Source organism: Stegostoma tigrinum, chromosome 2, assembly GCF_030684315.1.
Source record: "Stegostoma tigrinum isolate sSteTig4 chromosome 2, sSteTig4.hap1, whole genome shotgun sequence".
NCBI lineage: Eukaryota > Metazoa > Chordata > Chondrichthyes > Orectolobiformes > Stegostomatidae > Stegostoma > Stegostoma tigrinum.
The window spans coordinates 95,565,756-95,709,934 of record NC_081355.1 but is presented as its reverse complement, the minus strand read 5'-3'; the positions used below and the strand labels follow the sequence as shown (position 1 = coordinate 95,709,934).

The window sequence follows — 144,179 nt, the reverse complement described above, 5'->3', positions numbered from 1 at the left end:
TTTTCCGCTTGGGATCCCTGCTGAGCTCTGTACTCAATATCGAATTCAATAAGTTTAGGACCTAAACTCTCCCATGTCCCAATTCTCTACCCTACACACATGGCCCTGTTACCACATAGCCTGCCATTACACACTGTCCGTTGTTCGTCACCAACAGTGCCCATTAACAACCATTCACCCTCCCAGCCTGATCATTATCAACTCCTTTGTCTGTCCAACTGTCTTTCTCTCTCTTTGGACCCTATTGTGTCGTTTACTCCCTACCCCACCCACCTACCTATTTCCTGCATATAAACTAAAGTTTTCCCAGCCACCATCAGTTCTGAGGAAGGGTCACTACACACGAAATGTTAACTCTGTCTTTTCCTTCACAGATGCTGCCAGACCTGCTGAGCTTTTCCAGCAACTTTGTTTTTGTTCCTGATTTGCAGCATCCACAGTTCTGGCATTTTACTATTGTCTTTGAGATATGGTCTCAACAATGCGCTGCATAACTGAAGCACAATAGCCTTACTTTTATTTTGAATTCCTTTCATAAATTCAAAGCATTCTCATTAGTTTTCTTGTTTACATAATCTGCCTGCGTATTCACAGTTTTGGACTCATGCACAAGAACACCTGAATCCCACAACACTGCACAAATCCACAATTATTATCCATTTAATTAGGCCTCTGCTTTCTTCTTCTTCCTGAATAAGTGAACGACTTCACATATCACTTCATTATATTCCATCTACCAGCGTTTAGTCCACTCACTTCAACTGATTATCTGCAATTTCTTGATGACATTTTTCACACTATACATACCTACATGCCTTTGTAATGCCTACACATCCAGCTAGCATGCCATAATGAACTCTTCTCCTTCGAGTTTATAAGAGGATGTGACAAACATTTTTCTGAATCTTCCATTAGCACAGAGGCTGTCAGCTGACCACCACCAACCACCCCCTCCCACCTCCCCCATCGACCAGGGACACAATGTGATGGGTATGTTACTGAAATACCTCTGCAGCCAATGGAGGTTTGGACTCCCTGACTTACACAGAACTGCCAGGGACAGGCACCTGCTCAGTTCTGACAACACGATGTGCCTCTGTAGTCAGTGGAGTTTTCCATCGACTTTGTTGGCAATGGCATTCAAGCATTTGGCTGTCTTCTTTCAAAGAGTGACAGCTGCCTTGGAGAATCAACTCCAGCAGAATGCTCAGTGACTGCCAGATGTGGGCTCACACCTGTATTCTATCGTTCTAGTTATGGTTCTCAGCGTCAATGACAAGTCAACAGGGGCATGAGGAAACTCAACCTCCTCCAGGTACTCCACCTTTTCTAATAGACAGGGTTCTACAAGCAAGGACTAACAAGGAAAGGGAACACCAGGCAGGTATTCTCAGGACATTCCAGAGGGATCCTGCCCTTTACTTCCCCTTTGCCATTGATCCCAAAAGAAAGCATGTCAGCCATATAGATATTTCATTAATCTTATACCTATAAATGGATATTTTCACTTGTTCTATTGTTTGCTGGAGTGTCATTTCCTTGCTAAGTACCCATATGAAGTGAAAGTAGTGCAACATTCTCACCCATTACAATGCCTTTCACTTGGGATACCTTTGAATGTATCACAGCATCAGCAATCTGCATGCCTGCTTGCCTTTTTTTAACTCAGGGAGCGTTGGAGCCTTCATTTGGGCAATCAGTCAAATCTGTAAAGGGAGCATTCAGAGACAAATATTTATTCCATCAGTTCAACATCAGGATCCTGGAACTTGACCACATAGCAGGCCCTGCATAGGTAACTCATAAAAGCCGTGCAACAAAGCAACTAACATCATTGGAAGCCATCCTCAAGATGAATCTTTCCTGATTGGTCTCTCTGTTTAGTGAAGGAGTGAGCCCTGGCTCAGAGGAGTACCCATTACTCAGTTACAGTTGGCACAGTTAGAGCAGAGCCTAGAGATATCTCAGCTAGGCTTCCTAATTCAAAGTTTTCACATCCCAAGCAGATAGGAGGAGAACTTTATTTTTCTTCCAAACAATAGTACAGAATGAAATATTTCTCAATCAGTGTTGATTAGAGCAAGGAGCAGCTTCCCATTCCATTGATCCATAACTAACAGAACAACAAAAGAATCAAACGTTCTGCTTAGAATCCATGGAGCCTTCTGAATTCTATATCGAGTTCAAAGCTTAACCAACTCAACCCCACGTACCAGGCCGAAACATCACATGGGCTGCTACCACCTCCAATCCACTGTCAGCCATTAATGATCCCCATTAGCAGCTATTCATTCTCCCAGGCTGATCTTTACCCATTCTTCTGTCTGCTCCACTGCTGTTGTTCTCTCTCTGGGTTCCATCTCTATCTATTGTTTACTACTCACCTCTCCCCACACCCCCACCCCACCCCATCTTCAGCACATGTACCAACATTTTCCTAGCTTCAAGCAGTTCTGAAGAAGGTCACTGGACTGAAAACATTAGCTCTTCTTTGGATCCACAGATGCTCCAAACTTGCTGAGTTTCTTCAACAAATTTGGGGTTTATTTTTGGTTTCCAGCAACCGCAGTTCTTTGGGGTTTTTTTGTTTAATGAAAGAAATATGACAATGGAGCTCAGTTCTTCTGGAAATAGGTGACTATGAACTTTCTACATGTCTTTCTGGCTAATCAGATGAGTTGGTGTCTTTGAGGAACTTCCTTGATGTCGGCATTAGCATCTTTGGCATCAGCATCCTCCTCTGGAAAGAAATGTCTTCCCAATTTGCTTCCTATACCATGACACTTGTCCTTTGTCGACTCAGGTTGTGAAGGGTCCACCAGACAACCACCATGTTAAACATGCTTTACTCCACATGAACAGTCCAAGCATCTGAATCACCTCTTCAGGAGTTCTATCGTCTGCTCTACACTGGTAACAGGCAGAGCATTGTAACCTGTTCCCAGTGATAGTCTGTGGTTTCCCATCGGGTACAAAGAGCCAGGGTTTGAAGAGATAGCCCTTGTTACTGACCAAACATCACACTTGTGTGTCAAAGATGCAGGCATCGGTGATTGTTCCAGAATGTAAATACCATGACATGGTGGATAAGGTGCAAAGACCTGTATTATCCAGGTGCTATAGTCATAGCTGATACGCACATCCATGGAGAGGAAGCCTTTCCTATTCATGAAGACTGCTGGTTGCTGGCAGGGGTACACTGATGACTATGTGAGCACAATCGATTGTATCCTGCACTCACAGAAATCCTACCCTGGCAGCAAAACTGTCTGCACTGGCTCCCTAACTCCAAGCATCCAAAACAAATAAACAAAGAAACAAAGAAACCTACAGCACAGGAACAGGCCCTTCAGCCCTCCAATCCTGCGCCAATCAAGATCCACTGTCTAACCTGTCATCTATTTTCTAACGGTCTGTGTTTATTTGCTCCCTGCCCATCCACGTACCTGTCCAAATATATCTTAAAAGACACTAACATGTCTGTGTCTACCACCTCCGCTGGCAACGCGTTCCAGGCACCCACCACCCTCTGTGTAAAGAACTTTCCACGCATATCTCCCTTAAACTTTCCTCCTCTCACTATGAACTCATGACCCCTTGTAATTGAGTCCCCCACTCTGGGAAAAAGCTTTTTGTTATCCATCTTGTCTATACCCCTCATGATTTTGTAGACCTCAATCAGGTCCCCCCTCAATCTCCATCTTTCTAATGAAAATAATCCTAATCTATTCAACCTCTCTTCATAGCTAGCACCCTCCATACCAGGCAACATCCTGGTGAACCTCCTCTGCAGCCTCTCCAAAGTATCCACATCCTTTTGGTAATGTGGCAACCAGAACTGTACACAGTACTGCAAATGTGGCCGAACCAAAGTCCTATACAACTGCAACATGACCTGCCAACTCTTGTACTCAGTACACTGCCTGATGATGGAAAGCATGCCATATGCCTTCTTTACCACCCTATTGGCCTGCATTGTCACCTTCAGGGAACAATGGACCTGAACACCCAGATCTCTCTGTTCATCAATTTTCCCTAGGACTTTTCCATTTACTGTATAGTTCGCCCTTGAATTTGAAATTCCAAAATGCATCACCTCGCATTTGCCCGGATTGAACTCCATCTGCCATTTATCTGCCCAACTCTCCAGTCTATCTATATTCTGCTGTAATTTCTGACAGTCCCCTTCACTATCAGCTACTCCACCAATCGTAGTGTCATCAGCAAACTTGCTGATCAGACTACCTACACCTTCTTCCAAATCATTTACATAGATCACAAACAACAGTGGTCCCAGCACAGATCCCTGTGGAACACCACTGGTTACAGGTCTCCAATTTGAGAAACTCCCTTCTACTACTACCCTCTGTCTCCTGTTGCGCACGTGGTTTTGTATCCATCTAGCTCGCACACCCTGGACCCCATGTGACTTCACTTTCTCAATCAGTCTGCCATGGGGAACCTTATCAAACGCCTTATGAAGTCCATGTATATGACATCTACAGCCTTTCCCTCATCAATCAACTTTGTCATATCCTCAAAGAATTCTATTAAGTTGGTAAGACATGACCTTCCTTGTACAAAACCATGTTGCCTATCACTGATAAGCCCATTTTCTTCCAAATGGGAATAGATCCTATCCCTCAGTGTCTTCTCCAGTAGCTTCCCTACCACTGACATCAGGCTCACCGGTCAATAATTACCTCGATTATCCTTGCTGCCCTTTTTAAACAAGGGGACAACTTTAGTAAGTCTTCAGTCCTCTGGAGAAATGAATAAATAAGGAAATTAATAAATAGGTGAGGCTTGGTAAACAGAGCATGAGTCACCTCTTGGCTATATTTACGTGTGGGACCCTTGCCACTCAAGGACAGGTGAATGAGTTGATTTTGTCAACAGGCTGAACAAGCAAGTAAACCACTTCCCACACACACAGAAGATTCTGAAGTAAGGTCACAGGGCTCCAAAATGTTAACTCTGATTTCAATCCACAGATGCTGCCGGACATGCTGAGCTTTTCCAGCAATTTCTGTTCTTGTTTGTTATGAATTTAATTGTTGCATAAATGTGTAAGATCTGAAAGGGGTAATACTGAGGCATGCTTTAAGGACAATTCACTGAGTTGGCATCATTAACAGCTTGCTGGGAGACCAAAGATGATTCTCCACAGGAGTGAGAGAGACAGGGTAGTTGTCATGGGGGACTTCAACTTTCCAAATTTTGACTGGGAACACTATAGTTTGAGTACTATAGATGGGTCAGTTTTTGTCCAGTGTGTGCAGGAGGGCTTCCTGACACAGTATGTAGACAGGCCAACAAGGGGCGAAGCCACATTAGATTTGGTACTGGGTAATGAGCCTGGCCAGGTGTTAGATTTGGAAGTAGGTGAGCACTTTGGTGATAGCGATCGCAGTTCTGTTATGTCTACTTAAGTGATGGAAAGGGACAGGTGTACACCACTGGGCAAGAGTTATAGCTGGGGGAAAGGCAATTACGATGAGATGTGGCAAGATTTAGGGATCATAGGATGGGGAAGGAAACTACAGGGGATGGGCACATTAGAAATGTGGAGCCTATTCAAGGAAAAGCTCCTGTGCGTCCTAGATAAGTACGTACCTGTCAGGCAGGGAGGAAGCTGTAGAGTGCAGGAGCCGTGCTTTACGAAGGAGGTGGAATCTCTGGTCAAGAGAAAGAAGAAGGCCGATGTTAAGATGAGATGTGATGGCTCAGTTAGGGCGCTTGAGGGTTACAAAGTAGCAAGGAAAGACCTAAAGAGAGAGCTCAGAAGAGCCAGGAGGAGACATGACAAGTTGTGGGCGGATAGGATCAGGGTAAACCCTAAGGCTTTCTATAGGTATTTAAGGAATAAAAGAATGACGGGAATAAGATTAGGGCCAATCAAGGATAGTAGTGGGAAGTTGTGTGTGGAGTCAGAGGAGATTGGGGAAGCACTAAATGAATATTTTTCAACAGTATTCACTCTCAAAAACGACAATGTTGTCGAGGAGAATACTGAGATACCGGCTACTAGACTAGGTGGGATTGAGGTTCACAAGGAAGAGGTATTAGAAAATCCCACAGAGTGTGAAGATAGATAAGTCCCCTGGGCCGGATGGGATTTATCCTAGGCTCCTCTGGGAAGCCAGGGAGGATATTGCCGAGCCTTTGACATTGATCTTTAACTCATCCTTGTCGACAGGAATAGTACCAGATGACTGGAGGATAGCAAATGTGGTTCCCCTGTTCAAGAAGGGGAGTAGAGACAACCCTGGTAATTATAGTCCAGTGAGCCTTACCTCTGTTGTTGATAAAGTGTTGGAAAAGGTTATAGGAGATAGGATTTATAATCATCCAGAAAAGAATAATTTGATTAGGGATAGTCAGCACAGTTTTGTGAAGGGTAGGTCATGCCTCACAAACCTTATTGAGTTCTTTGAGAAGGTGACCAAACAGATAGATGAGAGTAAACCGGTTGATGTGGTGTATATGGATTTTAGGAAGGCATTCAATAAGGTTCCCCACAGTAGGATATTGTACAAAATGCGGAGGAATGAGATTGTGGGAGATATAACACTTTGGATCAGAAATTGGCTTGCTGAAAGAAGACACAGGGTGGTAGTTGATGGGAAATGTTCATCCTGGAGACCAGTTACTAGTGGCGTACCGCAAGGGTCAGTGTTGGGTCCACTGCTGTTTGTCATTTTTATAAATGACCTGGATGAGGGTGTAGAAGGATGGGTTAGTAAATTTGCAGATGCCACTAAGGTCAGTAGAGTTGTGGATAGTGACGAAGGACACTGTAGGTTACAGAGAGACATAGATAAGCTGTAGAGCTGGGCTGAGAGGTGGCAAATGGAGTTTAATGCAGACAAGTGTGAGGTGATGCACTTTGGTAGGAGTGACCGGAAGGCAAAGTACAGGGCTAATGGTAAGATTCTTGGTAGTGTAGATGAGCAGAGAGATCTCGGTGTCCATGTACACAGATCCTGGAAAGTTGCCACCCAGGTTGACAGGGCAGTTAAGAAGGCATACAGTGTTTTAGCTTTTATTAATAGAGGGATCGAGTTCCGGAACCAAGAGGTTATGCTGCAGCTGTACAAAACTCTGGTGCGGCCGCACTTGGAGTATTGTGTACAGTTCTGGTCACCGCATTCTAAGAAGGATGTGGAAGCTTTGGAAAGGGTGCAGAGGAGATTTACTAGGATGGTGCCTGGTATGGCGGGAAGGTCTTATGAGGAAAGGCTAAGGGACTTGAGGCTGTTTTCATTAGAGAGGAGAAGGTTGAGAGGTGACTTAATTGAAACATATAAAATAATCAGAGGGTTAGATAGGGTGGATAGGGAGAGCCTTTTTCCTAGGATGGTGAGGATGAGCACGAGGGGGCATAGCTTTAAATTGAGGGGTGAAAGATATCGGACAGATGTCAGAGGTAGATTCTTTACTCAGAGAGTAGTAAGGGAAAGAACACTTTGCCTGCAACGGTAGTAGATTCGCCAACTTTAAGTACATTTAAGTCGTCATTGGACAAGCATATGGACGTACATGGAATAGTGTAAGTTAGATGGGCTTGAGATCGGTATGACAGGTCAGCACAACATCGAGGGCTGAAGAGCCTGTACTGTGCTGTAATGTTCTATGATCTAAAAACCTACCTTGTGGATCTTCCTCAGTGTCAGTAACAAAGTCTATCATATTAATGAAACTTATAATAATATGATAGACTTTGTTACTGACACTGAGGAAGATCCACATGTTAGGTGCAATAAACTGCATCATAGAAACATCAAAACATCAAAGCAGGAGGAGGTCATTTGGCCCTTTGAGCCTGTTCCCCCATTCTTCATGATCCTGACTGATCGTCCAACTCAATAGACTAATCCTGCTATTATTTGGCCCAAGAGTTCTATATCGTTGCCTCTTGAATACATTCAATGTTTTGGCATTAACTACTTCCTGTGGAAATGAATTCCACAGACTCATCACTATTCAGGGGAAGAAATATCCTCTCATCTCCGTTCTAAATCATCCAGCCTGAATCCACATGCTATGACCACTGGTACTGGACACACTCACTATTGAGAACGTCCTCCCTGCATCTACCTTGTCCAGCCCTGTTAGAATTTTATGAGCCTTGATGAGATCTCCCTTCATTTGTCTGAACTCCAACAAAAGCAATCCTAACCTAGTTAATCTCTTTTAATACATCAGTCCCACTAGCCGTGGAATCAGTCTGGTAAACATTTGCTGCACTCCCTCAAGAGCAGAGCATTCTTCCTCAGAAAAGGAGACCAAAACTTCACACAATATTCTAGGTGTTGTCGCACCAAGACGCTGTATAACTGCAACAACACATCCCAACTCCTATACTCAAAACTTCTCGCAATGAAAGCCAGCATACCATTTGCCTTCTTTACCACCTGCCACACCTGCATACATACCTTCAGCAACTGGTACACAAGGACACCCAGGTCCTGCTGCACATTCCCCTCTCCTAATTTACAGCCATTCAGGTCGTAATTTCCCTTCTTGTTTTTGCTTCTAAAGTGAATTACCTTACTTTTATCCAAATTATACTGCATCTGTCATTGATTTGTCCATTCACCCAACCTGTCAAGATCATGCTAAAGGATCTCTGCATCCATGTCACAGTTCACCCTCCCACCCAACTCAGTGACATCTGCAAACTTTGAGTTGTTAGACTTGTTCCCTCATCCAGATCATTACTATGTATTGTGAATAGCTGTGGTCCCAGCACCGATCCCTGTGGCACCCCACTAGTTACTGCCTAACAATTTGAAAATGACCCATTAATATCTCTTAGTTTACTCTCTGGCAGCCAGTTTTCTATCCACCTCAATACACTTGCCCCTGTCCTATGCGCTTTAATCTTGCACAATAATCTCCGATGCTGGACTTTATCAAATACTTTCTACAATTCCAAATATACCACATTGACTGGCTCCTCCTTGTCAACTCTACTAGTTACACCTTCATAGAATTCCAACAGATTTGTCAACCATGATTTCCCCTTCATAAATCCATGCTGGCTCTGTCTGATTATGCCGTTGCTTTCTAAATGCTCTGCTATAAGAGTCCTTGATAATGGATTTGAGAATTTTCCCCACAACCGATGTTGGGCTTACTGGTCTACAATTCTCTGTTTTCTCTCTGCCTCCCTTTTTTGAATATTGGAGTGACATTGTGTTCAAGGCAAACACCTCATCATTAGACAACAAAAATGTGTTTTCTATACCATTCTGGACAAAGTAGGCTTCATAAACTCTGCTAAGGCAGGATGTGGTAGACCTCAGTAGTCATAGAATAGACCATAGAATCTCTACAGTGTGGAAGCAGGCCATTTGGCCCATTGAGTCAACACCAACCTTCTGAAAAGCATTCCACCCAAATGCACCCCCTACCCTTTCCCCATAACCCTGCATTTCCAATGGTTAATTCATCTAGACAGCATATCCCAGGACATTGTGGGCAATATAGCATGCTCAATCCACTTAATCCCCAAATCTTTAGACTGTCGGAGGAAACCACAGCACGCAGAGGAAACTCTCACAGACACAGGGAGAATGTATAACCTCCACACAGGCAGTTGCCCGAGGGTTGAATCAAACCCAGTTCTCTGGCACTGTGAGGCGGCAGTGCTCTAATCACTGAGCCACAGTGCTGCCCATCTTTGCAAATAAATGTAAACAAAACACACCAATACATGACAGTTGTAATTCAAAGGCATGTAATATTTTAGTAAAAGGCATTCAAGTGGTGAATGTGTTGTCGAACAAATAAAAATTCATAGAGTCAGAGTCACAAAGTTATACAGCACAATCTTCCACATCAAGGCAGTTAATCCTTTAGAGCCTCTTAAAACACTCAGCAAATGGTGAACTCAGAGCTCTGCTGAGGTAAATGGCACTGGGGCTTTTTGATATTCAGCCAATATCAAGTTATCTTTTCGAAATATAAACAATGGAGTTAATTATAACTGAAAAACAGATGCCTTGATGTGCAATCTGTATGTGACATTTTTCCCATTCCAAAACATATTGTCAATTAATCGAGTGGAACAGATTAGGACTTTTTTTTAACTTACATCTTCAAGATAATTTCTTTCAGAGGTAAACATCTATATGCCAGTCCCGAGCCTCACAGGAAAGTTTCTCAGCACTCTTCCTCCACAGTTTTGAATGCATTACGGCATGCTTTCAAATGGGAAACTGATTCTAATGTAACTCAGTGCTTAACTAATGCTGATCAATGACAATCCACTCACCTTTTTCTGAAATAATTGCCTCCAACAAATAACTGAATTGATATGATGGTATTCAAATAACCATTTTGTTTTTCAGTTTAATGAATACAAACTTCTTATTTATTTCAGAGCAATTCAGAAATTTAATTGCTCAACTTGCCTTTTCAAGACATTGCTCAGAGATAAATCACTGCAGTAGAAACATTGCAATGAAATATTGAATTGCAATAGTGACAACTGAGGTTGAAAACATTTAACACTTACCTGTAATAATAATGCTGATTCCTTACTAGGTTTTTGCAAGTGCCGAGTGAGGTTTCAGGGCCGTCAAAGCCCAGACCAATAGTGGGGAAGAAGGAAAATCAAATTTTCTTTTTGGGTCACAGTGGTGTGTCTGAATACAGAAGAGTTGTATGTGAGTTGTGTGCAACTTGGGGAGTTCCGGAACAGTGAAAAGGCTACATAAAAAAAACACGAGATTGGGAGAGCCTAGCGAATACAAAATTACTGCAACGAGTTCTCAAGATTTTGCTATCCTTGATCACGTTTTTACACGATCTCCAGATGGAATTCCTGCTCCTGGAAGCCAATGGTTAAATTATGAAGAGGAATTATACAAACTAACCTATATTTCCTGGAATTTATAAATCTAAAGGGGATTAGATTAAAATTTAACAACTGCAAAAACAAAATTGTTGGAAAAGCTCATCAAGTCTGGCAGCATTTGTGAAGGGAAAAACAGTTAACTTTTCGGATCCGGTGACCCTTTCTCAGGACCTGCAGAGCTTTTCCAGCAACTTTGTTTTTGTTCCTGATTTACAGCATCAGCAGTTCCTTAATTAAAACTTAATTTGTTAAGGCTAGTAGCTAGTTAGATAGGTAGGTAGGTAGGTAGGTAGATAGATTCCATACTTTTACTTTTTGGAACAAATTGGGGAACATGGGATAAACCAAGAGACAGCATTAATGAATGAAATCAAGGAGTACATGCCTTCACTGGGTATAGTTAACATAAATAATTGCTAGGTTGTATAGAACTGAAACATTGTTAAAAGGAGACTAGAAATTAAGGGAAGTTGGAGTGTGTGTTGTATACTGCAACCGACAAGATGCTTAGAAATAACAAAACTTTTAGCAGTACATTTTGAAAGATATTTTGTGTTTTGGAGACAATTGGAATCTTGGATTGCTTTGAAATTCAAACATCCTTGTTACTTCACCTCTTAGTACTCAAATGAGTTCAAATCATACTTTTAATGACTGACAGGGGTAAGTCTAGCACTGCTTGATTGCAATTAACAATTTAAACTTACATTTACTGCAGTAATTTTTAATTTTCAGGTTTTAGTAAGGCAAAACAAGTTTTCTGCTGGAGAGCAGTTGAGATTATTTGATTAAAGAACTGGTCGAATTCAGTTCTGCCAGGAAGATCACACAACTACATCTCATTAAAGTAAAGAGAGAGGTTAAATCCCAACTGCTTCAGCCACATGTACTAACATGTCTGAGCAAGTTGCTTAAAAAAAAAGCCTGAGGTTCTAGCAGTGCAGTCGCTGTGCCCCTGGACCAGAAGGCTTAGGTTCAAGTGCCACCTATCCAAGAGGTGTGTAAAAACATTTCTCACCAGGTTGATGAGAACATAACTAAGAAGCAAAATGAGAGTACAGCTTTCACAACATGCAACTGAAATAGTGCGGAAAGCTGAGCATTTGATGAGTACGGAAGTTTGGTGTTGAGGAGTGTAAGGTAGTTCTTTTTCTAACGTTGTCAACCTTTAGGAGAGTTGGAAGTGAAAAACTACATGAGAGGAGATGGGGAATCAGAGTGAGGTCAGTTCTGTGAACCACCAACCAGGTACAGATGAAATGAAAAGAAGTTTCACAGGGAAACAGTAAATGATCAGATGCTATTTACCTTATCTTTTACAGCTCTGGGAACTTAATCTAAATCCTAAGGTTTTATTAGTATTAATAAATGAGCAGCAATAAATCTTGTGAGGAGAAGTCAATTTCATGAATTCCAAACTTATTAATACAAATACATCACTTACATCATTATAAAGTTGGCACAGCAGGTGAACTGCTTTAACTGCAGGCCGTTTGGTCTGCATTTGCTGTCATATCTGTAGTAAGCGTAAGATGCGTGGCAAACTTCCGCTGAAAGTTTAGTAACTGGAGGCTGAACTCCAGACACTCCATTGCATCAAGGGGGAGAGTTGCCTGTACAATTTATTGCGTGGGGTAATCACATCCATTAGAAGAGGGTCTTCTGATTTTGTCAGTAGTGAGGAGCTGGAAAGGTGTGACTGTGAGTGAAGTAGTTATGGAGACCGGGGGTAAAGGAGCTTTAGCCTATACAATCATTTAAATAGAAAGAGGTACTTTCAGGTTGCTTGGGTGAGAGCAAGCGCTGCAAGGTGGATGAGGTAACTAGCCATGCCACTATGGTATAGGACGACATTCAAGTGCATCGAGAAAAAGTGACATATATTAATAGAGGGCAATCTAGGGAAGTGGTCAGAGAAATTACTAACAGGATGTGGAGCCCTCATAAGTATTGGTGTCCTAAACAATGGATGAGCCCTGCACATCAGTGTGAAAAATAAGTCTGAATTCTGAAGTATTTGTTTCTATTTTCATTCAGAATTGCTGAGTGGATGATCCATCTCAGTCATCTCCAGAGGACCCCAGTATAAGAGATGCCCATATTCAACCAGTTTGATTCACTCCACATGATATCAAAGAATGGCTGAAGGCACTGCATACTGCAAGGGCTCTGACAACATTCCAGCAATACTCTTGAAGAGTTATGTTCTAAAATTAGTTGTCCAGAATCAGAAGTGGGTTATTTGCTAATGATTGAAAAATATTTAATACTAATCCCAACTCCTCAGAAACTGAAGCAACCTGTGCCCATCTACCTGTAGTAATGCCGAGAGAACATCCATACTTAGGCTGATAAGCGATAAGTAACATTTGTGCCACACAGGGCCAAGCAATGGCTATTTCCGATAGAGGGATCCAAACCATTGCTCCGTTAGATTTAATGCCATAGAATTCTTCATTATCAACAACCATAGAACAGAATCTGAACTGGGCCAAAGGTATAAATATCGTGGCTCTAAGGGAAGGTCAAAGGCCAGGAGTTCAGGAGTGAGCAACTCTCATCTTGTCTCCTGACTGCCTGCCCATCGCTTACAAAGCACAATCAGGAGGATCCTACTTACCTGGATGTCCAACAATACTCATCATCTAAGACAAAACAGCTGACTTGGTTGGCTCTTCATTCACTATCCTGAACATTCAATCCATGCACCATTCACACACACAACACTGCGCCTCTTTGTGTACCATCTTCCACGTTCGAGATAACTGCAGTAACTCACCATAGCTGCTCTGACAGTAATTTACAAGCCCATAGCCTTTACATCCTAGAAGGATGAGGGGAGCAGATGCACAAGAAGACCATCACCCACAAGTTCCTTCAAAGTTAAACACCATCCTATCTTGAAACTATAGCACCATCACTTCACTGACACAGAGCTAGAATACTGAAATTCCCTTCTTGACATGCCTGTGGGTGTTGCTATGCCTCAAGATCAGCAAGGGTTCAAGAATGTTTTAATATTTTTAAGCCAGAAGTATACAGATTCTGGATAAGTAAAGGGGTGAAATGTTATTGGGAGCAGGTCGAAACGTAGCGCAATCCAGTTTGTTATGACCATATAGCATAGCAAAGAAAGCTCAAGGGGAAAAGTACCCTATTTCTGCTCCCAGTTGTTACATCTGTATGGACCTTATAACAGTACAAGGGCTAACATTACAATTAGGCATTATCATTTGGCTGTTTTCTTAACCTCCAAACCACTCTCCACAGCCCACCAAACTACCCCCAACCCTATTTCTCCTAAAGATGTTAATTTTCTTTCAAGCATGGTTGTACAAGAATTAATAGTCACATGGTAACCATATGTCTTAACATAAATATTGTTATAAAACCAACTCAGCTTGATCTTCGTTCAAGGTCCAGTCATTTGAGAAGCGGTGAATGAATGATGTTCAAGTCAAGGGATGAAGAATTGCCCCAGCTAAGATCAGTTAAAATCATTCTTCCCTCTACCCATTGTAGGTTATTTAAAAGTATTTGAAAACAAAGTACTTATGCAATGTTTTCCATAATGCCAAAATTTTTTGATCTTTGTGGTACAGAATTTCTATGGGTCATTATCTTCAATGTCCAAATGATTAATTGTTTAGGAATATCTATTTATACTTCTTAATTGCATCCATGAGAGTTTCCAGAGATTGACATTTGCAGATGTTTGTTCTTTCCCAAGTTAATGTCTTATCCTCTTCATATGCTGTTTGAAGTTTTCTCAAAGTTTCCAGTTGCAATGCAAGTCTAATCAAAGCAGAAACTGTTTCTGAAACAGATGAAACTGCTTTGATGCATCAATCTCACTCTATATATTTTGTTGAAGTCCCAGCTTTTACTTAAGGGTACATTCCAAAGTCAGCTTATAAGTAAGAATATCCCTTATATATTCTCAATATGCCAATACCAGACTGAATATACACAAAATATGATCATCTGAACAGAATAAATATGACCTAGATTTTCTGATGGCCAGATAGTTGATTATGCACTGTAGATGGAAGTCATGCATCTAGAGAGTGCAAAAACACTGATATAGCAGATTTTGAAGAAATTGCCCAGAAAATTAAATATTTTGATTGGCTTTTCCCTGCACCTGGAATCCTTTGAAAGAATAGAATAAAATTGGAGAATTTGGAAGGTTTCACTGCCATTAACGGTTACCCAGGAACTGTTAGATAATTAAAAACATAGTTTAATTACTGAAACATCCTGGACCCTGATCCAAAATCCCTGTACTGCACCATGGCCCCCACTGCCAAACAGAAAAATGTTCAGCCCCTGTCCAACCCCACCATCAGACTGATAACGCCGCCTTTACCTCTCCTTAGGATACCCTAATTAAAAGCTTAACCTCACACTTACCTTACATACTTAACTTTTCACAGGAGCTGTCAAAGTGGTTGTCTGTGCTGCTATACATTTAAACCATTGAATACTGTAACTATTGATGCTGCAAGAAAGGGTAAGTGGTTTTCATTCACCTAACTACCCTTCACTACACGGACAAAGTTAGATATCGGATACCCTTAACATTTCAGCAGGATCCAAGGTCGTAATCTCCTGCCAGGAATGCAGAGCTTTCTTTTTTGTCCTGAAGTACAATCAGAGTTGCAATCGGATTGTGATTGGACACTTCTGAGAAAATCCATCCATTTGGTCAAAAATGGCAAAACGTAATATACGTCCCGAGACTAACTAACCTTTTTCCCTTGGACTGTGAACTGCAATTCCGGAGATGTGGTTTGCCAGATTGGAGAAACTGTCCCATGCCAACTCTGTAACTGGGGCTACAATATAGATAGATAATCATCTTTTTGAGTTTTGTCGATCCCATTGGTAATGTTAATTCTGTTTTCCTCCAGATGACTGACCATGAAAGCCAGTGTCCAGTAGTTGTGGCTGACAATAATTCACCAACAGTGCTGATTTTTTACAGGATGATAACACTCCCTCATGTCAATCTCTCAGACATATGCAAATGTAAGGAATGATAGCAGAACCATACAGTTCTGCAGAACACCATGCAGCTTAGGATGGAAATCAGCAATAAGGCAATACCATATCAACACCAAAGTGCTCATACTGGCATATTATGTATCCTGGACCTCAAGTAACATCCGTAAAGAGCAGCCTGTTAAGGTAAATTGTTCAGACTGGTATTACTGATGTATTTTATATAAAAGAATCACTAGTCACACACGCAACACGCACTACATTGATCATGACAAGATTTAGAGTGGCATTGTTATGATGGTCTAAATGAATTTAGATAAATCTATGTGAATTAGTGTACAGAAAGGAGGTCCTGTAGATGATGGCAAGTTCAGAGCAGGGAGGAGAAAGATGCATATAGAGCTGTTTTAGGGTCCCACTAAATACATTCCAATCATCCAGACAAATCTTTAAACCACTTACTTCATTCCTCACAGAAATTTTCTGGGATGTTATAATCCACCTTGGAGCCACAAATGGCAAAGCCTGAGTAAGTGTAACTGCCCTGTGCCAACGCACTTCAGATTAAGTCTGATCCTCTCTGCTGTAATTGCAATGATCAAGGGGTTGAAAAGCTCCAAAGCTAAATTTATGATTTTTGATGTTCTAAAACTTGTGTCAGCTTATCTTCAACAATGACACAACTGAGTCATATGAACTTTTCCATTACAAAATTGATATGCTACTTCAGCAACAAGATCATCTGTTCTACTGAAATCTCGTCTTGTAGTGGAACCTGCTGTGACCATGATAAATAATGTCTCAGTTAGTTGACTGGTTTTAACCTATCTTACTTTGAGACATTTGGTGCGTTTGTAGGTCTGCTTGCGACTGAACAGTGTAGAAAGAAATCCTTACATTTAATAGTGCATTTCATACCAGCAGTTATCTGATAGGCAATGAAATATTTTGTGGATATGTTGTCACCTTGTCATATAGGGTACAGGGAATCTAATAGGCTAACATAAAACTCTGACAAACTTCAATTGGATAATGAGCAGATAATCTGTTTTTTGAGTTTGCGTGTGTTATTGAATGAGGAATAAGTATTACCCTAGGCGTCAGCAAAAGCTCTTCTGCTCTTCTTCAACGTAGTGCTGTGGGATCTCTTACATCAACTGAAGTAGACAGAATAGCCTCAGCTCAGAATTACACTTAGGTTTATTATTAGATTAGATTACCTACAGTGTGGAAACAGGCCCTTCGGCCCAACAAGTCCACACTGCCCCTTGAAGAGTCCCATCCCAGACCCATCCCCCTATAACCCATTCACCCCTGAACACTATGGGGGCAATTTAGCATGGCCAATCCACCTAGTCTGCACATCTTTGGGCTGTGGGAGGAAACCAGAGGACTTGGAGGAAACCCACACAGACACGGGGAGAATGTGCAAACTCCACACAGTAAGATGAGTAGCCAAATGTAGTCAGATGAGTGACGTGAAAGTTTACTAAGTTGCCATTTGCAATACCATCTTAGGTACAGGATTTTAGGAATAAATTAGAATAGTAAAGAAATTAATAGTTTATCATTGCAGTCCTTTGCACCATGTTATGTACAAGGTACCAAGGTACAAAATCTTAAGAATAAATTAGAAATTTTTTTTTACAAGTTCAGCATTACAGTCCTTCAAGCAGACCATGCTGGGTCCCAACTCCAGACCGTACCGGAACCTCACCTCTGGTCTGTGTCAAACCCGACTTCGGCCTGCCTTTTCTTGTTGCCACTGAAGATGCCAGGGCACCTCTCTGTCTGCCACATTGGGCTCGCTGCCCCACGATGGCTTGACTCCATCATGGTGGGCTCACTCTCCTAGATGCTGATCTCCTCTGCACTGCACAAACTTGTTCTCCACGGAAGGTAAACAGATTAAAGTAAGAAAAAAAAGTGAGAGAAGAGAAACAAAAATAAAAGCAGACAGAGCAAATGAGCTCCAGGCAGGACCCCACCACCTGTGTTGCGACAGCTCTACCAGTTTAATATCGCATCTGAAAGACAACATCTCAGACTGTGCAATGCTCCATCAGCATTGCATTGGAGTATCAGCCTTGAGTCTTAGTTCAAATCATGAAAGGGTCTTGAGGCCAGAACTTTGTGCGATTCAGAGGCAAGTGTGCTACAGCTAAGCCATTGTGATTGCAGTGTTATCACATTAGATGAGTTATGTTGTATGTGTCACTATCCTTTTTAAGTGAGGGAGCTACAACCCTCTCCCCATCCCCCTCTCTGATGAAGGGTCTAGGCCCAAAACGTCAGCTTTTGTGCTCCTGAGATGCTGCTTGGCCTGCTGTGTTCATCCAGCCTCACATTTTATTATCTTGGAGCTACAAGGCCTGCTTGGTTTCATGTGGTAAAGGGAAATGTCTTTCTGATCTAACTAGGAGGCCCTAATATTGAACAAAATGTGGGTTATTGCATGTTAACAACTAGTTACAGGTTGGATTAATATGATAAACATTGTTACGGAGAATAGGTTAGCTCAAACTCTTCCTAGATCCTAAGTCATTTTGCCAAAACTTTATATGATATTGTCATATTGGGTAGTGTTTAAGGTACTCATTAATATTAACCCTCTTCTGATCCTTGCACTCTTATGCAATATCTCCCTCATTACATTATACATTTTTATATAAAACTGACTTTATCACTATCTCATCTCACAACAAATCTCAGGCTTTATGAATTCAGGTGCTCTAGAGGTTCTATTAACCTCCAGAATGTATTCTTTATGGACTTGGATGGATAGTCGTTCTCTGAGTTTTGCTACTAATTTTTTCAGAGATAGTGGGAACTGCAGATGCTGGAGAATAACAAGTGTAGAGCTGGATGAACACAACAGGCCAAGCAGCATCAGAGGAACAGGAAAGCTGACATTTCGGGCAGAAGAAGGGCCTAGGCTTCAGAATCAACTTTGACTCTGAATTTAACAGTGCAAAGTCTTGAAGTTCCATTAAACTGGAGGACCTTTAATCTCTTGGATTTCCTTCTTCAAGGATGTATTCCCTATTGCAACAGACAATGTCTCTTCAGCAGTACCTGGCGACCTTTAGCTTCCTGAATTTCCTTTGTAGAAGAAGGTTGCTCTCTTGAAACAAACATTTTTTTTTTGACGGTCTCCTGATCTTTGGGTATTGGTTATCTTGTCACAGTGTTAGGTTTGAGTATACAGTGTCCTCTCTCAGAGTCATCAAAATTTTTATTCTCAGTCTGTTGGTAAATGTGCTACATCGTGTAAACATTTCGCCTAAGCTTCTTGATTTCTTTGGACCTTTTCATTCATACTCAGTAATTGCATTATTGGTGAAACAAAAACTGTGCATTTTCTCAGTCCTTCTATTTGAGAAATGTTTCTTTCTTGGCATGATTTCTGTCATGATTATGAAGAATTAACATTTTTCTTTATGAAAGAATTGAGTATAATAGAAGTAATAAAATTATGGAAAAGTTGGGACAACTAGGAGTCAAGAAATAAGTTCTGCTGTAAATAAAGGGAAACAAAGGAAAAGGAAAGCATTTTTCTATAGATTGAAAAACATGATGAACAAATTCTGTGGAACAGGCCTTAAGATGGAACTAAAGAGACACCCAACAGGAATCAAGGTGTTTAATAATGCGTTTAAGGGAATAATGTGGATGGCTCAATTAGACAGACCAAAGTTTTGTTCAGCTTAAAGCAATTACAATGAAACTTCATACAGTTTCTTCAATGCCTCGCAACAATGGATGCAGCTTATAAGTAGCATTCTAGGTACTGAGCACAACTGAGGTAGTAACGTTAGATAATGTGATCTGAGATATCATCACGTCATTACCATTTCATTTAAAATTTGTTTAAATGTCAAAATATGTTAGGATCGATCTCATCTCCACACAAATGGCCCTCAAAAGTCTGGCAGTACAAAATTAATCTCAGCTCAGAAAATTTCTGCACTAGTCACTGAATATTTATAAAATCAGCTTAAATGTTGACCTAATTCTGAATTTTAATAGCATTAATCGATCATCTTGTTAGCTGCCTTGCACCGCTTTCCCTAAAAGAACATTTAAACTCCAATCCAGAAAAATAAGTTCTTTGCATGAGTTGCACAATTTCATTCTCTGCAGCTTGTAATAAGATTCTCTCTGACAACAAAATTGGTAGCAGGAAGGGTGTCATTTCGGGCCTAGACCGTTCTTCTGCCTGAAAGGTCAGCCTTCTTGCTCCTCTGATGCTGCTTGGTCTGCTGTGTTCATCCAGCTCTACACCTTGTTATTCTCCAGCATCTGCAGTTCCTACTGTCTCTGAAAAAAGTAGTAGCAATCTTCTTCAAGACCTTTAAGCTTGAGAATGATCTTTTCCACTCCAAATTGTCCTGAGGTGACTAAACAGTTCAACATTGGATCTATGCACCCTGCCAATAATGGGGAAGTTTGATAAGGCAGGTGGATGAGATGCAGTACACATCAAGTCACTGCCTGCCACATAGGAAAAGATGTATTTATTCGTATTCATTTCCTTCCTGTCTGTGAACCAGTTCTCTACCCCAATCTATGCTCTTTATTACATGCAATGTCTTATGTGGGACCTTCTGAAAGCCTTGTGAAAAACTATATTACTGATTCAGGCTAACAGCTCTATAATTCTCTTTCTCTCAACCTCCCTTCTTCAACAGTAGCTTTACATTAGCCGTCCTCTAATCCGTAGAAATTTTTCTAGAGTTATAAACCCTTGAACGATGACCACAAACACATTCATCATTTCTAGGGCCAGACCCTTATGTTCTCTGGGATGTAGATTTTATCAGCCTTGAATCCCATCAATTTCCCTAACACTATGTTCTAAATAACACTGTGTTCATTGTAATCTTGCCCCTCTCTAAACCAAAATTTTGAATTATGAGCTGTAAATGATGTGTGGACTTTAGGACAACTTGTGTCAGAAGGAAAATAACAGACTAAACAAGCTTTATTTATTCATGAAGCTAGGTCTGGAAGTTAATTGTGGGCTGATTTTTTATTAAAGGAGTTTCATCAGTAATAATGATGCTGAGATGAGGATTGTGTTTAACCAGATAGAAGAAGTTGACATCAATGATGTCAAAGCCTGGAAATTGGTTCCAGCAAGTCTGGAAGACATCCTACCTTCAAGCAGTTGGCAGTTGTTGAATGTAAATTGAGGCGTCTGGAAGAGTTGATCAGTTAATCAGGGTGGAGCTAGAAATAAAGTTGTTTCTTCATAAGCTATGTTTTCTGAGAAAATATACAGTCCTGACGAAGGGTCCCGACCTGAAAGGTCAACTTTCTTGCTCCTCTGATGCTGCCTGACCTGCTGTGTTCCTCCAGCTCCACACTGTGTTGTCTGACTCCAGTATTTGCACTTCTAGCTATCACATATATTTTCTGAGAGATGGTTGTTGACTGCTACTGAGATAGCATGAAGATTGAAAAGCTCCCAGCCTAATCTGCTGCGCCAGTTTCCAGAAGCCCAAGGAGTAGAAAGCTGAGAGAGAGGTATTGCTGCCTGTGTCTGGTGAACTGAGAAGTTGATGTTGATCAACATTGTAGAAATGCAATCAAGAAGCTCACAATGTGTGTGTTGTAAAAACCACAGCATGACAGTCATTTAAGTAATTTGGCCAGCTGTGTTGTTTTCTTCCATTTATCCTTTAACTGTGTTTATTTGTCTCTATTTTGGGTCAACAGGGGCTAAAAAGAATTTTCAGGTTGAAAGCATAGACTTCAGCTCATCTTGTTGTTTAATTGTTCCTCTGCTAAAGTTATTGTGTATTTAGTAAATAGGTAAGTCTTTTGTTTGAAATACAAAACCAGTGACCGGAATTAATTATTCAAAGTCTGAGGTTCCTTGTTGAAAAGCCTGGTTAAGGACCACTTGAGCAATTATGGGAGGGTCTTTGATGGTTTAATTTTAGAGTGCTGCGAATACAGAGGTAGAAAAGCCAATCTGGTTTGACAGTCCGGCTCTGTATCGTAACATTACATAATATCCGATCTCGGACAGCCGTTTTCAAATTGCCTCCTCAACCTATTGATCAACTCTACATACACTCCAGGAATTCTTCATCTATGCAATTGTTATTGATTTCATTTACCCAATCTACATGCAGCTTAAAGTCACCCACAATTATAGCTTTATTGTTTGTGCCTCTTTTTGCTTGTTTAATGCCTTCCCCAACATTACTACAACCATTTAGGAGTAGATATATAATCCCACTATTTATTTTCTTTAGTCCCCCTTCAGCAAGAAATGCCGGCCTGCAAGGAGACACTAATATCAAAGACACTAATATCATCATTTCTGATGAAGGGTATTGGCCCGAAAAGTCAGCTTTCCTGCTCGTCTGATGCTGCTTGGCCTGCTGTGTTCATACAGCTCCACATCTTGTTATCTGGGATTCTCCAGCATCTGCAGTTCCTATTATCACTAATATCAATGCATCTGTTTTGGCTTTGGGTGTACAGATTTTCTAGAGGCACTGCTGGTGATATTTCTCTAGAAAACTAGAGTGCCAGATTTTTAGCAGCGTTCTTGTTTTCTTGATTCCTTTTTGAAAAATATCCTCTTACCTTTTAGAAGATAAGAGACTTAACATTTACCACGATGGGTCTGAAGGAGTCGAGAAGCAGGTGTAAAACCCAATTGTTTCAGCTGCGTGTCTTTCAACAGCCTTTAAATCCAACTATTGTACTAACATCTGGCTGTTATAGCTCATATTCCAACAACATTTCAGTAGGTGGTGTTAGCCAAACCAGGCATGACTTGCTGAGATTGTAGCTCTGCTGATGAAAATATTTGACTGGAAATAGTTTTAACATAGGTCTTGAAGATTTGAAGTGATGAGTCTGTGAGTATTTCCTTTGGCAGTTTGTTCTACTGTGGATTGTCCTTGGAAAGAAAAATTGTTTCTGCATGGTCTCAGAAACAAATGGTCTTTATGTTTTGTGCGGAAGGCTACCTGATGATTTGCTATTGCCAGAAGGCACCAGATACTTGTTTCTGTCAATTTCCTTGAGCCTATTCTGTATCGTATAGAATATGGGTCAGTCTATGTTATTTTTTCTCTCTCATTTATTATTCTGGCTCTCATTCCAAATCTTAGACCAAGAATATGGCACCTAGTGCACATTTGTTGATCGCTTCAATCTTATATGCTGCATGATGGATAAAGGGGGAATGGGGTGAATTTAAATTATATTTTTTCATATCCCTCTTAAGTCCAAAGGCATTCAATGATTTGCTCATTTCTCCTTTTCTAAGTCAGACCTCTGAAATTAGTGAATTGATGGGAGGTCTACTAACTCTGATTTTCAGATTCCAATTTTTGAAATAACACCACAGCAAAAACCTTCACAATGAAACCAAAAGTTATCAGGGTTTATTTACAAAATAATCAAAACATGTGAGAATTTCTTCACGACTCCATCCACACACATATGCATTTCAGAAATTAATGAAGACAAGCCAACATAAGAGTGAAGTCATAATTTACGCATTTTGGTAAATACGGAGTGACTGAAAATGTGTTCACTGTGAGTTGCAACTTCCTGGAAGTCACTGTCAAATAATAATTTCCTCGTAAGTTAGTCCTCGTAGATTTCCCCCTTGCAGGCAAAGCGAAGATTTTTTTTTCTGGACATTCTCTTGGAGACAGAAATGAAGGGCCTGAGACTGGTATTCCAAGTCAGTCTAGAGTCTTACATAACCTCAGCAGCACAAACAACTGACTTAAGACCTTAAATTTTCATATTTAAGCAATTCTCAAGCTCAAATTTCAGTCATGTGACAAAGACAGGCAGTTCATGTGTAGAGATCCCATCTCTGTCAGCTAAGGTCATTAACTGACAGTGTAGCTTTACCTTCCCTATCAGAGTCCCCATTGCAAGACAAACTATTAGTGTCCAATTTAACAAAACGAGATTTGACATTTTCCTTTATCCAGAGCTGGCAGAAGCAGATGGTTCACCGCCAAGCTCTTAACGTATGTTTTAACTGGAACATTTATACAACGCAAAGTACCTAGAAATCCAGTCATGTGATTAGACTCAGCCACTTTATGAGTCCAGCAAGGTGGTCCATTTCTAAAACACAGATAAGTTAAAAGTGAAAATATGGATGAGAATGTAATTTTCTTTGGTTTTCTCAAGTCTTCTGGCCACAATGACTGCAATGCCCAAGATTATTCCTCAGAAATCTAAGAATCTCATTTGCTTTGGACATTTTCTGCTGAATGTAGAATACCCATTGAATTGTGCATAACATTAACATCCAGGTATGGATGTATACTGACCGGTGGCATTTTCCATGATGGCCACTCCTGGTATCTTATAGCATTTATTACCTCTACTTCTATGTGATAATAGGCGAGAGCAATTTGAGACAGTACGCTGCCACCAAACGTCCTTTGCCTATACTTTTACTTGGACCAATCTAGTGATTAGTGACAGAGGATTCACCACTTTGGAGAACCTAACGGTGAGATATTCTTATAAAACATGAAGATGTCTTGCATGATATCAACATGTACATTTAATTTTGCTCATGCAGTTTTATTAGACTCCTGGGGAACTGGTACAGAGATATCTCCCCTCTCCAAAAGTAAGAGTAGTACTCCTCACGAAAACAAAATTGCTGAATATGCTCAGCAGGTCTGGCAGGATCTGTGAAGGAGAAAACAGAATTAACGTTTCGGGTCCAATGATCCTTCTTCAGTTCTGCTGAGCTTTTCCAGCAACTTCGTTTTTATACTTGATCTCATTTTCGCCAAACTAATTTATCTCAAATGTATGTGTGTATTGTAGCATTGGTAGGAGCTCATCATAGGTATCATGTGCCACCTTCGCATTAAGGATACCCCATCATCATGTTGGTGACAGTAACACCTTGTAGAATGGGATAGATTTCAAACAGAACTAGTTTCCAACTTTGGGCCATCAAAAGCAGCAGAATTCTTTACAACAACAGTTGATACCCTAATAATAAACAGGCCTGGCATATTCCCGACTCTAATATTACCATCAATCCAGGAATAAACTTTTCTTCTAAGAAGTGTGAGGAAGGTATGCCATGAGCAGCATTGGAGGTAACTAAAAATAATTGTCTACCCAGTAAAGATACAATTTAGGACAACTTGAATGTCAAGCACTTTGTCAATCATAGCTAGAAAAGTGATCCAGCAGGTCAAGTCTAAACTCTGTAGTTGTGCCATGACAGTCATACATGATGAGAGACAATTAAATAACTCACTGAAGAAGGAGGCTCCACCATTATTTCCATTCTCAATGATGGCGCACCTGAACATATCGTGTCTTCAGCCAAAAGAACTAAGAAGGGGGTCCATTTTTGCCTCCTTGTGAAATGTTTGGTATCAGAGATGACAGGGAAATTACAGTGAAATTATAATGTAAAACAAAGAAATGGAAGTAGAATTGAACACATATTTTGTTTCAGTCTTCATAAAAAAGGGCACAAAAAGCTCCCAGTAATGTTAGGGAATCAAGGGTTAATGACAGCAGGGAACTGAGGTAATTCATATTAGTAAGGAGATGGTTATGGGAAGTTAATGGAGTTAAAGGCTGACAAATCATCAGAGCCTTACAATCGACATTCCAATCTATTAAAGCAAGTGGTTTCAGCATTATGGAATGCATTGGTGGTCATCTACGAAAATTCTAACGACTCTGAAGCAGTTCCTGCAGATCGGAGGTTGGCAATTGCAACTCCACTATTTAAAAAGAGAACACAATCACAGAATTATAAAACAGTTAGCCTAACATCAGACATGGGGATATTCTATTATAAAAGATCTCATCCAGAACATTTAGAAAGCATTTACAACAATGGACAAAGCCAGCGTAAATTTATGAGAGGCAATATATGCCTATGCTGGAGCTAAGTTGATCAGAGGTGTATGTGAGCAACCGACAAGCAATTGTATTCAGTAGTCTTTCAATAAGGTAGCAGTAAGTTGAGAGACTAGTGTATCTCAGGTTACTACGTATAGTTACGATCAATATTGAATCAACAGAAATCAAAAGAAGCCGAGGCTTGAAGGTAACTTTTGACCTGATCTTCTTCTCAAACAGCCTGTCTTGGTCACCACTTGTTAGATGTGGGCATGAAACCAAATCACATGATGAAATAATTTCCACTATGTGCCAATTTGATCCACTTTACACAATGTATTTTTCCAGGAGGTGGCAAAGGTCAGGGACACAATATCTTGAGTATCCTGAGGTACTGATAATCATTCATTTACCAGGAAGCTAATCCTGTGCCCGTAAGTCCTGTGTTGTAAATAATGGCTCCTGAGCTGAACTTCTCTCCTCTTACATTTGCTCTCCTGTTAGATGAAAAAGAGACTACTGCTGTTGCTCTGAGTGCAGATTAGTTTTATCATCTTCTGAGATCAAGGAAATGATGCAGAAAAAGAACACAGTATTAATTGACAGATAGAAAGTGCAAATGAGATACACAAAATTCATAGCTAGTGGAAATTATTTCATCATGTGATTTGGTTTCATGCCCACATCTAACTGGGGACTAAGACAGGCTGTTTGAGAAGAAGATAAGGTCAAAAGTTGCCTTCAAGCCTAGGCTTCTTTAGGTTTCTGTTGATTCCATATTGATCCTAACTATACATGGTAACCTGACATACACTAGACTCTCAACTTACTGCTACTTTATTGTATTCAATTGCCTGTCTCTGTTGCTCTCATATACCTCTGATCTAATTAGCTCCGTCCACATTGTGCTATTTATGTCTATAGAGAGTTGCTCTGTGACATCATTACCAGATAGCTTCAGTGCCCTGACACAAAAAAAACTGGAAAATGTTAGAAAACACCTCCAAAGTATTGAAGGCACTCCCTTGGATCATGTCCTATAATTAGAGGCATTTTCAGGATGTAAGTGTGTGTTGTGAATGTTCATATGATCTTTTATTTTTGACTTACTCCAGCTTCCTCACATGCTAACAATTTCAGCCATTTTAAACAGCCACTCACTCCAAAGTCCAATTGCTCCTTTAGTTTAAAATTATCTTATGAAATTTGACAATTACAATTTTACAAAAACAGCGTTAAAGTAAGGGATTGACCAAGCAATTTGGATGAAATGCTGAATCAAAATCCCTAAGGTAGAGTTGCCAACCTTAGTTGGTTATATTTTTGGAAGGCTTCATCACATGACACCCTACCTTCAATTGTTTTGTTCAGTTAAACAGCCCTTCTGCCCTCTTAGTTCATCATGTCTCAGTGAGGTATCTTTTCATGTTTCTTTTTTGTGAAAGAATCATAGAGTCAGACAGCACTGAAGAGGGCCTTCAGCCCATCGAGTCCACACTGAGCTACCTGCGCCGATTCCATCTTCCAGCATTTGGTCTTGAATGTCATGACTGTTCAAGTGCTCATCATGTACTTTTTAAAGGTTGTGAGGTTTCCTGCCTCAACTGTCTTCCCAAGTAGCACGTTCCAGATCCTCATTACCTTCTGGATAGAACATAGAACAAAGAACATAGAACGATACAGCACAGAACAGGGCCTTTGTCCCTTGATGTTGCGCCGACCTGGGAACTAATCTAAGCCCCTCCCCCTACACTATCCCATCATCATCCATATGCTTATCCAAGGACTGTTTAAATGCCCCTCATGTGGCTGAGTTAATTACATTAGCAGGCAGGGCGTTCCATGCCCTTATCACTCACTGAGTAAAGAACCTGCCTCTGACATCTGTCTTAAATCTGTCACCCCACACTTTGTAGCTATGCCCCCTCGTACAAGCTGAAGTCATCATCCTCGGGAAAAGACTCTCACTGTCCACCCTATCTAATCCTCTGATCATCTTATATGTCTCTATTAAATCCCCTCTTAGCCTCCTTCTCTCCAATGACAACAGACCCAAGTCTCTCAGCCTTTCTTCATAGGGTCTGCGCTCCAGACCAGGCAACATCCTGGTAAATCTCCTCTGTACCTTTTCCAATGCTTCCACTTCCTTCCTGTAATGGGGCGACCAGAACTGCACGGAATATTCCAAATGAGGCCGCACTAGTGTTTTGTACAGTTGCAGCATAACATCACGGCTCCGGAACTCAATCCCTCTACCAATAAAACCTAACACAGCGTAAGCCTTCTTAACAGCACTATCAACCTGGGTGGTAACTTTCAGGGATCTATGTACATGGACACCAAGATCCCTCTGTACATCCACAGTACCAAGAATCTTTCCATTGACCCAGTATTCTTCCTTCCTACTATTCTTTCCAAAGTGAATCACCTCACATTTATCCACATTGAACTCCGTTTGCCACCTTTCAGCCCAATTCTGCAGTTTATACAAGTCTCCCTGCAACCTGCAACATTCTGCCACACTGTCCACCATTCTACTGACTTTAGTGTCATCTGCAAACTTACTAACCCATCCACCTCTGCCTGCGTCCAAGTCATTTATAAAAATGACAAACAGTGGTGGTCCTAAAACAGATCCTTGAGGCACACCACTAGTAACCAGGCTGAATATTTTCCATCAACCACCACTCGTTGCCTTCTTACAGAAAGCCAGTTTCTAATCCAAACTGCTAAATCTCCCTCAGTCTCATGCCTCTGTATTTTCTCCAACAGCCTACCACATGGAACCCTATCAAAGGCTTTACTGAAGTCCATGTACACCACGTCAACTGCCCTACCCTCATCCATATGCTTGGTCATCTTCTCAAAAAACTCAATGAGGTTTGTTTGTGAGACAGGACCTTCCCTTGACAATCCATGCTGACTATCTCCAATCAAATTGTTGCTTGCTAGACGATTAAAAATCCTATCTCTTATAATACTTTCCAAAACTTTTCCTACAACAGTAAGGCTCACAGGTCTATAATTACCTGGGTTATCCCTCCTGCCCTTCTTGAACAAGGGCACAACATTTGAAATTCTCCAGTTCTCTGGTACTAAGCCTACAGACAATGAGGACTCAAAGATCAAGGCGAAAGGCTCCACCACCTCCTCCCTAGCTTCTCAGACAATCCTCGGGAGAAATCCCATCTGGCCCAGGGAATTTATCTACCTTCACACCTTCTAGAATTGATAACACCTCCTCCTTACTAACATTAATCCTTTCAATTCTAGTAGCCCGTAACTCAGTCGTCTCCTCAACAATATTCTCCTGTTCCTCAGTGAAAACAAATGAGAAATAATCATTTAGCACCTCTCCGATCTCCACAGGGTCCACACACAACTTCCCACTTCTGTCATTGACTGGCCCTATTCCTCCCCAGTCATCCTCTTATTCCTCACATACCTGTAGAAAGCTTTAGGGTTCTCCTTTATTCTACCTGCTTATGTCTGCTCAAGCCCCCTCCCTGCTCTTCTTAACTCTTTCTTTAAATCCTTTCTCGCTAATCTGTAACTCTCCATCGCCTCATCTGAATCATCTCGTCTCATCATCACATAAGCCTCCCTCTTCCGCTTAACAAGAGATACAATTTCTTTAGTAAATCACGGTTCCTTTACCTTATCACTTTCTCCCTGCCTGACAAGGACAGATCTATCAAGGACACGCAATATCTGTTCCTTAAACCAGCTCCACATTTCGATTGCCTCCATCCCCTACATTTTGCTAACCCATTCTATGCTTCCTAAGTCTTGCCTAATCGCATTATAATTGCCCTTCCACCATCTCTCACACTTGCCCTGTGGCATGCTCCTATCCCTTTCCATCACTAAACTAAACATAACTGAATTATGATCACTCTCTCCAAAGTGCTCACCTACCACTAAATCAAACACCTGGCCTGGTTCATTACCAAGTATCAGATCAGGTGTGGCCTCCCCTCTTGTCAGCACTTCGACATACTGAGTCAGGAAACCCTCCTGCACACATTGGACAAAAACTGGTCCATCTGACGTACTAGGGTTATAGCATTTCCAGTCAATGTTAGGGAAGTTAAAGTCTCCCATAATGACCACCCTGTTCCTTTCACTCCTGCCCAGAATAGTTTTGCCAAGCCTCTCTTCCACATCCCTGGAACTTTGCGGAGGCCTATAAAAAAACTCCCAGCAGTGTGACCTCTCCTCTCCTGTTTCTGACCTCAGCCCATAACACCTCAGTAGACGGGTCCTCGTCAAAAGTTCTTTCAGCCACCGTCGTACTGTCCTTGACTAAAAAAGCCACACCTCCCCCTCTTTTACCACCTTCCCTGATCTTAATGAAAGATCTAAACCCTGGAACCTGCAACATCCATTCCTGACCCTGTTCTATCCATGTCTCCAAAATGGCCACAACATCGAAGTCCCAGGTACTTATCCAAGCTGCAAGCTCACCTACCTTATTCGGGATACTCCTGGCATTGAAGTAGACACACTTCAACCCAGCTTGCTGTCTGCCAGCACGCTCCTGTGACAGTGAGATCCTGTCTATGTCCTTGCTACTCTCATCCTCCCGTGTAATGGAACTACACCTCAGTTTCCCATCCCCTTTCTGAGTTAGTTTAAGTCTGCCCAAATAGCACTCATAAATTTCCCAACCAGGATATTACTGCCCCTCTGGTTCAAGATGAGACCGTCCAGTTTGTAGAGGTCCCACCTTCCCCAGAATGAGCCCCAATTGTCCATGTACCTGAAGCTCTCCCTCCTGCACCGTCCCTGCAGCCACATGTTCAGCTGAAATCTCTTCCTGTTCTTTGCCTTGTTATCATGTGGCATGGGTAACAAACCAGAGATAACTACTTTGTTCTAGCTCTCAGCTTCTACCCTGGCTCCCTGAAATCCTGTCTGACATTCCTATCCCTCTTTCTACCTATGTCGTTCGTGCCTATGTGGACCATGACTTGGGGCTGGTCACCCTCGCCCTTCAGGACTCCAAAGACACGATCCGAGACATCACGGACCCTGGCACCTAGGAGGCAACACACTAACCGTGAGTGTCTTTCGTTCCCAACAAACCTTCTATCTGTCCCTTTAACGATTGAGTCCCCAATGACTAGCACTCTCTTCCTATCCCCTCTTCCCTTCTGTGCAAGAGGGACAGACTCTGTGCCAGAGACCTGCACCCTAGTGCATGCTCCTGGTAAGTGGTCCCCCCCAACAGTATCCAAAACAGTATACTTGTTTTTCAGGGGAATGACCACAGGGGATGCCTGCACTGACTGCTTTTTCCCCCTTCTAACAGCTACCCAGCTTTCTTCACACTTCGAAGTAACTACTTCCCTGTGGCTCTTCTTTTTTATTCTCAAATCCTCTCTAAACTTCCTGAACTTCACTTTAAGATTATGCCCCTTGTATTGACTCTTCAACTAGGGAGGAGCTGCTTTCTATCTATGCCCCTCATAATCTTATATACCTTAATCAGGTCCCTCTTAACCTTCTTTGTTCCAAAGAAAACAACGCAAGTTAATCCAGCCTCTGGTTCCTCAACATCCGGGTGAATCTTCTCTGCACCCCTCCTGTGCAATCACATGCCTCCTACCATGAGGTGACCAGAACTGCACACAATTTTCTAGCTGTGGCCTGATCAAAGCTTTGTACAGCCCTAACACCACCTCCCTGCTCTTATGCCACAATTGACAAAAACAAGTGTCACATATGCCTTCTTAACTATGCTACTAACCTGTCTTCAGCTGCTTTCAGGGCTCTGAGAATCTAAAAACCTTATACAAAACCAAGTTACTGTGATTCTTGCAAATATTCTATGATGGCTAGATGTGTTTTGATGTTATATATTAGCTTCCTCTTTCTCCACGTACTTGTTCCCAAACAAATACATCTCTTAACCTGATACAGTCGTCATCATGAGTGAAATTGTACAACTGCACCAAAATTCAATATTCTCTTTAAGAGATAACAAAGTGTAGAGCTGGATGAACGCAGCAGGCCAAGCAGCATCATAGGAGCAGGAAAGCTGACATTTCGTGCCGAGACCCTTCTTCAGGAAAATTCTCTTTCCTCAGTTCTCTTTTTCTCAGATCACTAATGAATTCAAACTCAGTTTTCAGATGATATTGTTCTTAATCTTATTAAAATAGTTCACTGTGACACTTTACAAAGTTGGCCTCTCAGGCATTAGTCTTTTGATTTTTGTCACTGAACAAAATTCAAAGGAAATGAAGCAATCCATCAAATTGACAAATCAAGAATACAATGGTTTCCTAATCTAAGTGCAAAGCCTATTGTTACAATGTATTCCTTTACAAAATGATGTATTCAAGCTAGCTGCATTGCCAATCACAATATAGGGTAAAATTGCAATAAGTCAATATGAACTAACCTTAAACTCTTGTGAACTTGTGAGCTGTTCCCACTGGCAGAATAGCAAATACATCAGAATGATACCTGTGATAATTCAAAGAACAATACAGAACAATACTATTCCTCAGAATAGATGCCAGCAACCTTTTACATCATTGAAATAGCTCAACATCCTATCACCAGTCTTCTCGTATACCTATATTATCGTGACTCACGAGGTGACATATCAAAGACAGCACCAAAGATTCAACTTTTAATTGAGTTGTTATCTGACTATCATTAACCCAGTAAAACCTGATGCCAATGGCAACTTGAAAGGTAATGCAGTGTTCCATCTGAAAGATGATGTCCAACCCAGTATCATACCACCTCATAAGTGCAGTATTGTCATTCACAAAATTTTACCAGCTGGAATTGGTTTCTATGGTTACGAAGTCACATTATCTGGAAAATTTAGTATCATACTGATTGTGCAGCTCCATCATGTGTGATTTGAAAAAAAAGCTATACCACTCTACAAATACATTTGGATACAAGGCAACTGAACAATACACTGAATAAGATGCCCCGAAGATCTTAATCCCAATTTTCAGATACCAAGCATATTACCAAGCTCAATACCAAAAATGGATATTGAACTAAAGTTCCTCCACAGAGTCACTGGGATTAACAACACCTAGAAACTTTTCAGTAGGTGATGCTTCCTCAGATTACTTATTGAATTATCTGTTATAGAGGGCATGTTCCAAAAATATATGGGTCATATAATTGAGAATCAACTAGATTGCCTCAGTATCACACTTACCATCATGGTACTCAGAAGAACTAAAAATGAGTGTGACACAAATGTCCAGCAGACCATAACACGGACAAGGAAACAGTCTTGTTTTTAGCTGTAACAAATGTCAAAAACACTGCAAGCCAAATCAATTTACCTAATTCAAAGATGTACAGAAGATGCCTATGCCATGATACAAAGATTATTTACAAAGTTGTCACCGTTCTTTAGACTATTTTTAATTCCAATACGTTCTGAATATTGAGATCTTTGTGATCATGGCGTTCCCTTCATAAGCACAGCAGACATGCGGCAGGAAGATCACCAGCATATTCCTTCAATCGCTGTAAAATAGTCTGTCATTCAGAAATTGTACTTTAACGTTTTGGAGTAGATCTTAGCTCGGGTTGTGGGTGTTGAGGTTAGTTGGCACACTGAGCTGGTTTGTTGTTCTGCAGACGTTTTGTTACCGCGCTGGGTAACATCTGCGCTGAGGATGCTACCAAACACGGTTTTGAAACGTCTGCGGAACAACAAACCAGCTCGGCGAGCCAACTAACCTCAAATTTTACTTCACTCTGATGATCCTGAGGTTACCAATGCTGGAAGTCAATGCATCCCAGAAACATTTTGGAGCCTGTTGATTACAGGACATAAGGTTCATTGTGTCTGCTTCAAATTCTTGAGCCAACAACTGTGATTAAAATAGAAGATGTTGCTATAGTTTTCAGCGAACAGTCATTTTATACATAACTCTTTAACAAGAACTTCAGCATTTATATCAACCACAAAACCATCCCACAAGAACACTTAACTGATAGCAACCCCTCTTGACTTAACTGAGGACTACTCCCCTTCAACTTTGAGGCATGACCATTTGGTCCCCATGTACCATGTTTGCTATATTGACTGCTGTAGTATATGCTGTAGTTGCAAGACTGACATGGCACTGTGCTGTACAGCATTTACCTCCTTGCCTGATGACTGCTGATGACCATGGCTAGCTGCCTGGCTTTGTGTGTATGCTAAACAGTATGGTAAGACAGTGCTGAGAGGCTCTATGGTCTGATTGGGGGTACAAGGCACAAAAATCAACGTAAAGTGCGAAAAGATAAGGAAGGGTGTTGTGAGCATTGAAGTAGGTACAATGTTGGTGATGGCTAAGAGACCGAGAAAGCAGCCCTGAGATGTAGACCAGTTCAATCCATGAGCTGGGTGTCAATCTTTGCACACAAAGTGTCCTTGCAGTAGCTTTTCAGTCAAAAGTACTGGAGCATTCCACAGTGCAGCATTGAAGTACAGAAGTGTACTGTGACTATATTGGATATATCCCATGACAATGTAGAGACACCAATGTGTGTCAGATGCCAAGTATGTAGGGTTCATGCAGTCACTGTCTATGGAGCATGCCCTGAGGTGTTGGTGACAGGTGTCCATAATGGAGGCTTGGGGAGGTGCTGGAGTTACCAAGTTAGGATTCTTGGCATCTAATTTCATGCCAGCATGTGACAGATGGTAGACTATATATTAATAAGGTGCAATTAAATAATAATAAGGATGTTGATGAGTGATAATCCATGTTAACAGGTGTCTTGCCACTCACTAGTGAGAATCTCATCTTACCATCAAATATTTGGTTAGAAAGTGCAACCTTTTGGTCTTAAAGTCAAGAAGGGATTTGCCAGACAGCTCATCTGATTTTTGCAAATTTCTTACCATGGCTTGCTTCATTCAGTTTCAGGGTGAAAGGATTAAGTTACTCTCAGATATTCTAAATTTGACAGCCCTGCTTGAATCTGATTTACACTGAGAAATTCATTAATAAGAGGAATCATCTGTTGAAAGGCATTTCATTAAAAAGCACTCTGCCTTGCTCCAATGTTATCCAATTGGAAATGCCAGGAAGAGAACAATGCAGAAGCTGAGGAAGAAAGGACAGAGATGCAAATTATACATTTGCTAAGTGGCAGAAATCATCAGCTCGCAAGGCTCTAGGCTCAAAACGTCAGCCTTCCTGCTCCTCTGATGCTGCTTCTCCTGCTGTATTCATCCAGCTCTGCACCTTGTTATCTCAGGTAGCCATATTACGCTAGCTTTATGGCAGCTCAAGAGATTGTAAAAGAAGAAAAGTTGTTTGCACATGGTAAATATGTAAAAAAGTGTACAGCTAAATTTTTGAAGATACTGTGTCATGATTTTAATAAAGAAAATATAAATATCCAAAAAAATCCTTGCAACTGCAAAGAAACCATCAGGTTAGAACAATTCAAGTGTCCAAAGGTACCATCAGATAGTGGATTAATGAAAATGATAAATGTGCATTTATTTGTGTCAATAAAATAGTGTTGGATATAACTCCATAAATGTGTTTGTCTTTGATTTATTTGGTTCTTGAATAACAACATTGCAGTTGTAAAGATATTAATATTTTAACTACAATTTAAGAAGTCTCTCTTCTTGTCAATAAAATTAACAGACGTCTTCTATAGTTTTCTGTTGGTGCTGTGTGTACACTGTAGACTGGCCAATCTTCATTTCTCCTAGCCGTACAGCTGCCATTTTTCACCCAGCTGAGCATCAGCATTCGAATGAAGCCTGACAGTAAACGCCTGTCAAATTACTACCAACTCCAGCAGATTTTTTTTCTTTGCTGTGAAGTAAAGTTGGTTTAAACTTTTTCAGACATTTGTATGATGGATTTTTCGGGTTTTTTTCAGCTGTTTCAGCAAGATGTTTGTTTTCTCTGTAACAATGTCTCATTTTTCAGACATCGCTCATTGAAAAGAAGAAGCGAGTCCCACATTTTTAAGGGACTTATCGCAACTCTCAGAAATATCCCAAAGGGCTTAATGGATATTGAAAGCTCATCAGCTTGTGCAATGTCAGTCACATGTCACAAATTACAGAAACCTCCGTCCATTCACCCACTTTTTTTTATTAAAAACAATAAACTTTGCCTGATTCCTTTTCAGGTTGATAGGTTATTTCTGACATGGTGCGTTTCTCGTTCAACTAATTGCTGCCAATTAAACTTTATGATTTTGAGCTTGCAGAGCCTTACCAAATGGGATCACATGTCTGATATTGGAGGTGCACAGAAATATGTGATCACTAAGTTAACTAGTTGGAAAATTATGCATATTGCACACCCTTGCTTTTTCTATGAGCTTTGTGTGTGATTGAACTAGCAATTTCCCCTCAATCATCATATCACTGAAGACCAACTTGGATGCAAATCAACTATTCCTGCCTCGTCCAAAATAGTTTCAAACTGAAACTAATAAGCACCAATGTGCAAGTAAATTAGTTACATAGAAAATGCATATATTTATAAAGTACAGAAACAGATAGCTCAATCATAGCATGTAGCCAGGATAGTTAAAAGTGAAATCGGGAAGTCATTGATCGCACAAGGCTCAATGTAGATCTAGGCTTCCCTTCTACTAAGGTACCTGGATGAATGAAAAATTTCAAAACTAAATCATTAATGTTCTTTTTTAGGTAAGAGGCATGCAGCAAAGGAGGGTAGAAAGCAGGATTAGACAACTGAGTTGGTCAATCAGCCATGATCATGATGAATGGCGGAGTGGGCTCAAAGGGCCGAATGGCCTCCTCCTGCTCCTACCTTCCATGTTTCTATGACTGTGGCAAATTCCTTCCTATTGTTCGTTCACAGAATTCAAGATTCAATTTCAGAAAGCTACCTGAGCTGAGAAGTTTTTGATGTAACTATGAGAACTTAAGGTTTCTGAACCCATGAGCTATCAATCAATTGACTTCACATACAATAGTTGAAATATTTGCATTTCATTAAAATGAATAAGTTGTTTGTTACCTTGAACTTATTGATGCTCTGTGCAATGTATATTCCATATGTTTCCAACCACAACAGTTCTTTGATTAAATATTTTAGCAGTCATGGAATCACAGTCTCAAAGAAAGGTTAAAACATAGAAGTTCATTTGGCTCATCATATCCATGCTGGCTCTCTTTGAGAGTAATTCAGCTAGTCCAATTGCTCCCACCCTATTCCTGTAGGCCAACATTTCTTTATTTCTTCAGGTGCTTAACTAATCTCCAAGTAAGAATACAATGAATCTGCTTCTACTGTATTCTCAGGCAGTGCATTCAATATCTTAAATAGTCAATATCCAAACTCTTCAAAATATTAAAATATAGTGATCAAATCTCCTCTCAACTTTATCTCCTTGAAGGAGAACGGCATCAGTTTCTCCAATCTATCCATATCACTAATGCACTTCATCCTGCATCCATTCTCCTAGTCATTTCTGCTGCATTTCTGAGGCTTCTCTCTGAAGGTGCTTTATATAGAATTTGCCACAATACTCCAACTGAGGACAAATCAAAGTTATGAGAATATTTTTTCATGAGATCATTGCTTTCATACACTGTAGACAGAGACCTGTCAATTGGCCACAGAGCTCAACATTGACCAGGTAAGTAGCTCTTTCAGTACAAATAGGATGACAACAGTGTGTCCTTCTCATACTTTGGGTTCCAACTAATTAAAATGGTATTGTCATCCTCTTCAGGACCTCAGCCTCCCCTGAGAGTTGCCTGCCCAATCAGAGTGTTAGTGGCTCAGAACTCTCAGCCATGACACCAGGAATGGGAGGCACTACTGAGGCAGGCTGGAAACCTGCTGCCATCTGCAGATAAACCAACGATAACTTTAAAAAAATAAATTTCCTCGTGAATAACGGGGAACCACTGAGATAATTGCTGAGTCCAGAGGACAGCCTTTCCTATTTGTGGTCCCATCTTTGTTTAAAAGTTAATCCTTCAGCTACTGCCAGGAGGTGAGTTTTATTTAGTTTGTAGACATCCCATACAGTAGTGTGGTCAATCACAAATACAAAACACCAATGGCTTAGTAAAATGGCCCCTTACAGGATTGTGTATTCAAATTACAGCCTACATTGTCCAATACAATTCTTGCCTTCTGTAAAACTCTCCAACAGCAGGATATCACATTGTTCCTCAAGATTTCATTGTCTCCTCAGTCTCATTTTTCACCTCCTAGGGGCCAAAATAAATGCTGTCCAATGTCTCTATTTATAAATCCCAGGAGCCTGCATGCCTTTTTCACCAATTTCACAACTGGTTCTGCCATCTTCGATGATTTGTGTCCATATATCTTCGGGCTGATCTGATCTTGCAGCCACTTTTAAAATTGTACCCATTAATTTACACTGTTTTTTTCTCATTTTCCTATCAAAGTGAGCACATTAAGCTTGCTGCCATGTGTCCACCCAGTGGACAAATTGTCTGTCCTCTCAAGGCTTCTTAACTCTCACTTCATGGTTCAGTGTATTTCAGAATTTTGTGTGATCTGTAAGCTTTGAAACTGTTTGCATCTGTTATCTTACAAATTTTGACAGTTTCCAGCAGTTAAAATCATTATTGTAAAAACCAAATTATTTTCAGTTGGTATTGTATTGAATTGGGAAATAAAATGTTATTATTTCTTCTAAGGACCATATATTGTGAGCACCAAGGACTATGTTTCTGCAAACTGGCTAATCGAGAGATCAGAAACCTCTCTGCCACATATTGATGACATTGTGGTTTGAAATTTCGTTCATTTCACATGATATTATCAAACAGATGACTTCAATGAACACAGCAAAATCTGCAGCTCTTGAGTAAGTCTTGGCTATTATCTTGAAGATCCATCCACTCCTTTAGTCCAGGTTACCATGAAGAACTCTGCTTCTCAACCTCTTCCCTCACCTGAGGCATTGATGACCCTTAGGTTAAATCACCACTGGTCATTTCTTTCTAATGATAGAACATTGCGACTATTACAACTTTACCTTTTATTAAGTGATTATAGTGGCATCTAGTCAACTTTCTTTAGGTTTGCAAGTTTGCCCTATACAGAAATTTAAGGGCAAATATAATTAGTGAAGTTCCACTCTGATTAAAAATGTGATGGAAGAAGTCATTAATAACATCATCAAGCAACTTTTGTTCATCAAAAATTGCTTGAATAATGAACTGTTCAGGTTCTATCAGAACTGGTCAACTCACAATCATGTAACAGGCTTAAACCATAAATGGAACCAAGAGATGAATGTGAAAGGAGAAGTGAGAAGAACTATCTTTATTAACAATGTAAATTGTTATATTCAGTATAGTGTAAGTAAATTCATTATTCAGTAAGTTGTAAAGTGGACTGTTCAATTGTATCAGAGATAATGGGAACTGCAGATGCTGGAGAATTCCAAGATAATAAAATGTGAGGCTGGATGAACACAGCAGGCCAAGCAGCATCTCAGGAGCACAAAAGCTGACATTTCAGGCCTAGACCCTTCGATTGTATGCTGGTTGGTCTAGCTTTAGCGAGATTACTGAGTCCTTGGTATGTTCAAACAACCTAATTTGGATAAATGTGAGGTGCTGCATTTTGGTAGGGCAAATCAGGGCAGGACTTATACATTTAACAGTAAAGTCCTGGGCAGTGTTGCTGAACAAATAGACCGAGGGGTGTAGGTTCATTGTTCCTTGAAAGTAGAGTTGCGGGTAGGCAGGGTGGTGAAGAAGGCATTTAGTATGCTTGCCTTTATTGATCAATGCATTGAGTATGGGAGTTGTAAGGACATGTTGTGGCTGCACAGGACATTGGTTAGGCCATTTTTGGAATACTGTGTTCACTTCTGGTCTCCCTGCTTTAGGAAAGATGCTGTGAAAGTTATAAAGGTTCAGGAAAAAATTACATGGATGTTGCTGGGGTTGAAAGGGTTGAGCAACATGGAGAGTTTGGACAGGCTAAGGCTATCTTCCCTGGAGCATTGAAGGCTGAGGTGTTACCTTATAGAAGTTTATAAAATCAAGAGGGACTTGGATAGGGTGAATAGCTGAGGTCTTTACCCCAGGGTAGGCAAAACTACAGGGCATTAGTTTAAGCTGAAAGGGGAGAGTTTTAAAAGGGACGTAAGAGTCAACTTTTTCACGCATAGGCTGATGTGTATATAGAACAAGCTGCCAGAGAAGGTGGTGGGGCCTGGTACAGTTACAATATTTAAAAGGCATCTGGATGGGTGTATGAACAGGAAGGGTTTACAGGATACATGGCAACTGCTGGCAAAAAGGAAGATATTAATTTAGGATCAGAGATAGTAGGAACTGCAGATGCTGGAGAATCCGAGGTAACAAGGTGTGGAGCTGGATGAACACAACCGGCCAAGCAGCATGGCTTGCTGTGTTCATCCAGATTAATTTTGGATATCTGGTTGGTATGGACAAGTTGGACTGAAGGGTCTGTTTCCATGCTGCACATCTGTATGAATCTAATTATTGGTAAATTATATATTAAGAAATTATATGCTGCTTTATGTAATGATTACCACTCCCTAGAGATGATGTGAGATTGGTGACAAGGAAGGTTTTCCCTGGAAAGAAAGAATCAGATCCCTTTCTTGCCACTTGGTAGTTAAATATAACCAAGAATGTTGAGGGGCAATTTACTTCACTTCTCAGCAATTAAGCACTTTAAGTGGTCAATTAATGACCACTCAAATCACTACCACCAACCCCCAATTTGCCAATTGGAGAACCAGAGCAATCTATTGGCCTTGTTTATGGAGGGGTTACAATTACCCCATTGTGGCGTCAAATGGAGGCATGGATGGCAGGCAAGGCAGTGACCTGTGAATCCTTGCCTCATTACTATGCTCTGCCCCCAACCAATTCCCTTCTCCTATTCACTCAAAAAAATAGACTTAACTTTTCACTATTGGCTCCTCTTTGGGACAGACTTCGATAGGAGGCCTTGAGGAGCCAGAAGGTGCTGAGCTACATCTTGGCATGCCAGTGACAAGGTGCCCGATAGTGTGAAAAACATCCCTATGAGCTGCTTCTTAGCCCTTAATGAGCTAATACCCTGGCCTGGCAAATCTTCTCTGAACAAGTTCAATGCAAAGATATCCTCCTTAAGTGATTAACCAAATCTATACACTGTACCCTCAGTGGGATCTCTCTAGTGCTTTTCAATTGTATCATGGTTTTTTTATTTTCATAGTTTGCAGTTAAGGCTAACATTGCATTTGCCTTCCTAAGTTCTTGCTGTCCTACATGTTGACTTCTTGTGATTCATAGACAAGGACATTCTATCCACCGCATTCTGTAATCTCTGAGCATTTATTTAATAATTTTATTTCCTATTCTCCTAACCAAAGTTCCCACACTATACTGTATCTGCCAAATTTTTGTTCAGTCACTTTTCAGGCTTTTGGTTTCCTCCTCATAGTTTTGCTTTTGTATCTGTTTTTGTGTCATCTCAAGCAGATACCCACTCTGCAAGACTTTCTACATTTTCTGATTGATCTGCCATCACTTCCTATCACAGCCTGTCTTTTTATTTCTTGTATCATTTCCCCATAATCTTTCTCTTTAACTTTCCATATCTCTCTGCACATAATTGCTCCACAATTCCCTTCCCCTATTTTAGTTTAAAAGCATCTCTGTTGTCCGCTTGATATGACTTGTCAGGACGTGAGTTGCAACACAGTTCAGGTTAAAGCCATCCCAGCAGTGTAACTCTAAACTTCCACAGTGCTGGTGTCTGCACTCCATTATTCAAAACCCTTATCTCCTACACCAGTTTTTGAGCCATGCATTGAATGAATGCTTTGGTCTTATTTCCACATTGCCAATTTGTTCATGACTCAGATGATTATTCAATGCTCATTACCTCTGTGATTCTGTCTTTTAATCCAGTCCCTAGATGCTCATACTTCCCTTGCAGAACCCCCTCCTTAGTTCTAACTATGTTGTTTGGACCCAACGACGTGGGCCACATGAACTGGATCCTTCCCCTCCTAATTTAAGACCATCTCAAGCTCTAATGAGTTGTGATTAATACTGGCAAGCAACACAGCTTTCTGGATTTGTACTCTCAGCTGCACCTACAATACTATCCTTTGCTACAATTACCTTCCTTTTAACTCTCTATATCAATGGCCCAGACTCCATGGTGCCATGGTTAGCTTGGTAATTCCCCCTGCATTACTGTTCTTGCCCATATAAACCAAAAATACCTTGAACACGGAAAAGTACTGTGGCATCTGCACTCCTTCTTCTGGATACCTATAACTGCCTCACTTGCAATCACACCTGCCTATGCCTGACTATTGACCAAATCTAAAGTAACAAACCTAGCTAACTGCTTTTTGGATCAAAGTATCCACTTATCCTTCCTGATGCATCACAGTATCAAATACTCCGACTCCAGTTCATCAACTCAGAGCCAAAGCCCCTTGAGTTGCAGACACACAATATAAATGTTGTTACCCTGGATCACAAAGTCATCAACTAGCTGGCACATGCTACAGCTGCCATACACTACCTGCCCTGCCATTTCTATTATGTTTCATATAAATCGAGATTTAAAGGTATAACTACAGATAACCAGTAAGTGACATCAAATAGTTTGACTAATTAGAATGGGGACAGTTTGGAGACAGCTATAAACAAGTTGCCGGGAAACAGATGGGAGAGGGGATTTAATGACATTTTATGTCACTGGAGCAGCCAATGAAACTTGTTCAATTTTGATTATTGCTTTTAAATAATCTCACTACTGGAGTCTAAAGTAATTAACCATGTGGTGAATGTCATCTATCAGCATTCTCCTTCAATGATTGTTGTTAACTTCTTCAACTTCCTACGTCTTCTGTTCTTTCAGTCTTGTTTTTTCACTGGTGACCAAAGTGAAAATGAGCGTGTATTGGGAGGCAAGGCACTACTTTACCTTAAAATTTGTCTGGATCTGTTCTCTTTCTATCACTACAAACAGGAGTATATAGTCTTCCTGGAAAAGAAATATCTATGACCTTGCTTTATTGGCACAGCTTTGATCATTTGTCCATGCATGTTTTGCGACAGTTTTGACTGTTATCCTCCTCGGTTAAACATACATATAACCCATCAGGTTACGCTCTAGGCACATTACGGAGCATCATGAAGCAATGTCGAATTAACCAGAATAATTGCCTGAACTTATTTCCCTACTCGTTTTCACAATCCAAAACCCAACACATTGAGTGTGAAGAGGTCTATTTGATTGAAATCTTCCCATTCTTTCTGCATGCATATGCCACCCAGCAGGATATTTTAAACAATCTGTAACTTGTTTTCCTATTCATACTTGTCATAACATTCATTACTTTCATAACATTGAAAGCTATAGGCCTAGTGCGGGTAAGTCAAGCTCGTGCAGTGTATTTTCTACAGCACACACTCAGTGGCCAAAGGACTGCTTTGAGGGTCTATGATTCTATGGTACTAAAGTTGCAAAAGACTCACAAAGAAAGGCTGGATATTCTTTTCAATACTTGTTACAACAAATTGGTGTTTTCTTTTGCATGTTGCAAGAGTTGCTTGTTTTCAATACTTTCTTGCTCTGGAAACTTACAGAACATTGGGTGAATTGTTTAATTGCATTTCACACAAATACAGACTCTTTGTTAAATGATTGACACCAAAAATTGCGCAGTACACATTACTGACATTTTTTTAAAAAGGGAAGACATTTGAAGGGGTGACCTACAATCCTTTACACCCAGCAAGAACTTCACTTGCAAAGAGCAAAGGTTTAAGAGTAAGTGTTGTAGCTCTGTTAACCCACCTCCACAGCACACCTCCAGATAGGAGACCAAGGCCACTCCTTTGATAAAATAAAATCACACTTAACTTGCAACAGAAAGAATTACTTTCCAACAAGCAATTACTATATTTGTCAATACACTTATGGAGGGATTTAGTAAGACACTATGGGAGCTTGGAACAAAAACAGAAATTGCTGGAAAAGCTCAGCAGGTCTGGAAGCATCTGTGAAGAAAATGTCAGAGTTAACATTTCGGGTCTGGTGACCCTTCCCAGAACCTGAGGAAGTGATCACTCCTCCTGACACTGTCACAGAGAGAGGCACCTGATACATGTAGATTGGTGAGGATGGGATCAAGTCAGAAGCCTGAGGAAGGGTCACCGGATCCAAAACATTAACTATGATTTATTCTTCAAAAATGCTGTCGGCCTGCTGAACTTTTCCAACAACTTCTGTTTTAGTTCCTGATTAACAGCATCTGTTAACTTTGTTTTTTATGGGAGTTTGGAACATAGGTTGCAAATTCATTTTTACCAGTGACAGCTTCCACGGCCCTGCACTCCCACTTTATAAGTTTTATAAAATGATTAGTTTAATCCACTAACTAACTTTGTTTTAATATTTATAATTAGCTATTATGTTGAAAAAGCTACATAAATTAGAAGTAATCAATACATGAACATAATTGAACTTCTAAATCAACACACAACAAACACTGCAGGTGCAAATATAACTGCCCAAGAAAATATTATTGCATGAGACAAAGAACAGAAAACAAAAATAAAAATGTAAGGTCCTACATTACCATCCTCGGAGTTCCACCAAGACTGCAGACATCATCCTGTCTCAAAAATTTTCGAGAGATTTAATTACTAAAATCAAGGAATAAATGAATGAATGATTTATTGCCACATGTATCTTACAATGAGAATGTCAGTAAAAAACAGTAAAAAGTTTTTTCAAGTGCACCATGATCCAGTGCATTTTGAATAATTACAGGAAGGAAAACAAAAAAATAGAATGATAAAGCTTAAAGAGAGTCAGTCAGTCCTGAGCCAGTTCATCACCATGAAATATGCTTGCGTTACTATCCTTCTTCCCTTACCCCTTCTGCCCAGGTTAGCAAAACCATGAAGGAAAACAGAAGCACCTTGGCTACTAGAAAAAATGTCAAATACACTCCAGACCATCAGAAATTTGTTATCTCCCACAGGAAAATAATTAAACCCTTCATGAGGGTTTTAAAAAGAAGGGAACAAAAGGAATCTCAAATGGATGTATTTTCCTTGATTAGCAACAGTCATTGGTAAGTGAACATGTAAGGGACAAACTGAGTACTTTACACTCAGTCATATTTCTTTGCCAATGTTAACAAGTAGACCAAACTGTAGTCGACAGTGTTTGCAGCTGAAACAAAAATACAGCGTGTAATGAATCAAACAGAAATTTCAACACTAAGGAAAAGAATTGGTAGCAAGCCTCTAGCACACCAACCCTTACATCACCACAACCCTTGTAATAGGAAATAGGAAACTACTCTAACGGTGGTAGAGTTTCACATTTATCTAATGCCACTCACAACTGAAAGAACCCAACAAATGGTTGAATATAAAATTCTCAGACTTGGAACAATATGTCTCGCAAGACGTGACCTAAAGGCTGAGAATGAAAATCCATACTGTGATCCCTATCATGCCGGAGGATCTTGAAGGATGAGTAGTTGCTGCTAACATTTGTGCCTCCATCTGGTGAAACATTTGGTACAGGTTGCCACTAGCTTATAGACAGCATCATGGTTGTTTGAATTTTGTGATGTCAGTTTTTTTTTATTCACTCATGGATGTGGTGTGCCAGCTGGCCCAACATTTATTTCCCACTCCCAATTGTCTTTGTGAAGGTCATGGTAAGCCTCCTTCTTGAACCACTGTTCATTTGCTTTAGGTGAATCCACAAAATGTAGCTTTGGAGAGAATTCCAAGATTTTGACCTGAGGACATTGAAAAACAAAGGGGTATGTTTCCAAATCAGGCTGGTAAGCGGTTCACAGGGAAACTTGCAGATGGTGGTGTTTTTGTGTACCTGCTGCCCTTGTCCTTCTTGTTGCTTGTGGTCTTGTGTTTGAAAGGAGCTTTGGTGAATTCCTGCAGTGTATCTTCTGGATAGTATGCACTGCTGCAATGAAATGATGTGACCATCACTGAGTAGGTTATTGTTAAGCAAGTGTTGCTTGATAACAATCTTGATAACTCCTTTCATTTTCAAATTGAGCTGGATTAGAGTTCTCACGTACAAGGTATACCTGAGCAGTTTTTTTACTTTGTTGAGCAGATGTCAGTGTCGTGACTTGTACTATAAAAGCATAGATAGGGGTGTGGAAAGTTCTGTAATATTCAATAATATTTCTGGAATGACAAGGGTAAGGCTGCAGGATAAGGGCTAATGTGGAGAGAATAATTTTCATCTCAAATTGTTGTTACTGTGTTGTACAGGTAGTTGCAACAGAGGCTCAGCCACCTTAGGAATTAGCTTCCATGAGTCTTCCAAGGGACTGAATAAAATGTTTACAGCCAACAATTTTGGTGAAATATGAAGCAGCACGCAGAAGTAATAGATTAAATAAAAATTAGTTGCACTGCGGCAGTGGACGACATATTGTGTTTGAAAATTGCTGCCAAGGTAAAGCTGATGAAATTGATATCAAGAGCTTTTGACTTGTGAAGTGAACAGAATGTCATCTGATTATTGTGAATGCTGTTAAGGTGAAATGGACTTTCTGTTCTCTGATATCTTCTTACTTCTAATGGCTGTGACCTAGACAATGTGATCTGCTGAATAGATGTAGCAAAAGGAATTGAGACAGGGTGGTAGCTTGAATGATGGTTGTGTGGTTTAATAAATGGGATATTCACAACCCTCTGGAAACTTCATATCCTCCCCTTCTCTCCAACTCCTTTCGTTTTTTTCTAACCCCACCTCTCATCAAATATTTAACATCTCTTCAGTCCCCTCTGTGTTGCCTGCTACTTCAGCACACCACCATATACCCATGCCAACATTGCTGTCACAGGTGTGCTGTAGTGATCAAGTGAGCCTCAGTGCAAGCTTGAAGAACAGCATCTCCTTTTCTGCTTGGGGACACTGCAGCCTCTAGTTCTCAACTTTGGGTTCAGTAACTTTAGAGCCGAACTCTGTGTATCTATTCTTTTTAACATTCCCCCACATCCTTGTCCTGTCATGATATTGGTTGCTTTCAGCACAACCTACCCATTGTCTCCTACTCTCAGCTCTCATTATCACTTATTCATGTTATCTACTGTCCCAATTTATTGTCAATAATTCCATCATTTGTCTACCCCTTTCATATCTGTTCCCACCTATCTGCTCACCTCCCTCCCCATCAATTTGTCTTCAGCATAAATACCTAGACGCTATCAGTTCTGATGACAAGTTTCAAAATATTAACTCTGCTGTCTCCCCATGGATACTGCCAGAAATTTGCCAAGAACTTCTGTTTTTGTCTCAGACCTCTGGCATTTACAGTTATTTGTGTTATTTCAGTTAAGAGGATGCAAATAATTCCCTGGAGAACGTTATATCGAACTTATACACTGATCTCAATGGGGAGAGAGCAGAGTTAATATTTCATCCAGTAATTCTTCATTAGAACCGATAGCATCTAGAAAAATGTGGTATTTATGCTAAAGACAAAGGTGGTGGGGAGAGAGGTGAGCAGATTTGTAGCTACAGACTTGAGAGGGGTAGACTGACAAACAAAAGACAGTATACCTTAAAAGGCAGCCAGACAATTTGGCAGCATGACATTCTGATGTAAAAGTTCTCCATCTCGTTATCTCTGTGACTAGTTAGTCAGTCAGCAGTTAGACAAACAGACAATTAGTCAGCCAGACAACTTGATATGCAATCAAATAACAGTATGAGTAAGCATGTAAACCAAATGTGCAAGCAGGTCTAGGATGCCATATTGTAGGTAGTTAGTCATTAACAAAATTCCAATTTATGTGATTCAATGAAAACTCAAGTTTCTGAGGTATATATTATGTGGCTAACACATAGGAAAGCACATCACATCAAGGTTCCTGGAAGTATTGCTCAATATCTCTCTTGGAACCAGGACAATGGCCTCTTCTGATTACATTTCTTGTATTACAGATTGATAGAACAGCTACAGAGCAGAAGAAGGTCATTCATTCCATCATGTCCTCACTGGCTATGCAAACTGTATGACTCATTGCCAATTTCTTGTCTTTCCTTCATACCTCTGCACATTTAAATTCAAATAATCATCAAGGGCCTGATTGAACCTGTCTCCATCACATTTCCAGAAAATGCATAGTATATTCAAACCGCTCACTGTGTGAAAAGACTTATTACAGCATCATATTTGATTCTTGAATCACTTTAAATCTACCGTCTTGTTCTCAATCTTTTTATGTATGTGAAGTCATTCACTATACATATTATGCAGCCTCTTCTTGTCTATCAAATATTCTTTTAGCCTTATAGTTTCCAGGAAAAAAGTTCCGGCTTCTTTGTAACTGAAGATTATCATCCCAAGAGCTATTCTTGTAAATCTTTTTTTTTGCAGTGTCTCCAATGTGTTCACTTCCTTCCAAAAGTGTGGAGACTAGAACTATACACAATACTCCTGCTGAGGTCTTAGATAAATTCAGCATGTACTTTGTGCCTGGTTAATAAGACCAAAGATACTGTATACTTTATTAACTGCTCTCTCTACTTGTCCTGTCACCTTTAAAATGACTATGCACATATACACCCAAGGTCCCTCTGTTTCTGCAACCCCTTAAAATTATACCCAGATTTTATGTTTTTTTCTTCATGTTCTTCCTATCTCTTGCTTCTCCATCTTGAACTTCATCTGCCAATTATCTGCCCACTCCACCTACATGCCTATGTCTATTTGAAGGTCTGTCCTGTCCCTCACTGTTTACAATGCTTCCTAGTTTAATATGATCTGCAAACTTTGAAATTCTCCCCTGCACATTAAGATCTAGACCATTAATATGTAAAAGGAAAAGCAAATATCCCAATCCTGACCTCTAGGAAATTGCCATACAAACCTCCTCCCAACATAGATCTCTTCATTTTACCATTACACTAAATTAGCTTTCTTGTGGTGACTTCATTCTGTGACCACAGCAAGCCACCAAGTATTGCAAACTTTTCTGAAGTGTGTTGTTATGCCCCTCCAAACTGATCCACGCACATTAATTCCTCAACTACCTTCACATGCAATGATGTTTGGATGACTCCATGTACTCTGTTTTACCAGTCTCTGTTGTTTCATAGAACATAGAACATAGAACAGTACAGCACAGAACAGGCCCTTCAGCCCACAATGTTGTGCCGACCATTGATCCTCATGTATGCACCCTCAAATTTCTGTGACCATATACATGTCCAGCAGTCCCTTAAATGACCCCAATGACCTTGCTTCCACAACTGCTGCTGGCAACGCATTCCATGCTCTCACAACTCTCTGCGTAAAGAACCTGCCTCTGACATCCCCTCTATACTTTCCACCAACCAGCTTGAAACTATGACCCCTCGTGCTAGCCATTTCTGCCCTGGGAAATAGTCTCTGGCTATCAACTCTATCTATGCCTCTCATTATCTTGTATACCTCAATTAGGTCCCCTCTCCTCCTCCTTTTCTCCAATGAAAAGAGACCGAGCTCAGTCAACCTCTCTTCATAAGATAAGCCCTCCAGTCCAGGCAGCATCCTGGTAAACCTCCTCTGAACCCTCTCCAAAGCATCCACATCTTTCCTATAATTGGGCGACCAGAACTGGACGCAGTATTCCAAGTGCGGTCTAACCAAAGTTTTATAGAGCTGCAACAAGATCTCACGACTCTTAAACTCAATCCCCCTGTTAATGAAAGCCAAAACACCATATGCTTTCTTAACAACCCTGTCCACTTGGGTGGCCATTTTAAGGGATCTATGTATCTGCACACCAAGATCCCTCTGTTCCTCCACACTGCCAAGAATCCTATCCTTAATCCTGTACTCAGCTTTCAAATTCGACCTTCCAAAATGCATCACCTCGCATTTATCCAGGTTGAACTCCATCTGCCACCTCTCAGCCCATCTCTGCATCCTGTCAATGTCCCGCTGCAGCCTACAACAGCCCTCTACACTGTCAACGACACCTCCGACCTTTGTGTCGTCTGCAAACTTGCTGACCCATCCTTCAATTCCCTTGTCCAAGTCATTAATAAAAATTACAAACAGTAGAGGCCCAAGGACAGAGCCCTGTGGAACTCCACTCACCACTGACTTCCAGGCAGAATATTTTCCTTCTACTACCACTCGCTGTCTTCTGTTGGCCAGCCAATTCTGTATCCAAGCAGCTAAGTTCCCCTGTATCCCATTCCTTCTGACCTTCTGAATGAGCCTACCATGGGGAACCTTATCAAATGCCTTTCATTTATACAAATACAACTGGGGCACTGGCTTGTATGCTATCATTACAACTGCTGACATACCAAATAGGAAGGATGCATTAATGTTCATTGGTTTAAGAGATCCTTTCCTGCTAAGGAAATAAGTAAGTTAATGAATAAAGCCCACCTAGCAACTGGAGTTCCTTCTGTAGCCATCTACTCGCCCATCATCAGCCCCCATGAACCCACCTCTTTAAATTACAGAAGCTACCCACATGGTATAGTAAAATTATATATTATATGTAGAATTATCAATGTGCCGCTTGCACTGAAAGGAATAAACTGCTCTGCGTTGAAAACAAGGTGTCTGCAACCTGTTGGTAGCAGATATAGATGCACTAACACTTTCAAACTCTCAAGGTGCCAGGTTCAACTGAAACAAGTTATAAATTAAGAAATGAAAGCTGTCACCAAGACCTAGGCCCCACATCTGAGGCCCAAAATGAATAGGTAGACCACACATTCCTGCTGAATCTCAGCCTCTGTACGCATGGCATGCACAATGCTTTAAGAGTCAGGGGCCACACATGTGGTTAGGGAATAAAAGTGCAAGAGTTCCTAACTAATAATTTTAGGTGCACTGTACTTCTTTGCCGGATCCCTTTTCCTCTTTAATTAACAAAGTAAACAGCAAGATTGACATTAGAAAACCAATGATGACATAAGATTCCTGCAAGAATATTGAGCAGGGCAAGGGTGTGATAATCTGTTCTCCAAAGGGGGAAAAACATGAAAATACTTGAGAAACGATATTGCAACAGGAAATGTAACTTTAAAAAAAACAGAAATGCGCCTTTGTTAAGTGTACTGTGTTTATTTCTGTGATTTTGTTAATATTGATGCTCAGCGTTCCTGGTCAGGGGTTGAGCCTAGGTGTGTACTCAAATAAATGCAACAAATCATAAGCAGGGCTGAAGAATAAAGTAGATATTTGAAAGCATTATGAATGAAATTCTACATGCACAAGAACTAATATCATCCCTGAAAAATCTGAGATATAAAATATGTGGAGTTCACTTCCACCAGAATCAAATGTTTCATAAAAATGTGCATTCAGGTGGAGGCAACTGAAATGGAAAAGATGATCATTTAGGAGTTTGCCATTTATCCTTTTGTCATCCATAAATATCCAGAAGAGATCCACTACCTGTCCTTGACAACTCAGAACAGAGTAAAAAATAAGAGATTCAATGCCAAATGGTTAAACCCTTGTGCAAAGTGTTTCATGAGACATTATAACTTCATAAAATTAGTAGAAGCCCCAGTCAGGCAAATATCTTGAGTTATTGCCAAAGTTACAGTGGACAGGTGGGAAAACCCAGAGGAAATTCCTTGGAAAGTAAATTGAGCTCCTTCCAAAATCAGGAAACCTGAATTTACTTTGGGAAATCTTCTTCCCAAAAACATGTATTACAAAAAGTGGAGTTTTCATAAATATATATAAAAGCTGAGTATGATTTATGTTGGTTTGAATCTCAATTAAAATCGTGCTGAGTATTTAGAAAATACTATCCATAAGTTTCAAGTGTGTGCAGATGTTGTTTGACAAATGGGAAGTCTATTAATCTTAGCCAGTAGCGTGAACAAAAAGGCATGTCCAACATTAATTAATTACCAATGTGGTAGTGTAATCATGACAAATTTCATGCAAAACTCAAAATTTTAATTATACGACCATATTAAGATTTGAAATAGAACTGTGCAACAGCCAATTTGCAAATCATGCATTTGCATTATCAACCAATGTAAACTTTACCATTATTAAGCAATGACCACAGGAATAAAAAACAATATTACCCCAGCTTTTCATGAAAATTACTTCTCCAATGCAAAGTAAATACATATGTTATAATTTTATTAATGATCATTTCCACTGGTCAATTTTATTCTTTGGAGTGCACATTGTAATTGAGGAACTGAGGTCAGCAGCTCCCACATCATTGCAGCTACCTTTTCATCTGTAAAGCTTTGGTCAATGCTTGTCTCCTACATGGGGATTGCAACTGGATACAACGTCATTTCAGATAATAACCATCTAATTGAAGAAAGTAAAATGGGAGTGATACCAAGCAACTTCTCTGAACAACACCTGTGCAGATAGTACAAGAATAGCAATTTATTTGGATCTGACATTTGAATTGTATGAGGGCATACAACTTCTGGGTATGACTTTTTAAGGTCGCATGGTTTTATGGTGTTCATTTGAATGACTGTTCCTTCCAAACTTCACTGATCCTTCTCTATGACAATGAATACCTTCATAAGCTACAATCATCACACAGGCATAGCCAGGTTTCCTATAGGATTACAGTCCTAGGGATGTGACGAACTGACTGAATGATTGATAAGATTAGTAGTGCATCTTTAAAAGTGTTAAAAGTACTAAGGACACAGAAAATATTCTCACAGCTGTTGTGAAAAAATAAAATCAAAACGAAATTTGTTGAAACTTGCCTTCATGAACCAGATTTTGCTTAAAAATGTTACGCTTATAAGATTTTTTTAAATAAAGGGATTTTCCTTTCCTTCATTATTATTGCAATTTCTCATGTTAATTACATAATGGAGTAGGAACAGAAGAGAAACAAAAACATTCTACATATCCTTTTTTGGGATAATTAGGAAGTTATATTTCATCTGAAAATATAATTATGCAAAGAAACAGAATTGTGTGCAAGAAGTGCTCCAACTCGAAGTATTGGTGGAATCTTAACACTTTTTCAGCTAAGTCTGAAAGTGAGAAAGTTCCCAGGATAAATAGGGGAAAGAAATTGTACTGCATCCTCCAGTAATCAGGCAGCTGATTAGCTGCTGTCAGGTTTTTTTTGTCAGAATTAAGCATCCAAACCAGAAAGTCCTGCCCACCAACAACAGCCAGGCAGTCGGAGGCTGGGACCTCCACAACTCAGCAGCAATTGGCAGAGATTATGGCTGGAGACAGGACAGCAGCCCAGGGCTACCTGGCTGAAGGATCACCTGGGAAAAGGGATTGCAAGGGTCTAGCTCTCAGCAGCCCAAACTCTGCCCTAGGTCCAGTGTCTCAATCACTCAGATATTAATCCAGGTTAAGATACGCCCCATCCCAAACTCACAGTCTTCCTTCCGTGGTTAATAAATCAGGTACAGCCAACTCTTTCTTGTCCCACTTGGAACTCAAATAATGGCAGCCCAGACTGTTTCAAGATGGAAAGGGGTGATTAATTGATCATATAACGGCCCCAATATGCCAGAAGGTGGAGATTGTGGAGTCCTGGTCTGCCATTATCTCACTGAATTTACAAAATTAATTGTTGAGTTGTGGGCATTACTGGCTTGGCACTGCACATTTCCCATTTCTGACCACATACTGGAGAGAAAGTAATTATTGAAAGAAACATCTGAAGTGATGTTCTGATGGTGAGATGATTAACCTTCAACAAGCGTAACATTGAGCCATAGGGTAATACAGCATGGAAACAGGCCCTTCAGCCCAAAATGGTCCATGCTGACCCAAAATGCACACTCTTCTAGTTCCAATTGCCCGCATTTGGTCCATACACCTCTAAACCCTTCCCATCCAGGTACCTAACCAAATACTTTTTTTAAATTTTGCTATTATACCTGCCTCAACCACTTTCTCTGGCAGCCCAATCCACATACGCACCACTCTCCATGTGAAGAATTTGCCCCTCAGGTCCTTCCTAAATCTTTCCCCTCTTACCTTAAACCCATGCCCTCTAGTTTTCAAGTCCCCATCCCTGGGAAAAAGACTGTCTGCGTTCATCCTACTTATGCCCCTTATGATTTTATACACTTTAATAATGTTACCCCTCATTCTCCTATGTTCCAAGGAGAAAAGTCCTATCCTGGCCAACCTCTCCCTATAACTCAGGCCTACTAGTCCTGGCAACATCCTCGCAAATAATCTTTGCATACTTTCCAGTGTAACTATGTCTTTCCTATAACAGGGTGGCCAAAACTGTACACAATACTCCAAGTATGGCCTCACCAACAACTTACACAACTTTAACATATTGTCACAACTCCTGTACTCAATGCCTCAACCGATGAAGGCCAGCATGCTAAATTCCTTCTTCACCATCCTTTCTACCTGTGATGTAACTTTCAATGGGGACTGTGAACTTGTATTCCTAGGTTCCCCTGCCCCATAACACTCCTCAGGACCTTATCATTTACTGTATTTGTACTATCTTGGTTTGACTCTCCAAAATGCAACACCTCAGACTTATTTGTATTGAATTGCATTTGCCAATCCTCAGCCCGCTTCCTCATCTGATCAAAATCCCTCTATAATTTCTGCTAACTTTCCTCTCTATCAACGATTCTAATTTTGTACAACCTGCAAACTTATTTATCATGACTTGCACATTCATATGTCGATAATAAATGTAAATAATAAATAAGTAAGGCCCCACCACTGACCCCCGTGGCACACCACTAGTCACAAACCTCCAATCCAAGAAATAATCTTTGACCATCACCCTCTGTTTCCTGATAGCAAGACAATTTTGAATCCAATTAGCTAGGTCTCTCCTGGATCCCATGTGACCTAACCTTCATGACTAGTCTGCCATGTTGGACCTTGCCAGAGGCCTTACTAAAGTCCATATAGACAACATCCACTGCCCTGCCCCTATCCATTCTCTTGGTTAATTCTTCCAAAATATCTAAAAAAATTGTCAGACATTAATTCCCAAACACAAATCCACACTGACTATCCTTAATCGTACCTTGGCTATTCAAATGTCAGTTGATACTGTCCCTCAATATCCTTTCCAATAGCTTGCCTCCTGCTGGTGTCAGGCTTACTGACCTTAGCTCCCTGACTTGTCATTGCTACATTTCTTAAGCAATCGAACAACATTAGCCACCCTCCAGTCTTCCAGAACTTCACCAATGGTGAAACATGAAGAAAAAAATCTCTGTAAAGGTCTCTGCAATTTCTTCCCTAGCCTCTCACAACGTCCATGGATGGACTTGATCAGGCCCAAGGAATTCATCCACCTTAATGTGCTTTAAGGGTGCAAACACTTCTATTCAAGTCATATGTATGTGATACAAAGCATCCCCACTTGTTACCCTTATTTCCATAGCATCCATGATTCTCTCATCAGTAAACACTGAGGAGAAATATTCGTTAATAAATCTTCCCTTCCGTTTCCTGTGGCTCCACATGTAGATGGCCATGCTGATTTTTAGGGGGACCTATTCTCTTCTTAGCCATCCTGCCACTCTTAACATAGCTGTAGAACCTCTTGGGTTTATCTTTAACCTTACTCATCATAGAATCATAGAATCCCTACAGTGTGGAAACAGGCCATTCGGCCCAACAAGTCCATACTGCACCTCCGATGAGCATCCCACCCAGACCCATTCCCCTATCCCTGTATTTCCCTTGCCTATTCACATATCCCTGAACATTTTGGGCAATTTAGCACAGCCAATCCACCTACCCTGCACATCTTTGGATTGTGGGAGGAAACCGGAGCACCCGAAGGAAACACACGCAGATACAGAGGGAATGTGCAAACACCGCACAGTGGCCTGAGGCTGGAATCAATCATGGGTCCCTGGTGCTAAGAGGTAGCAGTGTTAACCACTGAGCCACCATGCCGCCCCTTCTCATACTGCTTTTTGCTCTTCTGATTTCCCTCTTAGGTGTGCTCCTATATTTTTTATAGTCATCCAGGGATTCATTTGAGCCGATAGCTTAAACATAATGTATGCCTTCTTTTTTTCCCTGACCTGAGCTTCAATATCCCTCATCAGCCAGAGATCCCTAAACCTAGCAGCTTTTCCCTTCAACCTAATAGGGACATACTGTCCCTGGGGCTAGACTCTTGCGATTACACTTTTCAAAGCATCCCACTTGCAGTCATTCCTTTTCCTTCAAATAGACTCACCAAATTGACTTCTGCTAGATCCGGCCAAATAGCCCCAAAATTGGCCCCACTCCAACTCAGCACCTTAATCCATGGACCTGCCCTATCTTTTTCCATAACTATCATAAAACCAAGAAAGTTATGGTCATTGAACAAAGTGCTCTCTGGCTGACACTTCAGTCACTTACCAACCTTGTATCCTAAGAGCAGGTTCAGTGCTGTATCCTTACAAGTGGGGACCTCTACATTTTGGCTTAGGAAACTTTCTTGGACACCTTTGACTAATTCCACCCCATCCAGACGTTTTACACTCTGGGTGCTCCAGTCAATACAGGAGAAATTCTGTTCCTCTCGTACCTGCTGGCTATTTGGGGGTCTCTCATGCTGTCCCAACAGAGTGACCATCCCCTTTTTGTTTCTCAATTCTAACCATATGGTCTTATTTGATGACCCTTTAAGAATATCCTCTCTAAGCATCAACAGGGCAATTCCCCCTCCACATTTACTTACACTTCTGCCATGACTGTAGCTTCTTGCCTGTAATATCCTGGAACATTGAGCTGCAAGTCCTGCTCTTCTCTCAGCCATGTTTCTGTTATGGTTATAATATCTCAGTCCCCATGAGTGTGTTGAAATAAATGCACTTTAAATCAGAAGTCTTTTCCTTCCCTATACTGTGATCTTGGCTATCCTAAATAGTAAATTCGCCCTTGATGAAATATGTCCTTGATGTCAAGGGCAGTCATTCTCACCTCTCCTCTGAAGTTCAACTCTTTTTATTTGCTATGTTTGAACCAAGGCTAGATTGGACATCAGAAGCTGAGTAGTCCTGGCAGAACACAAAACTGAAGATCAATGAGCAGGCTCTTGTTGAACAAGCACCATTTGTATGGTCATTATCAAATTCAAATTGTTAAGCTGATGGCTGGGAGTAGACTGATTGGACAGTACTCGGCCAGCTTAGATTTGCCCTGCTTAAAGTGGGCAGAACATACAAGGATAATTTCCCCTATCACTCATGGATGCCAGTGTTGTGGCTATCTGGAACAGTATGGATTGAGACAAAGACAGTTCTAGTGCACAAGTCTTTAGTACTAAGTCTGGAAACTTTCAGGACCATTAGCCTTTGCAGTATCCAGAGTCTTCAGCTGTTTATTAATAACATGTGAAGTTGGTGAATTGGCATCTGTGAAACTGGCACCTCAACAGGAGCCTGGGATGGATAATGCAGTTGGCACTTCTGGATGAAGTTTAGTTTTACCTGCAGCCCACCTTCTCCAAGCTGGAAAGACTCCACCATAAGTGCTTAATCATGCTGACAAATGGCTTCCCTTCTAATAATTATCTCAAGTTGTTTTTTTAAAAAAAGAACTTAATTTTTCTCACTTTCTCAGTAGACAATACTGTCCATTGTGGAACTGACTCAGAAAGAGCTAGGAAAGTGTTTGGTTTAATCCTTGCTCTGATTTTGATTTGGGAGTGGGGTTGGCTGAAGTCCCCCATGGACTCCTTATTGTGATACACAAGCTGCCCAGCCTCATTTAACTGTTCCTATGCTATCTCCCACCCTAAGCAACTGAGAATGACAACAAGGCAGTGGGTGGCAGTAAGACATTATGTTGTGGGAAGAATCCAAAATGAACTGTACTTAACTTGCTAATATTTACTAATCTACTGCATCCTGCCAGATTTATTTGCTCAGTTGGTACGATGGAAATACTTCCAAAAAAGCCTGAAATAGATGTGGCAGTCAGTCTATCTGTCACTGAATCATATTGTATTGTTATTGTCAACCATTGAAGGCAGCAGTGGAAATGAGTCTTTCATACATTAAACAGGACACAGAGCACATTAATTTCCTCAATTTGTTCTGTTTACATTGTACCTGTTCCTTCCTTTCCCTGAGATCATTAGATAACTATTTTGGTACTGCACTGCTGTGGGAATGTGTGAGAAAAGTGGAACAATAAAAGTAAGGAGGAAATGACAATGAGTGCATATCATTATTATATAGTTCTCTAATTATCTATCAATTTCATAATCGCATTTAAAACAGAATTTTGAGAAGATGCAAGCATGTCTTATTGTTTCTGGTATTATCAGAGATGTTGCACAGAGTTTGTCCTTCCAAAAATCAAGACTCAAATACAGATGGGAATGTCAATATTTTGAATACTTGCTGCCAGCAGGGAACCTCACTCATTAGTGGCAATTGCTGAGAAATTGTGGTGCATGCTGCACAATTTTTCCATCCATTACATTTAATAGATGGAAAATCATTGACACTAAGTTAATGATTTCCCACCAGATTTCCCCAGTGTACAAGGCTCTGCAAAGGGTGTGCACATTTGCAAAATCAATTATCTGTTCAAGGATTACTATTACACACTTGTCTATCGCTGCGAGTGCAAATGTTTCCGTATATACAAATATTCAACTGCTTAGCTTGTTAATTAGACATTAACTGACCTGAACAAAACACACAATAGTAATATTGGCAGGACCCGTCAGAAGAATGAAGAAATAAATCCCTAAATTAAAAGTTCTCCTCTTTTCCTTTTCAGTTTTGGATAACATTTCAGTTTAGTTATACTAGAACAAAGAACAAAGAAAATTACAGCCCAGGAACAGGCCCTTTGGCCCTCCAAGCCTGTGCCGATCCAAATCCTCTCTCTAAACCTGTCACCTATTTTCCAAGTACCTGTATCCCTCTGCTCCCTGCCCATTAATGTATCTGTCTAGATACACCTTAACTGATGCTGTCGTGCCCGCCTCTACCACCTCCGCTGGCAATGCATTCCAGGCACCCACCACCCTCTGCATAAAGAACTTTCCACACATACCTCCCTGAAACTTTATCCTCTCACCTTAAAATCGTGGCCCCTAGTAATTGAGTCCCCCACCCTGGGAAAAAGCTTCTTGCTATCCATCCTGTCTATACCTCTGATGATTTTGTAGTCCTCAATCAGGTCCCCCATCAACCTCGGTCTTTCTAATGTAAATAATCCTAATCTACCCAACCTCTCTTCCTAGCTAGTGCCCTCCATACCAGGAAACGTCGTGGTGAACCTCCTCTGCACCCTCTCCAAAGCATCCACATCCTTTTGGTAAAGTGGCGACCAGAACTGTATGCAGTATTCCAAATGTGGTCGAACCAAAGTCCTATACAACTGTTACCTGACCTGCCAATTCTTGTACTCAACACCCATCTGATGAATGAAAGCATGCCAACGTTTTCTTGGCCACTCTATCGATCTGCATTGCCACCTTCAGGGTACAATGGACTCATTGTATTCTTTCAATTTTGTTCAGCGGACACAATATAAAGTGTTTTAGACCAACAAACTTTGGGGGGTGAGTTTTTGCTCTTAATTTCTTTCCCTTTTTCTTAAAGTCTCTCGTTGCAGATATCACCAAATGTGATCAGTGTTCACAGCACTTTTCTTTGCATTTTAGATTTCCTGCTTCCACAGTGTTTGCTCTTAAGGTTTGAAAATGGCTTGCTTTGCACAAGATCCTATGCTACACTGCACTGAGCAACTGTTCCAGTACCACAACACTAAACCTTGACTTTTGAATCAAAGAACTTTTTTTTATAATACAATATTCCAAAAGAAACCAATTCATCATCACTAAATAGAATTGGTATAAATTTCGGGAACGCTTTAGCTGTCAATGAAGCTCTCACTGGCCAGTTTTCCCAGTACATGTATGTACAAGTTGAACTGCAAATCTACATTGACTGAAGGATTCATGTTAAAATGAGTACTAAACTATTGGAAACATATGACCTGTTAAAAAAAAGTACAACCAAGGTATTAAGTATTTATGTGCTTTCAGCAGCCACCTACATTGAATGAATGAGGTATCTATCTTCATTACCACCGCTTTTAGCTGTATGCCATTACTTTATTAAATAACCTACATTGCACATAAGAAGAATTATCTTACTGTTAACACTCCAGTGAGAAGTCAAACAAATTATAACCAAGGCCACTGATTATGGAACTTTTCAGGACTTTTTTTCTGCTATTTTCAGTACTACATTCATGTTTTCATCATTTATAATTAGGCTCACTGATCTATGATTATGGAATGAATCAATTCATCTCTGCGTAATTGCATTATGAATTCATTTTCAGCTAAAGCAACAAGCCAGTGGCCTTTAGATGATTCATTTTTGCGTCATTTTCTTCTGTCAATTTCAATTTTTCATCCTTTCTCAAATATTTTAGTTCTCCTCAGGGCTGCTACTGTCATCTGACTGAGAAACAAAAGCAGCCCCCAGCTCTAATGGATGTAAATAATCCCAAGTCTCTGGTTCAAAGAACAGCAGGGCAGAGACATGTCAGATTCAAAACATTAACTCTGTCCCTTTCTCCATTGTTGCGGATGGACCAACATTTTGATCTGCTATTTTAAGACTTTCTTGTGTGGCTCGATCAATGAAGTACTGTGTACAGTACTCTTTATTTAAAGACAGATAGAAATGCATTGGAGACAATTTAGAGGCTTACTGGACTAAAACCTGGAACAGTTAGGTTGTGTAGGAACATTGAACAATTAGAGCTTAGAAAAGTAAAAGGCAACTTCACTGAAACATCCAAGGGTCTGTGGAAAGGATCTTCCCTCTTGTGGGAGAATCTGGAATGCAGGATCACAATTTATGACAGAGATAAGGCAAAACATTTTCTCTCAGAAGATGTGAGTCTTTTGAGTTCTTTTACTTAAATGATGGTGAGTCTTTGAATATTTTGAAGATCATTGTTTTTGTTAACCAAGGGGTGAAAGGTTATCAGGGTCAGCAGGAATGTGGCATTGAGAATGCAAACACATCAGTCATGATGTTACGAATGGTAGAGCAGTCTCTATGTGCCAAAATGGCTTACCCCCACCCCTAATCTAAATGCTTATATTGTTATAAACAGGTACCAGACACAGTTCCTCAATTTGTGCGCAGTTCCAGATGGGATACCCAAACTGTTATAAACTCCCAGGTGGGGAGGGGTGAGCTGGTTCCATTTCTTTATTCTTCATGTAACATCCACCCTGCCAACCCCTCAGTTGGCTGTAACAAGATGATTTTGAAAAGGATACGTTCCCACTTGGATAACTTTCTCTCAGACCCAAATGAACTCTGGTTTTGAAAAGACTTAACTAGGCTTTCAGAAACTAACTGACTCGGCTTACGAACTACTCAATGCAAGAGGAATTAGTAATGCAACACACGTACACAGAGATTATAAATAAGAGGGAAGTCCAAAAGGATATTTTTTTAAAAAAGACAGATACATATGAATCATCTCGGAATTGTACACTTAGTTTGCAAGTTGAACATTGTGATTATTGCAGTGGAGGCTCCTCGTAGAATTGACACTGATACTTGAATGGTGTCAAGCATAAAACTATGGGGATGTTTGTGGAAAATTTCTTGCTTGGCACTTTTAAGTTGCCAGTTGCAGGGGATGATTGCTTGTTAAATTTCTTGTTGAGGACCCAACTCACCCCAATAATATTCAGCTATCTTAATTAAACTCACTAAACATTGAGAAAACATGGTTATCAGAGCAAGGATTTTAGCAGATTCAGCTCACTGCTTGATCCAACAAATTCCATATTATAGATGACCAAAGTACATCCATGGGCATTAACTGCACATACCTTGTGTTCATGAACACTGACATCCAACATGTGTCAACCTCTCACAGCCATCATGGCACCCCTCCAGTGCGCTTTCAGGACACTTAGGAAGTGCAGACTTGCATTGTAGGACACATTGATAACTTCCACTGAAAGGCTGCGCCAGGGACTTTTTAAGGGAATGGCATACACCTGGATCATGAATTGGAACAGGCTGCATCTCAGGACCACTAGCTTGCATTTTTTTTGGCACTCACTCACTTCCTGCTGACAGGCATACACACAGCATTACTATCATGTGGTACCTTACCATGCCTGTTAGCACATTGGCTGTCAGCACCGCTGTATCAAGGTGCTTATTTAGCACAGGCACACAATCAGGCTACTTGCCTTGTTAATGTGTAGGGGTCTATTGTGGATAGAGGATCAATCTGATAATCGGCATACTGAGACATCAGTGTAACTACTGCAGGATGTTCCAGTGCATAGCCAAGTCAGAAACTGGTGGTAGCTTGTCCTCAGTTCAGTTGGGGGTTAGGGTAGAACCCTGTCAGTCATGGACACAGTCCATACACTGGCAAGGGGTGTGGCCATGGTCAGCCATGCCTAAGGTCTGCTAGTTAAAGTCAGAGTCCTGGGAGTCTGTCCAGTCTCTCAGGAGGCTTTTGGGGGCGTGATGAGGGGGTTGGGTTTGGAGGGTGCCTGTAGGTGGTGGTAGAGGGATCCGAGGCTGGTGGGGTGGGGGAATAAAATGAATTTGGAGAGGCAGAGGCAAAGGGGAAAGGTCAACATGAATGGATTGTACCTGGAACAGCATAAGAGGGCATTGTAGGGGAAGGAGGGTGGATTAGTGAGTGACGCCCAGCATGGCCTCCATAAACAGATTATATAGGAGCGTAGCGTGGGCATCATTAAGGTGTAATACCAGGTTCAGGGGCCAGGGAAGACTGTGTAGGCAAAGTCCAATTTGTTTGGTCTCCACATGAGAGGGGTGGTGGGGATAGTTATTGGAGTAGTGGAAGGTAAATGGGGACATGGAGACTTTGGGGTGCTACCTCGCAACCAGGCAGGGCCTGACACTGATGTTGTCCACTGTGAGCCATATTCCCTGCCATCATTTCCTTTCTTTTTATTTATTCATGGGATGAGGTTATCGCTGGCAAGGCCAGCATTTATTTCTCAACCCTAATTGCCCAGAGGTTAGTTAAGAATCAACCACATTCCTGTGGGTCTAAAGTCAAATGTAGACCAGGCCAGGTGACAATGGCGGTTTCCTTCCCGAAAGGGCATTTGTGAAAGTGATAGACTTTTCAGGCAATTGTCAATAGTTTCATGATCATCATGAGACTCTTAATTCCAGATATTTATCAAAGTCAAATTCCACAATCTGCTGTGGCAGGATTCGAACCTGGGTCCCCAGAACACTACCCATGTCTCTGAAATAATATGTCTCTGTTATTTCCACTAGATATTTCCAATAGAACTTTTCATCCCAGTCTCCTCTATTCTCTAGATGTAAAGGGCAACAAGAAAATAGCCGGACCCACACCCTGAGTGAGCAGAGCCAGTGTTATTTCCAATAGGCGTAAGCCCAAGATCTATGTTTGCTAGAACATTGAAGTAACAAATACATAAAGTAGCCATTTGGAAACCCCAGCTGCATTTAACTTGAAATCATTTCATCACCAATTTGCTCTGCATAAAGCTTGAAAGCACTTGGTGGTTGTACGGGAAGGCATGGTGGTCAGATGCTGGTCATGGTGATTTGCCACTGGTGCTTTCTGATTGAACTTGGCCATCCCAATAATGCCAAGGACAGCAACAATGATGGCAAATGTTGGCTGACAGAGAACCATTAATCATTCAACCTCCAAGGGAAATAGAGCCATAGATTTGTACAGCATAGAAAGAGGCCCTTTGGACTCATTTGCCCATGCCAACCAGATACGCTAAGTTAATACGGTCCCATTTGCCAGCATTTAGCCAATATCCTTCTAAATTCTTTCTATTCTTATACCCATCCAAGTACCTTTTGAATGTTGTAATTATACCCCCTTCCACCACCTCCATGGTAGCTCATTCCTTACATACACCACCGTCTCCGTGAAAAAATTGCCGTTTAGGTCCCTTTAAAATCTTTCCCACTCACCTTTAACCTATGCCTTTTAGTTTTGGATTCCCCTACCTTTAGAAAGAGTCCTTAGCTATTCACACAATCCATGCCCCTCATGATTTTATAAACCTCAATAAAGTCACTCCTCAGCCTCCAACACACCAGGGAAAATAACCCCAGCCTGTCCTTATACCTCAAATCCTCCAACCCCGGTAACATCCTTGTAAATTATCCGCACCCCTTCAAGTTTAACAACATCATCCCTACATCAGGAAGGCCAGAATTGAATACAGTATTGCAAAAGTGGCCTAGCCAATGTCCTGAACAGCTGCAACATGCCAACCCAACTCCTATACTCAATGACAGTAGGAGCTGCAGATGCTGGAGAATCTGAGATAACAAAGTGTAGAGCTGGGTGAACACAGCAGGCCAAGCAGCATCAGAGGAGCAGGAAGGCTGACATTTCGGGCCTAGGCCCTTCTTCACCCAAAATGTCAGCATTCCTGTTCCTCCGATGCTGTGTGGTCTGCTGTGTTCATCCAGCTGTCCAAATTGTTATCTCCTATACTCAACGCACTGACCATTTAAGGCCAGAGCCCTGTAGAAGCTCCACAGCATTACTTCCTGGTCTGTCATGTCAGTGTAATGATGGTCTGTGCTGAATGTCATGAGAAGCTGAGCTTTTGATGTGAATGTGAGGTAAAAATTGTGCCAGAGCACTGCAGATACCTTCACCAATTTGCTGCACAGGCTGATCGTAACCGTATTGGATGATGGAGACATGGCAATCCTGATCAGGGGACAGAATGGCTCACTCTATGGTGAAGTGAGCTCAACCCGTGTTTACAACGTATACCACCAATGACTTACAGCAATCCAAGAACAATTGTTGCTCCCCCGGTCCCATTTCAGGGCATTTCCACTAAAGGACCTGTGCTCTGCCACCGGCCACCACGGCTGCCTACCCCAGGATGCAATAGCAGATGCAGGAGGACCAGTGCCGATCGCAAGACCAGGAGTAGCAGCAGGGCCCACAGAGGCAAAGCGCTCCTCGGTTAGGGAGAGGTCACAGCACGGGGTCCCTCAGACTGGTCTGTGTGTGCAGGAGGTCGGAGTTTTCTCATCCCGACTCGATCTAGCCTTGAACCCAAAGCTTCTGTCTTAGAAGCAGGAATAATACATATTGTGCTTCCTCACCTCATTCCTGTCTTAGTCCAGACAGAGACATAAGAGTTGAATGCCAGCAATGAGCTGAGTTATGTTCCTTTATTACAAAAGAAGATAGCTGTGATTGCTAGAAACCAATTAACTTAGCCATAGAGCATCAATGTATGAGTTTCTCAAGGCAGTGTCTTAGGCCCTACCATCTTCAGTTGCCTCAACAATAACCTTCCCTCCGTCATAAAGACAGAAAAGTGGGTGCCCTTTGATGTTTGTACAGACTTCAGTTCCACTCTCAATTCCTTAAATAATGAGGAAGTCGATGCCTGAATGTAGCAAAACCTGGATAATATTCAGGTTTAGCCAAATAACTGGCAGTTGGAAAGGAGTTGAGATTCAAAGATAAAGTCAGCAACGTGTTTGTTCCATGCAAAGCCTCATGCAAACTTGGGGCAAGTTAAAGCTTGACATGCAAATGCATTAGCGTTAAACTTCTTTAATTACATCTTACTTTCAAGATAAAGTCAGCAGCACGTGACAATCATGTGGTACTTGCTTCACTTTATGCTGAGCATTGTTCTGCACTTGCTGAGGTCAGCAATGTTCCGTACCAAACTCTGGGCACAAGGAAAGGGAGCAGGAGAATGACAGCCTGCATGGAGGCTCAGAGTTGGCAAGGATGAATTAGTGGTGGTGGGGAGAAGTGTTGAAGTGGTGTTGAAGAAATATTAAAGGAAGTGTCCCATCACCCCTATGATGATCAATGCATACCAGCTGTGACAATATATGTAGCTCTCTGAATGAGCTAGTCAGTGCAAATAATGATGATGCATATATAAACAGTGAAATCAATTTAATCTGAAATATTTACAACTGAAATTTAATTTTGAAAACTCCCACACTACCTATGTGCTCACAAGCCTTATGTTAATACCAATGAACTTCAGTAGAAGAGATTTGAACATATGGTGGAGCCTGCATGTTTGACCTCTGTTCAAGCCCACCTGTACATGCAAAATTGTCAGCTGACAGGAGGTTCCACCACTGAAAACCTTCCCCTACCCCATGATAACACATTTCTCCCATGTATACAACTGGAACCATGTACATCCAATGTCATTGGATGAAAAATGGGAAAAGGTGAGAGATGAATTTTGTATGCATATGCTGTCGGGAATAGCAATCTTGACAATACCATCTGCTTCAGGACTAAATCCTCTGCTCTTCAAAATAGAGCCACGTCATAATTTGCATGCAAATAAGCAACTTAGGAGCAGGAGCGGGCCACTTGGCCTTCCAAGCCTCTTATTCGATTTGGTAAGATTAGTTAGAGGTGGTGAGGTCACTCAGTGGTTAGCACTACTGTCTCGTAGCACCACGCACCTGGGTCCAATTCTACCCTTGGGTGACTGAATGTGTGTGGAGGGAGGATTGGTGTGGACTCAATGGGCCAAATGACCTGCTTCCACACTTTGGGATCTTTTGACTGACTTTCTGCCTGAGTGGACAGAGTCTTAGTTCAACGTCTCATTGAAAGGCAACATTCTTTTTATTCTTTTGCCAGTGCAACACTACCTCAGCACTGTAACATCAGTCCAGATTGCTTGAGGCCTTGAGCTACACTTGAAACTGTAAACTTTTGGTTTGGAAGCAATTTTGTTCCCAACTGAACCATAGCTGACATGCAGAAGTTAGAATGCAAATTTGAATTTTGGCATTTTTAGTTTGTAACATACCAAGATGTAAGCATGATTGGCATCTACCATTCTGAAGTAAGAAGTCACTTTTTATTTCTGGTAGGAACCTAAGAAAACCTTACAAGAAATTATATTTTCTCCTCTTTTTAAAATAGAAACTGTAGTTTGTCAAAACATTTTCATTTTATTGATGTTCAGGTTATCAATCCTTTTAAGAGACATAGTTTCATTGTAACCAAGTAGCGCACTTTTTGACGTTCCCAAACCTAGTACAACTTGCCATGAAATAGCTGTCATAATTTTGTCGTAGGTTTGAAATCCTTAACTGAGGGGTTGATAATTAGCCATTGGCAATAACTTAATATTTAACAGAATGTTCTCAAGATGGCAGCTCCTTTCTACCATACTTCAGGAGAGACACTCTTCATTGCCCGCATGTGTGCAGGTTGTTCACTGTCAATGTGTATGTCCATTTTAACATGCCATGTAAAGAGTGAGATCAAGGTACAAGGACTCACTTGATTGTTTCCAGTGCTTTTCAACTGGAACTCCGTTAACCTGAGCTCATTCTGGAAAATCGTGCACCCTATAGTCAGAAGTAAGTTCAGCAAAGCAGACTGCAGTCCATTACTAAACTTCCTCTTCGTCTTCTTTATCAATGCTGGTGTAGGCTTTGGATTTAAATATGTAAATTCACAACGAGACCACCCAAAGATAAATCTACTGAACTGATATTGATCCAAGTACATACACTTTATTGATTACTTGGCTGGTGCCATACTGCTGGTAGAAATTTAAGATATCTTTTCATTGTGAGCCAGATATAAACATAGTTTATTACTTGAGAAATTCAGAAAATGCTGTTAGTCTTGAGATGTAGTTGTGTAGAAGCAACAAAAGTAAAGTTAATAAGAAATGTTATTTTTAACATACAGAACAAGAAGGTGCAATTAGCAGAGAACAGAGTGGGTGTTTTGGGACTAATTGTTGGAGGCGTGAAATAATGTTTCTGTGGAAGTACTGTTGCCAGAAACTCAGCAATTGAGAGAGGTCAAATTCAGAGGGAGATATGTAACTGAATGTATCACCAACGTGATGTTAAAATGTAGCAAACCTGTCGCACGTAATTCAGACATTGGTCCTGGTAACTGTTCCCCACATGGCCAGAGCTGAATTTTTATGGGGATATGGTCCAAGCAGTTACACTGACCATTGGAATACCCATTAGTGATATCCATGATTAACACTGAGGTGGTTACTCTCTCAGAAATATAAACCTATCTCAAACCACAACCCAATCCCCATCAAAGTTGAACAAGCTCCTGTTACATTGTTTCACCACTTACCTTTGTACCAACCTTGAGAAACAAAATTCGAGTTCAACCCAGCTTTCCCATAGCGTCCACATTCACTGTTCAGGGAGGCTGGTATGTCAGTCCTCATAAGAACACACGACAAAGGAATAGAAGTAGGCCATTCAGCCCATGAATTCTGCTCTGTCATTCAATAATATCATGGCTAATCTGATAACTCTCAACTCTACTCTCCTGCCTTTTCTCCATAGCCTTTATTTCCCTTACTGATTAAAATTCTATCCCTGCCTTAAATATATTTAATTTGACAGCCTTGAAAGCCTTTTGAAGTAAAGAATTCAATAAATGCACCAACCTCAAAGAATAAAAAAGTTTTTTTTAATCTCTGCCTTAAATATACAATCCCGTATTCTGAGATTCTGCCCTCTGGTCTTAGACCCTCTCACTAGAGGAAACAATCTTTCCCATCCACCCTGTCAAGTCCCTGGATAATGTTGTTTAATTCAATAAGCTTACCTCTCATTTTTCTCAATTCCAATGACTATAGGCTCATCCTATTCAATCTCTCCTCATTAGTCAGTTCCGCTATACCTGGTATCAGTCGGGAGAATCTTCTCTGAACTGCTCTCAATGCCAGTGTATATTTCCTTAGATATGGGGCCCAAACTGTTCACCATATTTATCTTGGAGATGTAGAGAAATTTAAGGGATTTAAACCAACTCATTAGAGTCAGATCTTCAAAATCAGATGAACCCCTAAGATCGAATAAAATTCCAAGCAGATAAATCTTTCAAGCAAGAGATGAGGCTTGACAGACAATAAACTTTTGCCACTAAAATTTGCAATTCCCTATTGGACAGTCAATAGATTGGTGACAGATGATGGCAATATGTTAATGTGTGTATAAAGTTTTCCTTGTTTTTATAAAAAGACTTTTTTTTGCTTCTTGCATTCACCCGGACAATTTGCAAGAAAAAGATTGCACAGGGAAAATAACACTTATTCTGCACGAGAGAATAGATTTATTCGCAAGAGGAATCTGATTGACAAAGGCATTACCATGCAGATTTGTCCTTTGTATTTATTAATACAATTTCTAGTATGTACAAGTGTACTGCATTGCAAGCCTGACTGACAATCTGACATTGATTGTTATCTTAATTTTTCACACACTCAGGATAATTAATGTAATCTCGTTGCATAATCCAATGTAATATCAGGTGCTTATGTGCACTGGAAAATACACATATTACACATGGGGCATGTTTCTTACAGGCAGAAAGAACAAATTCATACACTGTGCCTGTTTCAACTCAACAAAATGGGTGATAGTCATTCTCAGATTCATTCCTCCTTGTTTCTCAGTGTCAAACTAACTAGTCTAAATTTAAACAACGTTTGGCACTTCATTGTCATTTATCATCTAACTGGTGCATTCTCCATGGCAACTCCTCTTCTGGGTATATCCTGGCCCAGTAGAGTCCACTTTCCAACCAATCAACACACTCCTCAAATACAGCATAAATGTTGTTTCCTTTACAAGTCATTTCACTTATGAATTTTCCTGATAGGTGTAAGATGAAAGGCTTTGAAAAAAATCAATTTTTTTTTCAGCAAGGGCTTTATTCAGTCCAAAGATGTGCAAATTAGGTGTATTAGTCGTACTTAAATTGTCCATAGTGTTCAGGGATGTGCAGCTTAGGTGGATTAGCCATGGGAAATGCAGGGTTACAGGGTTTGGGTAGGGAATTGAATCTGGTTTGGATGGTCTTGGATGGTCAGTTAGGACTCGATGGGCTGAATGATCTGCTTCCACGCTGTAGGGATTCTATGATTCTGCATTACTGAATGACTATTTATAACTTGTTCTTTTCTTGCTGTGCTTTACATTGAAGTAGGCTACCTGAACGGATGTCTTTCTATGGGGAGAAACAAAAGCTAAGTAAACAATTACTTAATTACACTAATCTACTTATTAATACTGCTAACAGTACTCTAGTTAAAAAGTCATAGATCCTCTCTCCCTGGTCAGTGAACAATGATCTGCTTCACCAGAGAAATGGCCATGTAGAACTACTTGACATACGAGTCCTCAGATCCTCATTGTTTTCTCTGTGCCACACCACCCATGTATTTCCAACACCTAGAGACAGCCTGTCCAATTTCAGCAAGATTACATTTGACTCTGATAAGCTGTGCTGTCACTGGGAGATCCTTACAGCAAGTTGCAGGTAAAAGGAACTCACTGTTGTGACTTGTGGAATACACAAGTGAAAAGCACAGCAGAAGGAGAGGACTCAATATCGCCAAACTTACATTAATATCAAAGGTCAAAATTACTCCAAAGCATCTGTGAAGTGAGGGCTCGTTTTAATTTTCTCCATCCAGCAAGTACCTTCCACTCCATTCTGAATATATCTTCTGCTGTAACTGTTGTATAAGTGTTTGGATCCAAACAGGGGAATGTTAAGAAGTGCACTAAGATCCATCCAATTAGATGATGGCACAAGGACTTAGGAAGAACAACTCTTACAATCTTACGACGTCCGAGCCAAAACAATCAACAACCCTGGGTATATCCTGGCCCAGCAGAAGAACCAACCCACCAGAAGTGGCAGGGCAATGGAGGGAGTTGCCCTGGAATTCTCAACATTCTGCAGAGCCCATGAAGCATTCTGGCATCACGTCAAACATGGGTAAGTAAACAAACTTCAGATTGCTATAGATTTCAAACAAATTAAGCAACTCAAGGCTGGGCATCTCACCAAGCTGTTACAGTACAGCTATAACACTGGCACCTACCCATAATGTGGAAATATGCCCTGTGCACAAAAAGCAGGATGAGTTCAACCCAGCCAATTACCACCCCATCAGTCTACTCTACACCATCAGTAAAGTGATGGAAGGTATCATCAACAGTGCTATCAAGCAGCGCCTGCTCAGAAATAACCTGCTCAGCACCACCCAGTTTGGGTTCTGCCAGGGCCACTCAGCTCCTGACCTCATTACAGCCTTGGTTCAAACATGGACAAAAGAGCTGAATTCCAGAGGCGAGGTGAGAGTGACAGCCCTTGACGCCAAGGTTGCATTCGATTGACTGCAGCATCAAGGAGGCATAGCAAAACTGTAATCAATTGGAATCAAGGGAAAAGTTATCAGTGATTGGGGTCATTTCAGGCACAAATGAAGATGATGTGTAATAGTTAGAGATCAGTCATTTCAGCTCCAGGGCACCTCTGCAGGAGATCCTCAGAGTAGTGTCCTTGCCCTAACCATCTTCAGCTGCTTCATCAATGACTTTCTCTCCATCATAGGATCAGAATTAGGGATGGTGTTGATGACTGCTAATATTCAGCACCATTCATGACTCTTCAGATACTAAAGCAGTCTATGTACAAACACAATAGGACCTGGACCATTGTCAAGTTTGGCCAAACCACAAAAATGCAAGGTTGTGACCACCTCCAACAAGGAAGAATTTAACCTTTGCTCCTTGACATTCAACTGCCATCAATTAATCGTCCATGATTAACATGTTGAGAGTCACCATAAACAAGAAACTGAACTGGACTAGCTATATGAATACTATGGCTAAAAGAGCAGGTCAGAGCCTAGGAGTCCTGCAACAAGTGGCTCAATTCATGACTCGCCAAAGCATGTTCACGACCTACAAGGCACAAGTCAGGAGTGTAATGGAATACTTCCAATTTGCCTGGATGAGTACACCTCCAACAACACTCAAGAAGCTTGACACCATTCAGGACAGAGCAGCCCATTTGTCTGATACCACATCCACAAATATTCACTCCCTCCACCAGCAATGCTCATTAGCAGCAGTATGTATTATCTCTAAAATGTACTGTAGAAATTCACCAAGGCTGCTTCAACAGCATTTTTAAACCCACAGCCATTACATCCTAAAGAATAAGGACAAAAGATACTTGGAAACACCATCACTAGAAAGCTCCCCTCCAAGTCACTCGTTGTCGTGACTTGGAAATATATGGCCATTCAAGCAGTGTCCCTGGCTCATGTTCTTAGAAAACACTCTTAACAGAATTTTGTGTGTACTACACCAAATGGACTATAGTGGTTGAAAAAGGCAGCTCGTCACCACCTTTTTTCGAAAAGCTAAGGTCGGGCAATGAATGTTGGCTCAGGCAACAATGACTGCTTTTCGTAAAAGAATTAAAGAGATTGTCCCATGGCTCAGTTGGTAGCCCTGACGCTTCTGAGTAACAGACGATTCTGGGTTCAAGTCCTACTGCATTGTTTCAGCACAAAAATCCCCAGCTGATACAACAGCACCAAGGGAACAGTACATTAGAAGCATTACCACTGAGTAGCAATCTGTGTGCTGGGGTGGATGCAAATAATCCCTTTGTACTGTTTCAAAGAACAAGGTAGTTATTCCTAGTGTCTCAGTCAATACTTACCTCAAATTAAATATCATAAGAGAATTGTTATCTGATCATAATCATGTCACTGTTTGTGGAATTTGGCTGCTGTATTTTATATATGATGACAGTGAATACACTTCTAAACTATCTTTTTGGGTTTAAACTACAGAAGGATTTGAAAACTATTACTTAAATATGTTTTTTTCTCCTCACATTCAAAATGTAGTTAAATGTCCCATCATCTTCCACAAGAATAACAATCATTATCTGGCACTAGTACATAGGAGATACCATGATAAATTGACCAAAATCTTGCTCAGAGGCTTTAAAGTGTACCTTAAAAAGGAAAGAGAGTTTGAGAGAAAGTGGTATTCTTGAGCTTTAAGACTGCATAGTTTAAAGTGCAGAAGGAGGCCATTCAGAGCGTTGAGCTGGCTCTTCGAAAAAGCTACTGACCTCATCCACTCACCTAACTTTTCTCCGTAACTTTTATCAAGCGTATGTTGAATTCCAAACGAAAATTACTTCCCTTTCCACACAGTACATTTTTGTATGAGATAGTTCACTGTATAAAGCAAGAAGAAATCTACTCATTTCCCCTTTATTTTGTTTTGCCAATGTGTTTTAATCTACATCATCTGATTGCAAACCAGCCTGTCAGTGGAGATGTTACTTATTCTATCAAAAGTCTTTAGTTTTGAACATTCGTATTAAATCTTTGCCTAATGTTCTCTCCTTTGCCCGCAACAAAATTCGATTGTCATCTATATTGTAGAATAAACAGTTGCCCTCCCTAACTCATTCCTGTTGTTTTAACAACCTGTAGTGCCAATGCATACCTCTTTGATAGGAATATTAATTCTGCTGCTTTAGGCAATAGGTGTAAATATGTCCTGCTGCAATTTCAGCAAACAGAAATGGACACATAACATGCATCTCAAATAAACAAATATAAAAACAGTTTAAACAAAACTCAGTAGCTCAATGGCTCACAATGATTTCTAGGTAATGAAAACATAAGAGCAAAGATGTTTGATGTCAATGCATGTGCAGTCTAGCAACCCTCAGCAGCCGGCTTCAGCGCAAAAATCTTGCTGTCTAGTCAGCTGAACCAAGATTCCTGGAGAACCAAATGAGTTTGCCAGCTTTCAAGCAGATTAAACAAATTCCCTACTCAATGCAGCAATCCTCTAATACCAGCAACATTATTTCACAACAGTCAGATATAAACTGTTACAGTAAGTTTCACATGCAGAGGCAAAGAAAAAGTCATCAAGAAAGCATCCAATCAAGTGTTTTTAACTAGAACAGGTAAATTACTCTTCTTTTCCTCTGTCTCTCCCCCTGTCTTTCTCATGCACTGTTTCCTTGCTTTCCTTTGAATACTTGTCTCTTTTCTCTTTCTGTCTCGTCACCACTAGTTCTTGTGCTTTTCCCTTGTTCTGCTCTGGGTTCTGTAGTTTCACTGGTGCTATGGCCAGCTCCTGGCACCCAACACAGAGCAATCATTCTTTGGGCAATTTCCCAACGGTGCAAATATATACCCACCATGCATAAAACTTTGGAAACAAACAGCTACCTTTGTAATAGCATCATGACTAAGGGTATTGGAATTGAGCAACTTTTTCTAAAAGGCAGAGGTTATCATTAACTAGTTCTTGTGAATTCCATTAAGCTAACTGCAGGTGCATACACATTGCAGTCACTAATCTCGGCTGACTGCTAACTTTGTCTCAGTTTCCAATCCCGCAGGTATGCCTTCACTTTTTTGTGGGTCCTGTCTGGCTAGAAGCCACGTTATTGTACTCTCTGTCCATGTGAATATTGCAGCCCACTTCTCTACTCAGAGGAAACCCCAGATGGACGAAAGATGAAGAGGCCAGCATTTTGTTTTAAACTTACCCCTCAGAGAACAGAGACGATTAGTCGGAAGCTGTTTGCTTCTACAGTATCCCTCGGACTGTTACAGGATCAGACCTGATCAATCTTACTGAGCCAATCAGGGATGGCCATGTCAGAAATTCAGGGGAAGTTTAAGGATGTTCCAAAAATTATCCCAAAGATCTGAAGCAGTACGAGTGGGCAGCAGTCTCCATTTCTGTTCTTGCACTCAGACCAGAAGTTGGCGTGGAATTCTCAAAGGGCTGGGAACCCAACAGATCTGAGTACGAGTCTAACTTACAATCCTCTTCTGAAAGCAAAATACTGTGGCTGCTGGAAATCTGAAATAAACACAGAAAATGTTGACAAATTGGTGAGAGACATTTTGGAGAAGAGTTTTATACATACTGCACTTCAAATATTAACCCTGTTTCTCTCTTCACAGATGCTGCCACACCTGCTGAGTTTCTCCAACATGTTCTGTCTTTCTTAGATCCTCTCCCTCGCAAAGGAGACACAACTGACCTCGCTTACATTTTCAAACCTTTTCCATTTGCAAGGTCTGAAAGACAGAGTATATCTGGTCTGTAAGCATTACATTTTAAGTTAGTTTAACAAAAAAACAAGGAGCTTGCCTTAATTTAAATTCAAATGGTATGAGAAATTTCACTTCACTTCTAAATCAAAGGCCCTGACCCTGGAATTACTTTGTAGCTTTAGTGACAAGTTGAAACTTGCAGTGCAGCTGTATGCTCAGTAAATCACAGAAGTTGATTTTTTGACGGAATCACATGATTGGATAATAATGCTCCTTCAGGAGAGTCAGTTCTGTGGTACGGCAATCTTAATGTTGCAGGTGTAAGTTATACCTGCATTTAGGACATGGAGAGTTAGATTTTTCCTGTCTTAATTATACACTATTTACTTGCAACTGAATGGTCTTTAGAATTTTGGCCTTACAGTCCTAATTTTAACTTGAATCAAGGTTGAGGAGTCAAACCAATCCAGCTGATGCCCCCAGAACATGGGACTCAGGATGTTTGAACTCGAGTGCTTCACTTTTTACACTGCAACACTAGAAGTTGGTGTGAATGATGTTAAAACTAATGAGGTAAGGTAGAACTCTACTGTTAGACAAATCACAAGTAAAGGCCTCTACATAGAGTCACAAGGTAAGTAAAGTAATGGAAAGAAGTGGAGAAGTGAGAAAGATTGTCAAAGTTTGTGAATGCGAGAAGGGGTTGTTTGATGCAGTAATGGTAAGTGGTTGACATAGGAGAGGCATAATTAGATTAGATTCCCTACAGTGTGGAAACAGGCCCTTCGGCCCAACAAGTCCACACCACCACTTGAAGCATCCCACCCAGAACCATCCCCTATAACCCCCACACCCCTGAACACTACTGGCAATTTAGCATGGCCGATCCACCTAGCCTGCACATCTTTGGACTGTGGGAGGAAACCGGAGCACCCGGAGGAAACCCACGCAGACACGGGGAGAATGTGCAAACTCCACACAGACAGTCACCCGAGGCTGAAATCGAACCTGGGTCACTGGCGCTCTGAGCTGCAGTGCTAACCACTGAGCCACCGTGCCGCCCGTTAATGTTGTTTATTATATAAGCCTGAGCCAGTCACAAGACTTAATGGACAGATTTGTGTGCATCACAATATCGTCAGGAAATTGCAAGTTCAAGTCCTATGGCAGCTTTTTAGTGTCTTGTGTTGTAGCAGTGGCATCTTTATTTTTGAGACAGAAGATCTATGTTCAAGTCCTCTTCCTGTCTAGGAGGTGATTCATAATGGATCTGAACATATTGACTAAAAATAATTATGAATTTAAGGTTAACCATAAACAGATGGAGGCTATTCATTATTTGAACCTATATAAATAAATATGCATTTGACACTAGGGAGTTGAGGAGAGTTAGCTGCTACATTATTGTAATTTTTCATTCTGTGAATAAATCTAAACAGATAAAAATTGACTGTGGTCTTTTCATTCAGCAAATGGCTGCTCAAAGTTTAATAAAGGTGTCCTTATGGGCCAAGAAGAAGCCATCCTATTACCTACGCATCATAAATGAAGTAGCCTTTATTCGTCCCAGAATTAAAATAGACTGCATTTTCCATGGACATTATCAAAAGGCATCAGTTAATCTGCAGCAACCTTTCCTCACCTAGTTTCAAGTGAAGTCAAAAAAGAGAAGGGGTTCTGGAATTGTGACATAATGCTTTACAAACCATCCAGCATGCCTAACAACCCCAAACCACAATTTCTGTGCAGGCATTTAAATAACAAGTTAGAAGTATAAATCAGGACTTTTTTGCAGTCTCTAAACTCATCAAAATAGAAATTGCAATGCTTTTAAAACTGGATGGAGAACAAAAGTGTCTAAATGCTATCAGTGATGGATTAAGTATTATGTACACAATTATCCCTTACAGCTACAGTGCTCAGCTGACAAACCTTCTATTTTACACTTGGTTAATAGGTGTAAGACTAGGTCATCTATGGAGTCTTTTGTTCGTGGTTTGAGAAACAGCCAAAGTCATGTGCTTCTTGTCGCTGAGATTTAAATCCCCAAGGTACACAAAGGCTGGATGTGCATAAGTTCAGCCAGAGCTCAAAGCAGAAGTCAGCTCACAGACAGAATTTCAGCCAGAACTCCCATATGAGAAAATACAAATTAAACACAAGAATGATTCTTCAATGAAATGTGATAATGTACCTGTGTACAGGTCCTGGCATGTGTACTCCCCCCAATCACTTTAAGATGTTGAGATTTTACCTGTCAGCAATATAAAGCACTGGCTCCATAGTGCTTGCACCCTTGCCTCCTGGGGCCTGTGAGAAGGATGATGTCATTCTGGTGACAGTCAGTCTTTAATTGCTGCAGTGAAAAGGCTTGTTATATTTCTCCAAGCTCAGCAGCTGTGAAGACAGCACAATAGACCTTCACAGAGGAATTCCCTTACACGAAACCTAATAATTCCTATTTTGTAGCTCTTAAGTAAAAGTTTTCTCAGTGCAATGTGAACTGAATCGTAAATCAGATACAAACATTGAATCATCTTATTTCATGAAACAGCACTTCAGCTACAATGCCTCTGTATAGCCATTGATTATTTTGCTGCTTTTTCTGCACTTCCATTGTAAGATGTTCTGTTTGGACTTTTGCAGCCTAAACATTAGCCTGAATCCCACAACAGGCATTGGTTAACTGATGGTACTTAATTTCATTTCTACTGTTCATTGAACAACCTGCGCTGCTAATTTCCCAAGCAACTTCATTGAACTTCTTTGCCCATTTCCAACAACTTCACCATTGTTCAGAAATGAAAGCCAGGTGTACAAAAATAATTAAAATACCTTCAGATAGTTCTTAAGCAATAAGCCTTTGGCCCTCTTTAACTACTTAAGTAATACCTAAATATATACATTTGCTTCACTACTCTGCTCCCTTTAGTTACTTTGCAAATGCATGAACTACAGATTGATTTGGATAAGCCCACTCAACATCACATGGTGTTATTTCACATTTGCTAGCTCAGAGAGGCAGAAATTTTCAGAGACTAAACGTCCCTCAAGGAAAAACTACACACTTCAACTATAAAAGTGAATTGGATTCGGGACTGCATGCATAATTTTCTGTTAAGCAAATATCATTTCATTTAAGGGAGCAATTTTTAAAAAATCTCTATGAAGCTAATATTTGGAAAATAAATAATAAATGAAAAAGGAACGCATTGCTTGTAACATAGTAGCCGGATTGATAGTTTGAAGAATCTGGATTTAATTTCAATTTCTTAAATGTCAATTGTAGGCACTTAAAGGTGTTATGATCAAGTAGATTTTCATAGCATTTTGAAAAAAAATAGAGCAGTCTCATTGAGATACATTGTTCTTCCAGTCCAGTCTCAAAAAAATATATAATGCCAGATCATCCTAAGCCGTGTGCATCAGTCTGGCTGCAGACATCATTGTGTTAACTTTTAGCTTCTTTCCAAGGTGGACTTCCGATCCCAGTTGGAATAACAAATCCATGGTGTTATCAGCCATTGGATGACAGATGAAAAAAAGCAAGGCAGAGGAAACATCAGCTGTTGGATTCAGGAAAGATTTTAAAGGTCTCAAGTCTTTCAGTGGGGCTAGTGATTGGATTGGTGAGTGAGTTTGTGCTTGGATGAGTATGAATAATTAGGTTGGGATGTCAGGTCAATGGTTTGTGGACAGATTATTGGGGGTCAGGTGGGTGGGTACGTTTAGGTGTATATGGGGTGAATGGTCAATCAATAGATTGAGAGGATGGATAGAGAGATTGCATTCAGATTGTGGGGAACAGTGTTTGGGAGTGTGCACAGTTAGCTGTATGGAGTGATTGTTATTTTTCAGAGGCTCGGTTAGCTCAATTGGCTGGATAGCTGATTTTAAAAGCTGAGTGATGCCAATAGGTATACTTAATTCCCACATTGGGTGGGGTTAGCATGCAGGGCCCTCCTTCTCAGCCTCTCTCCTCAACTGTGGCAAAGTGACCTTCCGGCTAAATCAACACCAGTCGTCACATTCTAATGAGATGGCAGTGTTATGGTCTAGTGGGACCATGGCAACTTTACTTGTTATTCACAGAATAATCACCAGTGATTAAACAGTGCAACAATTCTAGTTAACGTATCCAAGAGGTATTGCAAATACAGCCATTCCTCTAACAGACTACCCCAGAGGATCCTAGATAGCAGGAATTCACCCAATGGAAGTTTGAACTTACGCGGGAATTACAGTGATGTGCTCACACTAGGACTTCCTCCAATCTTCATGTACATCAGCAGTTTATATTCAGTGCACTACCACTTCTGATACTGGAGGATCTGGGATAGTATTTTTCCTGTAATTAAATGGTTGATTACCAGATAGAATGGTAAAATAATAAAATATATAACAGTAAGAAACAGGAGTAGACTATTTGGCCCTTTACGCTTGCTCCACTATTCATAGGATAATGGTTGATCAGACATTCCTCACACTCACATTCCTGCCCTTTACAGATAACACTTGATTTCCTCACTGATCCAGAATCTATCTATCTCAAGGTCTCTGGCCCCTGAAGCTCTCTATGGTAAGCAGTTCCAAATACTCACAACCATCTAAAAGAAGAAATTCCTGCCCATCTGAGTCATAAATTGGTGCCCATTTATTCTTGACTCTATACCCTCTGGTCCTAGACTGTTCCATGAAGGGAAGCATCCTCTCACTATTTACCCTTTCAAGCCCCTTAAGAATACTACATGTTTCAATGAGATTGCCTCTCATTATTTAAAACTCCAGTGACTAGGTCCCAACCTGTTTAGCCTTTTGTCATGAGGCAATCCCTCTATACCAGTGCCATCCTAGTGAAATTTCTCCAAAGTGCCTCCAATGAAATGGCATCTTTCCTTAAATAAGGGGTAAAAACTGCCTACAGTACTCCAGAAATTAATGTCACCAGCACCTTGTACATTTGCAATAAGACCTCCCTCTTCTAATACTCCAACCTCCTTGAAATAAGGGCTAACAGTCCATTAGCCTTCCAATCTCAATATGAACCCCAAATCTCCATTCATTGTTTCCTGCTCATAAGCCAATTCCCTATCCATGCTAATATACCACCTTAAACACTGAGGGGTTTTATCTAATGATTTAACCTCTTGGGAGCTACCTTGTTGATTGCATGCTGCAAGTTTAAGTACACAACATCCACTGGTTCCCCTCTATCTACTCTGAAAAGCAAGTTCAAATGCTTTGGAAACACCGGCGTTCCTTTAGTCGCTGTTGTTGCACTTGTTGTCCTGTCTAGCATCCAGACATTTTAGCCATATAAGTTGATTGGTGTGTTTCTTTTGTTTTTTTGCGAAGAAAATATTCACAGGATAATGGGCTAAAAACAGGTGAGTGGGATTAATTGGATGTTACTTTAAAAGCATACAATATATAAATAATGATAGTAATGGACAATGTGACTCTGATTCCTAAGCTAACTTTTTTTCTTTATTCATTCACGGATGAGGGTGTTACTGGCTAGGCAGCATTTATTGCCCATTCCTAATCGCCCAGACGGCCGTTAAGAGTCATTCACATTGCTGTGGGTCTAGAGTCACATGTAGGCCAGACCAGGTAAAGATAGCTGTTTCCTTCCCTAAATCACATCAGTGAACCAGATGAGTTTTTCCAAAACAAAAGCAATGGATTCATGGTCATCATTAGACTCTTAATTCCAGATATTTATTGAATTCAAATTCCACCATCTGCCATGGCAGGATTCAAACCCAGGTCCCTAGAACATTTGTGCTCCTGAGATGCTGCTTGGCCTGCTGTGTTCATCCAGCCTCACATTTTATTATCTTGGAATCTCCAGCATCTGCAGTTCCCATTATCTCTCCCTAGAACATTATCTGGGTCTCTAGATTAACAGTCCAGCAATAATACCACTAGGCCATCACCTCCCCTAAACAGAGGGAATGTATACACACAGAGTCCAGAGTGTCCCACTCACTCCCCCCTTCAAATAGCACCTGTCAGACCCGTGGTTCAAGGGTTAAACCATTCAGCCATTATAGTACCCACCCACTAACCCCAGAGCGAAAGCAAGTCATCCTTGAGCCTGAAGAACTACCAGAGAAGAAGTGCTTCCGCTTGGTTCTGTCACAGAATGTTGATGTGCTAATGATTGCATGTATAATCACAGGAAGTGATGCTATACCACATGATCTTGTTTTCTGTCACACCTTGTGGCAAGATGAAGCCACAGTAACAATGTCCTTAATAAAGTTAATAGCTTCCTTACCTCAGCAGAATTAGACCAAGAAAGTTATAGATGCAGCTGGTTCAAGTGTTTTTTCTCATTTGTACTACAAAGGAATGTTCTAAAGTTATGGAAGTACTAGCCTTTTTACTCTGGCACGTAGTTGGAAGCAATGTTGCAGTTACTTAAAATGTAAATGATTTAATCTTTATTCAGACAAAAGATTCAATCCTACGTGTTTCCATGGGTACTGGGGCTAAAACCTTGATATGTAAAAAAGAAGTATCACTTACTTGCAGCTCCCAATCACATTCAATTAGGAAGAACAGCTCTCAGCTATCAGAGAACAATGATCTTCCTTCAGAATTCCATAAATAAATTTAAAAGAGAGCTGGACAATATTTAAGGATGAGAAATTCAAAGGATTATGAACAAAAAGTGGAGGAATGAGTTTGGATGCTGATCTTTTAAACAGTCAGAACAGGATTAATATCCTTAACCGGTCCCATGTAGTTGATTTGTGATCTCAATCGTTCTTAATGATAAACAGGGGAATGGAAGGGAGTAAAATTGGCTTGTCAATCTGAATACTTCCCAGTAAGCTTGAGCGGGGCCAGTTCTGTCTAGAAAGGTGCACAAAGCAAAAATCAGGCAAACTTAAAAATGAAATGCAAGAATAGTCTAATCAGTTTAAATTTTACAACATGACTTCAAATATTTTCAAATGTCTTTCCAACAATATCAGCACATTTATTACATATAAGAAATTTATTGCAACAGTAGGCAACATCTGATCTTTATTTCAAAAATAAAAATGATTCCAAATGAACTAATGATTCACCCACAACAGTCTCACTGTTCCAAACAATGAACTTGATTCAAGTATCTTTAAATGCATAGAACACTGCCTCCTTTATCTATGTGTTTCCTGCTTGATCAGAAGGCTAGACATTAAACATTTTGGTATTTGAGATCCCAGAGCTGTTGCAGATTTACAGTTGCTGGGAAAAAAAGATTTTAGTTTGAGGAAACTTGTTACCTGGATTATCTGATTTTTGCTTTAAAGGGATCACAATCCGCACGGACTCATATCTTCATCAGTAAGTCCTAATACATAAACACATGTAGAGACACGTGTAAATGCCAACGAGTATGTGAGCATACACAAAAAATCACAAGTGCTGGTGATAAAACCATGTATTAAATTGATACAGCATAGAAATGACAAGTTTCTAGGAAGAAAGAAGAAATTTCAATTATAGAAATATTCAATACCAAATGCTCGGACAGAAAATGATTATTTTCTACTATAACGATAAAGAAAATCTGTATCTTGTCAGATTAACATTCATTTTCCCTCATTCAGTTGTATTAATGTGGTCACATTTGCCAAAAATCGCATGTCCTTAAACGTTCCTATTACTATTAAAATACCAGTCAGCCATAAGTTCCCTCGGGCAACTCATAATGCAGCCACAATTGAATGACTCACAGGAGCATGTTAAGTGAAATCTAAAGTATTCATACATATGCATCTGTTGATTATTTTATGAGAAGGTCCAATTGCTCCATAGTTTTACCACGCATAACTTAATTCAATCCAATTTTTGTTTCCAGTTTGGAAAAAGTGACTCATCTGTCTGCTAAGCACAATTTTAAATGAAAGCAATTAGTTCAAATTATATCATAAACGAGATTTCTAAATACTATTGGGCAATAGATAATAGTTTTGTCCTAGAGAAACATTATCTTGGCAGCCACGATGTCTGGTATAATTATTGCAAAACTTTAAGATGGTTTTACAAACTAGTAACTCCCCATCTTCTCCACTCATGCTCCTATTTATTTGCCGGCATCAAATGAATTGGAGAACATCTGGAACCTACACATGCTGTTTGCTTTTCACAAAGAAGTAGCAGCCTTCTGATCAGGGATCTCAACAAAATAAAATGTCAGGTATGAAATTCATGCTGACGAAGATTACAAACACTTTTCAGCAAAAACAGCATTTATACTGTTCAAATGCATATTTAGGCTCAAAGCACGTCAGTGGTGAACGATCGCTTACTTCAAAAGAAATCAGTAGGCTTTCCTGAGCTAAATGTAGTGCAGTTGGCCTCCAATTAAGTGTTTTCTTCCTCAATTCTGTTTTGCTAACATGATAAGAGATCACAGAAATGTAGAAAAATGAGATGTAGATCTATCTGCAGCTACAGCAACAAGTTAGGAAAGCTAATGAAATGTCATTTATAGTGAGGTGAATTGAGTACAAAAATAGAGAGGAAATGCTAAAATTACCCAGGGAACTGGTGAGACTACATGTGTGAGCAGCATTGGTCACCATACCTAAGAAAGAATGTAAGTGCATTCAAAGCAGTTCAGAGAAGGTTTACTGGACTGTCTTGTGAAGAAAGGTTGGACAAGCTCGGCTTGTATCTGTTGGAGTTCAGAAAAGTAAGGTGTGACTTTAATGAAACAATTAGAGTCTCAACAGACTAGAATTAGAGACAAAGTTTCATTTTATGGGATAATATAGAACTAAAGCTTACTATTTGCTTAAAGACAGGTGAGGTGATTGCTTTTTTCCGCAAAGACTTTGGCGCTCTCTTTAAAAAGGCAGCAAAAAGTACAGCCTTTAACTATTTTTCATGGCAAAGGTGTGTGGATTCTTGATGAGCGAGATGGTAAAAGATTAATGGATAGGCAGGAATGTGGATTTGAGGTTACAATCAGATCTCATTACATGGTAGAGCAATCTTGAGGGATCAAATGATCTGCTGCGGCTCTTTGGAAGTTGATTTGCATTCTGTTTTACCACAATGTTCAGTATTTGGATCTAAGAGTATTTCTCAGTAGCACTCCCATGTCAACCATCATTTGTGACCTCTCTGAGTAAAACCAGATTTATGCTGATGCTGTTTTAGTTTGGAGACCTGGGCCTGGTTTATGACCTGACAATAACTGGAGGGATCTGCCAATCTTCCACTGTAAAGCTGGCAAGAAACCAGCACAGCATCTAAAATAAGGCTAAGGAAAATACTCCCGTATGTTCAACTAATCATCCATTATTATAAAGGTCCCAAATCTGTTTTGGATTTATACTTTAGATTTTTATTAATCAAAATGTAAGCCTGACATTATTCATCCCTCTACCCACTCCATTCCCTGCCAGCATGAGCCAGGGTTGATCTGTGGTGGACCTTGAAGCTTGATAAAGGCCAAAAGCATTTATTTGGTCCCAGACATTGGCAATTATCAATAAATAGTTATAACCCATCCAATTTTATCATTTGTTTCGTGGGATGTGATCTCTGCAAAAAGTTAAAGCTGTCCTGGCAACTGATGGAATTGTGTAATTGAGCTGAAGCAGAGACTTTAAGGTTATCAGTTCGCTATCCTATTGGCATACTCTGGCTGAATAGTCATTCCAAACTTGGGATGTGGACGCTGATTGCATTTCTGTCTGCATGTTGCTCCAGTGCATGAGGCTTGTCAGAAAGTTTATGAGCAGATCAGTTAGTGTGCCGATCAGTTAGTGTGCCTATGTGGGAACCAACCATCCAAATGGTTGGTGCTCATGTAGGCACACTAACTGATCTGCTCATAAAATTTCTGACCAGTGTCAGGCACTGGAGTAACGTGCAGACAGGATTCAGAAATGCAATCAGGGCCCAGGTCCTAACTTTGGAATGATTATTCAGACTGAGTATGCCAAGAAGGGGCAGCAGAGAGTCTGAGTAGGCAGGAGAATAGTGAGGAAGCAGGGCATTTAAAAGCAAAAACAGAGTGGCTGCCATTATTATGCTTGCCAATTTAATAGTAAGTGGAAGAAGGGTGCAATCAGTGTCCTAGCAGAAGACCAGTTACCCATTCATGGATGACCCCTCAAATTTATGATGCCTCCCTTGAGACTCTCTTGGAGGTGGTAGCAATATGGCATGCCATACTGTAGCTAGAGATCAGCAGGAAATAGAACACAAGCTAACAAGTCTAGACTAAAGAAAATGCGATTGGAAGTGATGGAAAAAGGGCCTGGATGTAGCTTGATAAGGAAGGCTTTGATTCTTTGCTAGTAACATTTTATTGATCCTCCACAACTGGCAGGGTGAATCATGCATGCACCATGATAGGACAAAAGATGTACACACAAACTACTCATACAAGTTCAACCAAGGATGTATTGTCCTCCAAAACAATCAATACAAGTGTGCTACAGATCCATAGCAAATTTCACCTCTCAAACAAAATAGAGAAGGTAACAACGTGACTATTGATATTGTCACTGCAACTTGATTGAGTGAAAAATGTAGATTGTCCTTAGCTTTGCTGTTCTGACCTTGTAGGAGGAAAGAGCACATAATGTCAGAAATCAGCCTTATTCCAGCCATGATACGCTACGTCTGGCCATACTGATGACAATATGACAATGAATGAAGTATCTCTTGAACCGGACAGAACAGTAACACATGAAAAAAATGGGTGATGGTAAGACAGAAGTCAACTGAAGACAGGATGAAGAGATCTGATAATCTCTCAGTATCAAGAGTGAAGTTCCACCTTCAATAATTTCCTTCTAACCAAAGCATGAGTTTTAAATTTGTTACCGCTCTAAAAATCAGGTAATGACCAAACGGATTTATCATAGCCAAAGGCTTGGGTCTACCTCACGCCAAATGTGAAGCTAGAATGATAGTTTCAATATGATCTATAGATGAGAAATGAAGGATGAATGAATGTCAGCTTGAAATACCTCAATAGCCAAGTACAACCTTCACCATCTATGTGGGACCTCGAATGATATTACAACTGGAGATGTAGGTGAGTGACTCATGGTAGACGAGGCAAGGGTGTAGAGAAGCAGCTGTGGACAGTGCCCCATGGAATAGTGCCACTGTTATACTCAGCTGGACAGAAATGCACAGCCTCCTGTGTCTCACAGAAGGAGTCTATTCCTAGAGCAACGGTAGGAGTTCTATGTCCACATGTGACAGTTCCACTGAGTGGAATAGGCTGTACAGGATCATGGGCTGAGAATAGAAGAGCCTATCCGTAACATGTCCTACCATGTTTCTGGCATATGGCTGCATGGACCATTTATTGAGAATGGCTCAACTTTTGGAATGCCCAATGCGGCTTCATGCTGACTGAGTATGGAGGAAGAATGAAATATTTGCCAGAGAATTAATGCCATTTGATAAGGAAGGCCTTGATTCTTTGCTAGAAACATATTATTGGTATTCTACAACTGGCAAGGTAAGTCCTGGTCCATGTAGCCATATGCCAGAAACATGGTACGATATTTCATGGACAGACTCTTCTATTCTCTGCCCGTGATCCTGTACAGCCTATTCCACTCCAATGGAGCTCTCACATTTGGACGTTGAAATCCTACTGCTGCTCTAGGAATAGACTGCTTCTGTGAGACACAGGACGCTATGTATTTCTGTCCAGATGAGCATGACAGTGGCACTATTCCAACTGGTCAGCACTGATGGCACAGCGGTATATGCAGTAGGCTGTTCACTCTGATATTTAAGTGCCTTCAAAAGGCTTGAGGCAAGTATCAGTGAGCTCTATGAAACACTTCCTCTGAGACACCACCAATGCAGAATGACCCTATGACAGAGATAATGGGAACTGCAGATGCTGGAGATTCCAAGATAATAAAATGTGAGGCTGGATGAACACAGCAGGCCAAGCAGCATCTCAGGAGCACAAAAGCTGACGTTTCGGGCCTAGACCCTTCATCAGAGAGGGGGATGGGGGGAGGGAACTGGAATAAATAGGGAGAGAGGGGGAGGCGGACCGAAGATGGAGAGTAAAGAAGATAGGTGGAGAGGGTGTAGGTGGGAAGGTAGGGAGGGGATAGGTCAGTCCGGGGAAGACGGACAGGTCAAGGAGGTGGGATGAGGTTAGTAGATAGCTGGGGGTGCGGCTTGGGGTGCCCCAAGCCGCACCCCCAGCTACCTACTAACCTCATCCCACCTCCTTGACCTGTCCGTCTTCCCCGGACTGACCTATCCCCTCCCTACCTCCCCACCTACACCCTCTCCACCTATCTTCTTTACTCTCCATCTTCGGTCCGCCTCCCCCTCTCTCCCTATTTATTCCAGTTCCCTCCCCCCATCCCCCTCTCTGATGAAGGGTCTAGGCCCGAAACGTCAGCTTTTGTGCTCCTGAGATGCTGCTTGGCCTGCTGTGTTCATCCAGCCTCACATTTTATGACCCTATGACAGGGTCTGTTGTCATCCCTCCATTATTGTGGCTATGACAGCCCGTTATGGAACGACAGTACTGAGATGACCACCACAATCATTTCAGTCTCAGTTGCAGCCACATGTTGACTAAATAAAAGGCTTTTTTTTATTTAAAAGCAGATAAACAAACCATAATTGGAAAACTCAGCAGGGGGCTTCCTTTTGGCACTGAACATGACAAGAAGAATGAAATGAGGTTATCATAGCAGGTCAAGCACATAAAAGGTGAAGGAGAAGCGCATAAAAAGGAAAGAGATAAAAGATGAGACGAGGCTTCTGCTAAATTAAACAGCTCCTTTCTGTCCAGGCTGTGAGAACTAATGAAACATAAGCAATACTGTTAACACTGATACCAATTCCCCATTCACTAAACGTCTCCCCCAGCTTACCTTTCCTTCTTCACTGACAACCACATCATCTATTTCAGAGTTGCTTAGGCCAGTTTAATTAAAATTTATAAATTAAATCATATCAAAGCAAATTCAAAATGAAACTAGTCATCCTCTTGCATGCTGTTAGTGCTTCTGCTATATGCCTCTGCCTGCCTGGGCTGCTCTTAACTTTACACCCAGTGGCAAAAGCATTGCTGGTGGAAGACTGCTGAACGTCAGTGGGGAAGACTGCAGTTAGCTTTGGAATACCAACCAACTGCTTGGGGAATGGATTTGAACTGTATGCTGTAGGTTAGTATCTATGGCTCATATCAGCAATGGTGTGAAGTTGGTGGTCCTTCCCTCACAGAAGGAAACACCCTGTTAATTGAATGCAGCAGCGAGCACTTTTATCTGCATTGCACAGTTAACAACAGTCCACTGGAAGGCAAAGACAGTTCAGTCTCCTACTATTGGTGATACCCACAAATGTAAAAATCCCCTTCCTGGGTCCTGCACACATGTTCAACTCCACAAGTTTTGAACACCCCCATTTAATCCTGTCTAAGACTTTAACTGTCCACTTTAATCTCCTGAGACGGGCATATCAGGTAAATAGGCTAGTAATTAGAGTTCCCTGCCCATTCTGTCAAATCCACAATGCTACTGACTATAGATGAACTCCTCACGCATTACCTCTTCCATCTCCTATGCTCCATTGTCTCTTCCACTCCTTTTATATTGAGTTGCACACCCGCACTTCACTGTTGTAATTTTGCCTGAATCCCACCATGCTAACTTAGACCCTCACAATTAAGTTCCCCAGCTTTCCTCCCAGAACAGTGACCCCTGATAACCTACATCCCTGTCCTGACTTTCAGCGGGTGTCCCTTCAGGACTGACAATGGCCACCTCCTTGAGCAAATTATACAGGCAGCCCTGAACAATGATTGACCAGATGTCTGACTGAAATGTGCACTGTGACCCATTCCCTAGGTTGTAAAGGTACTGACCATGACCATCCTGAGCTGTCCACAACCCCTGGATTGATAGCTGTTGCTGGTCTAACTGAAAAGTGTCTCACTGGACTTGACTGAGAGCTTAGACTTTGAGACCTGGCAGTTTACATGCAACACACATATTATGTGTAACACTGATGTAGCACTACGGTAATCAGTAACATGTCCATGTGGTTTCCCTATCATTTTTCCTGCTGCTGTCTGGACCATAAGGCAATGGCTTCCTAAATCAGAAGCAGATGTATCAGCCTGATTGATGTGCAGATCCTTCTCATAGAGAGAACATGGTGAGCATCTAGATAGGCAAAAAGTGAATAAGCACAAAGACAGCAAGAAGCCCAGAGATACCACCTGAGCAGGGTGCCTGTCCAAGCTCACAACAGGTTCCTTGTTGTGGCATTCCGGTGACAGATACAAGTGCACTCTAAAGGGGCACTCTGAGGTGGAAGAGTAGTGTAAGTGGGCTGGGGAGGCACCAGGATGATATGGGGAAGCTAGAACATGTCAGTTGCCAATTTCCATGGACACCAGTGCAGGCAGTTGCTGCTCATGGAGTGTGCCCTCTGATACTAGTTTACACAATTGACCACCTGAGAAGCACGCGCTGAGCTGGTCTGACTTTCCTATTGAGGATTCTTGGCATTTAATTTCTATTAAGTGGGTGGGATAATTGAAAACTGCATATTAATGAGGTGAGATTAAGTAATAATGAGCAATAATTCCTAATAGCAGGATTTTTGCCACTTAGTAGTGAGAATTGCATTTAGATGTCCAGGACTTGGTTGGGAAATGTGATTCATTGGTCTCAATGCCAAGAAAGGCCTCTCTCAACATCTCACCCAATTTTTCCTAAATATCTCTCCATAGTCCATGTCCTTCAGTGACTGGGAACATTCCACTCAAAGTTAATAATTTGTTTCTCTGTCATTTCTCCATTTCCCACTATACAGTCTCTTGCCTAAGCCTGTTTATCCATGTTTATTTCAGCCAAACATTTCTTTCTTATGTCGCTATAGAAGCTTTTATAGTCAGTTTTTGTTTCTTTCTAGATTTCACTCATATTTTATTATCCATTTCCTGGTTCTCCCTTGCTGTATTCTAGAAACCTCCCAATGCTCAGATTTACCACTATTACTGGCAATTTTATAAGCCTTTTATTTTTATGTAATCCTTAACTAGTCAGCCATGGTTGATCTTCTTTAAGTTTTTGTACTTTGAAGGAACATATGGCTGCTGCAAATCATGCTATAGTTCTTTAAAGATGATCTATTGTCCAAGTAAAATAATGCATTTTAATATATTTTCCCAATCTGCCTCAATCAATTTGTGCCTCATGACATAAAATGTGTCTTATTTAAATTTAACAACCTTACACAGCGAGCGAAGCTGAGATATTAGTCATTGCATTAGTTGTCTCCAAGCTAGATTGATGAAAGTTCAATGTTAAAAATGGAATCCAGGCATTTCATGAGAAAACTCGTTGCCACTTTCTCATATGGTCAGCCATTCTTGACTCATGTATAACATGATATTCACAGTGTTCTCAGCACTGCCTGTAGCCACAACATCCCTCCCCTGTAAGAGGTGTAGACTAGATTTAAGTATTGACAGACACCTGGAATAGTTTTCCCACTGCTATATATGCAGCCAATGAATAGCACGAGGGAGTGTTGGCTTCATGCAGCAACCATGGAAATATGTAGGAAGCATGAGGTTGGGATCCTCACTAAATTGTAATAAATAGGTTTGACTTAGGTGGATTATTATGACATTGAAATTGGTGTATGTGCATCCATTTTAAAAGTCCCTTTCTGTTGAACTGACAAACAGTCCAAAAAAATGACTTGTTTTGTTGTTAGTACTGTACTATATCTGCACACTGCATAATTGGCTGCGAACGCAGTTTCTTTTATGCCTCATAGCCGGCTTCAAGGAGGGCAAAGAAGATTATTTCAGGATGTTCTGAAGGCCTACTTTAAAGATAAGCAATGTCACAGCAGTGGATAAAACAAACTTGTCAGAAATCATACCACATGGCAGCACTAGTCCAACAAACCACAACACAGTCACAAACCGAGCATGTCAACTCTCTGGAGAGAAATGTGTAAGAAGTATCCTGCAGTAGGACCCACTTGCTCCATGGCATCCCCCCACCCTATTTCTGGCACCCCCCAACCACCAACATCTGGGCTACTCTTGCCCTCTTTTTGAAAGTTCCACGGCTCCATTTTATTAAGCCACCTGAGGAAAACACACACTGAACCATGGCAAACATTATCCCCACTGTGAATCACCAACAACAACAATGATAACCTTAACAAATGGGAGGATGTTGGTCAGACAAGCAACCACCTGTCTGTTATAAAACAAATTGCAAATATTCAACTTACATTCTATGTGCGTACGTGTTTTTTTATGTTTTGTGATAATACAGGCTTGTCGAATTGAACAAACAGAATTCAGCAGATAAAAGATTCATGAATCTCATCCATTGGTCACTGTCTGGTGTCATAGCCTTCCCAGGATTATTGACACTTTTCTACTGGTAGAATATATAGCATTTTAGAAAAATGGATAATAATACTGTTATCAGAACCACCAGGCAGATTAGGGTGTAACTGACTGTTCCTATGTTTAATTCAAATGAGAGATCAGAAGTCAAATCTTGGTTAACATATGTAAGTTTAGTTCATTTCAAATTATTACAAGGTTCTTTAAGGATAAGGAGAGAAATTTGTTAATAGGAAATTACAGTTACTAACATTAAAACACATAAAGGCCACGATAAGATTCATTGGCATTCCATTGGGGTCTATTGCTTGAGTTTTTGGTTGACAAAGTGATGAAGTTCATGCATCAAGTCTCATCCACAGCCACGATGGTTACTATAGTTTTTTTAGGTGGTATTTCCTTGCTCCGGTAGATTCCTCAGAACAGTAGATTTTTGGAAAGGGAAAGAGAGAAGATTCCTGGCTCCTTCTTCCACAGACTCTGCATTTTTAGCTGCCTAGTTAGTTAGTTAATAGTCAGCCAGTAATATTTTTAAGATTTCTTTCAATGCCTCTGACCCTGGTGGAGCCAATATTCTTGAACCTTCCAGATCACTTCCTAAAATAAAATCAATTCCTACTCTCAGGATTTGTTTCACTATTCTCACTACATCTTTTCCATTTATCAAATCACTCTTTAATCCAATTTTCCATGGGGCTGGATTGAAACTTCGATGTGTACCTCCATTCGTCTTTTCATTAATCATCAGTCTTTTCTCCTTCATTAATTCTTCTGGCAAATAAAAATTATCATCAGTAAACATTAGTGGCTGAGCCAGTCCAGTAACTCACAATATCTTTATTGGTTTATTTCCTCAATTCAAGGCATTAAGAAATATGTCTTCTCTGGAGAACTCCCCAAAAATAAAACTGAAAAGTTTCTCTTCCAGCCCTGAGTATTTTCACATAAATTATAAAAAGTAGGTTTAGAGTCTTCTATCAGAAAGCTGCAACCATTATTACACAGTGTACTTTGTTTACTAAATACAAAGCCCATTATTCCTTTGAGGCTATCAGTTTTAAACCGTTTTAAAAGAAATCACCATGGCTACAAGAATACTTACAAGTCACCCATTGAAAACCTTCCAACATGCAGAAAATCCCATATGCAATGAGTTCAACATTCAAAAGTTCAAACTCAAAAAATAAATTGCAATAAATATATTTAAATCTCAGATTCTACATCAGAGATGAAAAGAAACAAATCAACCTCAGAAAGAGAGATAGTAGGAACTGCCGATGCTGGAGAATCTGAGATAACACAGTGTGAATCTGGATGAACATAGTGGGCCAAGGAGCATCAGAGGAGTGGGAAAGCTTGCTGTTTCAGGTTGGGACCCTTCTTCAGAAATTTTTTACACCGTGTAACCTCAGAAAGTGGTCTTTTTTTCCTATTTGGTATAAAAGGAAGCAAGAGTTCTTGGAGGTATTATTTAAGCCAACCAAAAATTTCCACAACCTGAAAAACTTCGTAAATAACTTGGACCCACTGTACAGCTGGTCAAAATAGCCAAACTATTGGTGAGTTAAATGGAACTCTGAAAGCTACATGTTGGGACTATAGTAACTGGAGGGGAAGAACACTGATGAAGATGTGTCTTGTTGGTTATGATTATACTCATGAAGCTCAAAAATAAAAGTTGTTGTATAGGACTCCTGACCTACCATGCTTGAATAAAGGGAAGTATTTTGTGGAACTGTATAGCTAGCTGATGGCACATTTGTGCAAGGAGTGATACAGCTTGGCATGTGAGGCATCTTTATTATATTTGCTATCTAAAATTAATTTTACCTTTTTATTTCAAAATATCATTTGACTCTAAATTCATGTTTAACATGCATTGCTTCACTGTCTTATTGTAGAGTGAACAGCATCCCTGTTTCTGAGTCGAAAGCTCAAGTTTCAAGTTCTACTCCAGAGCTTAAAGAGTAAGGAAGATGTGTTAATAATATGGCTCAGTTTGTTGAAAAATCATTTGTAAGTATTTTCAATATATGCCAACAACAAGTGATGGGAGTTGGAGAGATTCTTGGTTAGCCATGTGATGGAAAATAATTAGACCTTGTAGTTTCACTATAATTAGCTCTAAGCTGCAAGATGCATATGAAAGTACACGTTGCCATGGAAAATTGGATAACTTAAGGAGGTATCTGCCTCCTTTGTCCCTCTAGATTTTCTGGATTTGGAAGGAGCTATCTCAGGATTTTTGCAGTGAATCTTGCATATGTTACACACTGTTGCTATTGAGTGCTAGTTGTACAGGAAGTGAGTTGTTTGTGGAGGTGGTGCAAATCAAGTGGGCTGTTCTGCTATGGATGGTGTCAGCTGTTTGAGCATAGTTTAATGTCTTGTCGATGGTGGCCTGGCTTTGGGGAGTCAGGAATTGAGCTACTCATTGCAGTATTCCTCGCCTCGTGCCTGATCATGAAGCCACACAATTTAAATAAATATTCAGTTCAGTTTCTGGTCTGTATTAACCACCCCAGGATGTTGATTGTGGGGGATTCAGATTCTAGCCCTCATGTGGTATGAATGTTACTTCCAAACCGGATAACCAGCATGAATCAGATTGGTGCCAACGGTATGGGATTTGCTCCTCATTCTGGCCGTGGTGGATTTGGACCTTTATTGCAAAAACAAAAGCTCATAGAGCACCACTAACACACTGGCATGGATGGAAGATTGGAGAGCTCATGGGAAACTGATCAGGTTTAAATGTGTCATTTTCTGTTTGGTTAGATATAAGTGATGTGTCACTGAGATCAAAGCTGGACTATTAACTTCCTAAAATGTACATAAATTATCTGGACACCCAGACCATTCTGAATCTCAAAAGTTCTGCAATCACCCCTTTGTTAAGGTAATCTGCTTTTGTATTTTTTTAATTTTTCGTGCCAAAATTGGAAATTTCATTTTGCTCCAATTTGAGAGAGCTTTATTTTCTCACTTAACCTAGACTTTTGTAGCCTCCTTGTGATCTCTTCACAACATACAACCCAACCTACCTGTACAGAGAGTGATGTTATGGTGCAGGGAGATGCGGTGGAAGAAAGACTAATTTGTTAATAGAGGATAATGTTCAGGTACACGGACTTACAGTCTTTTTTTTGTGGTGGTCCTGTGAGGAATTGGAGTGGACAGGCTAGGAAATAGATAAAAAGACAGATGAACGCCCTCAAGAGATGGGAGGATGATAATATCAACGGTGGAGGCCTGAAGGTCAAAATAAAAGTGATGGACAGTACAATCTCTATCAAATTGGGAAGCTGTGCCCTGAATTCAGGCAGGTCAAAAGCCAATTTTGGGTATTAGACATTCTCCTGTTGTGGGTCACAGCAGAGAATAAATACATGGAGGAAGATAATAGAAGGATTCCATGTTGGAATGAGCATCGAGATGGTTATGGAGTTGAACACAGTGGAGAAATGACATGTGCAGCAAAATGGAATGGGGCCCAGATTAACAAAGGATAGTTCAAAGGTGAGAGATAGGAAAGAAAGGCCATATTGGGTGGGTCAAACATGATAAGAACGAGTGAGGTTAGGAGGGGATTGGAAGTATAGGATCATGTTTGGAATATATCATGCACCATAATTTTAATTTTTTTTTCTATTTAAGTACGGAGAGAGTCTGTTTGGATTGGTGAAGTTAATGACAGCTAATTAAAAGAACTCTCTAGTAATTAGTTCAATAGATAAAAACTACAGCTGAGCGTATTCTCATATGTCTACCTTTTTTTAATTACTGCTGTAACCATGGAGGCATCGGTTAGAGGAGCTAGATGTTGAGACAGATGAAGGCGCATTCTCTGGGAAAGTGGCTTCTTCATCCTTGAGGCTGGAATCTTTGGACTCTTCCCATTGTTGCAGACTAGACCTTGGATGGTCATGGTCTATAGTGGAGAAAAAAAGAAGAATTGCATTGAGAGTTATCACAGTTTCAGCACTTCACATTTCATTGCATGCATTCTACAAAGCCATTGCAAGCAGTAAGATGATTAGTTTAGTTCTAGATCTGGCCAGTCCAACCTCATTTTCTTTAAGCAATCATGCTCCAACTTCAACAATCTCCATTGCTGCTTCTTCAATGGCTTTGAGGAATGTGAGGACAAGAATTCTTCCTTATTTGCATCTCCACTCCTTGAAACATGTCCTGCATGATGTGAGATTTAATTGTCTTGCCAACATGCATCCCCTTCACATAATCTCGGTTCATTCACACATTGTAATCAGGAGCGTATTACCATGTGCTACTAAGGCTGATCATATATTTAGTATGATGTTATAGCTGCCCACATGCACATATATACTTTTGATGTCTGTACAAGAGATCTCTGTTGCCAATGCAACACTGGCACTTACCCTTGAAATTTGGACTAGGGCATGTTCCATTTCTTGCACTGGACCTGGAGTCAGTGAGCAATTCCAAGATTGCTCACCCACTCTGCCACATTCTTCCAGGCCATCTTTGTCAACTGAGAGGGCTTCATACGCTACTTCCAAGTAAGAGAGCCTCCAACCTTTCCCTTAGAATGTTCGAGGAGACATCACTGAGACATAGGACTGGTCTTGCTGCAATGGTCAGAGATTTCTTCAAAGAATTTGGCACTCTTAATCAGTGTTATACCCTGGCAGTGATACACAGTATCCATGTTTCTTTTATTAATTCACAGGAGGAGGGCATCTCTGGGTCAACCAACATTTATTACTCAATCCTACTTGCTGAGAGGGCAGTTGAGAGTCGACCACATTGCTGTGAGTATGAAGTCACATGCGGGCCAAACCAGGTCAGGACAGTCATTTTCTTCCCTAAAGGACATTACTGAACCAGAGAGGGTTTTTCTGGTAATTGAACAGTTCCACGGTATTCATTAGACTCTAAATTCCACAGCTATAATGAATTCAAATTTAACATCTGCCATGACAGGATTCAAAAACAGGTCCAGAGAACATGATCTAGGTCTCTGAACTAATACTTTAGTGATAATACGACTCAGCCATCTCCTCACCATAAACAGGAGACTGTGAACTAGGCAGCAATATTGCCAATGAAAAGCTTCACTTGCAGCTGAATCAAATGTTTTCTATGCATGTCCCTGGCACTGAGAATTTTAATGGTAATCATGTGGCAGAAGCCTAAAACAGATCATAGAAGGGAATTCAATGTGCAGTTCTGTTTGTAATATCAGGAATGATACATTGTTGACAAAACCCTGTCCCAAGACTTGGGTACATGGGCATGAAATTGATATGAGTTGGGATGTTTCATAGACTTAATACAGGTAGAAAACGTACTGATTTGATATTCCTGTATGGTCATTATTCCAACTGTCAAATTTGTGAGGTTGATTTTCTTTTGAAGGTGTTTTGGGCAGATTTCTAATGTTGGTTTCTTGGCTGTATTAATTATAGACCCCATAAATTTTGACAAACCTTTAAAAAATAATTCAGTATATTGCAGCAGACCTTATCTCCCCTGGCTAAAGTACCCATGTCAAATATTACTTCTTTAAAAATGTTTTCCGTGGAAACAAAAGAAATTGGTGTTCTACTCTCAACACAGAAGCATTGCGATAGTAGTGACAAGAAATGGATGTGGTTTGTGGAGGAACATCACACAAGAAAGCAAACGATGCACTGGATCGATTTCTGATGTTGTTTGTATCTCTTGCTTTGGGTGTGCCAAGTAACAGTCCAAAATCTCAGACTGAAATCTTCAGCCACCTCATTGTTTTCAGATATTTGGCACACCAATCATACTTTAGGTCACTACTTCTGAAGTAGATGACACTTCTTTAGTGGGAAGGTGAAACTGGAAATCCAAACAGGACAGTACTTACTCAAGGCCACTCAGAACACTTCTACCATATCTTCTCAAAAGTGAGATGCTCTGCAGCCAACTGTTGTATCATCAACAAAATATTTTGGACTCAAATTTTCTTATTTTTCAACAAAAACAAACTCCAGTTCAAACCTTTTGATTCATGCTGACGAGCAATAGGACAAATTCAGACTAAGATCTCTCTATGAACATATATTTAGGCAAAGCTAAGTATGCAAAATTTCGATGAGTGCAAAGCTTTCTTACACCCTGGTTCTATGTCCTATGAGCCCAGAACCAAAAATCATATCGCACACTGTTAATGAATGAAACCTAAACCACAAAGATGCAGGAAGTGACTGTCGCCCCTTCTCAAGGGGATTGTTATTGATGCTGGGCTTAATGTTTAAGAGATTTGGTTACCATTTGCATCCTTGGAGTCTAACTGAGAATTGCACTTCATGCTGCTCATAATGATGGCATCATCTCATATTTCGATTAGGTGTGGGGACCAGTTTCCTTCTCTTTTGTTTGACTATCCAAGAATTTATACTTTTTGGCATGTGCTGCTGTAAATTTTTCATTAAGCAGGAGCAGTGAGCCAATGCACTTTGAGTTACAGTTTGCGATAGATTAAATTTAATGCTATCAGTTTCCGCCCAGGAGAAGTATGAAACTTTTGACTTAATGATTTTTCTCCAACCAAAACTCCGGCCAACTATTTTTTTCAGGCAAGTTGCTAATCTTAGAAATTTCTTGCCCGAAACTATTTTAATTGGTTCAATCATACAACTAAAATGGTTGAGGTACAAATTGGAAGTGACTTGATTACAGATCATATTATACTCAGATCTGTTTGACTGTTCAGAGAAAAGTGTGAATCAGAAGAGTTGACAGTGTGAGATTGAAATATTATCAGCTGCTGCAAAGAGAACGAGTCAGTCTTTTTTTTTATATTCATTTCTGCTTCAATCTTCATGCTGGCAATTGAAATGGGAGATAAAGTTGACTTCATGGTAAGGACAGCCAACATTTCAAAGATTAAGAAGTAGACAAAGAAACTGTTTGTGATCAAAAGCCACAATTTCCACTTATAAACTTGCATCCTAACTAATATTTTCCACTGTAAATACCATGCAGGAAATTTGAAAGCTAGCCTGTGAATGTATATGTCAACACGATGTGTTCCAAAACATTTGTCTGAAACATCTCTAATTATGCATCTGTTTCTTCATTCTCCTGACTAAGGCCCTCATTATCTCTGATTTCTCAAAATTCAATTCATTTATTCTTCTTGTCATTTCTACTTTCCCTGTCATTCATTTTCCTATCTGTTTTTTCATTTTTTTTTTCTAATCCCTTTTCCTTGTTAATTTAAGGGTATCAATGGAAGATTTTACAGTTTACATGTGTATAGTCTTCTGTAGTCATCTGACCAACAGGAGATTACTGAAGAGAACGTAGCCTCTTTAAACTCCCTTACATTTCTCCAACATCAGCTAGTATACCCTTGCCTTCATTCCATAAACTTCACCTTGTTTGAACCTCAAAGTTCAGGCTTAACTTCTATCATGAATCTGCCTTGGGGTTCTCAACATCTGGGACTCCAATCTATAACAGCTCTTTTTTTACATGAGTTCCCATGCTTAGGCACCAGATACTACATTAATTCAATAGCTTCACTGTGCCTCGGTGGAACACAAATTTCTGGCTAGCTCGACAGCAGAATAATAGGACATATATATCTGTATAATTCATATTACTGAGGTCTGATGTAAAATTGCGAATTACGCCAGATAACATGCTGGTACAATTAGGCACCAAAAAATGGTAAGCAGCTTTACTACATCATCCCACTGAGAAACCAATTGAAACGAGCCAAAATTTAGAGAGTAGAAGAAGAAAATGCGCAACTTGCATGCATTTTCACATGGCAATTGCTGCAAAGAAAAACATTAAGGAACAAATTCTCTCTACACGCAGTTGCACTGGTAAGTTGAATAAGTTCTGCATGTGCTGACATTTTAATGTCATCTTTAGTTCATTCCAAATGCAGCAGAAACAGGTCATTAGACAAAAATGTTGTTCTCCTCCTGGACATTGATGTAATGTTGTGATTCAAGTTTCTGTGACATTGGACATTTCTGTAGATGTTTATTGGTTATTGAATGTTCCAGCAATTAATGGAACTCTGTCTTTGCCTTGAATGTTTTTAAATGATTCATCGTGTACATTGGTCTGGTTTGCATCTCCTGTCATGGTCATCTGTGTCTGGTTGCTAATATTTGTGTTGTCCCTTCCTTTCCATGGCAACGTGCTTTGAAAGCAACACTACATCATATGTAACAAGCAAAAATATGTTTTTGTGATCCATAAGTAGGCTGTGCTAAAGAATGCCCCCTTCATTACACCAAAAGAACCTGTCAGCATCATGCATAAAACAATATCAAAGAATTTGGCCTTGCTTGTTTCAATGGGATGAACAGCCTTCAGCCCATACATCCTCCTTCAGTGATGTGGAGGTGCCGGTGTTGGACTGGGGTAGACAAAATTAAAAATAAGGTGGTCCTGGAAACAATCCAAATGGGTGGAATTACTTGATAGGTATAAGAGCCAAAGGCATGTGACTCTTATACCCATCACGTTAGTCCAGTCATTTGATTTGTTATCCAGTACCACCTTATTTTTAATTTTTTGTAATTATCACTCTACATCATTTCATGAGATTATAGGTCATCTCTTTGCTTGCTATTCAGCTGTTAACACTTTACTCACACTATCTGACACTTTTGATCATCTGCAGAGGCTTATTATTCAATCTGTCAACACTCTGCTCATACCATTTGTAGAATCGTTTGATCTCTCTGCCTATAAATAATGTGCCTATGTACTTCTCCTCACGCCACCTGACAAAGGAACAACACTTAGAAAGCTTGTGATTTCAAATAAATCTGTTGGACTATAACTTGGCGTTGTGTGACTTCTGGCCTTATCTTACTTCACTGATGTCTTACTCACTCCTGGCTTATATCAGTTTTTAGGTCAGAGAAGATGGTGTGCATAGTGGTAGAATGACTAGTCTAGTGACCCAGTGCTCCAGGCTAACATTCCCAGAAGATGGTGTGCATAGTGGTAAAATGACTAGTCTAGTGATCCAGTGCTCCAGGCTAACATTCCGGGAATTTGGGTTCAAATGCCAGCATGGCAGATGGTGAAATGTGAATTCAATAAAAGCCTGAATTGAAACATAGCCTAATGGTGACCATATAACCACTATAAAATGTAAAATACCCACGAGAACTAATGTCTTCTCAGGAAGGAAAGTAGCCACCTTCACATTCCCAGTCTGGCTCAAAGTCAGAGTCTTAACTGTCCTCTGGGGAATGAATGAATAAAACTGTCTGTGCCCCAGTACACTGTCAGCCTGATTCCTTGATTTCACAAAACATTTATCTACAATTAGGATTTTGAGTTCTACTTATTCTAGAAACTGCCTGCTTTTGTTTTAAAGTGGGTAATTATGATAAACTGAGGCTGTCAAGAGATGTTGCGACATTGCCTATCACTTAACTAAAGGCAGTTAAATGCTGGGTAAAGTTACCATAACATTTGCAGAAATGAGCATTATTGACTAGGTTATATACCCATGACCCACCTCTCCTTAAAGGCCAAGAAGGGGGGGGCATTTTGGTTGCATGGGATTGGCCCAGTGATCCCTGAGCCCAGCTATGCACTCTGTGTTTCTCCTCACTAGCTGCAGATCAGGGTCCTGTTCAAGTATCAGCAGTGGGTACCACTTCCAGACATACTGTTACTGCTGGAGAGTTGCCACTTTAGCCAGCAGTTCTTAGAGGTGGGAGATTCTCTATCATAGAGCATAAACCACACAAGCAATTATTTGCCTCATGTCTCTCAAATCCAGCTCTGGTGAGGCAAACTCATCCCAACCTTTCAGGCAATGAGATGCAGCATCACATCACATTAAATATCAGCCACCTTGAGATTCAGAGAAGCTGCTCTCCTCACTGGGGAATGTGTACTGTTATTTTGTCCCCTTAAAGCCTTACTCCTCTCTTCAATCCAAAAATGGAAGCCTGCAAGTGCAACACACACACAATAGCTGCCAGTCCTTCTCTGTGAAAGCAAAAACTATTCTCCCTTGCTGTAGTTACCCCTTTACTTTCATCTGCATCCATTTTTTCCAAGTTCACAACAAAATCAATCAAGCAGGTTCAAAAGGGATGGGGGTTGGGTAAATGAGGGGGGTGCAGACATCACTATGCTGAGAGTTATCTTCTACAGGGAGGCAGATTAAGTTTTAATCAAGCAACAACAGTAGTTTCTGAATCCTGCTGCTATGCTGTTCATTCATTCCCTAAAGTAGCTTCTTAACTTTAAACAGCGCCCTACCCTGTAACAAACACATGAATTCTGGTTCAGTGAGCAGCTCTTGCAAAAAGCTGAGACTTTTGATATCTGACATATGCACAAAATATGTGTTCTTGCCCATGGCTTGAACTTAGCAATAGGCTCACTTAATCTATGCTATCATTTTTGTCACTAAATCAACAGCCAACAACCTTTATAAACTGCTTACACATCCGGTGAGCTTCTCATCTATCTTTTTGATTTCAACAGCCATTACCCCACCCTCTCATCATCCAGCCACCAGCATCACATTTCTGTCCCTTGTGTTGGAAATGTAGTCTATATCGGTGTTAAATGAACATAAAGATCTATTGTTAGCTGTTCTCCACTCAGAAATGATATTAGCCAGCTCCTGTTCAAGTTATTACTGATCTATTCTTTCTCCTACCCCTTCTTCTGGGTGCAACCAGACCCCAAGCCAGGTTCCCCATTTTGTTTCTGTTCCACATGGGAAACTCAAACCCCGGGTGCAGAGAGATGATTTACTTCCTTTCTTCATTTAGCTACCCGTCTCCTTCTGTTGTCGTAAGTTTAATTGAGAAAGGATAGCTTCCTCGGTGGTACCTTTCTCCCAGATTCAAATTAGTTTTATTTTAAAAGCAGCCAATGTAACCAGGCAGTTCAGAATTAACAAAAAGAGTGTGTTTATGAATTACAAAACATGAGATGAATTACTAAACAATATACACACAGACAGAGCAGAAATAAAGGTTTAGTCCAAAATGATATTTATTTTTAAAACCCAGAGAAAGAAATCAGTGTTTGAATTGTTTGTAATTAGTGTACAGATGAAGGTTACAGCTTTTGCAGTAGAGGTTAATGGTGCTGCTAACTTTGGCAGTTGAACAGTAGATTTCATGATCCTTCATTTTGCAGATTGGTTCAGATTCTGTACTTTTGAACATAGAACTTAGAACGTTACAGCACAGTACAGGCCCTTCGGCCCTCAATGTTGTGCCAACCTGTCATATCAATCTGAAGCCCATCTAACTTACACTATTCCATGTACGTCCATATGCTTGTCCAAAGACAACTTAAATGTACTTAAAGTTGGTGAATCTACTACCGTTGCAGGCAAAGTGTTCCATTCCCTTACTACTTTCTGAGTAAAGAAACTACCTCTGACATCTGTCCTATATCTTTCACCCCTCAATTTAAAGCTATGCCCCCTCGTGCTCACCATCACCAACTTAGGAAAAAGCTCTCCCTATCCACCCTATCTAACCCTCTGATTATTTATATGTTTCAATTAAGTCACCTCTCAACCTTCTTCTCTCTAATGAAAACAGCCTCAAGTCCCTCAGCCTTTCCTCGTAAGACCTTCCCTCCATACGAGGCAACATCCTAGTAAATCTCCTCTGCACCCTTTCCAAAGCTCCACATCCTTCTTATAATGTGGAACTGTATGCAATACTCCAAGTGCAGCCGCACCAGAGTTTTGTACAGCTGCAGCATAACCTCATGGCTCCGGAACTCGATCCTCTATTAATAAAAGCTAAAACACTGTATGCCTTCTTAACAACCCTGTCAACTTCGGTGGCAACTTTCTGATTCCTGTTGACGGTGAGTGAATACCAACATTCAGGATGAACGAAAGTCTTTTTATTGTCCTATTTCCTTTTTGTTGGTTGCTTTCTAGCAGAGTGAAAATTTTTACCTATGAAAATGTTTTCCTACGTTCGGGTAGATCTTCAAGTGTGACTGACCTTCACAGCAAGCAAATGGTTGGACCAAGGTTGTTTCACCCAAAAACATTCAGTACCACTTGTGCATTCCAGTCGAGTTGAAATTGTTTTTTTAACTTATGTATTCTTCAAAGGGAAAATGCAAAATTAGTCTCCAATTTTGGACATAATTCACAGAGGTGCCTTGTAGTTAAATTGGGAGTTGTCTGTCCCTGGTTATCTTTGTAGTTATGAGTTTGCAGTCTAGTCTATTTTCATTTTCCTCTTCTCCTTCACCACTCTTTGAAGGGCCATTGTTGGATATTCACTTTGCATCCAAAAGTATAACATTCCATGAGTCTCTGTTTCCCTTTCTTCTTCGAGCCACTTAATTTACAACCAGAGCAATTATTTTCATTGTATCAAGCCTTTTAACAAAGCACATTTTCAAAATATCAAATTAAAAATATCCATCATACTTTGGGTTTCTGGCCTATGGTCATGACATTTTTCATCTCATTTGGCTGTCAGACAATGATAATAAAGTAAACAATGCCAAAGGAATTCAGTGGAAATTTGTTTACCGAAGGTAGTTAAGATGTCATAATTGTTACCCACTGAGAGTCGGTGAGAAAACCTACAAGATACATTTAAAGGAACACCTAATTCACGCTGACATTATATCAGCATATAAGGGAGAAAATAACAGAGGGTGTGGAATTGAGTTTAATGAAGAAAAGTGAGAAAATGTTCATATGAAGACTAACTGTGAGTAATGGACCCGTTGGATCAAATGATCTGTATCTGTCTTGCAAATAATTTATAATTCCACCTACCTTATCTGCTCAGTGTAAATGGCATTGAAAGAGATTTTACTGTACCATTTACCCAACTTCAAAATCATGCTGTAAAAGCTGTTGGCAATACTAAGAAATGTTTTGATATTAAACTTCAGTGCAATATCTGATTCTTTTTAAATTTGACATCAAAATTCACATTCACTCACGAAAGAAAAATTGCACACTTCTTACTGAACTTTGCAGTGTTGAATGCATTTTTGGTGAGAGTTCTTTTCAATTGTTTTTTCTTAAGTTTAATTTGGCTGAAGGTAAAACTTAATATTTATGCATCTTTCCAGTCATTCTATTTGTGATTGGGTTCCAGTATCACAAATCGTTTTTTCTTAAAGATCTCCCAAGTAAAGTTGAAACTGCGATGTCTCTTACTTATGACACTGATGTGAAATTATATTACACAGCTATGTTGTTAGGTGTGGCTTGAAAAATTGATCTAAAAATAAAATTTACCTGCACCTCCAACAAACTAAGTCATCTAATAGCACAGTGCAATGCTGCATTATGGAGGACAGTTGAAGGAGCATTCATGAGAATAAGTTTCTGAAATTATAAAAGACTGAAATGGTCAAAAAGTAGAGAACGTAATGATGGTTTTTAGATCAACCATGTGTTAGTTTAAAAATAGGAATAGTTTAATTACTAACTTTCATATATCAGTGCAATTTGCACTCCAGTGTCTGTGTTCACAAGATGCATTAACTTGAGTCGAAGTATTGAGCCTGCAATATTACCATATGGTGACCTATTAAAATAATTTGGTTATCAAAGCTTTCAATAGCCTTGAGTAGGAAGTTAAAACAAATGTCCTCACTCAAAATAAAAATAGCGGGTGCATTTGAGTCTCTCAGTTGTTAGAATATTGCAATTTAGTTTCAAATATCTACACTTCAAACATGGGCAATGCAAAACACAAAATGAATGAATTGCAATCAGAGATAATGGGAACTGCAGATGCTGGAGAATCTAAGATAACAAAGTGTGAAGCTGAATGAACATAGCAGGACAAGCAGCATCTCAGGAGCACAATGAATTGCTGACAGTCATTAACCATGTGGAAAATATACCTCGAACTTTGCACTGTTAGGGGAATATTCCATACATATTATAACTGTGGACAATTCCATCAAGTATCATATTTATTTCAGAATATTTTACCAGAAGTAAAAAATGCTGCCACTATAAAGTTATCAGAATGCAGTTTAGCTCAAAGGGGGCTGATAAGCATCTCCAGTATTTGACGTAACTTATTTCCAATAAATTTCCAGTCTTTTTGAAAGTCTTGAGACTTTTATAAAGTCATCTTCACTTTGTTGTTTCTTTGTCATGAAAAGTAAACTGTTCCACAAAAGTAATCAGTAAGGAGCCAGATAAAGCCCTAAGACCAGCATTTCAGTCTTCTGAAGAGTCAAACCAGACTTGAAACATTAAGTGTTTCTCCCTCCACAGAAACTGCCGGACTCATTAAGTTTCTTCAGCATTCACAGTGGTTGTTTCAGATTCTCATCATGCACAGTGTTTGCCTTTATTTGAATATTCATTTATCTAATAAAAGACTCAAGACTTTTTCTGTTATTTCAATACTTCTTCACAGGTAAGACACTGCTGGAGCAAAATGCAATTTTTAAAAATATTCTGCATTTTGTGAGGAGACACATACAATGGCAAGAGTTAGACTTCAGATGTTTGAGGTGTCTAGTGATGAGTAAACAACCTAAAGTGCAAAGGTGGCATCAGCACTTTGTGTGCAATGTTTTCTGTGAATGTATCTATTACTTTACCTCACAATTTGTTGTTTCTCTTTCATTTTCTTTCTTTCTCTTTTTTTATTTCTCAAAGTACCATAGAGATTTTATAGCAAAACAGGTGTTTTCCTTTGACGGAATCAAAACTTACCCATGACACTCTGTATAATGCCAACTAGTTTATAATGCAAAGGAAAGTCCTGTGGATGTGGGAAATCTGAAATAAAAATTTAAAGCCCTGGAGAAAATCGACATTTGGCAGCATCTGTGAAAAACGTAGGTAACGTTTCCAGTCTGACATAACTCACTTTTTAAAAATTTCATAAACCATGTTTATAAGTAGCTTATTCTTATTATACAGGTATGAGCAATAATCTGCCTACATTAATTTGCAGTGATAATGGGAACTGCAGATGCTGGAGAATCCAAGATAACAAAGTGTGAAGCCTAGACCGTTCACCAGAGAGAGGATTTAGACCCGAAACGTCAGCTTTTGTGCTCCTGAGATGCTGCTTGGCCAGCTGTGTTCATCCAGCTCCACACTTTGTTATCTAACATTAATTTGCAGTTGAGTTCAGCAACTGATAAAAGCATTGGAATGTCCAACATTGTTAATCTGTTAACATGAGAGAGAGGAAAGAAGGTGAAGAGTTAAAGTAAACCATTGTTAATTACATTAAGAAGTTGAAAGAATTTTGGTTGATTTCCATTCTCTTTCGTAAAGGTGAAGACATGACAGTAGCAGGTTTACACAGATTTTTGTTAAGTTAGTCAGTTTCAGAGAATATTAAAGAAGTAAGATAACTTTTACCCATACTTAGAATTCAAGCCCTTACAGAATCTGTACAAGGCTTCAATTGTCTGAGATGTTGCTCTGTAAATATGTTAAATATGTTAAACTCTTTCAGAAAGGCACAGATACTCCTGTTACCTTCTACACAATGCCTGCTATTCTAATGCAAGTCAATATTGTGCCACCTCGGCCATCAGTCTCCATGTGGAGATAGAGATTTGAACTTGAGAATGTTATAAATCATCCAAATGCTAAATGTGTGAAGTGCCTTCACATTTACTGAGGTTCAGTGATGCTTATGCTTTTTTTCTATAATATTTAGTTTTCTAAACTCCACTTTTGTTCAGTTTGTTTCAATTTGTTGGGATCATTTCTGATGAGCATTAAATCTAGATAATTTTTTTAAAATGAGGTCATTATTTAAAAATAAAAGCATCACTTTCACAATAAGGCTGAGACATTTAAGGCCACAGGTTTTAAGGAACTCAAAACAAATTAGCTTCAAGTGCGGCTTTGAATAAAATGTATAGTGTTTGCCCATCTTTGAAGGAAAGACTGCTTTTAATGAGTATGTCACACAAGTAAAGAATACAATTGTGTTATTTTATTAATGTTATGTTAAACCAAACAATTGTAAGTTGAATAGAAATGAGATTCTAAATTGTTTGCATCATCAGAACCAGGATGCTAGCTCCTAAGATAACAAGGTGTAGAGCTGGGTGAACACAGCAGGCCAAGCAGCATCATAGGAGCAGGAAAGCTGACTTTTCGGGCCTAGGCCCTTAATCTCAATCCTTACCAGCAGTGAGCCAGTTAACAGCCACAATGTCCTAATGAAATATTTTGCAAGAATTTTGTTTTCTTACTATAAAGTCACCGACCTGGAACATTGGCTGGAAGTTTGTGCTCTGAACCTTCAGGGCAACTAACTGCTGGCCCCACCACCGAGAAAGCACCAATTAGCTGCTTAAAATGTGGAGTTGCAGGCACTACATCCAATCTGGGACTTCACCACTCAGCACTTTGCTTGAAGCTGTTGGTCAATTGAAGGCAGGCAGTCAGTTGGAGGCTGGTATATTGTGGAAGCTGGATATTGTGGCTGGAGATGAGCTGTGAAGCCACAACGGGCTGAAACAGCAAAAAAAGTGATTTTCTTTAAGAGGATTACTGGGCGTGGGCTGCAGACAGACAGGTGTCGAGAGGGAGGTCAGGAAAACAATATGTTGGCAACTTTCAGAATCTAGCAACCACCTGAACCCACCCCCCTTCATCTTTGTTTACAGTACGCTACCAAATTTGGGCAAATGGAGATCCTTCACATGCACCCACCCCCTTGGGTCAACTCACCCAACTGGTTCCATTCCTAGATAATAAAATGTGAGGCTGGATGAACACAGCAGGCCAAGCAGCATTTATCGAGAATGCCCTTGACCGCGTCTCCCGTATTTCCCGCAACACATCCCTCACACCCCGCCCCCGCCACAACCGCCCAAAGAGGATCCCCCTCGTTCTCACACACCACCCTACCAACCTCCGGATACAACGCATTATCCTCCGACACTTCCGCCATTTACAATCCGACCCCACCACCCAAGACATTTTTCCATCCCCTCCCCTGTCAGCTTTCCGGAGAGACCACTCTCTCCGTGACTCCCTTGTTCGCTCCACACTGCCCTCCAACCCCACCACACCCGGCACCTTCCCCTGCAACCGCAGGAAATGCTACACCTGTCCCCACACCTCCTCCCTCACCCCCATCCCAGGCTCCAAGATGACATTCCACATTAAGCAGAGGTTCACCTGCACATCTGCCAATGTGGTATACTGCATCCACTGTACCCGGTGCGGCTTCCTCTACATTGGGGAAACCAAGCGGAGGCTTGGGGACCGCTTTGCAGAACACCTCCGCTCAGTTCGCAACAAACAACTGCACCTCCCAGTCGCAAACCATTTCCACTCCCCCTCCCATTCTCTAGATGACATGTCCATCATGGGCCTCCTGCAGTGCCACAATGATGCCACCCGAAGGTTGCAGGAACAGCAACTCATATTCCGCCTGGGAACCCTGCAGCCATATGGTATCAATGTGGACTTCACCAGTTTCAAAATCTCCCCTTCCCCTACTGCATCCCTAAACCAGCCCAGTTCGTCCCCTCCCCCCACTGCACCACACAACCAGCCCAGCTCTTCCCCCCCACCCACTGCATCCCAAAACCAGTCCAACCTGTCTCTGCCTCCCTAACCGGTTCTTCCTCTCACCCATCCCTTCCTCCCACCCCAAGCCGCACCCCCAGCTACCTACTAACCTCATCCCACCTCCTTGACCTGTCCGTCTTCCCTGGACCGACCTATCCCCTCCCTACCTCCCCACCTACACTCTCTCCACCTATCTTCTTTACTCTCCATCTTCGGTCCGCCTCCCCCTCTCTCCCTATTTATTCCAGTTCCCTCTCCCCATCCCCCTCTCTGATGAAGGGTCTAGGCCCGAAACGTCAGCTTTTGTGCTCCTGAGATGCTGCTTGGCCTGCTGTGTTCATCCAGCCTCACATTTTATTATCTTGGAATTCTCCAGCATCTGCAGTTCCCATTATCTCTGGTTCCATTCCTACCGCTTTTCTTGCTACCTTCAGTATGGGGAAAATTGTGTCTCTAAACTCTCTCTCCACAGATGCTGCCTGACCTGTTGAGTATTTCTAGAAATTTTGTTTTTCTTTCATAACTTCAGCATTCACAAAATGTTATTCTTCTTTTTATGTTTGTTTCCATTGTGCCTAAAATGTTTTTGGACATTTTTATAAGCTTTCTGTTAATAAAGCAGAAAACAGATAAGGGACTATTGTAAACCCCATCAGCTCCTACATTTATTTCTATTCCTTACCATATTTCCTCTATCATTTCTAGTCTTCCTCTTCTCCCTTTCCTGGCCCTTCTCCATTTCCATTCCTAATTGCTAGATCTATCTCTCATTTCATGTCCCACTGCTCACTGAGGAATAGTTGAGGCCCAAAACATCAGCTTTCCTGCTCCTCTGAGGTCGCTTGGCCTGCTGTGTTCATCCAGCTCTACACCTTATTAGCTAACAGATAAGTGTTGTCTTGTATTAGTCATTGTTTGATTCTGTGTTCAGCTGACTGCATTGTACTATGCACTGGCAAGTCAAGACAGTGGATGTCATTATAGAGAAACTGAAACTAAGGTGAAAGCATGAGAAAGTAGATTTTTAAAAAAAGACATTGCAATTAACCTCCATTCTCTATTGCAGCCCAGTGAGTTTCATCTCCACATATCCCAAATCACAAAACACCACACTTACTCAGCTTCCCCATTCTTCTTTTTTGCTTACTCCTCACATCTGATTGCAGAGATCATCACATTCTCAATTATGGATGCTAGTAGGACTGCAAAACCAAGAGCAAGCAACATCTTCAAAGAATATCGATAACACTGTGTGGAGCTGGAGGAACACAGCAGGGTCTCAACCTGAAACGTCACCTTTCCTGCTCCTTTGATACTGCCTGGCCTGCTGTGTTCCTCCACCTCCACACTGTGTTATCTTAGACTCCAGCATTGGCAGCTCTTACTATTTCATCTTCGAAGAATATATCAGTTGACTGTCGGGTTTTCCATTCCCTTTTCTTCTGGTGCTCTTTTATTTAACCCAAACACGTTATGGTGGGTTTCCTGAACCCAAAAATGATCAATATCAGTAATTTTGAAATCAGAAACAACTGCAGCTCTTGAACCAGTGATTTAAAATGTGATACCTTACTCACTTTGGCCGTTCACAACTGTCTGAAGAACATAAAACCACACCTGACCACCTGTGCCTGAAAACACCAATGTGGTGCTTTAGGGCCCCCTGCAGTTTTAAAGTGGGATTTTTGTTACCATTGGCATTTAAAGCCTCTTGGGTAAATTTGTGTCTAATCTAGGGGCTGAAGGCGATATGCATTGGAATATTTTCAGTAAGCAACCCTCCCTTTATTTTGCCATATTTGAAGCCTAACTCCAGAACATATCATTTCAGCTAAAACATTGCTCAGAACAACAGGCTAGCAGTGTTCCAGAACTAGGCAAGGAGTTGCTAAAACTAGTATGTATAGAACAGAGAATTTCTCCTTTGACAACCAGAATGGTAATTCAATCTGAATGGACCGTATAATATCAATGGGTATTGAGGATGTCCAGGCAAATCCCAGGCCATATTCTGACTCCACCAAACTTTTACTTCTTTGCCATTTTACTCCCCTCCATCTCTATAACACATCAATGCTTTAATAATATCCATAGAATCTATACAATGTAGAAAAAGGACATTTGACCCATCGAGTGTGCACCAAACTTCCAAAGAGAACCCCATCCAGACCCTGAACTCCACCCTATCCCGTAACCCCACATTTACCATGGCTAAACTACCTAGCACACACATCCCTGGACATGACAAGGCAATTCACCATGGCTAAGCTACCTAACCTGCATATGTTTAGACTGTGGGAGGAAACCAGAGCACCCAGAGGAAATGCACACAGACTTGGGGGGAATGTGCAAACTTCAGACAAAGAGCTATCCAAAGGTGGAATCAAACCCAGGCCCCTGGCACTGTGAGGCAGCAGTGCTAACCATTGAGCCACCTTGCTGACCATTCAATAGCTTTTAATCAGCATAATTTAGTCATCCATTTTTGTTCCCCTTGAGGAACCATAATTACTCAAGAAAGCAATGATGATTAGGGCCTTCAGCCAATATTATTTTAATTTTAAAAAAATAGTTAGAAATGTTAAATAAAGACAGAAAACGTTGAGAACTCGCGGCAGGCAGGGTGTGCAGCATCAGTGGAGCAAAGAGGGCCGGGTTAAAGCTTCAGGCCGCTGACATGTCATGAGAACCAGATGATGGTTCTGTGTATTTTCTGCTTTCATTCTTTGTAAGTGACTAGTCTTCCTGTTGGTCATAAACATCTCCAGAAAATCTACTTCAGAAAATATTGTTTATTTGAATTAAGAGGCCCAGTGCATTTTTGACTTAAAATTCTGACAACAACAAATTGTTTATGCTGTCATCAGGTTAATAAATTTTTAAAAGCTGAGACAGTCTCCGCCATTTTCCATTCAACAGGAAATTGAGGCTGTTTCTCTATTTCACAACTGAATAAAAATATTTTCTGAAGAGTGAATATGTGGAAAGAGTAGGCCAGCATCTTTTGGTTCTTGCTCCCTTTCAGCATAACATACATAAAGGTGATTTTTTTTACTTTCAAAGTTCTACAAAAACTATTTCAATCATTATCAAAAACAAATGTACTGCAGAACGTTTCCATGAGAAAAACAAATAATTGTGCTTTGGAAAGTAAATATAAACACAAACAACAAAGGCTATCAATCAGAGATAATGGGAACTGCAGATGCTGGAGAATTCCAAGATAATAAAATGTGAGGCTGGATGAACACAGCAGGCCAAGCAGCATCTCAGGAGCACAAAAGCTATGGCTATCAATCAGCCAAGTTTGTTACATTTGAAATTATTATCTAATCTGCATTTCCTTCTCACTCCATCTTTTACTTGGGTCTTTTTGTTTGGGATTTTATTTCTCTTTGTGTGGAACACAGTCAGTAGTTGGAAAGTTTACAATTGCCATCTTTTTTAAGAAAAATGTGCGATAATCAAGTGTTATTTCGAAGTTTTGAACTGCTTTTCTCTCAAGAGAAATTACAGTGCTTTAATACGCTGCAACATTTTGCTTAATATGGAAGCCTTGAATTTAATGAATTTAATTAAATGAAAATTAAGAAGAAATTAGAAGTATCATGGAAGGGTTTCACTTTTATTTCCATAATGCGTTTTTGAAAGAGAAATAGCACAAAAGAATAAAGTGCACATGTACGTGCAATGATGTCTTAAAAAGTTCTGTGTGGGATCTATGGACTATTGCATCTGTAAAGTGCAAAACTGTAAAGTGGGAAACTTCAGGGAGAGAGTAGGAAGAGTTAAGAAGCGTACTGGCTATCTTCCCCTTCTCAGCAGACAGCCTCATCATTTGTGTTTTACCCTTATAAGAATATACAAAAAAAAGTGTTTAAAACTGACTGCAAACTTCATCTGTGCACATTAGTGAGGGCAAGTGTGAAAACTTATGCTCTTGAACTGAGGCACCTATAGGTATTAGCCTTGCTTCATACATTAGTATGCTGTGAAGCTCACAGTTAAAGAATCACCCACTAGTCTCTCCTACAGCTTGCAGGTGAAAGGACTCAGTGCTAGAAGCCAACAAAACAGCGTGCTAGTCAAAAGGTAACAAAACAATAAAAGTCGTTTCTTGTTCCAAGTGATGCTCGACAACCACGGTTCAAAGGACAAAAGACAAATGGATTTCAAACAACTGAAAAATCAAGAACATTAAAGTTGGCTTTTCAACTGTCAATGTTTTACAATTTATTCTTCATGAACAGCCTAGGCAGACTGATCTGTATATCTTTTAACTATTTTGTGTGTAATTGTGTAGATTATTAATTCTTTTTCTGTTCAGTAACCAATACATTCAATCTTTTGCAACTGAAGAAAATCTTGTTAAATTTGATCCCTTTAAAATATAAGTACATTTGGTTTATGAGAAAGGCCAGTGCCTGGAGCATTCTGGTGGAACCCTGCAATGTTGTACTTGGAAGGGCATGTCTCAAAATTTGTCATGTTGTGCACATTCTTCACAACCATGCCATCATGAGAGTCCAACCCTTGTCACCAGATCAATGGAAAAGAGCTGAGGAGGAAGGTGAAAGAAGAGGAGCAAAAGACAGAAGAGAATAAGAAAAAAGAGAAAGAGTGCACATGACCAACTTTTCGCAACTCACACAACTGCAGCCTGGTTGTGCATAACTAGGAATTAAAGGTTTACAGGTTCACAGAATTGCAGAAGGGCTACAGAATAGAGAGAGACTATTCAGCCAATCAAACCTGCAGGTCCTAGCCACAACAATTTAACCCACTAACTATTGCCCTTTAAATTCCCACTTTTTAAGGCTTACCTAATTCCCTTTTGAAAGCCATATTGCTAGGCATTCTATTTCAGATTTGAATCACCCACTGCATGAAAAAGATTTTCCTGCTGTTGCCAGTGGATTGTTGACCATCACATTAAAACAGTCTCCTCCAGTATTCTACCCTCCCACAAATGGGAAGAGTTTCCCCCTATTTTGGCTAAAACAAACCTTGTTCATCTTGAAACGTGAGGCTGGATGAACACAGCAGGCCCAGCAGCATCTCAGGAGTACAAAAGCTGATGTTTCAGGCCTAGACCCTTCATCAGAGAGGGGGATGGGGTGAGGGTTCTGGAATAAATAGGGAGAGAGGGGGAGGCGGACCGAAGATGGAGAGAAAAGAAGATAGGTGGAGAGGAGAGTATAGGTGGGGAGGTAGGGAGGGGATAGGTCAGTCCAGGGAAGACGGACAGGTCAAGGAGGTGGGATGAGGTTGGTAGGTAGGAGATGGAGGTGCGGCTTGGGGTGGGAGGAAGGGATGGGTGAGAGGAAGAACAGGTTAGGGAGGCAGAGACAGGTTGGACTGGTTTTGGGATGCAGTGGGTGGAGGGAAAGAGCTGGGCTGGTTGTGTGGTGCAGTGGGGGGAGGGGACGAACTGGGCTGGTTTTGGGATGCGGTGGGGGAAGGGGAGATTTTCAAGCTGGTGAAGTCCACATTGATATGGACTTCACCAGCTTCAAAATCTCCCCTTCCCCCACCGCATCCCAAAACCAGCCCAGTTCGTCCCCTCCCCCCACTGCACCACACAACCAGCCCAGCTCTTCCCCTCCACCCACTGCATCCCAAAACCAATCCAACCTGTCTCTGCCTCCCTAACCTGTTCTTCCTCTCACCCATCCCTTCCTCCCACCCCAAGCCGCACCTCCATCTCCTACCTACTAACCTCATCCCACCTCCTTGACCTATCCGTCTTCCCCGGACTGACCTATCCCCTCCCTACCTATATGCTCCTCTCCACCTATCTTCTTTTCTCTCCATCTTCGGTCTGCCTCCCCCTCTCTCCCTATTTATTCCAGAACCCTCACCCCATCCCCCTCTCTGATGAAGGGTCTACGCCCGAAACGTCAGCTTTTGTGCTCCTGAGATGCTGCTTGGCCTGCTGTGTTCATCCAGCTTCACGTTTTATTATCTTCGATTCTCCAGCATCTGCAGTTCCCATTATCACTTGTTCAGATTGATCTGGGTGAACACAGCAGGCCAAGTAGCATCTTGGGAGCAGGAAAGCTGACAATTCGGGCCTAGACCCTTCATGAAGGGCGTAGGCCTGAAACATCAGCTTTCCTGCTCCTAAAATGCTGCTTGGCCTGCTGTTTTCATCCAGCTCCACACCTTGTTATCTCAAATTCTCCAGCATCTGCAGTTCCTATTATCTCTTGTTCATGTTGATTATCTCTGTACAAACTTCCTTTCAACCTACTTTTCTCCAAAATAAACAATTCCAGCTTTATAATCTATGTCATTAAATTCTTCCATGGAACTGTTCTTGTAAATTAGATTACCTACAGTGTGGAAACAGGCCCTGCGGCCCAACAAGTCCACAACGCCGCTTGAAGCAACCTGACCCATCACCCTGTAACCCACACATCCCTGAACACTACAGGTAATTTAGTATGGCTGGTCCACTTAGCCTGCACATCTTTGGACTGTGGGAGGAAACTGGACCACCCAGAGGAAACCCACGCAGACACGAGGAGAATGTGCAAACTCCACACAGACAGTCGCCCGAGGCTGGAATCGAACCCGGGTCCCTGGCGCTGTGAGGCTGCAGTGCTAACCACTAAGCCACTGTGCTGCCCAAAATCTTTGCTGCAACCTCTCTAAAGTGTCACTTCTTTCCTAAATAGGTAAAGTGTGACGCACAGAATTAGACAGAGTGTTCCTGTTGATGTTGAATTGTTATCTTGTAAACGGCCATTATAATTTCCTTGCTTTTTCCCTCCCTGCCTCTACGCATAACGCCCAGGATCTCATTTTTTCTGAATCTGTCCTGCTACCATCAGAGATTTGTGCTGCTAAGCTCCCTTTATTCTACACCCTCTTGACTCTTCAAATTGCGTTTGGAGAAGCCAGAGTTGTATTTCTTGGAGAAAACAATGTTCCACTTGGCCCATCAGCAGCTTGAAAATCCAGCGTGACTGCAGAGAGACAAGAAAGTGGAATATGAGAAGATGGGTTAAGACCGTCATTTTGTATTATTTTTACCCTCTTCCCTGTCTTGAGTTTAGGAACAGACAGCCCCTGTGGCAAATGCTTCAATCATAATGATTATCATCTCCTCCTTGAAGCTGAAGACATGTAGCCTTAGCTGTCGACCTTTGCTTGATCCCTGGCTTCTGCAGTTGGCTGCCAACTTATTCTGCAAGAGAATGGGAATCGATGAATATTGTGCAACTTATTTGGGTGATGTGCCTGCTGCGCTGGAATGGCCAGCAGTACATGTAATTGTGAGGTCTGCCACAAGTGCTCAGTGTGAGAAGGTGAGGTGAAGCATTGACTGGGAGATATGGACATGAGTGTTCATGATTTTTGGGAATGTGCAGAAGTGAGCAGTGCATGAGGTTAGTGGTTCAGTTGTAATGATGTGACATTTGAATATGAGTTTGCGGACCTTGTGACTCATGTCAAATTATAATATTTGTTACGCTGCATCCAGATCCTTGAGCCTACAGTGCAGGGATTGATGTCTGTGGCTATCTATCCACATTGGCTTCTTAGAATTTGATGGAGAGGTCCTCCCAATCCGGTGGTAAAAAGGATATCTCTGATCCTTTTCACCTCCTGCATCAAAGCGTCCAGGGATATGTCAGAGAAATGTGCAGGATGTTCTCCCTCATACATCAGTGTCACTCTCCTTCCTGCTTTGAATGCATTTACCAGCAGCACCTACTGTAACTGGAATGCACTTCACTTGCAAAATTTGAAAGTTGTCTTCAAGCTGTGTGGGTTCTTCTTGAGAGTGAGGAAGAGTTATTAACTGAAGCTAAGCATAAGATAGAGATACTGCAGACTCAAAGCAGGAGCAGTCTCGCCAAACTGAGCAGCTTCAAGAACTTAGTATCCAGATAGCCCATGGCAGGCAGGATCCATGAGTGGACCACAATGCATACCTATCTTTGCAGATGCAATACAGACCATGGATGCAGACGCAGCTGTAGCTGTAAAAATTTGTTATCAGCGGTATTGCTTCAAAGGATCATCTGTTGATGATTTTCTCAAGAATTGACCATCTTTTACTCATATTTTCATTTGAATAGAATTAGCGGAGAGAAGAACCCATGGCTTATACATCTGGCTGTGATAAACCCGAAATCCTGCAGCAGAGGACTTCAAAGGTCGGTGTTCAGGAAGACCCCTACTGAAATTCAAAACCTAGTGGATGGGGTTAAATTCTTTTTGAGCAGCAGTGCGCAGCAGGCAGTTGAGAATTGGCTGCTCGGTTTACATTCCACTTCGTTGTCTTTTCCAAGCTAAGGCCTGCTGCTAATATATTACCGCCCAAGATGGATTTCACATTCAGCATTTCAAAATTTCAGAATATATTAGCAATAGGGGAAAGGAAGGATCAGTGCCATGTATCAATGCTAGATCAGCCTGTTAAATATTGTGGTGGCTGTATCTACTTTTTGAGTCCACAGCATTGAAATCATGCGTAAGTAGCCAATTCCAGCCAAAGCATCTTGATTTGATGATGTGTAGATGCACGTCAATTCTTTTGCGTGAGAAATGAAAACATGCAAACTCATCTGAATGACTTTCACATTTGTCGTGGCACCCATAATGAGCGTTACATTGATTAAGGTGTAGAATCAGGATTCCCACCAGTTTTTATTTTTAAGAAAAGAACAGCATGAGGATATTAGAATGACAATAATTTGAGCTCTAAATTCTTCATTGGCTCCGTCAGTTTAGTTCTTTCAAGGCATTTTGTTTTCCTGTATTAATGACTCATACATATTTTGTGGGGTCAACAATTAGTTTCGACTTTGACACTAAGTAATTATAGGATTGCAAAACATTTTCCTTTAATTACCCACTTTTGAACACACTATCAGAAATTATAGTACATGCTATTATGTTATTATTGCTCTTAAAGTTACTCCCTGATGACCAGTGTCATTAATAAACACTAGTTTCAAACATGACTGCATATTTTCCACAGAGAGCTTACATTCACAGAGAAAGTAGCTTAAGTCACTACCCCTTGACCAGTTAGGAATGAAGTATGACGTATTTGATGCAGTTTCAAAACTTTCGAATTACACTGTGAATATATATGTTAAAACAGTGCAATTCATTTGCTGCTTGACAGTGATCACATTTGAAACAACTATCTGGCACGTTGTTGAGTAAAGTAGATGAGAAATAAATAGACACTGAAATTTTCCATGAGGACTTGTTGGATCAAACAAAACTGAATAGGTACATGAAAATGTCTCCTGTTATTGTTATTAAATGCATAAATAAAATCTCTTCATTTCCAGATGGAAATCTTGTGCAACTCCTGTAAAGAAAATACAAAAGCATGTAAATGTTGAATTCCCATCTGTGTAGAGAGCTCCCTGTGTAAGGATGGAATCTCCTCCACTACTTACATGGTGAACGACCTTGGAGGCAGGACTAGAAAAGCAGGGGATTCCAATGCCTGAGGTTCTAGTTCCTTATGAAATCCACTTGTCTTTGGAGGCCAAAATGGGAGACTCTGAATGAGGAAAGTTGGGTACTTACATCATAGAGTGGCAGAAGCAGAAATGTTCACCATTGCCGGGAATTTTCAGCATTGGCACCATTGATGCCACACTTAAACCACAGTGTTCAAACACCGCAAGCCAGGAGATATCTTTCTGAACCAGCTGTCCAACCACTATACTGGAGAAGATAGTCACAAAAGGAAAGTTGGCATCCTCATTTACAGGCAGAGACCTAGAGGTCTTGCTGGAAAGGGCAGTGGAGAGGAGGGCCATCCCATTTCTTCAAGATTTCCAAATGAGGCTACAACACCAGACTCTGCCAACAAGAGACTCACTCGAGTCAGTGAGATGCCCACAGTGAGAAGAAGCACTCAGTAATGTCACAGGATGATCAGTGGCCTTCTTTCCACTGTAATGATAAAGTTTCACCATCTTCACTGCTATTTCACACTCAGTATAATTTTGCCATAGCACATACTTCTCACCAAGGATTATGGCCCACCACATGGACTATTGCCTGCAGCATCTTCATTCAACAGTGCCACTCACCTCAGTACCCCAAGCTAGTAAGCCTTCCTGCCCTCTGCAAGTCCTATTCACTCACTGGGGATACCTCACCACTGTTCCTACTCCAGTGCCACCACTGACAGCTCTACCAATTGTTTCATCTCACTCAATGTATGCTTTTTTCACTTTTTAGGAGAAAATGTCACATAATAAAACAAAGAGCAAAGAAAATTACAGCACAGCAACCAGCCCTCCAGGCCTGTATTGAAAATAATAGAGCAAAAGGTCAAAGGGCAGTGAGGAGCGGCTGACATTTGTCAGCTCTATGAGAGCAAAATCCTTGAATTTGCTGGAAATTCTTGAGACTGCTCGTGTGGAGATGCTGAGACCTCTATGCTTGTGCCAGCCGAGTCAGCTTCATTGCGCTGTGCTGTTCTCCCATTCCCACCACTGTGAACGTACTGCAGATAGGCTCAAGCTTCTACCTCAGCTGTGTAACTAATCTCCTCAATTCTCTAATGCAAGCACCAGCAGCAGTTGTGTAGTGTCCACTTCCACAGAACAGCCTCCTCCAGACATCAGCTTCTCCTCCCCCTCTGAAAAAGCAGCCACAGATTTTTCTGAGGATATACTGTCAACGCTTTCTCGTTTAACTTCAACTCCTCAGAGACTTCGCCTTGGTGGGTCAGTTTTCTTGATTAGATTTTAGAGCACAATGTGATGGGCACATGACTGACACACCCCTGCAGCTGTCTGATGAAGAAATGCCCCAGGTTGCTGGCACTCCAAAGACTGTCTGAGTGCAGAGACCTGCTTAGCCCGAGGCACAGGATGACCCTGTGGTGTCAGCCATTCAAACCTCATCCCAATGTATAGACAGACACAGGACCAGCAGGTAGGTTTATGTAAGCGTCTTACTGGAGCTGAATTGATGGTTTGATGCAGAAGCAGTGCAGTTGGGCAAATATCGCCATAACCCAGGACCTGCTGGATGCAGAATGCTGAGTGATGTTCACAAAGACCTGCACTCCATCGTTTCATCCATTTGGCTCAGCATCAGTGGGAAGCCACCAGGGAGCACGAGGGATGCTGACCTGACTCCAGGTGTCACTTCCTGTTAAAGACACAGACTGGTGCCAGCAGCCACCCAGACCAACGAGAAAAACAAAAAGCCCATCTCCACCCCTACGCCCACACCCACCACCACTATCAGAGGTTTACTTTCAGGACACTTCAGAAATAACCAGCCTCTCCAGCTCCTCCCAACCAGGGATCCCCAATTCTGTGGAAATTGCAGCTGGGACACTCAGTATGTTCAAACTGTTTATCCAGAAGCAAGTTCCCATGAACTTTAAATCACCATTTCTCATAAGGCGCTATATTAGCTGTCGGACTCAGTGACATGGCCATTGTATCAGAGTTAAGTTGCCTCTTTGTAGGTGCTCCAAGAAGGATTAAAGTTCCAGTAATAAGGCTTTGCTTCTCTCTAAGAAACACCCTGAACAGCAACAGATTTCAGACTCATTTGACTCTTAAGACTGTGAGTACTTTGGTGGGTAAATGCAAGGTTAATCTGAATGCCCAATAATGGATCCTTGCTTCCACTCACTATACACATTTATGGCCATTTTAGTATTACAATCAGCATAGTAGCAGCACCCCCTCTGTCTCCATCATCTTGAAAGATCCACAACGTGGAGCAATCGGTGTTCCTTATTGGTGGGAGGGTGGTTCTGTGAGACTACATTATGATTCAAGACTGCACACTACTCTGAGCTATAGGTTAATTCAACAATGAGTCTCACAAGTGAGTGCAAACTCGATTAAGGATGGGTGAAGTTCAGTATTCCATAAACATTCAGAATCTGTTTCACAGCACATTGTTCTGGTGGGAAGCAATGTTTCAGGAACAGCCTCCATCATTTTTAATTTTGGAGTGAAGCCCACAGAAGGATCATTTGCTCATTTAGTGGTGTATGTGAAATCATAGACACCGATGGCTGACCACTGATGGGAGAAGTGTTTGTGTCAGGGTGTCTCTCAAACTGAGAAAGGCTCCAATCTCTTGAGTTTCCCCTTTTCACCATCACAGCATAGTCTCCCTCCTGATAAGCCCTCTCCCAAACCTTGGTGTTAACTGCTCAGGTGCTCAAAACTGACTGCGGCCCACCCCACAGAATGGCCTGTAATGAAAACCCTGAATGTGAATGGGCACATCCTATGATTAATGCCTCTCTAGTTCCCCAAATACCTTACCATATTCCCTTGTTAGATTTGAGCTCCAGGCATGGCTTTGGTCCAAACCCAGGAGCGGAATGAAACAGATCTCTTGACCTTGATTGCACAGGGACCTGACTAATCTTAGCCAGCCACATGAGCTGAGATCGATGAGCCCCTTCTAGTAGTGTGGTAGCACCTCTGATTAACCACAGATCCCCTGTCACTCATCTAAAGGCTTTCAGCCATTTGGATGAATCAGATGCACTGTATTTGCTGTGTAAACTGTTGGTTGCTTCTACATGCTGTAGGTATGGCATTAACATAGTAGCCAGTATAGCAACCACATGTCTCGCCCTTCACTGTTCAACACTCCGAACCACGACAAGCTGCCTAACAAGCAAGGCAAACTAGAGATGCTTAGGAAGTGCCAAGTGATTTAATGTTAGGAGAAACAAACAAGTGACCAGAGATGATCCCTGTGCAGAAATGACCTTGAAGCAGGATGGCAATATATAGTGTCCATGAGTTCCAAAGTGCAGCATTGAACTACTGAAGTGATTTCCGAGTTAATCCAAGATCAGCCATAACAATGTGTTGAGATTGGTGTTTTGTCACTGCCAACTTCCATGGGTAAACGGTAGATGTGGTCACTGCCCATGAAGCATGTTATGAAACGCTGGTGTATGAAAGTGAACATGGAGGCCTAGAGAAGCAACCAACAAATTTCATCCTCCCGGTCATTGCTCAAAATTTCAAGTCAAGAATTGGCACAGTCTATTTTCTCACCAATACTTGGGAGAATTGCAATCTGTTGAGAGATTCGTGAATAATAAGGTGCAAACATATGGAAATTAGATGGCCACTACCCGCCAGTGAGATTCTCATCTATACGTTGAAAACTTGAGAAGAAAATCAGACATTTTCTTCATGTTGAGAATTTTATTTTTCCATTCTTGTGTCTGGATTCTGCCAACTTTCTCATTAGCACAAGAGATGGGTAAGAACAGCTGGCCAGCCAGTGATGTTCACATCCCACAAATGAATAATGAAATAACTTTATAAATAGAGTTCAGGTGTTGAGGAAATTCAGGTGATACCTTTCTCCTTCAGATGCTGACACACCTGACGTGCATTATCGATATTTTCAGTTTTGCACCACCTAGCTCTAAGTTAACCAAAATTTTGAAAAATATATTAAAATAACCTGTTTAACAAAAATGCTTATTTTAAACTTAAGCCAATTTATTCTACAAAAACAAAATGAATTTAAGGGAAAAATACTACAACTATTAAGCAGTAAAAGCAAAAATCGGTCCATTTTCCTGGTGTGAGGGATAGAACTTCTTCAATCCAAGGGAGATTTAATGCTGGAACAAACTATTCAATTTGGTATGCATGCAGAAATCAAGGCCCAAAATCAGGCAGGATTGTAAGGAAACGTTGGGGATTCTTCTGACATGGTTGGATATGTTAGCCTGAGAATGTCATAATCACCCTCCTGAAAGCATACCAAAATGCCAAAACAGCAATACACTGAAATTCTTCCCACAGTGATGAGTATACCTCCAGATGGCTGAGACTACACTGACCGAGATGGCAATGTTGGACCAAGCAGGCATAGCCCGGTCAGTGGCCTAATAAAGAGGATGCCCCACCTCTGTGCCAGTCAACCCCCAGCACTTCCTGCTCCCTGTCCACAAACACAACGCCTATTTTTCCTTTTCTGCCATGTCAGTGGCAAAAGTCAGGAACCGTGAAAAGCATCTCTAGGGGAACAGTGGTTTTCTGGGTACATGACAATTTTTAAAGATGGCACATAGGTTGCCAGTCCCATTCCAAGATTTCTCTGCAGTAGTGAGTTGAACTGGGCACTGTGAATGGCAACTTGGATGAGAATTGAATGAGAATGGCATCAAATAAACTGATACTTGGCAAATAAAAACAAGATTCAGCTCTAAAGATCTCTGATCTATGAACAGTGAAATCCGCAGTCTTCTCCTTTATATCCAGCTATAAAACCGATGCCTATGTTTGGTTTCAACAGCTAGGACCGAAGCAAGCAGATCACATAGGTTCATCCACGCAGAAATTTTGCAGGTGTTCACATGCCTTTTTCCAAAATATTCTACCTTACCTTGATTTAATGGAGGTACTTTAAAATGGAACAATCTTATAAAGTCCAGTGCTCGTAACCATGGGCAAAGATTTTCCATTTCTGCCTTGTGAACGAGAATGCTGATCAAATGTTAATTGGAAGAACAGGTTTAGCTCAAACCCCCGGCTCATGAAAGCCCTGAACATTTGACATGATGAAAGATAATGATCAAATACACCTCTACAATTTTTCCAAATTTCCACATACCTCAATGTAGGGTCCTCAGTCGGAAGCAACTAAGAAAAATGGGCATTAAGAAACAAAAGCTTTTTTATATCATTCTTACATTTTCATTTGAAAATATGACCTGTCCTGTGATTTTATGTGTACTTCTCTTTTAAGTATGTGTTGAACATTTCAGTCAAAAAAAATTCTGTAGGAGCAAATTACCGCAGATGTTGGAATCTGTACTGAAAACGACAAATGCTGAAGATCACATCAGGTCAGACTGCATCCATGGAGAGAGAAAAACTAACATTGCGAGTCTAGATGAACCTTCATCAAAACAAAGCTTCTGTTTTATCTATAAGTTCGTCTATGAGATTGAAGTGCATATGAGCAGAGTATTTTATCTGGCAAGTTTGCACCATTCATTGTATTTTGGCATAAATTTCAAACCTAACAGTTCCACAAAATTGACATGTGGTACTACAGTACAAAAATACCTGGCCCATCTTCAGTCACTCTCTGTATGTAAAAGAGTCTGCATAGCCAGGCAGTCATGTTTACTGTAACAGCGTCAATTCATAACTCATACTATGTATCTAAGTCTGTGATATTGTAGCCATGTAAAGGGCATTATTAATAATTTTCAAGACACATGTCTTAACAAGAACCCAACTGACAGTGCTATATGTTATGCCATCAAATATATGAAAAACCACAAATTGCATCATGATGGCCTTAGATCTAGTTAGAGGCAGTAACTGAACACTAAAAATGGAAAAGGTGATACAATGTGGCAGTTGTGTGAAAAATCTTTTTGCTAACTGTCATCCATCAAACTGTCCATGTTCAGAACTAAAGCTACAACAATAACCAAGATAAAAGCACAACAATGAAATTAAAGGAATCAAACCTGTACTGAAGCACAGTTAGCTATGTTAACTCCCTCAGTCTTTGAAGGAAAAGGGCAGTGAAACTGTGCTGGACAGTTCTGTTCTAAGAAACAATCTGGAACAAAGCACAGAAATCAAACACAGAGAAAAACATGTTATGTAATAGAAAGGCAACACCTTTGCCCAGAATGGACAATTCTACCATTTTCTTTTACAGAATTGGTATGAAAAGAAAAATAGGGATCGCAATGTCACTGAAGAATTTTACGAAGAATCATCCCAAACCGAAATGTCAACCTTCCTGCTCCTCTGCCGCTGCCTGGCCTTCTATGCTCTCTAGCTCCACACTGTTGTCAGTTCATGTCACTAGTTCTTTCTTGCTGAAACCCCCACCTACAGTTACATGTCTACAACCTCTGAAGGGAAAAACACCTCTTAAATCTGAAAATAAAGTCAATAAACAAGCGGAACAACCTTGCACTGTTAAACGGATTCTTTTGTTGAGATTTTGGAGAACACAAAGCTACGATAAAAGATAGAAAGGAATGTCTTAACATGAGCTAGAAATCCATTCTCATTCTGCTGGAATTCAGGTATTTAAGTAAATAATCAGTCCTTATATCCTAGGTCAGCAGATACCTGGAAAAGAATGGTGGGCAGTTAAACTTCTTCTCAATTTGAGGACTGAATTGTTGTTCAGAAGAAGAGTCACTGGACTCAGAATATTGACTGTACCTACTCTCCACAGATGCCACTGACTTTCTCCAGCACTTCTGTTTTTAGTTCTGAAACCCAAAGAATACGCCAATGATGCTCTATTAGAAAAGTACAAGTCTGAAGCTGTTGCCATAGGTCAGCAATATCTGTAGATGCTTGACTCTGAAACAAATACTACAGCTGTCAACATGTTGAGTGGAATATCCAAATCTTGTATGAACCAAAATTAATAACACAGTTTCAGCAATTCATGACATATGAAGGTTGTGTTCTACAAGAGGGCATGCAGTTGAAATGTGAAAGAAGTCCAAACATGCAGAGAAATGCAAAGTGCAACGTAGTTCTGGATGTGAGTTTGCTCACTGAGCTGGAAGGTTCGTTTTCAGACGTCTCGTCACCATTCTAGGTAACATCATCAGTGAGCCTCCGACAAAGCGCTGGTGTTATGTCCCGCTTTCTATTTATCTGGTTAGGTTTCCTTGGGTTGGCCAGCATTAAGATCCACTGGTTGCAAGGGTGCACAGTCAACCTGACGTCTTCCTTCCACCTCCAACACAGCGCTCTCCTCCTCTCGGTCTACAAAAGAGTGGGTCTTTATTTTGTTCCAGATGTAAGCTGGTTCACTGAGCTGGAAGGTTTGTTCCCAGATGTTTTGTCACCATTCTAGGTAACATCAACAGTGAGCCTCCGATGAAGTGCTGGTGTTATGTCCCGCTTTCTATTTATCTGGTTAGGTTTCCTTGGGTTGGTGATGTCATGTCCTGCATTGGTGATGTCATTTCCGGTTCTTTTTCTCAGGGGATGGTAGATTGCCTCCAAATCAATGTGTTTGTTGATCGAGTTCCGGTTGGAATGCCATGCTTCTAGGAATTCTCGTGCGTGTCTCTGTTTGGCTTGTCCTAGGATGGATGTGTCGTCCCAATCAAAGTAGTGTCCTTCCTCGTGTGTATGTAAGGATACGAGTGATAGTGGGTCATGTCGTTTTGTGGCTAGTTGATGTTCATGTATCCTGGTGGCTAGCTTTCTGCCTGTTTGTCCAATGTTAGTGTTTGTCACAGTTCTTGCAAGGTATTTTGTAGATGACGTTTGTTTTATTTGTTGTCTGTATAGGGTCTTTTAAGTTCATTAGTTCAAAACGAACGTCATCTACAAAATACCTTGCAAGAACTGTGACAAACACTACATTGGACAAACAGGCAGAAAGCTAGCCACCAGGATACATGAACATCAACTAGCCACAAAACGACATGACCCACTGTCACTCGAATCCTTACAAACAGATGAGGAAGGACACTACTTTGATTGGGACGACGCATCCATCCTAGGACAAGCCAAACAGAGACACGCACGAGAATTCCTAGAAGCATGGCATTCCAACCGGAACTCGATCAACAAACACATTGATTTGGAGCCAATCTACCTTCCCCTGAGAAAAAGAACCGGAAATGACATCACCAACGCAGGAAATGACATCACCAACCCAAGGAAACCTAACCAGATAAATAGAAAGCGGGACATAACACCAGCACTTCATCGGAGGCTCACTGTTGATGTTACCCAGAATGGTGACGAAACATCTGGGAACAAACCTTCCAGCTCAGTGAACCAGCTTACATCTGGAACAAAATAAAGACCCACTCTTTTGTAGACCGAGAGGAGGAGAGCGCTGTGTTGGAGGTGGAAGGAAGACGTCAGGTTGGCTGTGCACCCTTGCAACCGGTGGATCTTAATGCTGGCTTCGGCCTAATGCTGGTTCAGGGGAGCAGCCAACCTGCAACGATGGCTGCGGCAAGTGCTCGTGCCCCAGGTCACGGGGTCCGGAACACCATCCGTGTTTCCGTGAAGAAGATGGGTGAAGGTGCACCTGTGGACCACACCTTCTTAGTGAAGAGGGTCCTGTTGGACTGTTGTGGGTTCGCTGCTGCGGACATTTACTGCCTGCAGGATTTCCCCGGAGGAGGTTTTTACGATGTAACCTTCAGGAGTGCCAAACTTTGTGAGCACTTCCTGGAGGTTTTCAGGAGAAAGGAGGTGAGGCCAACTCTCTGTATTGACCGCTGTCCCGCTGTTCGTGATGCCAGCGCAGAGGAGCCGTATGGTGACTGTACACATGTACAACCCGCATGTGCCAGCAGTTGATGTCCTGACCTTCCTTGGAAGGTACGTGAAGGTGGAAGAGGACCTAACCGACATCATGGACCCCTTTGGCATCTGGACCAGTAAGAGGCAGGTCAAGGTGATGCTGAGGATGGGCGCGGACGGGAACATTGTACTCCCACCGTCCAGCTTCGCGATCGGCGGGAGCAGGGGCTACCTGACCTATGCAGGGCAACTTAAAGTCTGCCATGCCTGTGGTAGGTCAGGTCACGTGGCGGCTGACTGCAAAGCCACCATCTGCAGGGAGGAGGGACACCTTGCAAAGGATTGCCCACGAGAAAAAAGCTGCAACCTTTTCGGGGAAGCGGGCCACCTCTATAGGGCATGCCCGTGGTGGGGGACCACCTACGCCCAGGTCGCCGGCAGGGGCAATGCGGGGCCAGCCCCCCCCGGAGGAGAGGAAGGCACCAGGGCCCTGCAAGGACCCCGCTAATGTGCAGGAGGGCCCAGCCCCACGGGATGGGCCCGAGGCCAGCAAAGCGCCTCTCCAGGCTCTGCTCCCCCGCCAACAACCCGGAGTCGATGGAGGTGGCGACAGGCGATCCAGGGGAGTGGATGACGGTCCGGAAAGCGAGGAGGAAGGCGCGTCAGCGGGCCCAGGAACCGCAACCATCAGGCAGGAAGAGGCAGCTACAGGGGGGCTATAAGAGCTCCTCTGACGAGGGCGATTCGGAGGCGGCCCGCCCAAAGCAGAAGCTAAAGATCTCAAGGGAGAAGGAAAGCAGCACCCCGCTTCCAGGTGACGGGAGGCGTCCTGAGGCTCCGTCCGACACCCAGCCACACGCCGCTGGGGCCCTGGAGGCCCCCCCAGAACTTCCAGGCGGGAACGAGGAAACAGTGCGTCCCCAGCCTGACCCGGAGCCGGACTCCTCTGTCTCCATATGCCTGACGGGGGGATGCTACCCGGAAGGCAGCACAGACGGTTTCCTGAGCCCGGAGAGCATCCAGCAGTTAGCCCGGGCAATGAGCATGAAGGGATAAATGGAGGGGCTGGACCTTGGACTTGGGGAGGGTACTGCGGTCACTGCCCACAATGGGGGTACGAGTTGCGAGCGTTAATGTGCACAGCATCAAGTCAACCGCGAGATGTGTGTCCACGTTGGCCTACCTGACCACCGTCAAGGCGGACCTCCTGTTTCTGCAGGAGTGCGGGATACCGCACCTCAGCAGGTACGGGAAATGGTCCGGCGCCTGGACCTGTGGGCCTTCGATCTGGTCGGGGGGTAACGACTGTCGCTCCTCGGGCCTGGCTATTCTGCTGTGGGGGCGCAACTTCACCATCTCTCAAGATCTGGAGGTGGTGGGGGGGCGCCTCCTAGTGGCTGACATCACCTACAGGAACGCTCCCCTGAGGCTGATCAACGTGTACGCCCCAGCGGTACGGAGTGAGCGGGTGGCCGTCCTGCAGCGGCTTCCACCCCTGCTGGCTACGTCCAGGCCGGTCATCCTAGGCGGAGATTCAACTGCATCATCAATGCAGATGGAAGATCCGGCGTGGGCACAGTGGCTGGGGGGAGTCAACTGGACGTCACGTCCAGATTCCTGATGGGCACGGTGAAGGACGCCAAGCTGCTCGACGTCTTCAGCACCCCTGCAGACGGAGCGCAGCGGAGATACACCTGGTCGCGGCCAGACGGGTCTATCCGCTCAAGGATAGACTTCCTGTTTGTGTCACGGGCGTTCTCGGTCAGGTCCACCAGTGTTGAGCCGGTGTTCTTCACTGACCACTGCCTCCTGCTGGCCGACTGTCACTTACAGGATGACCAGCCGGCCGGCAAGGGGACGTGGAAGCTCAACACGACTCTGTTGACCCCAGAGAACGTCGAGGAGCTTAAGAGGGAATACGCCGGTTGGAGAGCTGTGAAACCCCTCTTTGGGTCTCCGGGCAACTGGTGGGAGACAGTGAAGGAGAACATCAAGAGGTTCTTTGTCCTCAAAGGTGTTCGGAAGGTGAGAGAGAGGCGGGGAAAGCTGTCGCGACTCCAGAAAAGGGTGCAGAACCTGCTCCTTCTGCAGTTGATGGGGGTCGATGTCACGGAGGACCTCCGCGTGGTGAGGGGCCAGCAAGCCTCGCTCTTCGCCGTGGAGGCCTCCAGGATAATCTTCCGGTTCAGGGTCCGCTCCGTGGAGCAGGACGAGACGTGCTCGCGTTTCTTCTTTCAGAAGGTGCACAAAGAGAGCTCTGTGCTTAGCCGGCTGAAGGAGGACGACGGCTCGGTGACGTCGTCTCGGCCTGACATTTTGAGGATCAGCAGATCCTTCTATGCCGGACTGTACGACACGAAGCCCACAGACAGCACGGCCTCCAAGTCGATCCTGTCATCTATCACGGAGGTCTTAGATGATGGCACGAGGGAGTGGCTGGACCGGCCAATATCCCTGGACGAGCTGACCAAAGCCCTCAAGTCCGTGGAGAAGAATAAGACTCCCGGGAGTGACGGCTTACCAGTCGAGCTGTATTCCGCTCTGTGGGACCTGGTCGGCCAGGACCTGCTGGAGGTGTACAATAGTGCACTTTGGGCAGGGGAAATGTGCAAGTCCATGAGGAAGGGCATCATCACCCTCATTCACAAGAGGAAGCGGGAGAGGGAAGAAATTAAGAATTGGTGTCCCATTTCACTTTTGCACGTGGACTACAAATCCTGGCCAAGATCATAGCCAACCGGGTCAGGTCTGTCCTGGAGTCGGTGATTCACCCTGACCAAACCTGTGCTGTGCCGGGCAGGAAGATCGCTGAGAGCCTCGCGCTCATCAGGGATACGATCGCCTATGTGCAGGACAGGTGGGTGGACACCTGCCTCGTCAGCCTGGACCAGGAGAAGGCCTTCGACAGGGTCTCTCGTGCTTACATGAGGGACGTCCTCTCCAAACTGGGGTTCGGGGAGGGCATCCGCAATTGGATCCGGCTGCTCTACACCAACATCGTTAGCGCAGTCTCGATTAATGGGTGGGAATCAGACTGTTTTTCCGTCAGGCAGGGCTGCCCGCGCTCCCCTGCCTAGTTCGTGTGCTGTGTGGACCCCTTCGCCACATCCATCAGGAAGGACGTGAGCCTGAAGGGCGTGACTATCCCAGGCAGCGGAGGCCTTCAGGTCAAGACCTCCCTGTACATGGATGACGTCGCCGTCTTCTGCACCAATCGTCGGTCGGTGAGTAGGCTGTTGGACATCTGCGGCCAGTTTGAACTGGCCTCGGGTGCCAAAGTCAATAGGGGTAAGAGTGAGGTCATGTTCTTTGGGAACTGGGACGACCGCTCCTTCATCCCCTTCACCGTCAGGACAGACTACCTGAAGGTGCTGGGTGTTTGGTTCGGTGGAGCTGGGGCGTGCACTAAGACTTGGGAGGAGCGTATCACCAAACTGAAGCAGAAGCTGGGCAGGTGGACGCTCCGGTCCCTCTCCATCGCGGGTAAGAACCTGGTTGTCAGGGGCGAGGGGCTTTCGGTACTGTTGTATGTGGTGCAGGCCTGGCCTATTCCCTGGACCTGCGCTGCTGGGGTCACCCGGGCCATCTTCCACTTCATATGGGGGTCGAGGATGGACCAGATCCGCAGGGACACCATGTACAAAGACCTGGAAAATGGGGGAAGGGGCGTACAGAATGCCACCCTCGTCCTGACGGCTACCTTTGTGTGCGGCTGCATCAAGCTGTGCGTAGATCCTCAGTACGCAAACACCAAGTGTCACTACTTACTGAGGTTCTACCTGTCCCCGGTGTTGCGAAGGATGGGCCTGGCCTCGTTGCCTTGGAACGCTCCGAGTAGTTGGACTGTCCCGTACCACCTGTCCTTCGTGGAGAAATTTTTGAAAGGAAACACCTTTGAACACAAGGCCATCAGGCGGTGGTCAGCAAGTAGTATCCTCTGGACCCTTCGGGAAAAGGAGGGGGTGGATCCCGTCATCTGGTTCCTCATGCAGACTGCCAAAGTCGTTTGGCAGAATGCCTCATCGCCAGAACTTTCAAACAAGCACAAGGACATTGCTTGGCTGGCGGTGAGAGGGGATCTGCCAGTGAGATCCTTTATGCATGCCCGGAATCTCTGCGCCACCGCACGCTGCCCTCGAGGCGGCTGCGGGGGGGACGAGACTGTTGATCACCTCCTTCTGGAGTGTGCCTATGCGCAGGAGGTCTGGAGGGGGATGCAGTGGTATTTGTCGAGGTTCGTCCCGAGCAGCTCCGTGACGCAGGACGCCGTGCTCTATGGGCTGTTTCCCGGGACGCACACCAAGACCAACATCAACTGCGCCTGGAGGACCATCAATGCGGTGAAAGACACTCTTTGGTCTGCCCGCCACTTGCTGGTCTGCCAGCTGAAAGAACTGACCCCGACCGAGTGTTGCAGACTGGCGCACTCCAAGGTCCAGGACTACGTGCTGAGGGACGCGCTAAAGCTTGGGGCACCCGCCGCCAAGGCGCGGTGGGGAATGACCACCGTATGAACCCCCTTGTCCAGAATAGAAAAAAGGGCCCTATCTGGTAACTGGGCCCAGCTGGCGCCTTCCCCAACTGGTCAGGGGGCCAACTGGGACTGTGCGGGGAGACAACTGCTGGGGTGGTTTCTTAGCTTTGTTTTTTCTTCTTTGTTTTTTTTTCCTTTAGTTGGTGTACGTACCCCCTGGGTAACCCGGAGCAGCTTGCATGACTGGGTAGGTGTATAAATATGTTTTATTTTTTGTACATCTTATGAATAAAGTATATTTTTTCAAATAAAAAAAGGTGACAAACGTCTGAAAACTAACCTTCCACCTCAGCAAGCAAACTCACATCTAGAACCTCAACCTGAGCTACAAATCTTCTCAAAACTCGCGTGCAACGTAGTGTACCACAGCAGCATGTGAAGAGGAGCCAACCAAAGAACATTACCAAACAAGCTCCTAAAGATCTGTCCAACAGACATGTCAAGAAATGTATACAAGGTAACCATCACAGTACAGCTTATAAACCCCAGTCAGACAGTACATTTGGTCAACTTAACACAATGCATGGACACTGTCAGAAAAACTTGAGACATTTACCTCCATAGAGTGATAAACACCAAAAGGAATGTACAAAATTCAGTATATGTCAAATCAATTAAGTTCATCCCTTTACACACTTTACAGATGATGACTCGGAATGAAGACACTGTGGTGTAGAACGCACAAGTGGAGCTAACTGTTTACAGTGTTTTCAACTCCCCATACATTGACATTATCCATCTGAAATGCCAGTATAGATCCTTGGCTCGGACAGATGAAGCTATTCAAATCATTGAAACATCAATGAACCATGTATTAATGCTTTACCAGCAGGGATCAACACACTATTTTTATCCACGTGGTGAAAATCTGTTAATTTCAACACTAATGATTCCAACTGTAACTTCCACCTCACAATTTGGGCGTACTTGTACAGAGATGATTGAGCAGGCCACTTCATATAATAATCCGGAGCAACAGTTCAAAAAGCAGCATCTTACATCTTACAGGGCCCTAAGCTAATACATGATCTTCCTGAGAATTCTGAGATGAATTAGGACTCTTCAAAAATGTATTCTTCAAAGAAAACAAGTCATACCACGGCAAATTCCACATCAAGGCATGTTGGGTCATATACATGTAGATCACATGGATGCAAAAAGAATACAGATCAGCACTTGAAGTTATCTCCTGGCCCAGCTTCTGTAAAGACATTAATGAACACTGAAATCAAGTCATTAAGTCAAGTCAAGCCCTAATCAAGTCATATGAAACATGTCAATTCCCTCGACCACAACAACTGAGAGAACCTGTCACTCTATAACAATTCCCTCTGAGCCACACTGCAATATTGTGGCTGATATTTTCTATATCCAAGGAAACAATTACATTCTGGCAACTCACTGTTTCAACAAATTCCCTTTGTATGACAAATCAAAGATACTGCAAGTGCAAAAAGCTGTCATCACACTGACTGATATATTCAGTGTATTTGGTGTACCTCAACAAATTGTGTTTGACAATAGTACACAGTATATTAGTGTATGCTTCCAAACCTTGTGCAGGAGTTCAGCATATTACCTCTGCACATCACCATCCTTTGATTAATAGTCTTATAGAACGCATTATTCATACTGTAACGTAGATCACCATTAAATGTAAAGTGACTTGCAAGATTTTCAGATAGTTATGTTATATCCTCCTAGCAATGGCTTACCCTCACTAGCAGCTCACCTGTTTGGCAGGCAGATCCAAGCAGCTTTTACCTCTCACACTCTCACACCTAACCACATATGCATGGCCCCGTGCTGGATAGACGATAGAAATGGTACAAACATGTGATCAACAAGCTCATCGCAATTGAAGTTATGCTGCCATGTGGGATAACTGCATAAAGTCTATACCTAGTTGTCTTAAATGTTCACCAAGGCATTGTCTGGATGTAAAGTAACAAAGGCTGAATTTTCCCATTTGCAGTTCATGCTTTGCTGAGAAAGATTCATGGCACCTTCTGCCATGGCTCAAGGAGGTATTTGTCACATAATCCTTCACTCTTCACCTTATTAATTCTGTACTGGGCTCTTGGGAGTTAATTGTCTCAGGGGATCCTGTGGAATGGAGAGGCAGAACCTTTCACTGCTGCTGGGGCCATTTGGCCTTCACACCATTGCCACCATATTTAAAGCTCAGCTACATACCACTTTAGACGCTGCAAGCCAGGAACAACCTCTTACATTGAACTGCTCACGCCTCAACAATCAGAAAAGGGCCCCTGAGGTGTTGGAGAGGAGGGCAGCCCTTTTGCCAGCTAAATGTCACTGAATGCCAAGCTACCAGGCCAAGCTAGCCTTGACAAAAAAGTAGCCGAGGTCAGTGCTATATCCTGAATGAAATGGGATAACAAATCTTGCAGGAGGAAAGTCAAACATCGTCTGTACATCATATTGGTAAGTACTACCATCTGATTCGTGGGTGTCCCTGAACCCCAAAATAAAATGTCGAACGATGAAGTAGTGTCTGAGTTGATCCAAGAGCAGACTTATTGATGTGGTGAAGCTGATGATTTGGTTATGCTAGCATGGAGGACAGTTGCCAAGGACCACTCATGGACGTTGTTCTGAAAAAACAATTGCACAATGGTGGGGACGAACATTCAGAGACTTATAACTACCAGGTACCTGCTTTGATATACCTGCTGGGAATTTGCATCGTCTATTTTCTCAGGGAAGAAGAAGACAATTGTAAGTGATGTGTAATAAGGTGAGTTGAGGCTTCAATGAGATGCCAATAAATGTCAATAGGGTAGTTCCTGCTCAATGCTGGCATTCTAAAGTTACGATTTTAGATGTGAGAAAATTATTAGGAAAAAGCTTTTTGGCATCGAATTTAGAACATAGAACGTAGAACATTACAGCACAGTACAGGCCCTTCGGCCCTCGATGTTGTGCCGATCTCAAGCCCATCGAACTTACACTATTCCATGTACGTCCATATGCTTATCCAATGACGCCTTAAATGTACCCAAAGTTGGCGAATCTACTACCGTTGCAAACAAAGCATTCCATTCCCTTACTACTCTCTGAGTAAAGAAACTACCTCTGACGTCTGTCCTATATCTTTCACCCCTCAATTTAAAGCTATGAGCCCTCGTGCTCGCCGTCACCATCCTTGGAAAAAGGCTCTCCCTATCCACCCTATCTAACCCTCAAATTATTTTATATGTTTCAATTAAGTCACCTCTCAACCTTCTTCTCTCTAATGAAAACAGCCTCAAGTCCCTCAGCCTTTCCTCGTAAGACCTTCCCTCCATACCAGGCAACATCCTAGTAAATCTCCTCTGCACCCTTTCCAAAGCTTCCACATCCTTCTTATAATGCGGTGACCAGAACTGTACACAATACTCCAAGTGCAGCCGCACCAGAGTTTTGTACAGCTTCACCATAACCTCTTGGTTCCGGAACTCGATCCCTCTATTAATAAAAGCTAAAACACTGTATGCCTTCTTAACAGCCCTGTCAACCTGGGTGGCAACTTTCAAGGATCTGTGTACATGGACACCGAGATCTCTCTGCTCATCTACACTACTAAGAATCTTACCATTAGCCCTGTGCTTCACCTTTCGGTTATTCCTACCAAAGTGCATCACCTCACACTTGTCTGCATTAAACTCCATTTGCCACCTCTCAGCCCAGCTCTGCAGCTTATCTATGTCTCTCTGCAACCTATAGCATCCTTCGTCACTATCCACAACTCCACCGACCTTAGTGTCGTCTGCAAATTTACTAACCCATCCTTCTACGCCCTCATCCAGGCCATTTATAAAAATGACAAACAGCAGTGGACCCAACACCGACCCTTGCGGTACACCACTAGTAAGTGGTCTCCAGGATGAACATTTCCCATCAACGACCACCCTCTGTCTTCTTTCAGCACGCCAATTTCCGATCCAAACTGCTATATCTCCCACAATTCCATTCCTCCGCATTTTGTACAATAGCCTATTGTGGGGAACCTTATCGAACGCCTTGCTGAAATCCATATACACCACATTAACCGGTTTACTCTCATCTACCTGTTTGGTCACCTTCTCAAAGAACTCAATAAGGTTTGTGAGGCACGACCTTCCCTTCACAAAACCATGCTGTCTATCCCTAATCAATTTATTCTCTTCTAGATGATTATAAATCCTATCCCTTATAACCTTTTCTGACACTTTACCAACAACTGAGGTAAGGTTCACTGGTCTATAATTACCAGGGTTGTCTCTACTCCCCTTCTTGAACAGGGGAACCACATTTGCAATCCTCCAGTCATCTGGCACTATTCCTGTAGACAATGACTAGTTAAAGATCAATGCCAAAGGCTCGGCAATATCCTCCCTGGCTTCCCAGAGGATCTGAGGATAAATCCCATCCGGCCCAGGGGACTTATCTATCTTCACACTCTGTAGGATTTCTAATACCTCTTCCTTGTGAACCTCAATCCCACCTAGTCTAGTAGCCTGTATCTCAGTATTCTCCTCGACAACATTCTCGTTTTCTAGAGTGAATACTGTTGAAAAATATTCATTTAGTGCTTCCCCTATCTCATCTGACTCCACACACAACTTACCACTACTATCCTTGATTGGGCCTAATCTTACTTTCGTCATTCTCTTATTCCTTAAATATTTATAGAAAGCCTTAGGGTTTACCCTGATCCTATCCGCCAACAACTTCTCATGTCTCCTCCTGACTCTTCTGAGCTCTCTCTTTAGGTCTTTTCTGGCTACCTCGTAGCCCTCAAGTGCCCTAACTGAGCCTTCACATCTCATCCTAACATCAGCCTTCTTCTTCCTCTTGAAGAGAGATTCCACCTCCTTCGTAAACCATGGCTCCCACACTCCACAGCTTCCTCCCTGCCTGACAGGTACATACTTATCTAGGACACACAGGAGCTTTTCCTTGAATAAGCTCCACATTTCTAATGTGCCCATGCCCTGCAGTTTCCTTCCCCATCCTATGCTCCCTAAATCTTGCCTAATCTCATCCTAATTGCCTTTCCCCCAGCTATAACTCTTGCCCAGTGGTGTACACCTATCCCTTTCCATCACTGTAGTAAACATAACAGAATTGTGATCGCTATCACCAAAGTGCTCACCTACCTCCAAATCTAACACCTGGCCAGGCTCATTACCCAGTTCCAAATCTAATGTGGCTTCGCCCCGTGTTGGCCTATCTACATACTGTGTTAGGAAGCCCTCCCGTACACAATGGACAAAAACTGACCCATCTAAAGTACTCGAGCTAGAGTGTTCCCAGTCAATATTTGGAAAGTTGAAGTCCCCCATGACAACTACCCTGTCTCTCTCACTCCTATCAAGAATCATCTTTGCTATCCTTTCCTCTACATCTCTGGAACTATTCGGAGGCCTATAGAAAACTTCCAACAGGGTGACCTCTCCTTTCCTGTTTCTAACCTCAGCCCATACTACCTCAGTTGACGAGTCCCCAAACATCCTTTCTGCAACTGTAATACTGTCCTTGACTAACAATGCCACACCTCCACCCCTTTTACCACCATCGCCGTCACCATCCTAGGAAAAAGGCTCTCCCTATCCACCCTATCTAACCCTCTGATTATTTTATATGTTTCAATTAAGTCACCTCTCAACCTTCTTCTCTCTAACGAAAACAGCCTCAAGTCCCTCAGCCTTGAGATCGGTCCACACAGCCAGCACAGAGAGAATGAGCTGAAATGCCTTTTTCTGTGTCCTAAATTTTTAGAAGTCTAATTACCTCTTCCATCTGTGTTCCTCAATATTTCTGATCTTTTACATCCTCGCTCTGTTAACCCACCTTTCTCACCATTAATCATGACCTTGCAGGGAAGGAAAACTTCCATCTGATATTTCAATATGCATCATTTAAAGGGAAATGTTGTGTTATGCTTTATTATGGCACTAATTTCCGGCCAGTCAAGCATGCACTCTTAAGACACTTGCATGCCCTCACAACATGTCTGTATACAGAATACGGATACGCACCTCATCTTCAGTTACTGTCACTGTGTAATGGAGTCTGTGCAGTATGGTCAGTCAGTTATGTTTATATAAGGCACCGTATCTGTTTTATCATGTAGGAGGGAGATGATTATGCAAACATTGCAGTTAAGGAGAAGCCTGAACTATTAAATACAATACACAAAGTAAAGGAGGAATCATACCGAGTTTTAACATACATTGCCAGATTTGGATGAAATATATCTGAGGCTGTTGAGAGAAGTAAGGGAGGTAAAAGAGGAAGATTTAAAAGCGACCTGAGGGGAAACTTTTTCACACAGACTGTGCCTCATGAACTACCAGAGCAAGTGGTAGATACAGGTTATAACAGTTAAAAGACATTTGGACAGGTACAAGAATAGGAAAAGTTTAGAGGGATATAGGCCAAACGCAGGCAAGGGGGACTAGTTTAGTTTGGGAAACATTGTTGCATGGAGTTGGACCGAAGGGTCTGTTTCCATCCCTAATGACGCTATAATTTAGGCTCTGCCCATCATTTCCCAATCACATGATTACCAGCATGTGCTGAAGGATTGGACGACTGCTGACACTATCTAAGAAAAGGGGAGGGTGAGGCGAGTTTTAATTGAGTTTTGTAATATGAGCAAGGGCCTAGATAGCATGGATAGGAATAGTTTACTGTTCCTAACCAATGGATCGATAAGCAAGGAGCGTAAACGGAAGTAATTGGTAAGAAGGATTTAAGGAGTATGATCAGGGTGTTTGCCCAGAAGGTAGTGGGGTCTGGAACTCACTCATTGAAAGAATCAAAGAGGCAGAAACCTGTGATACATGGAAAAAGAAAAAACTTGGATGTGCTATTGATTTGGCATAACGTACAAAAACATACTTGTGTAGTGTTTTAGTAATGTCACTGGACTAACGATCCAGACCCTCAGGCAACGATCCTAGGTACATTGATATATGAAATTTGGCTTTAATAAAAATCTGGTATAAAATGCTAGCCTAGTGGCAACCCTGTAATCACTGTCAACTGCTATAAAATCTCATGAGTTCAATTATACTGTTTAAGGAAGAAGCTCTGGTTTCCCTACCTGGTCTGGCCTTCATGTGTCTTCAGACTCCATAGTAATTTTATTGCCTGTCAACTGTTCTCTGAGTAATAAGACTTGGGCAACGTAGGCAGCTAAACAAATGGTGTCTACAGCCCTTGAACATCTTTCTTTAAAAAGGAGAGCTAGGATGTGAGTATTTTTTTCAGCCAGCACAGAGATAATGAGCTGAAATGCCTTTTTCTGTGTCCTAAATTTTTAGAAGTCTAATCACCTCTTCCATCTGTGTTCCTCAATATTTTCTGATTAACCTGTTCAGAGACATCACTGCACATCTCTGAAGCAGCAATGACTTGAACATAGGCATCCAATTTCAGAGGTGCCAACTGCACGACAGAGCTCTTGTCATCTGTCTATTCACTTTTCCCTTATATATGTTTCCCAGGGATGTGTGTTCATGGTTGCCATTGATTGCACACAAATGCACTTAAAGCAGATGTCACATGACTTCATCAGCCAAGTATGGTTAACGATACATTTGCAACTTTCATGGCCCTTATAGAGCTTTGATAGTGTACAATCTCTAAGCCAGAATACTTGTGCTCAAGTTTTACCTGCTTCTGATGTGTGTCATAACATATCTGACAGACTAATTAAAATGATCTACAATTGCATTTCTCCAGAGCAGTAAATCTGAAAGTTCTGTTAATAATGACATTCTCAAAAACTCTTCCTTTGAATTGTTCATCATTTTAGGTTATCTTGTCTTGTTCTAAACTCACAAAAACTGGAAACAATTTCTTTACATCCACACTGTTAAACATTTGAACAATTTTAAAAGCTCCACAAACCATACTTTTAGTCTTCTCTTTCCCAGAGCAAAGGACGAGCCTGCCCAACCTTTCTAGATGGTTACTTCCTCTTGAGTCTGTTAATATCCTTGTGAATCCTTGTTTACAGTTCCACCAGTGTTCCAATATGTTGGTTGCATGGAGACCAGAATTGCACACGATACTTCAAGCTTTGCTCAAACAAAGTCATATATTTTACATTATTTCTGCTTCTTATCAGTTTACATTTTATACACAGACAATTTAGTATCTTTTAGGGTGAGAGCTATCAAACATTTTAAAACTGTGTGACCCAGTAATGAACTCAAATTCTGGAAGCCCTCATTTAATGTGTAACTAAGAACACAAAGTTTATTTCTAAATAAACTCTATAAATCCAAAGTTATTTTATTCATATTTTCTGGTTTGAAGAGGCCATATTACTTAGATTGATATTTAGTGTGACCCCATTTGAAAAATTGAGTTGATTACAAAAGCGCTAAGAATTGTTTACATATTTATCAAAACGGGATTTCAGCTTGTAACTGAACAAGCCAGCAACTTTTCTGTAATTTCTTTGGATGTAATTTATGTTTAAATATCTAATGATTTCAAGAGACTTATGAGCAGGGGTCAGATTTAAATTTATATAAAAACAGAGAAAATATGGGTCCAATTACTGTAATTCAAAACACAGAACTGGACTGTATCATTGAAACCATGAACAGAAAGAAAAGTGCAAGTAGTAAGCTTATTTTAGTTAAACTTTTAGATGCTTCACGTTTGCCAATTTAATAATTAATTTAAAATGAATCCAACAAGTGTTTAAGAAAAAAATAGGGTTTGGGGTATAGGACACATGGTTCTGTGGCTGCCTCAGTATTTGGTGCACATGTAAGAAAACAAACACTGTTTAGATCTGTAACCACAGAGGCTTTGACAGAATTGCTGTTGCCTTCATAACTTTAGACATTTTATTGTTATTTTAACAACGACTACAATTCAGCAATGATATTTTATGGAATCGTAAATGCATAGAATCTCACAATATACAGACAATTCAGTCCATTGAATCTACACCTGGATTTTGATGGAGCTATTCAATTTATCCCATTTTCCTGCTATTCTTCAGTCCTTTAATTTTTTGGCAGTTGCATTTCAGTCATTCAATGTAATTTGTTAAATGCACAGTAAAATGGAAGTTTTATGTCAATGATACATCAGTAGGTTTACTGGTATCAGAATTATGCATAACCAATTTCTCCCAACATTTGAGGAATATCTTGCCAGTATTTGTGTTAAGCATGCCAATATAAAAGGTTAAGTACAGCCGATAATATTTGTTACTCCCATGGAAACAATACAAAAGCATACTCTGTCAATGAGAGGTTTAGGACAAAAATATCAGAAAGGTGGTAAATGAGGTCTGAGTTCACAATCTTGTGTCTGGCAGTCACATGCATCTGTCCTCTTTCCATAAATTAGGCTAGCACTGCAACAGATAATGATAGCAGCAACTTAAAAGCCAGGACTTTGCTTTTTGCAGTATGCAGCTAAAATCTGCAAACATTATCAAGCCATTACATTGCAAATGCCTCTGCAATGAAGTTGAGGCCTGAACCGACAAATATTCAAATTAGACCCTAAAAAGGCATTTGTTTTCTTTTCTAAGTAGGATACCACATTCCCAGCAACCTAGCAACTATTGTCACAGTTGTAGTCTGCTTCAGTGTAGATGCTCCAAAGGCCGACCCAGAAAGGCATATGTGCCTTATATTCGTAGAACACCTTGGAGATTCTCTTGAGTTTAGTGACAAACATTACTAATGGGCGTAAATTGGTATTTACATCATTATGCATCCCTACAGATTGTCAAATCTACATTCTCTCTTTCTTTTTGCAACATTGATCTTGTGAAGTATACCAAGATCGTGATTTAGTGAGAGACGATTGGAATTTTCACTTTATTGATCAACACACCAAGGCAAACAGAGACCACTGAGGCTAAGTTGAAATGAGTGCACATCTGAGGCAGAAATTTGTGTAATTGAAAATTTGATTTTCTGATAAAAAGTAATTCTTTCTTTTTCTCTCTCTACAAATGCTGTCGGGCCTATTGTGTATTTACTGCATTTTCTGTTTTAGCTTCAGATTTCTGGCATTTCTGGTATTTCTTTTCTGGTTTGAACAGGTTGGGTTAGTACCAAGATTTTCTGAGATGTTTTAATAACATTAGCTGTGTCCTTTTGGCTAGAAGCTTACTGTCCATGCCAAGAAAAGTAATGAAAATATTCTTCAGTGATTGCTTATAATTTGTATTTGAGTTATCTGGGAGTCATTTTGTGATCAGGGTATTGTGGCATTTGGAACAGAACTCTGTTTGCTTTTCTTTGTAGTTCCAGCGTTAATTCAATGATTTGTGAAGAAACATTAAAATACTAAAGGGAACTTGACAGAATTACCTTTTCAAAGGTCATATTTCTACTGCTAGCTGTTTCAGCTATTAATAAAGAAATTAGTCATGCAAGACAAATAATGATGAAACACATGGGAAGTCAGCATTCTCTTGTCAACACTAATGTAGCAATCCCATTCAAGATGAGTCAAATTAACAGGTGTCAAGCAAAAAGTTTTTTATTGACCACCGATAGATACAATCAATAGATCATAAATATACAAATTCACATCACTGAATTCTTGATGGCTTCCTCTTTTACTTGAGCTTGATCAACTTTAAATTATTGTTGATTAGTTCTGTTAATTTGTGATCTATTAAACACTTGAGATGTAAAAAAAATTACAGGTTCAACTCACTAATGTCGCCATGGCAAAACCATGCATGCAAAGAGAGGTGACACTGTCAATCATATTATCCCAAGTTGGAAAGACAATGCCGTGAAATATCTGCAGGTCTTTACAAACATGGCAATGAATTGAACAAACTAGACTTCACTAACAAATCATAGGCTTATTGTATATTTTAAGCGCAAAAAACCATGTTGAATTTGTGCCAGTTGTAGATATTGAACATGTTATCAACTTGTATAAAGGTGAAGTCCAGCTGATCTGGAGTTATGGTGGTAAACTCAATCGTTTTTCTAATCTCAAATTCCATCAGTTACTAAACATCTATCCAAGTTCATTGAACACACTTACTTGTTAACATTAAGATGGTGATATTTCTTTTATCTTATTCTTTCAGGGGATTGATGCATTTGTGGCAAGGTCAGATTTTTCTGTACATCCTTAATTGCCTTGAACTGAAAAGACTTGCCAGGCAATTTCACAAGGGTTAAGAATCATATTGTTCGGGTCAGATCAGGTAAAGACATTTTCTTTTCTTTCTTAAAAGACAATGGACAACCATTGGGTTTGGTTTGTCTGCAGACACACAGTGCTATTCAGAAGGAAGATCCAAAGTTTTAACCCAGTGCAGTGAAGAATAATGATATCTTTCCAGATCACCATAATGTGTGACATGAAAGAGAATTTTTAGGTGGTGGTGTTCTCAACAATTTGGTGACCATGTCCTTCTAAGTGGTAGCACTCACATGTTTGAATCTGCTGTCATTTTATAGATGGTACACACTGCTGTCACTCTGCATCAATACTGAAAAGCATGAATGTTAAGATGGGTGGAATTTTACCTGCCCATCAGCCCAAAGTTGAATGTTATCCAAGTCTTGCCATATATGAACACTTCTCTGTTCTCTAACTAAGGAGTTGCAAATGGTTAAACATTTTACTGTCAGTAGAGAATATCCCCATTTCTGAGCTTATGAAGGGTCTAAGGTACTACCATGAGGAACACCTATACACTTGTGTCACTGAACTAAGATGACTGACTTCCAGTTTTGCTAGGGCGACTTAATGCCACACTTAGTCAAATGCAATCTTGATATCAAGGGAGGTCATTTTCACCTCATTTCTGGAATTTAGTTCATGTCCATGCTAGGACCAAGGCTTTAATGAGATCAGGCAATGTGTGGCCCTGGTGGAACCCCGACTAAGTATCTGTGAGCTAAGCAAGTGACATAGCACCATTGATGACACTTTCTGTCACTTATTCATCATAGAACGTGGACTCGTAAGGATGATCGTTGGATTTGTCCTTTGTTTTGTGCACAGGATATACTTGGGGGCAATTTTGTTGGGAATGTGCCGGTGGAGAAATATAAATTGTGAAGTGAAAGATCATTTTGATGGTGCTTGTTCATTCAACCTTCTAATAAATTGTTCATATTGGTGGGAAAAAAAAGTAATATAATGGTAGATGCATTATCAAGAATGTAATGTGGCTGGGATAGTTTGAAAATGTGAAAAGATGGCAGGAAATGTTTAAGATAACAAAGGGTGGAGCTGGATGAACACAGCAGGCCAAGCAGCATCTCAGGAGCACAAAAGCTGATGTTTCGGGCGTAGACCCTTCATCAGAGGGTGAAGGGTCTGATGAAGGGCCTAGGCCCGAAACGTCAGCTTTTGTGCTCCTGAGATGCTGCTTGGCCTGCTGTGTTCATCCAGCTCCACACTTTGTTATCTTGGATTCTCCAGCATCTGCAATTCCCATTATCACAGAAAATGTTTAAAGTTGCTTCAGTAACAAGTAACAACTCAAGAACAATGCTTTTTACTTTGTTGCTGGAAGTTTCAGTGCCTCTCTACAGCCAATCCTGCTATCTTTACCTCCCAACACCTGAACATTAACTTATCTTATGTACTTACCTCCTGACAGAGCACGGAGTTGTCTGTTGAGGAGCAATTTTGAGAGATTGAATAAAATGCTGGAGATCACCCTGCCGTTTGTTTGGTGTGCCTTTAGCTGACAAGATCATAAAAAGGGGAAAGCTCAGTCAAAATATTCAGAATATGTGAAGATAAAATTTGGAAGAAGCCAACACATCAT

The 144,179-nt window shown here is 41.3% G+C and overlaps 1 long non-coding RNA gene across 3 annotated transcripts; it reads right to left on the bottom strand.

Moving 5' to 3' along the window:
• Window positions 1-23,287: 23,287 nt before the first annotated feature.
• Window positions 23,288-139,406, bottom strand: LOC125449161 (uncharacterized). Of its 3 annotated transcripts, none has more exons than XR_009447416.1 (6): window positions 139,303-139,406; window positions 94,830-94,990; window positions 78,892-82,008; window positions 74,144-74,463; window positions 27,103-27,394; window positions 23,288-25,629 (listed from the first exon to the last, which is right to left on the bottom strand). It is a non-coding gene; the product is annotated as an uncharacterized LOC125449161 (long non-coding RNA). The 3 variants fall into 3 exon arrangements; XR_007246849.2 differs by lacking the exon at window positions 23,288-25,629 and having other exon boundaries at window positions 26,575-27,394; window positions 78,892-79,008; window positions 81,941-82,008; XR_009447415.1 differs by lacking the exon at window positions 23,288-25,629 and having other exon boundaries at window positions 26,575-27,394.
• Window positions 139,407-144,179: the final 4,773 nt, after the last annotated feature.